This window comes from Adiantum capillus-veneris, chromosome 27, assembly GCF_014529385.1.
Source record: "Adiantum capillus-veneris isolate H3 chromosome 27, ASM1452938v2, whole genome shotgun sequence".
Classification (NCBI taxonomy): domain Eukaryota; kingdom Viridiplantae; phylum Streptophyta; class Polypodiopsida; order Polypodiales; family Pteridaceae; genus Adiantum; species Adiantum capillus-veneris.
This window is the reverse complement of record NC_140957.1, coordinates 140529640-140673818: the sequence shown is the minus strand read 5'-3', so window position 1 is coordinate 140673818 and position 144179 is coordinate 140529640.

The following is a 144179-nucleotide window of genomic DNA, read 5'->3' as shown; positions in this document are numbered from 1 at the left end:
AATGTGGGCTACGTCCACAAGAAAGCAGCCACTCAATGGCTTTAGTACTTCAAACTAGAAGTAGATTACAAACGGATTATATCCTTAATGGAGCTCCCACCTTGCTTCACTCTCACCACCTCACATACAGCTTGTTTCATCAACTTCACAATGCATTTTGTGTGTAGAAGATGCCTCCTTTTATAGGCCAAAAGGGCTACCCTCTCTCATGAGAAGCAGCCGTGTTTAGCCGCCGTTTTGTACACAAGTCCAAGTTGGACTTTCCCACGCACCCATGTGTGGTTGCCCTTGAGAATACTAGTTTGCCTAGAAATTGGCCACCGGCCATTGACTTCTGACCATCGGTCACCTGCCAGCTACTATCGGCCACCGGCCATCTGGCCAACCGATCGGCCAATTTCCAACCACTTTTTGGCAATTGTCCGGCCATAATATCTTGACAAAAAAGGAATATTCCGATGTGAGTGATTTTTCCTATGCATGATGGCTTCTCCTCACAAAGAGGGCTAGCAAATGTGCATTTCTAAAGCTAAAAATTACAAGGGTGAAATCAAGCCCCATACTTAAAAGAGTTTAATGCATTTTTGGCTAGTCGTGGGACAAAACATCAACAGTGTCGTATACACCTCAACAAAAAGGTGTTGCTGAAAGAAAAAATAGGTTGCTTACATATATGGCATGTTGTATGGTCAAGAATCAAGCTTTACCACATTTGTTTTGTCTTGAGTCCGTCATGTGTGCTACTTATGTAATCAACAGGTGTCCTAGAAAAGCTTTGCAGTCTATGGCTCCATAGGAAGCATGGTATGATAGAAAGCCTTCTATTGATCACATGTGCATTTTTGGTTGTTTAGCTTATAGTTTGCTGCCACAAATGGAGTGCAAAAAATTTGGATGATAAGGCTGTTAAATGCATTTTCGTTGGTTATAGTACCGAAAGCAAAGGTTATAGGTTGTACCATCTGCAAACAAAGGGTATCTTGGTTTCATGAGATATTTTGTTTCTGGAAGATTCTATTTAGTCCTTGTTCTCATGTACTAGAGACAGTAATGTAAGCTCACAAGACATTTATGACAGTTTATTGCCTCTTTTCAGTGGTGAAAACTTGACTGTAAATTCCAATGAGGCAAATGTACGCCCTATGTGGGTTTTAGAAATTTCTACGGATTAGCAAGGATGTCCATTATCACCAGCTCTCTTTGTTCTATGCAACAATTAATTAGAACAACTGGTACTTGACTTAATGCAAGAAGAAGGCATTGAAGAGGTCACTATTTGCAATGTGGTAGTCATGCTTTTGTTGTATGCAGATGATGTAGTGCTTCTAGCACACACTTTAGAGGATGCACAAAAGCTTATGGTTGTCCTTGAGAAATTTTGTTTGCATAGTGGGCTGATTGTGAATGAATCCAAAACAAAGGTTATGCTTGTGAAAACCAACCATAAGGAGAAGCCATGCATTGTGTACAATAGTGAGATACTTAAATTTTTTGAGAGCTTTAAGTACCTTGGCCTTGAGGTTCCTACCAATCACAAGTGGCATAAATATGCTCTGTGTTGTTTGGAAGTAGGAAAGAGAGTTTACAATGCATTTGAGAACATGTGCAATGTGGAAAACATCAAGTGTTGGGTTCTCAAGAAGTACCTTTTTGACACATTGGTGACATCGGTTCCTCTTTATGGAGTTGAAGTGTGGGGCAAGAGCAACTCAAAGTCTACTTGGAGAGAGTTTGATCATTTTGGTTAGCATTTTCTTACAAGCTTTCTTCAAGTTAAGACACAAACACATAAGGGTTGTGGAGTACATGATAAAGATGTGTCAAAACACCTCACGTCAACTTCCTACAATTGCATGGGAAGCAAGCAAAAAAGGTTCAAAAGACGCAAAAAGGCAAGATTTTGAGCACAAGATGGATGCAAGACATAAAGAAGTGGTTTGGGAGATGGGATGCATTACACTTGCTACATGATTCCTCAATTGACTCCCAAGTGAATGAAGCTTTTCTATAACGCCAATGTGTTACAACTTGGGAGGAATCTGGTGGGTCACGCTTCATACATTACACTACCCATATTGCCCCGAACTACAAAACCGTGTTCTTCACTGAAAGAGGAAACCATAGTCATCCTTATTTGCTTGAGCCTATCCCCTTGTCAGTGATACATACTATTGTAGCCATTCGGCTTAGCTCCCACTCCCTTCGATGCGAGACAAGGTGTTGGGGATCCGGAGAAGAGTCAAATTGATTGTGCACATTATGCTCACTACAAGTTCAAAAGCCTGAGTACCACACACTACTAGAGTGCTCAACTTTTGGTCACATCCGAACTTGCTTGCCCCACATTTTTAGCCACCATGACCGAGACCTACATGCTTTCCTCTCCCAACCATTTTTAGCCACCATGACATAGACCTACATGCTTTCCTCTCCCAACCACAGTGTGGGCTCTCCATTGCGACTCTCATCCTACATGCTTTCCTCTCCCAACCACAGTGTGGGCTCTCCATTGCGACTCTCATCACCACAATTTTGGAGCATTGAGAATCACTCATCAGCCACAAATATACTACATCACATGTAACTTTGGTCCCATAGGTCATGTTTGACCTTCAAGGACGATAAAAAAATATATCTATCTCTCTCTCTTTGATATGAAAACTCTCTTCTTCTTCTTCTTCTTCTTCTTCTTCTTCTCTCTCTCTCTCTCTCTCTCTCTCTCTCTATCTATCTATCTCTCTCTCTCTCTCTCCCCCCCCCCCCTCCCCGTGGGGGAGGCCCTATGGCAAAGGGCATGGGACCACCCCCTTTGTTGGGCAATCCATGTGGCATGCCCACGTGGATTGTGGATTGCATGCAATCCACACTTCCAACTACTTGGACAACCATGCAAACCATTACAATCTGTATGGTAGTCCATGGGAAAATCCGTGTGGCAATCCACGAGAGAGCCCTGGTTTACGTGGCACCCCATGGCTTGCCATGTGGATTGTTGCAGTTTGTGCAGCTATCCACGTGGTTTGTGGGCATCCGTGGACCGCTCTTTGCCACCGGACTGCCCTTGTCACTTGGAGTCCATGGGGGCATCACACGTGGATTGCGGGCCACCCTCAAGCTACCCTTGTGGACTGCATATAAAATAAAAATACTCCATGCACTTCCTTTTGTCTCTCTTACTCTCTGCCTCTCAAACATTCACTCTCAAGCTCTTACTCTTTCACTTTTACTCTCACTCTCTCAAGGCCTCAAACTAAGGATCCACTCTTTATCTCATTACCCTCTACCTCTCCCCTCCATTCTTCTATATCTATCTTTCCCTCTCTTCATACCTTCCCTTTCATCCCTCTCTTCTTATCTCTCCACCCACTATCCTATCTTCACACGTCTCCCTTCTATAATTTTCTCTTTCACCTGGCACATTCTCACTCTTTTTTTTGCACCCCTATTATAAAAAATATGTCAAATCTTATAAGAAACTAATCTAAGAGGAGTGAACCTCCAAGAACAAATTCCAATCCACGTTACTCAAGAATCGGGTTTTTCTCTTATGATGACATCTATGGTTGGAGCACTATGTTGATGGCTATACACGTACCTCCATCAAAGGGTGAAATCACGTCAACATCAATAGAAGCACAAATAGAGCCTCTTGGTGATCTCTTTGGATCCGTGGTTGTTAGCAACATTTCTTCATGTTGGATTGATGCACATGTTGTGCCATATAATCACCTATTGCCTCGCATTCTTTCTTTTTTTTGTCTTTTGGCCAATGGGCAATTAGAACAAACAATGATTGTGTGGCAGAACTCACGACCTCTATAACTAAAAGAGGTTACTAGCCCATAATGGCTCATTTCATTATGTTCGAAGCTTTTTCTAGGCAAGATCTCATACAATTTGATAGGCACGGTACTTATGGGAGAGAGTCAGTGATGTCGGCTACATTTGATGATAAAATTAGATCCATTCTCGATCTCTCTCGTATAGAGTAAAAAATTTTCATTGTGTGGGATGGGAATCATTGGCTCTACGCATGGAAATATTGGGCATTGAGTGAGTGGTTAGATGAATTGTCAACCCAAAAGTTTGAGCGCACAATTGTGAAGTTTGACCCTGAGGAGATGGCGGAATTCCTTTTAGTGCTCGGCATGATCAACAAGTAAGGTCCTTTACATTACTTTCGGTGCACTTAAATTTTGAATTTTTAGTGAATTGTTACCTTCAAAAATAGGGTTACACGAGTCCATGTGCCTCACATCACTACCCACGACATCTTCATGACGCAAAAATTGGCACTTGCGGACTCACAGTCCTTGTTGAACAAGTTCAATGAAGAGGATAGGGTAAAAATTAAGAGGGAACTTCATGCACGGAAATGAACCGATCAAAATGGCTTAGACTATCGATGTCTTTGCTAGCACAACTACTGTGGAAGGTAATTTATAATACACATCCATTAAATGACTACTTGTTGTTTTGCTTGAAAATTGATTTGTCTCTACGATGGTTTTATAGGAGGAGTTGGATGCAATGTATCACCTCAAAACCTAGAATTTGTTGGCCAAGGATAGTAGAGAGTACCTTTTGAACAAAGCTGATTATAAGACAAGCTATGACTTGGAAGTAAAGGAGACCGAGAACTTCTTCATGCGGAAGGGATTGGAGAAAGAGAGCGTCGCCAATCCCGAGAATTGCGTGAAGTTTTTTAAAAAATACACTTTACTTGTGGGTTGGAAAGAGAAGGGTTGCAAAATGACCACGTCAAAGTGTCCAAGGTTGCACATGCACGCATCAATCTTGTGGAGTAAGTATTATTTTCTTTTGAATGCATTGTTTGTTGTTGTTTTTTTGTCTAAGATGGTATTCAATGAAACATTATAGGAAATGTTGTTTGGTTGACATAATGGCCAAGGGTGATATTTCGATGATGGAGGCATCTATTCCAACTTAAGAGAAGCCATTCTTGTAATGGTTGAGAATGCATATTTACTGGTGGCAGCTTGAAAGGTGATCATAGAAAAATTATACGGGATCATATTTATTAGTGCAATATCATTAGCGCTTGGAATGCAGGGGTGTATTGAGCTTGACGGAGAAAATGGACGCCGAGAACTCCACGACAGTGAAGAAGTTGCACGCAAGCATCAAGCGATTATGACCTATCTCTTGGAGATGCAATGTAGGCATTTTGAGAAGAGCACTTTGACAAGGCTTTTGTGTGGAAGACAATCATATGAGCCACTCATAATGTCACAAAGGAGCAGCCCATTTTGCATGTATTGTGCGACACCTTGTATATAGGTATTCAAACATAGAGTTTTATTGGGATGTATGACTTATACTCTGTGTTTTGATTAATGGAGTCATAATTGTAATTTGTAGATGATGGTTGGGTGCCCTCAAGAAAGCTATGCATAGTCCATACACCAAGAGTCTGAGCAATGCGTGGGTGGAGTCTGAGAGAGAGGAGAGTGGGATCTATCCCAGAGATTGAGAGAGAGGAGAGTGGGATCTATCCCAGAGATTGAATAGACACACTCCATGGTAAGGATATGTGGAAAGACTATTCATGGTTCTTGGACTATATGGATGGCGAGCTCCCTACAAACGAGCCGAAGCATACAACGATAAGTTTTTTTTCTTGTGCAACTAACGTGGTATTTGGTTTTGTATAGTGTCCTCACTATGTTTTTGCACTTGCGTCGTTACACAACAAAGTTAGGGAGAAGGACTAAGCCCGATGCCCATTTATCCTAGCACGGCCAATGAACATCAAAACCCAAAACCTGTAGAGCGCACCCACACATGGTAAGAAGAGGGGACAACTAGTCATTGAAGAATTTGAGGAGTTTTCAAAAGATCGGAAGATTGTAAGGAGCGAATATCAAGGTGGAGTGTCAGATTCTTAGTAGGGTGACTTTGAACGACACTCAAAATCATGGAGGTCGAGTCCATCTCGCAGTTCAATGCATACTATATCCAACGCCACTTGGAAAAGTAAGGGCAGTTACAATTGGAATTTTTTTTGCCGAGAGCATGGGGGTCTTGATCAAGAAAGAGAGCATCTGTAGTGCAAGAGTTTCAACACTTTCGCAATCTTGGAATGTCATTTTATTATGAATTATCATCATGATGATCTCACTTGATTTTCCTTGAGGAGCTATTTTTGACAGGTTACAAAGTGCTTGAAGCTACTAAAAAGATAAGTGCCATGTTAAAAAGCAAGGATGATGCCAAAAATTTGCAGTTTGTGTGTTTCATCTTTAGAAACAAAGATGCTGCATCAAGGTGGTGCCAAAGCAACAAGATGGAGATTAAAATGTCAAGAAAGAAGTGTTGGAAAGCAGGTCCTAAAGGAGTCACAAGAGATTTCATTCAATGATCTTAAGCAACCAAGTATTTTCATGTGGAGCAAGTGAGCATGGCGGTGGTATACCATGGCATTGTTGAAGGATGATATCCTCTTGTCAAAGTCGACGATGCAAAAGCGTAGAGACCAACGAGAGAGAGAGAGAGAGAGAGAGAGAGAGAGAGAGAGAGAGAGAGAGAGAGAGAGAGAGAGAGAGAGAGAGAGAGAGAGAGAGAGAGAGAGAGAGAGAGAGAGAGAGAGAGAGAGAGAGAGAGAGAGAGAGATGAATTATCGTCCACGGAGGTCAGATATGACCCATGGGACCAAAACAAAACATTACATGTGTTCTTTTGGAGTGAAGGTGTTAGATACATATCAGAGAGAGAGAGAGAGAGAGAGAGAGAGAGAGAGAGAGAGAGAGAGAGAGAGAGAGAGAGAGAGAGAGAGAGAGAGAGAGAGAGACGAGAGAGAGAGAGAGAGAGAGAGAGTCTCTTGAACCAATCAACCTTGGCAATGAATAATTGAATGTGTATACAATGGAGGCAAGGGTTTCTTATATAGCAAGCCTAGTAAATTTCCCTACCCAAGACTTTGACAAATAAGTATAATAAATACGTAAAAGACAAACTAAATAATGGGATCACATTGGGCAGTTCACTTGAGATGCCTAAACTTTAACACCCTCTCTGCAGCTCATAGTGGACATCAATAGTGAGACCAAGTTGATGAAGAAGCTATCATGAACACCTCAATAGAAGGCCTTGAACATACACCTCAGTGTTGCTCTCCTCAACTTTGTACCTGAAAGTAATGCCATCTTGAGCATCAGTTGCCTTTGTAGAAACTTTGAGCTGTAGACCTTACTACGTCCAATAATCCCCATTCATGAACTATGAACACATCACATCCAAAATATAAAACTCCAAGATAATGAACTCATTAGGAAGAGAATGGGGTACTCTTTATTTGGTAGTTTAAGGAAGTACTTAAAACTTAATCCAACTTTGACCAAAGGCTGGAATGGTGGGGTAGATAGCCTAGTCATGCATATATAAAAATACTTTTGCTTTTTTTCTTGAAGAAAATATCAGATTTTACTAGGTTTGGTTGGAGCTACTCTCCCCTCAAAAAGTACTTTTTCAATTTTCAAATATTAAAAGTTTCCCTCTCTTATTCCCTCTTTGTCTTATCTCTCTTCTTCTTTCCCTCCCTCCAAAAGTGACCCATGCTCTCTTTCTCTCTCCTCAACTGTTGCTATTGTAAAGTGCAGATTTGCAATACTTGTCCCTACTCTCTCTCTCTCTCACTAAAATGCCATGACATCTCTCTCTCTCTCTCTCTCTCTCTCTCTCTCACACACACACACACACACACACACACACACACACACACACACACACACACACACACACACACACACACACACACACACACACACACACACACACACATGCTAGGGCACCTTTTTGTAGAGTAGTCTACCAAACATCATTTTAACTCTGTAATATCTCCTTCTAGATTTGCAACATGTTCCTCCATAGCCACAGCATCTCCTTCTACATCTGCAACCTCCTTCTCCATAGCTACAACATCTCCATCTAGATTTTCAACCTCTGTCTCCATATCTCCAACATCTCCTTCTAGATTTGCAACCTCTTTCTCCATAGCTCCATAGCTCCAACATCTCCCTTGAGATCTGCAACCCCTTCCTCCATAGCTCCAACGTCTTCTTCTAGATCTGCAACCTCTTTCTCCAGAGCTCCAACATCTCCTTTGAGATCTGCAACCCCTTCCTCCATAGCTCCAACATCTTCTTTTGAATCTGCAACCTCTGTCTCCATAGCTCCAACATCTTTTTGAGATCTGCAACCCCTTCCTCCATAGCTCCAACATCTTCTTCTAGATCTGCAACCTCTTTCTCCATAGCTCCAATATCTCCTTCATTCATCAAGGTTCCCTAGCCCAATTTCACTCTCTTCCCAAGCTTGGATCTCTCTTTCAAGTTCCATAACCTGCACCACCACCTTTCCTTCTCTAGCTCCCTATCCCTTTCGAGATCTCTTTCTATAGTTGTTGCAACGTCTCTCCCTCTCTCTCTCTCTCTCTCTCTCTCTCTCTCTCTCTCTCTCTCTTTGTGTGTGTGTGTGTGAACTAGGCACCAAAGGAGTGTACTTGGTCATATCTACCAAAGGATTACAATGGAGTAGAGATCTATTGTACATGGTGCCAATGCAGTGAAATGCAAGGGGTGTATGTAAGGCTTATAAAAGGTCACACACTTTCAATGTTGGCAAAGGATCCTAGGTAAGTGCTTGTTCCTGCAAAGGATGTGTGATTAGTGTATTTTTCAAATGAATGGCTTATTGAAGATTCTTTTTGAAATTAGAAGTATTCTTTATTAATCGTCTCTTCTTTAGCAGATTTTATATATTATTCAACATTGGAAACTAGTACTAGTGCCTCAAAAATAGTCATTCGTAAGCTGCTAGTCAATGATTTTGGAAGAGGTAAAGTGTTGTGGATTTAAGAGACTCACATTGTATTTAATTTTTGATATTGTAAATCTTTGTGCTCATGTTTGATTTACAGAAGGAGTATTGCAAAAGCAAATAATGTGCAATTTCATGTCTGCAACATTTGAATACTCAAACCCTGGGGAGATATAACCAATCACTTAGTGGTCAATTGCACACCAAGAACCAACCAAGCAGATGAACATTCAACTATGGAACCAACCCTCAACAACCAAGAATCAATTTCAGGTTTTTGCTCAAGTTACAACAAAGAAAGATTCTGCAAATAAAAGGCAAGACAAGGGGCCAAAAAGTTGGAGCAATAGAACAAAAAGAGAGGACCCCTTCATCACGGTGCTAGGAGAGAGATGTGAGAGTCTAGCTCTATTTCCCATTTACTCAACATTTATGTAGAAAAATCATATGCTAAGCCAGTGTGCTCATGTACTTTATTAATACAATGTATTCTCTCCCATATTTAGTGTCATCGAATTGCTTACATTTCTTTTTGTCATTGTTTTGAAGTACTTTATGTTATCATTCAATTAGTGGTTAATTGTGTGTACTTGTCTTGAAATACTAAAGTTTTTCCAATTTTCTAAGCCCCACAAAAATGTATGTTGAAATGCAAGTCAACTGCCAGGAACTCTTATAGTTGACTACATGTTCTTGTACATAAATGGATGTCAATAGTGGCTAGTGAAAGGGTAGTCACAAGGCACCATAAAACAAAGGAAAGGTCATTATTTGTATTTCCATATAAAGAACATCTAAATCTAAATTGTGGACATGAACCACGTAGTTTCTATTAATAGTGCAATCAACCTTTATAGAAATTAGAAAGAGTGTTGTATTATATGAGGACCTATTTAATTAGTAGTTTAAGGAAGTGCTTGAAACTTAATCAATCTTTAGTAGCCAAAGGTTAGAATGGTGGGATCTATTAACACTAGTCTTAAGATGTATGTATAAAAGTTCCTTGGACCAAGTTAGTGGTAGATCTTAAGACATATGTAAAGTTCGTAGCTTCAACCACGTGGCTTATGATTTATTTTGGTAACTTGACCATAACTTTTGTATACAATATGAAATATACATGACAATATAGTTTAAATATGTGGAAAAAAGATAAGACTCATATTTGATTTCAAAGGTCCCAAAAGAAGGATGTTTTTCAAAAATAGAAGTTATGCACTACGTTGTAATTGAGATTTGAGATTAAATGAGTATTGAATTCTATCAAATTGTTATTGAAATATTGTAGAAGCTTTAAAACTCTACAGGAGCCTAAAAATGGATTTAGAGCTAACTTTAAAAATATATGACCTACATTTATGATTTATTGAAAATTCTTATGACTTAACACTTTGTCCCCTTAAAAATGGACATGGAAATATGTTAAATATGGAGCGTGATTTACCCTTGTAATTCTTCTTCTACAAAAGAAAAATTGTAAGACCCTTGTTATAAAGAACAACCATTGTGCAAGAGAAACATTACTCGCCGGAAAACCAAAATCACTAACCGGAAAACCAAAAATCAATACTCAATCTCAAACTTTGACAAATGGGAAGCTAAGAAAAACCCTAGATTAGAATGGCCTCTTCGGGATACATGGGTGCAAAATTGACCATAGTGATTGGCTTGGTGTACCAAATTGAACCAAAATTGGAAAGGGCCATAGCATAGACATATAGAGCACTTCCACAAGCTCATATGGACATTTGAATTAGGGTCCAAGGGGTTTTATAGATAATAATCTCTTTTTTGGCAAAGCATTAGAATTGAGTTCTAACTAATGCACAAAAAGCTTCTAGATGAAGGTTATAGACAATGTACCTTATTTAGATCATCAAGAAACATCAATTGATGGCCATGGAATCAGAAAAGGACATGGTGGTGCGCAAAGCATCAATTTTGACTTATGACCATAAACTCACTCCAGATTGATCCAAAATTAACAAAGCAAAGTTTGTACAACCTATGGGACAAGCTCATAAACTCTAAATTGGAATAAATGGTTGCCATCAAGAGTTGCTATAAGTATGGAGTGTGATTTACACTTATAATTGCTATGCTAGAAATGCACTTTTTTTTTGTCCCCATCACAAGCAGAAACCATCATGCGTGAGAAAATTCACTCTCCGAAAAAGTACAAATTCATACCCAGTCTCGAGAAAAGCTCGCGACCGCGATTGTCGAAATATTCCCTTTTGCTAGAATATCTTAGCTAAATGGTGGCCAAAAATGATTGGAAAGGGAAATTTTTCGTGCAAGGCCATGTTTTTGAGGCAAATTTGGCAAAATCGGATGACAAATGAGTCCAAAAACCATGTCAGGGAGGTGTACGGGTCTTGAGGAGCCGAAAGTGTGGCTTGTGTGACACGGCATGCAAATGGACATTTTGACCTGAGTCAAAATGGCCATTTGCATGCCGTGTCACACAAGCCACACTTTCGGCTCCTCGAGACCCGTACACCCCCCCCGGTGCGGTTTTTGGACGCATTTGTCGTCTGATTTTGCCAAATTTGCCACGAAAACATGGTTTCGCACGGGAAATTCCCCTTTCTGGTCCCAAAAATACATCCAATAGGCCAAATTTGTGCCATGGTGCACTAACTATCCTAGGTTCTCCCCAATACTAACCAAACCTGGGCACATGGTTTTTTGGTACATATCTTGCCACCACTAGCCACCACTTATCTTTTTCTAATTGACCCTATTTTTCTAGATAAGTAGACTTCTTGTAGTAGAGAGGGCATGCAAGACTAGATCATCGGTGAACAGGACAAAGAAAGAAGAAGAATATAGCTAAAACAATAGAGGAATAGATAGCCCTAGAAGAGTAGAAAAAAGTACATGAGCTTGCATGGAAATGGTAACCCCTTAGTCCTCCACCACTAATGACTAAGAAGAATAGGAAATAGAGAGCCAAGAAAGTGGCCTTGCATGAGATACAAAAATATTAAAAGAGCAAGAGGTCCATAATTCCCTAAGCTCCATTCTCAACGAATGAGCACACTGGATAATTTAGAATTTTTTATTCTCTCAAAGTCCCACAATGTTTGAAATGTTATTGAGAAAAAGAGATTGATCACCCTCGATCACCATGCATGCAAAGTGAGTAGATGAAAATGTCCTCCATTACCTCATCTCCATCTAGTACTTAATCTTTGTCGTGTGCAGGGCCAGAGTTCCATAGGATCTCAAGTGCCATTGAGGCCATAAAATGCTCACTTACCTCTTCAACCTCCCTATCTTTCTTTTCAACAAGGATTACACGAGTATCTTGCATGCGTTTTATCTTTTTTTAGCCCTCTTTATGTCCTCAAGCATTAACAAAGCTAGAACCATGTCCCTATTAAGGAATTGGGTGCCTATATACCCCATGCCCAATTCAATGAGGTCATCCTCATCCTCTATCTTGTAGTCCCTCTTAGAAAGCCCTTTGAAAAAACTCAATAAAAAATATCAAAAATTCTTGTCAGAGTTGTACATATGCTTTAGAAAATTAATCAACAACCACATGGTGTGAGTCCCTTAAAACAATTGCATATTTGGAAATGTGTGCCTCTATGTACAAACTTTTTGAATGTATCAATTTGAATGACGGATGTTGCATCCATGTCATTTGTGCCCTCAAACACGGGAACTAGTGTATCAATGTGATCAATAAAGGCCCATCCTTGTCAAATACATGGGAGTGTCTCATGGGTGTTGCCATGGAGGTAGATGGGAGAAACTGGCATAAAAAGCTGGAGAGCTAGAGTTTTATGAGAAGGAGAAATGAAATTTAAAACTTCACAGATGACTTTCAAAGTTGACACATTCACAACTCAAAAACTAATGAACTACCAAAATCACCACCTAAATTGAATGAAAAACTAAAAGAGCTTAACTTAAACTTTACAATCCACAGTTATGCACAGAGATGGGATGTAAGATAGGGCTCTGTGGTTGCACTAGTATAATGATACATCATTGGAATGAGATGCCCTTACAAGTAGAAACCTTCTCTTCTCCAAATGATACAACTATGTTATTTACATAAAAGGAATATAAATGACCATGTGTAGAGAAATAGGGTATCTTGGTATGACCCATAGGTACACTTCATTGTAGCATGCAGATCCACCTCCATCCTTCTTTTGGTTGTTGGTCCCAATGCATTGTTTGGTATCCGCCATTGCAATCTATCCAAGCTTATTAAGTTAATGGGAGACATATTACCGCATCCATTTTGCCTTGATGTGGCATAAGGATGGCTATAGAAGAATTTCTTCTATGAGACAATCTCTCAAGGTAAACACTTTGCAATAACATCTTGCTAAGGTCCACATGCATAGCTTAAAAGTTTCCTGTAAAAGATTCCAAAGACTCCCACTTGACAAAGTTAGATGGAAAAATATATAAAAGAAAAATATACCAAATCATGTACACGTTTGAAACAACCTCAGAGGTAAAAGTATAAATGGGACAATCCAAAACATGTAAGCAAAAGTAGAGCAATGTACAGCTTGCAGAAAACTTAGGTTGAGAGAAGGATGTGTCAAGCTTTAATTGAGAAGCTATATACACAGGTTTTACCTTTGCTAGAAACTTGCCATCTTGAGTTTTCTTCTTGAAATCCATGATTCTCCCCTTCCAATGACCACCTAAAAATCCATATGTCTCCTTGACCCCTTGAGTATACCTCTTGATTTTGGTTGTATTGTGAAGGCCTGCATAAATCATTTGTAGTCAATAGCGATCCCCATTATTATCTTGCACATTGCTGCATTTTAATGACTCAATAACACTCTTGGGTTGACAAGCCCCTCAAGAAGCCATGAAAGAAATGCAGCACACCCTGCAAAAAAATATATATATTCATTCATATACACGATTATTCTTAGTGCATCATAACTAGAAATGCTAAGCATAGCCAGCAATGCTAAGATATATACAATGATAGACAATTAAACCGCTACAAATCTCTACCTAGAAGATGGAAACAAAAACAAATATAGCGGCGCAAAGTTACGAGAGCATTAGAAATAGATACAAAGCTCAGTGTCCTTACCAATATATATGGTGAAAAAAGCCTCATGTGCCTAATCTTCAAAAAAATGTTGAGATATGAGGGTATACCATTTCAGATCTAGATGATGATGAAGGACCAAGGAAGTTGTTTAGGAAGATACTCTAGAAGCATCCAGTGCTTCAGATCTAAAAGTTTACGTAGACGTGTGAAGGTTATGTTGGGTCATCTATGGGGAAGGGAGGTTGGATCATCTATGGAGAAGGGAGGTTTCAAACCTCTACCGCAATAGGTATTTAGAGGGAAAAGTAGACTTGAAGAAGGAAATGCAGGTTTCATAGCTAGAGAGAGGAGAGGATAGAGATAGCAGTCTTGGAGAGAGTAAAGAGGGGAGAGAGGCTTCAAGAAGGAGATGCAGATCTCATAGTTGGAGGAGAGAGAGGATAGAGACAGCAGCCTTACAGAGAGTAAAGAAGAGAGAGAGGCTTGAAGAAGGAGATGTAGATCTCATAGTTGGAGGGGAGAGAGGAGAGAGATAGAAAACTTGGAGAGAGTAAAGAGGAGAGAGAGAATGTCAGCATGTTTTTTGAAAGAACCCCTTTTTGAGAGGGAGGGGAGAGGAGTCAATAGGCTAGAGAGATAAAGAGTAGAGTTTTACCCAAACTTTTTGGAAAAAGGTTCATTTTTTCAATTTTCTCCTTTTATTAATAAAGAAAAGACCCCTTCACCTCTAGGCCTATAAGTTTGACCACTCACTTTTAGGACCTGCTACACCCACCATTTTAGTACACATGGCAATCCCCCATTTGCTCATTCCTTAATCTCATTTTTAATCCCATGGCAAATAAAGAGGCCCTCCTATATCCCAATCCCTTCCTAATGTGTTGGAACACATTCTATCCACAATCTGACCAACAACAATGAATTGGCACACCCATCCATAGTGTTTTAGACATCTGATTGGTTCCCTGCCAAATGCATGTGCCTTGAACTTTGACCTACGGGTCCAAACACCAATAACTTGAACTCCAACACAAGGGTCCAAATTAATTATAGGGAGCAACCATTGTCTCTCTCTGCCACTCACAAGCCTCTCTTTGGTTGAAGCTAGTGGTGACACCGATCTTCATGTGACTAGAAGGCAGGAGTCCGTGCTAGTGTAGTCACCACCACACCAGTAGCCTCTTTGATATCCTTCCCTGAGTCACTATCACTGCTTTCCTCCTGTTGCTTTCTTTAACCTTGTCCTTTGTAGAATCTATGTCTTTGCCTTTGGATTTGCACTCCTTGGCCAAATGACCACGCTTTCTACATTTGTAACAACGGTATTTTGTCCTCTTTCTGGAATCCAAAGCAGCAAGTGCTTCACCATGTGCTTCCACTATCTCAGAAATCTGAATTTTGCCTTGAGTTACCAACACGGCTTTCTCCTCAATGCGAAAAGAGCTGAGATCATCAAATTCTAGCTTTTCCTTCTTGACTTGTAACCGAAGTGTCCTAGCCATTGTTTCATACTCTTGAGGCAACTTCGTGAGAACCAAAGTAGTCAACTGGGTACTCGTCAGTGCACTCTTCATAGCCGATAGTTAATCATGAATAACTTTAGTCTTCATAAGAAATGATTGCATGGAACTTCCTCAAGGAAAGTGGTTGGCAAACAACAGTCCAAGAAGGGTGACTGCTCACATCGTAGAATCCTGATCAAACATACCTACGAGCTTGAACCACATTTTTTCAAGGTCTAAATAGCTGGAGATAGTTCCTTTGTAAGAGATTCCACAATGGCTAACATTGCCTTTGCATTAGCCGCATCCCAATCGACACACAATTTGAGATATTCGTCATCTTGAAGGCGGGTGTACCTGTTGTGGGGATCCCTCGTGGGATGAGGCTTTGAGCCATCAACAACATCCTATAAGCCTTTCTGTAAGAACCAGAGTTGCATAATCAAATTCCAATGAGCATAGTTATTCCCGTTCAATTTGTTGTTGGCGCTCGAGCAAGGGGGGGCCATGGTGAAGTTGCTAGATCTGGAACTCCGAGAACCTTCTCGCACTCCAAAGTGTGGCCGAAAAAACCCCAAGCTGCAAATTCTCCAAGCCGATTCAATTCCACCACAAAGGAAACTCCATCTGCAATGGGCTCCGCACAATCTGGATCCCTCTTAAGCTCCAAACTCTGTTCGCCTTTCCGTCTCCCAAGTCCATCTGAGAAACGTTCTCCATTCAAATTCAAATTCCCACCTTTTTGTTCTCCCAAGCTGCACCAAGTGTGGCTCCTTTGATTCCCCTCTCTTCTGTTGCGAGTCACCAAAGCCTCGACTCCAAGGACCTTCTCAGCAGACAAGTGCCTACCAACACCCGTTGGCCCTCAGCGTTTCAAAACGCTCTGTCAATGTGTAATGGTGGGGGAAAATGTCGTTGCCAAAGAGCACCAAATGGTTGGGCGTTTTAAAACGTTGTAACGAAGGGGGTTTGTCCCAAGCGATGGCTCTGATAGCGTTTTGAAACGCTCGAGCAAGGGAAGGGGGTCGCCAAGCGAGGTGGCTGTTCCAAGCACTACTGGTAGATAGCGATTTAAAATGCCATTGCTAGACGGAAACCACCTAGCCAATGCTGCCCGGTAGCGTTCCAAAATATAGATTTCATTGGTGTCATCTGAGTGTTGCCGACCTAACGTCTCAAAACGAAGGGAAGAGAGCTTTTTTGGCAGCACTGGGGCAACAATTTACAACGCAAGCAAGAAATAGGGTTTTGGTGGTGATGAAAAAAAAATTGCAAAGCGCTAGCGTTTTAGAACACAAGCAACTTGATAAGAGTTGGGTAGTGACAAAGGGATATGGAGAGTGCAACGTCGATGGCAGGTGTGCTTTTCTCTCTTCTTGCGGGCTGCTCCTCCACCAAAGCTCTTCACGCATGGAGCTGCACCAAGCGCTCTGATACCATGTCAAAGTCAACGATGCAGAAGCGTGTGGAGAGAGAGAGAGAGAGAGAGAGAGAGAGAGAGAGAGAGAGAGAGAGAGAGAGAGAGAGAGAGAGAGAGAGAGAGAGAGAGAGAGAGAGAGAGAGAGAGAGAGAGATAGTTCTACTATCGTGCTCGAAGGTCAAATATGACCTATGGGACCAAATGAACATGTCACGTGGTGTGAGTGGAGGTCATAAGTGACTCTCGATGCTCAAAAATGGCTGAAATGAGCTTTGCAATAGAGAGTCCACATCGTGGTTGGGAGAGGAAGGTATGTAGGGAGAGCTCATGGCTGAATATATAGGGAAAAGAGGACCTAATGTGTTCAAAAGCTGAGCACTCAAGTAGTGTGTGGTACTCACTCTCTCGCACTTGACGAGGGCATAAGGTGAAAAGTTGATGAGACTCCTCGCCAGTTCCCCAATGTTCTGTCTCGCAGCGTAGAGAATGGGAGCTAAGACGAATGGAGGCAACGGTGCGGATTGCACTCAATGGGATGGGCTCAAGGATGTAGAGATGTCTTTGATTACCTCGTTCAGAGAAGAAGAGAGATTTGTAGTTTGAGGCGATGTGTATGGTGTAATGGCTGAAGTGAGAACCTCCAGATTTCTCCCAAGCCATGATACATTGGCGTTGTAAGAAGGCCTCATTAACTTGGAAGTTGATCGACGCATCCTTGACCAAGTGACATTCATCTCATCTTCCACACCATTTCTTGATGTCAAGCATCCACCCCAAGCTAAGTATTTTGTTCTTGCATGTCTTTTGGACCTTTTGACTTGCTTCATATGCCATTCTAGGAAGTCGATACAAAGGGCTACGTTGTGTCTTAAGCATGTACTCCACAACCCTTTGCATACCCAAGACCTCAATGGGAAGCGATCCGGACTCAAGAAGTAAGAGCATGTAGGGTCTTTGTGTCTTGACTTGGAGAAAGTTGGTGAGAAAACGCTTTTGGACATTCTCAAACTCTTTCCAAGTAGACTTCCCAATGCTACCACACCCCACACCTCCACTCCATAAAGAAGCATCGGTGTCACCAATGTGTCAAAGAGGTACTTTTTGAGAGCCCAACCCTTGATCTCTCCAGCATTGCACGTGTTCTCAAATGCATAATAAGCCCTCTTTCTGGCTTCCAAGCAACACATTGCACAATCCTTCCATTTGTGATTGGATGGAACCTCAAGGCCAAGGTACTTGAAGCTATCTGCCACTTCAAGTTTCTCATTGTTGTATACAATGCATGGATTTTTGTCATTGAGGGTCTTTACAAGCATAACCTTGGTTTTGGATCCATTCACGATCAGCCCTCCATGTAGGCAAAAGCGTTCCAAGACACTCCTAAGCTTTTGTGCATCTTCGAAGGTATGTGCCAAGAGCACTACATCATCGCCATAAAGCAAAAGCATGATCACCGCATTTCCGATTTTAACCTCTTCTATGCCTTCTTGTTGCATAAAATCAAGAACCATGCATTCCAATTCATCAATGAGTAGCCCAAATGGGTTGGGAAAGTGGGCATCCTTGTTTGACACCAATGGTGCTTGCAAAAAATTCTAAAATTCCATCTCCCATACGTAGTCGACATATCACTTTTTGGTAGATGCGAAAGACTGCATGCATAAATTCTCTCGATACTTGAAGGCTTTGTATACATCTCCAAAGATTTCCTTGTGGTAGCATGTCAAAAGCTTTCTTGAAATCCACAAAGCAACAATACAACTTTTTTCCTTTCAATCGAGACGCTTCCATAAGAACTCGAAGAGTGACAAGGTGATCAATAATGCTATGATGCTTTCAAAAAGCTACTTGGCTAAGCGCACGTTTGCCGTTCTTTTCAGCCCATTCACTTATCTTCATCTCCATGATACATCCAAATAACTTTTCCATCAAAGAACCAACCATTATAGTGCGATAGTTGTTCACATTGTTTACATCTTCTCCTTTGTGTATCCAATTTGCACTCCAATCATGAGGCATGCCATGTTGAAGTGCAAAGTTAAACATATCGCGTATCCAATATCGTGTTTTCTTGCTTGTCCATTTAATCATTTCAGCCTTGACACCTTGAAGGTCCCCTGCCTTGCGAGTAGCAAGTTTCTCAAGCATGCGGCATACATCTTCAATGGTAAATAAGGGAGGCATATATGGAAGGGAGTTACAAGACTCCCATGTTATCAACATTGGGTTGCTCATAGAGGTTGTTGCAATGCGTATACATATCCTCAAGAGTCAAGTCACCAAAGCTCTCAACACACTTGCCTTTTAGATTTTGCCAAAACTTGCCACATCCATGTGCCCTCTCTTGCGCTAAAAGAAGTTGTTTTTTGACTTCCCACCTTCTCCTCTTTTTTTGAATAAGTGCTTTGTATGGGTGTGAACGCTCCAAGTAAACTTCCTTATCTTTGCTTGGATCCAACCTTAGCAAGTTTTTTTGGGCTTGACTACATTCCATGTCAAACCATTTTTTCTTGGTGCTACCCTACTTAGACCTTTTGCAAGACATGTGTTTCACCGAAAAGAATGCCTTTGCACAAAAGCAAATTACTTCTTTGAAAACTTTCCACTTGCATTCTAATGTTGGGATCTCTTTATGGTCTGTCATGATTAACATTTGGTCCATCATATCAGCATATATAAGTGCTTGTTTGAAGTTTAGACATAGGTACGAATGATTCACATCATGATTGGAGGCTACATGCTCGGGTCTTTTACCACACTTGAGGTCAATACATAACATCTTATGATCCGATTCCAGATTCCATTCACTAAGTGTAAAGCTTTCTATGCATCCTAGAGTAGCTTTTGGAAACAACATATAGTCAATCATGCTATCACCATTGTGCTTTCTACATGTAAAGTCATTGGTGCCATAAAGATACACCATTTACAATGAGCATTCCGGTACTATTGCACATACGTAGAAGTGACTTTCCATAGTGATCCAATTCTTTTGCATCATTAGAACTTCGATTAAACATGTATGAGTCATCCATTCTTCTTGAGATACGCAGCATTTTTGACTTGTTGTGTGTCGTGTTGTAACGTATTTGATCATACATGCTACGCCTCCTTGGCCTCTACGTTGCTTTGTATTTTTGGCCCACATCAAAGAATGCACATCGTATTTGCCAAATCCAAGAATTCGTCGCGCATCATGCTCCCATGTTTCGACAAGAAGTATCCCATCGGAGTCATTGGTAAGCTCATCAATGACAATTCTCTCATTCCATGGATACCCGCAATTCCAAAATCTTATTCGCAAGCGTGAGTTGGTCTCATAGATCAAGTGACTTTTCTTCTTGACATGACACTTTAACCTTCTTCCTTCTTTCCTCATATGCTTTATGACGTACATTTTGTTGCATAAGAGTGCCATCCTCATATACATTACAACACATTCCTTTGAGGTAGATTCAACTATTGTTAAGGATGATCTTTCTCTTTACCTCATCAGCCATGGTACGTACAATAGGTCTTTCTCCCGAGCGAGGGACTCCTTGTTTTCCAACTCGATGTGCACCATAAGCCATGATTCCACACATGCCAAAGTATGTAGCAAAAAACTCTTCAATAGCAACCGCAAGAGATTAGGGTTTTTCCATGCTTTCCTCCTTGATTCCACGAATGATGATGTTCTTTGAGCGTTTTTGCCGTTCTTGCAATTCTTGAGTGTCCACATTCTGTACATTCTTTGCTTGGACAATGGCTTGTGTGATAGGAGATGTAGAAACCACATTATCCTTATATATATCAGCCCATGATTTGGATGCATTTCTCATCTCACCTATATCATGTTGTATTGTATCTATCATTTCCTCTTTCAATACATGATCACTTTCAAGTTTGCTCAAGCGCTCTTTCAATACATTCATGTCAACAAGAGAGCGCTTACATTCTTGAACTTCATTCTCAAGATGCATCAAGCATGTTGTTTGCATTTCAAGAGCCTTCTTGAGGTGCTCATTCTCCACAAAAAGAACTCTTAAACTATCATTCTCCATTGCAAGTGCGCGCAGCTCTTCACCTTGCTTGTTGATGGTTTCTTGTAATGAGACCAAGTAATCCATGATCATTGCTTCCGTTGTTGTAGACGATGTGGTTGAATTAGCATCCAAATTCTTTGGAGATTTTACATCATTCTCCATGTGGCGAGTGTGGATTTTCCACGCTTGCAAGTTTTGTCCGACATTGCCTTCAAGTCGGCAACAAAAAACAAATTTTTGACAGTTTTTTCAATTCTGAGATGCTATTACAACAAAGCCTTCCATTGTGCAAAAAAAATCTATCTTTACATCAATGTGTAGAGAGATTTGTGCTCTTCGATTGAGGCTATAGATCACCTAAATCAAAGTTCAAATGAAGAAGTTATGATCAAAAGAGTGAACTGATGTCAAATAAACGAGAGAGAGAGAGAGAGAGAGAGAGAGAGAGAGAGAGAGAGAGAGAGAGAGAGAGAGAGAGAGAAAGAAAGATTCTTTTGAACCAATCAACCTTGGTAATGAATAATTGAATGTGTATACAATGGAGGCAAGGGATTGCTTATATAGAAAGCCTAGTAAATTGCCCTACCCAAGACTTTGACAAATAAGTAAAATAAATACCTAAAAGCCAAACTAAATAATGGAATCACATTGGGCAGTTCACTTGAGATGCCTAAACTTTAACACCTCTCCGTATGTGAACGTTAGCTAAGGGAGTTAATTTTTAAGTGTTTATTTATATAATTTTCTTCTCTCTAAAACCTAAAGAGGCAAGCCCATAGCAAAGAGCCACCACCCTTTGACAAGAGAGGGCCCAGCATGAGGGGGGTGCGTTGCTGGGTGTAGAGGGATTAGAGATAAAGGCGGTCGCCAGAGAACAAACGAGGGTCTCTGCAAAACCGAACAAGGAGTGGTCATGCTGAGGGGGTGCAGGCCCTGCAAGATGGTACCGAGGATGACGAGATCATTGCAGGAGAAAGGGGAGAATTTCCATGAAGTGGGGGAGATAGAGTGAGATCCTACCATGGTGTGTGTGCCCCCATGAGGAGGATAGCACTACTTGTGTGCAATATGTTAGAGAGAAAGGGAGTTGTCTTGGAGCCTTGCAAACAGATTCAGAGAGAGAATTATTTTCTCTATAAAAGCCGTATGAAGGAAGAGAGAGAGAGAGAGAGAGAGAGAGAGAGAGAGAGAGAGAGAGAGAGAGAGAGAGAGAGAGAGAGAGAGAGAGAGAGAGAGAGAGAGAGAGAGAGAGAGAGAGAGAGAGAGAGAAGCTCTCATTCTTGGGCTGATCTGAGAGGGGATGGGAGAGAGAATCTTGCTATGAAAGAGAGAGATTTGTTTCTAAGAAGGTAGATGAGATGTCATTTGTATGTCGTGCATTGGTGAAGGGGTTGTAAAAACAAGAAGGTGCGCTACCCTATAGGGTGTAGGCCAAGAGTAGAAGCACTATCCTATAGGGTGTAAGCCAATAGCTTAGGCTATCGACGTCATTTAAATTTCTTGAATCTCTGAAGATACAAAGTTGCCTCGACAAAATTTCTTCAAGACAAAGATAAGTTTTGTTACATTGTTGTAAAAACAATTTCCATATTCATAAATACACGATAATTTCTATCTCTTTTGAAATATGACAACATATTCTTCTCTCTCTATGTTTTGTTGAAGTGATCACTTTACTTGTGAGTATACATTGATGAGATCTGATACTGAGACTACATGCATATTCCTTGGCAACGGAATTTAGTAGCACTTGTAGCCCTTTTAGGTCCATGGCAATTTGGGGTTTGGGAGTTTGAGCATCATTATTGTTTGCTAGGGTATTCTTGGTCTGGTTTTGCTCCATGGCCTAGGCCTAGAAAATTATCTATCAGCCACCCGGTTTCAGCAAGGCCTTTCAAACCGCTTGCTTCCTTTCCACTAGGTAAGAAACACAATGATAAACCAATGCATGGTGTTTAAATCAAAATGGTCCCCAATAATTGATCACATTTTGGATGTGATGCAACTTTGGCTCACTCAAACACAAAAATGGTGGAAATTGTTTATGTTGGAGTGGTTCCCGTACATCTTGCAATACTTGTTGATATAGACTATCTATGAAAGGTGCTTACAAATCCAAAATTCAATCTCGAGTGAGTTTATGATGCTTTGGTATCTAATTTGTATTTTGAACTCATTCAACACTCAGCCAATCTTCTTACGGAGCCTCTAAGTGATTCGTCGTTTGGTGAGGTCTCTCTCTCACACCAGCAAAATGGATCGTAATCAGTGGCTTGAAGGGGTGCGACTTGTGTGGATAGACCTACAGACACATTGCAAACTTAGCACTGGCATTGGTGGTGTCCCCCGATGAAATGTATTCTCTATCGAGGCCGTCGCGAGTGTGTCCACCCTAGCTGTAGAGTTCTTGTTGTGAATGGTGCAATTGTCATGGCACGTCAAGCAGACCACTTAGCACTCTTCACCGAGGAGGCTCGCATGTGCAATTTTTGCCATCTTCGTACCATCTTCCTTTGGGTTATAGATAATTTCACGGATTCAATAAGTTCTAAATTATTACTATACAATTTTCATGATAAATATTGGTGTGTTTCTATTTTAAATGTAAACTATGTTGTGGGTTATCTTGCTGCTAGCCATTTCCGCATGTAGAAATGAAGGAGTTCCAATTGTTCCCTTGTACGATTGTCAGGACGGAGATATGACAGTCAACAATGATGGTTTTGAGGCTGATAGTGACATGATCCAAGAGCCTTTTTGAGAGGCACCATGGATGCTAGACGGCATTGGAGCACCCTTTTGGTCTGGACTGGAGAAGAGCGAGTTGTTTGCTTGGCTAGTCGAGGAGTGGTTGAAGTCCCTATATATAGTTTTCATTGCATTGTCCACTGATGTACGTGTTATTCTACATGTGGTTGTTGGATACACAAAGGTTGGCGACAAACTTTTGGATTGTCTTGCTCGATGATGCGGCTTGGCAACAGAGCGTGAGCATCTACAAGTCATTGCATCAGCATCGAGCGAGATCGCAGATTGTTTTTGGCTTGAATTCAACCACAGCAGAAGCTTCATAGTGGACTAGGGTCCACTGTTCATTTGAGTGAGGTTTCATGTTCATTACAGCCACAACCACCTCCAACGCCATTACCACGTCCCCAAGAGTTCACGGTGTCATCTGTTCCACCCTCGAGCAGACAACCACCTGTGGCACCAGGTTGGCCATGCCATGGTCAATCGCTCTAGAGGCCACTATTTTCCTAGCTACCCATGGGGCCCCCACCTACACATGCCCCACTAGCACAGTCGCCACGAGAATTGCTGCCACCAAGAACATGAAACCCATGATGTATTGATTATTTCATATGTATTTATTTTTATTTCTCCCTAGAAGCATCAGGACATGTTGAGGACTACTAAAGATAGTTCTCTAGCATTATAGACCTCACAAACATGAATTCTAGAGTGGTATAGTTGCAAAAAGTTGAAAAAAAGCAAAAAACAGGACCCGTTTTTTTCACACAGTTTAGGTTGTGAAATGTTGTGCAAGGACAAGGTTAAAGATGGAATTGATATCCAAAAAAATGTGGAGTTTTTTTCAGCTCATGAGACAACTTTTTAGATAGATAGCACCTCAAAATCCATGTTGAAACTCTTGACATAATTCAAGGAAAATAGTCACTTCACAGGACATAAAAGTGTCCCAGGACATAAAAGTGTCCCATTACCAACCTAGTGTTAATCACCTATTTTTATTTGAGTTTTTGTTCTTTTGCTGCATGTATTCTTTGCAAAAGATCATTAGTCAATGGTAATTGGTATTTCGAATTCCAAAGACGCATCCACTAATCCAATTCTTCACAATTTCTCCATCTAAGGTGGCCAGATTAATTTCCTAGCTTGGCAAAACACTCTCGATTAAGAAAGGACCATGTCCCTTCTTTTTGAATTTACGGATGTGTTGTTTCACTGAGTAAACCAATCTTGAATCTCTCTGTTTGAAGATCTTCATTAACAAGTGTGAATAAAGGAACTATTTTGTTTTCGTTTCTAAGCATATATATGTGCTATGGCCGCTAGTGTTTGTTTATCTAATCGTTCCACGTCCTCAAGTCATTCAGATAACTCACGACCCTTCCATTCTAGCTCATGTGAAACTCTAAAGGTTTGCAATAAGAATTCCATGGGCAATATAGTGTCAAGTCCATAGAACAATTTAAAGGGAGTGGCGAACAAATCTTTTTTGAATGACACTCTATAGGCCCACAAAGATGAATGGAGATTCATTTCCCAATCAGTTTGTCCCAAGCTTACAATCTTGGTAGCTCTCAAGATCTTGTTTGTATGTTGAGATAGGCCATTTGTATGTTTGTATGTTGAGCTTGGCCATTTGCTTGATGATGACAGGGTGCATATTTTTTAATGGATTACCATAAACTCATTCAACAAATTTTCTATCATCTCGTTGCAAAAATGTGTTCCTCTATCACTTACAAGTTCAATAGGAAGGCCATATGCATAAATATGCACTCATAAAGGAATGCTACACTGGTTTGAGTATCGTTCTTCCTAGTGGATTTTCTTTGGCCCATTTGGTCAAGTAATTTGTGGCCACAATAATGTATTCTACTTGGGTCTTGTATGCAGGTAGTTGTATTGGACCAACAAAGTCCAAACCTCACTTAAAAAATGTTCATGCTCCCATCATAGGTTGCAATGGCAGGCTGTCAATTCTAATTGGCATTTTTGCTTGTTGACAAGAGTTGCATCGTCGAACAATCTCCTTCACGTCAGGAAATAGAGTTGGCAATCAGATACCTGCCATCAATATAGTTGTGACTGTGTTTTCATGGGAGGAATGACCTCTTGCAAGACCAACGTGAAGATATTCATTCTTGTTGGCACACAGTCGAAGCTGTTCATCCTTTCCTCATCTATAGAGTTGATCTTTGTTTGCTCATGTCTTCTGGGAATTTCCTATTTGTCAAATATTCTCCCAAATATCTACTCCATCTTGGTGTAACAGAGTTCTGGAATAATGTGTCATGTGGAATGGCGACTTTTTCTTTACATTAGGAGCTATTGTTCACATAGGCATGACGATCTCTCTTCATAGTAGACTAGTAAACTCCTAACTAGGTTAATCTTTGCAAGGTTTGATCTTCCATAAAATGAATTCCTACTATTGTGGTATGATCTTGATTCAAGTTGTTTGTGTGTTCGTCATGGCTAATGCACAAAAGTAGAATCCCATCATTGTTTTTCCGATACAATCTTCCAACGAGAAACTAATATAGGACTGCTTTCTCTATCAGCCATGGTGTAATTGGAATTGGGATCTCTAAATCTACTTGAGTAATGGTCATCAAAGAGACAAGGTCTTCCAACCATCTACGGATTATCTCTACTAAGAACATGTAAGCATCTGGCAAATCATCATCTACCCCTTTTGAAGGTTCCCTTGACATGATCATTCGATCCGTTATTTGGTGCATGATTCCCTTCTTCACTACCACTATAAAATCAAACTCTAGTATGATGATAAACCATTTTACTATCCTTCCCGTGTTGCATGGCTTATTTACCAAATAGATTGAGACTTGGTGGTCCACAAAGAAGACAAACTTATTAGCTCATAAGTAGTGTGGGATTTTCTTAACTGCATATACCATTCCAAGGCCTTCCCTCTCAGTTGTGGTGTAATTGTTTTTTGCTAGGTTTAACTACCTGCTAGCATAAGAGATAGGAAAAATTATTGTCCCCCATCCTAGTTGAGCTAATGTGCACATCTGTCGCACGTATCAATGCAAGGGACTTGCCGATTAACTGTGTGCGAGCCACAAATCGCTGCAAGCACACAACCAGACTAATCTAGCAAGCTCAAGGGAGCAAGGGTGTGTCACTCATCGCTCTACGCTCGCCTTCGTGGAGGATTCCTTGCCGCGAAGAAGAAGGAGCTACCATTGTGCTGTGCTCAACCACCTCGTCGCTGCCATGCCGTCGTCGCAATGCTCGATCACACACACACTCTCTCTCTCTCTCTCTCTCTCTCTCTCTCTCTCTCTCTCTTACACGTAAGAAGAAGAAGATGGAGATGGAGCAAGAGCACTCTTCAGTTGCACAAATGAGAGAATGAATGATTTTTAGGTTTATGTGACTTTTATATGAGCTCGCCCCATTCACACTTGGGCAACTATACTTAGCCAACTAACCCTTGAATGTTCCTGTTAGAGTGCACCTCTCATCGACGATCACTCTTACCCTTTTCCTGTTGGACCAACAAGCCCGGTCCCTGACTTTACCAAATAAATAATACGGTGTCTGTCTTGTAGGTGATAGGGTGTCCCTGAGCCACGAGGGTTAACATGCCCCCATTGTTGATGTAGATTGCATCCTCGAAAGCTATTGAGTTGAAGCTCGTTCGTCGAGGTGGAAGAGCATTTGAGATGAATCTCCCTAGCCTTGTTCAATCACTACAAAATCAAACAACATTGGCACAGTAATTGCATTCTCATATACAATCAAAAAGCCTATGCAGTTGTAGTCAGAAAAATTGATTGGCAACAAAATTTTAAACCATTTGTCAGCAATAAACATTAAATTGTAGTATAATCAAATGCATAAACAATTGTGAAGGTAAAACACTAAACAAGTCTGGGGTCACTAATTGAGCGGTCGAAAGGCACTAGAGATCAACTATTAATACCATGGGCAAGCTTCTCAATTTTCTCTTGCACTAGAGAGCCAAGTATTTCATGTCCAATGAGGCTATACCTAGAAGACCTCGTAGTGAAGTCGTGGAGCGGAGCGTGGATCGACTCACACACACAGAGATACACAGTACACAGTACGCAGAGAGTTGTTAGAAGGGTTATCTCCCAAAACCTTGCACAAAATCACAAGTCAATATGACTCGAATCCGGCTACCTAGCTCATAGCCACACAAGCATACATCACAATACTCACTCTTGTGAGTGTGCCAAGATAACTGTACGCCTGTCAAACCGTGAGCTAATCACCAAGCCCACACTGTGCGGTATCGATGCATACACACACACAAATCTCCCACCTGCAGAGAATACCGCTCGCAAATGCTGAGTGCAACCTGCAATCTCTACCTAGATCGCATAAATGATACGCATAAAACTCCTGGGAAAATTTTGCCAGAGTTTCGACGCACAATGGCTATCAACACAAAATAACCATTGTCTTGCAAGCTCAATACAATGAGCAATCAATGCGCATCAAACTACACTCAATATACATGCATAAGCTCTACAAACCTGTGTCCAATAAATGCTCACAAAGAGTGCCACAGGTAACCATACATGTCATCCACAACCAACCTTTGCACTTGCTCACAAGATCTACTGCTCACCACATAAGCATACATAGAGCATTACCCGCTCAAAGACCATGTATGCAAGCCACAACACTGCAAAACAACCACTCAACTGCAATTGGCAACACCTGTGAGAGTACTAGACTCAACCTGTACCTGGGAGTCAAATATGTGCCTGCTACCTGCAGTGTGCACGGGTAAGCTGTCTGCAGCAAAGAAAACAACAGAGCCCAAAACTGTCCTGAAAAACAGTCTCTGTGTTTTTAATTTCAGACCCACCCGCACTCCAAATCAGAAAACAATTCCTTCTACAAAGTCGTAGAGCTTGAATCCAGCTCCGTTTTGAACCAAATTTTTTTGGAATCGGAGCTTTGTAGCTCAAGTTATGAGCAAAACAGTAGACTGCTGTCAAACTGCCAAAAACTAAACGACTTTCTTCTGTGCTTCTTTGAGCTCATAGAAAGTCTCAAACTCACTTCCCACCTCCATGCGTGAGCTGAATGCATCAATCTCACAATGCTTCCATGTCTATGGAAGCTCCAAGCTCCAATTTGTCGCCGATGTAGCCGTTGCAAAGCTTGCCGAGAAGAGGGAAAATGCTGTACATAGTGGGCTGATCTGTAGAGGAACTGTGGACTGATCTGTGAGCACTAGGAAGCTCCTGAGAGCTCTCTTGCAAGTCTCTGTATGGCTACCCACAAGCCTCCTCTATTCCTTTGCTCAGATCTGTGACCTCTCCGTCATAGCCGACGGGTTCATCGCGAAGCCGTCCATCTACGCTCTCACACCTGTCGCTCTGATACCAATTGAAGGGGATCGGAGAGCACCACAGACGGAGAGTGAGAGAGAGAAGGAGACACACGACACACAGATATGGGTGGGGAGACTCAAAGAGTGAGCAACCCCCTATACACTTATGCTATGTATAAGGTATACAAGTCAGTGGGCGCCCAGACTCTGGGCGACCGGGCAAGGCACATGCGCCTATATCCCAACACGTAGTTAAGCTACGATAAAAGAAATTCTCATGAAAATCATCATTGACTTATTTACTTTTCTTTGACCCCCCAAAGTCTTTTCACATTGATTCAATTTTTGTTACCATATACATGTGGTAGTGATGTGTGTGAACACACTAGGACCGCCGGGGCATTTTTTCCCTCTTTAGGAGGTTTTTTCCCCCGTGCATTGTATATACGCCCATCACTCTAGGGCTATCTATCTTTCCATTGCACACTAAGTAACACACTCTCTATTGTGTGCCTTGAGCTTCCTTCATCTTCTCCAAGCTGTGTGTGTTTCTCTGCAACCCTAATTCCAACAATTGGTATCAGAGCAGGTCACGTCCTCCCGGGCTTAGTCGCCAGCTGCTCCAGCACACGCCTGCTCACTTTCTCCGATTTCAGTGAGCTTTGGCGAGCGTTCGCAGGTCGACAAATATTTTGGGGTAGCTCGAAGAGCTTGGTCTGCTCAGAATTTTGATTTGGGCTCATTTCGGCCTCCGTTTTCACTACGGGCAGTACTGCACAGGCTATTTCGTCATTTTGTGCAGATTTTTTGTCAGTGCCGTTTTCTGCATAACAAGTGCCTTATAGTCTTCTACGGTTTGTGCTATATAGGACAAGTTGTTCCCGCTCCATTTCTCCTATTTTCGGGCAGTTTTCACATCAGGTGCAGCATTTACCATGGCTGACAACAACAACACAGATGTGTTCAAGATGTTTGCTGCTGAGGACAGGTTGGATGGGGACAACTACCCTATGTGGGCTTATATGATGCAACATGTTCTTGTGTCAAAAGGTGTCTGGAACATTGTGCAGGGCATTGATGTACGTCCTGGTTCTGAAGATGTAGGCGATGTTGAGGATGTTGCAGGTCTTGCTGCAAGGATTGCAGCTGTTAGAGTTGTTTTGCCTACGACAGAACAAGCTCGTTAGGATGTTAAGGATGCGCAGGCTCATGCATTGATTGCGTTGTCTGTGAAGCGCACCATTATTCCTCACATCCGTTCAGCAAAATCTGCAAAACAGGCTTGGGTTATTCTAGCAGGTCTTTATGCAAGCCGCAATGAGGCTAAAATTGCTTTGCTGCGTAAAGAGCTAGAGTCGAAGATTATGCATGAGGAAGATGATATGGAAACTTTCCTTGCTAGTGTCAAGGATATCAATGAGCAACTCATTTCTGCAGGTGAAGTCATTTCGGACAGTTCCCTTGTGCAGACTGTTCTTGATGCCTTACCAGATTCCTACCAGACTTTTGCTAGTACTTGGAGACTGATGACCCAAGGAAATCCTGAAGTTGTCAAGTTTGATGCATTATGCACATTGCTGTTGCAAGAGTCACTTTCTAGAAAAAACAGGACTAGGCAGCGTGCAGTTGAACAGGCTTTTATTGCTTCTCAAAGAAAGGGCGGTAACAGTAATGCAGCCACTTCTTATGGTTCTGGCAAAAATTCTGTTCCTAATGCTTCTGGTGGCAGCACTTCGTCTGACAATTCTGGTGATAAGGGCAAAAAGAAGATGCGTTGCCATTATTGTAAAGCCAATGATCACTTGATCAAGTCGTGTCCTAAGTTGAAGGCCAAAGAGGCTAAGAAGACAGAGGGTGGTTCCACTGCAAATGCTGGTTCCACTACAAATGCAGCCATTGTTGAGTCTTCTGTGAAAGGAGATTGTGATGCTGATGTTGATGCAGAATGGGCTTTTAGCGCAGAGTGCACTTACAATCCTGCTGTCCATGATGCATGTTTGTCAGTTGCTGTAGATTCACATGTGTGGTATTTCGACAGTGGTGCTACAAAGCACATTACCTCACATCGTGAATTGTTTACCTCTCTCAAGTCTGTCCCTCATGGGAATTCAGTCACTTGTGCCAACAACGCCTCTTATCCAGTTCAGGGAGTTGGAAAGATAGTGCTCACTGCTGCTAATGGTAGTTCCTTCACACTTGTTGATGCACTTTATGTACCTGGGATCAAGAAGAATCTCTTGTCTGTATCCGCACTTGCTAGACTTGGACTTGTAGTCAAATTTGTGGATGACAGATGTACAGTTCATGATCTCAGTTTTGGTGATGAAATTGTTGCATCTGGGCTTTTGTGCCGTGGGCTGTATAAGCTCACTTTTTATGACAAGTGTGGACAAAATTTTGCAAATGCTGTTGCAGATTCAAGGTCTATTTCAGATGCAAAACTTTGGCATGCACATTTTGGTCATCTGAATTTTGCCAGTTTGCTGCGTTTGCAGAAATCTGATATGGTTGCTTCTTTGCCGCCTCTTGAAGCACCTGTCAAATATGTTTGTGAAGGCTGTATTCTGGGTAAAATGCAGCGTTCTAAGTTTCCAAAGGATGGTTCAGTTAGGGCCACATGCAGGTTGCAGGTTGTGCATAGTGATGTTTGTGGGCCCATGCAAACTCCGTCCTTGGGCAATTACCTGTACTTCGTGACTTTCATTGATGATTACTCCAGGCATGCATGGGTATTTACGCTTAAAGCGAAGTCCGAAGTTTTTATGTGCTTCAAACAATTTTTGGCTATGGCTGAAAATGTCTCAAAATGTACTATGGGCACCCTCCGTTCCGATCGAGGGGGGGAGTATATGTCTCATGAATTTAATGCATTTCTGGCTAGTCGTGGGATAAAACACCAATGTACAGTGCCTTATACACCTCAGCAAAATGGTGTTGCTGAGAGGAAAAACAGGTCACTAACGGAAATGGCACGATGTATGGTCAAAAGTCAAGCTTTGCCGCATTCTTTTTGGCTTGAGGCCATCATGTGTGCCACTTATGTACTTAACAGGTGTCCTACGAAAGCTTTGCAGTCTATTACTCCATATGAAGCATGGCATGATAGAAAGCCTTCTATTGAGCACATGCGTGTTTTTGGCTGTTTGGCATATGCTTTGGTGCCACAAGTGCAGCGCAGAAAATTGGATGATAAGGCTGTCAAATGTATTTTTGTTGGTTATAGTGCTGAAAGCAAAGGTTACAGGTTGTATCATCCGCAAACAAAACGTATTCTGGTTTCACGGGATGTAGTGTTTGTGGAAGATTCTGTTCAACCCTTGCTGTCATGTACTAGAGACAGTAATGTAAGCTCACAGGACATTTATGACACTTTGTTGCCTCTTTTCAGTGGTGGAAATACGAATGTAAGTTCCAATGAGGCAAATGTACAGCCTATGGGGGTTTCTGAAAATGTTTTAGAACAGCCTATTACTGATGCAGATGTACATGATGTACTTGATGAGGAAAGGGCTGAAAATGAGCAGGCTAGAGGTATGCCAAAATGGCTGGTGCACACTTTGCGTGACAGTAAATTGGATGCACCTTTATCTAGTCATACTCGTTCAGGCTCTCGCCATGCATCTTATGCATGAGATTGTTATGCTTTGGCTGTGTCTAGTTTACATGATGTTGAGGAGCCTCTGTCTTTTGATGAAGCACAAAATTCAGAAAATTGGATTGCTGCCATGAAATCAGAATATGATGCGCTTATAGAGAATGACACATGGACTTTATGTGATTTGCCTCCTAGCAAAAAGGCCATTGGTACGAAGTGGGTTTACAAGTTGAAACGCAAGCTGGATGGTGAGATCGATCGCCATAAGGCTCGACTTGTTGCAAAGGGTTATGCACAACAAAAAGGCATAGATTATGAAGAGACTTTTGCTCCCACTTGTCGTATGACTACTGTACGTTTTCTATGTGCATTGGCAACTCATTTTGGTTGGGATGTACATCAATCAGACATTGTTACTGCTTTCTTGAATGGTGACATATTTGAGGAAGTTTATGTAACGCAGCCTCGCGGTTTTGTCATAAAAGGACAAGAGGACAAAGTGTGCAAATGTAAGAAGGCTTTGTATGGGTTGAAGCAATCTCCTCGTGCTTGGTATGAGAAAGCTGACACTCATTTGCTTAAACGAGGCTTTCGTAACAGTCCAACAGAAAGCACATTGTATGTAAAGCGTGAGGATGATGTATTTCTCATTGTGGTTCTTTATGTTGATGATTTGCTGATCACTGGACCAAATGAGAGACATATTGCTGAATTTAAGGCTGATTTGAATGCTACTTTCAAGATGAAAGATTTGGGGCTGTTGCATCATTACTTGGGTATACAGTTTAAGCAGTGTGATGGTGGTATTGCCTTGTGTCAGAAAAGTTACATAGAGACATTGCTATGTAAGTTTGGACTTGAGGATTGCAAACCTATTGCCACTCCCATGGAAACAGGTTTGAAGTTGAGTCTACATGATGCTAGCGATCCTGCTGATGTCACTCTTTACCAAACTGCAGTTGGCTGCCTCATTTATGTATGCAACACGAGGCCAGATATTCAGTTTGCAGTCTCGCAGGTCAGCAGATTTATGCATAGCCCAGGGTCTAAGCATTGGCAGGCTGTCAAGAGGATTTTCCGCTACCTTAGTGGCACTTTACATCTTGGCTTGTTTTATCCCAAGGGGGGATCATTGCCGCCAGACTTACATGCTTTTTCGGACTCAGATTGGGCTGGTTGTTTTGACACGCGAGTGTCCACAAGTGGTTTTTGTTTCATGCTTGGCAGTTCATGTATATCATGGTTGAGCAAGAAGCAACCTACTGTGGCCACTTCAAGTTGTGAGGTTGAGTACAGGGCAGTCTTCACAACTACGGTTGAGTGTGTATGGCTCAGACGCCTTATGGGTGGCTTGGGTGTTGGACAGGACACTGCCAACACTATCTACACTGACAGTCAGAGCGCATTGGCAGTTGCGAGGAACCCAGTTTTTCATGCTCGCACAAAGCACATTGAGGTGCATTACCACTATGTCAGGGAGAGGCTCTCAGCAGGAGAGATCAGCTTGGCTTATGTGCCAACACAGGACAACCTTGCAGATCTTTTCACAAAGGCATTGTCTCGTGAGAAGCTTGAAGCTTTTCGCAAAGCTTTGGGCTTACTCCCCTTTGTGGACTGATCCTGTCCTCAGGGCATGGCACTTCCCTTTACTCATGTGCCAGCTCTCGTTCACCGCATCACTCCAGGGGGGATTTGTTACCATATACATGTGGTAGTGATGTGTGTGAACACACTAGGACCGCCGGGGCATTTTTTCCCTCTTTAGGAGGTTTTTTCCCCCGTGCATTGTATATACGCCCATCACTCTAGGGCTATCTATCTTTCCATTGCACACTAAGTAACACACTCTCTATTGTGTGCCTTGAGCTTCCTTCGTCTTCTCCAAGCTGTGTGTGTTTCTCTGCAACCCTAATTCCAACAATTTTGATGTGTGTGCTTATTTTTTATGCCTTGGGTTTTTTTCTTTTCAAGGAAAAGTGACCACACTGGGAACCTCTAGGGCTCTAGTACCATAGGTGATACATGTGAGTGAAGTACCAAATCAAGCTGAGATTTCTCTTCCCGCTTAAGATTTTACATTGTGGCACTTTTGAATTTCTTTTTTTGTTCGTTTTTCCATTTTAATTTTGTAAGTTTGGGGGGTCATATAACACTGTTATCCTCCCCAGGCTCATAACACTAGTATACTCCATTTATAATATTTAAGCTAAAGGTCAATAGGGACTAAGCCTACTAGAAAGCCCTAGTACATTGCACACAATGCTGCCTAAATCGGATTAAGAACCTAAGTAATCATTGATTATTAGAAAGGCATTCCCCGTGGTATTAAGAGAAGATCTCTAACGCCTAGCTTGGTCAAACTAGTTTAGTCAGATTGCTTGATTTTTAAACCTAGACAAGTGATTATGACAAAAAATTACATTGAATTTAATGTTTGATACTACGCAAACGTGCTGAATATTATTGTTGGACGGATAAGCCGTGACGGACGTCAGCATAGCGAGAACTCACCGAACATATAATGTCAAATGAGGACGATCTCGACCCGCAGGCGCGTGGAAGCAAACATAGGGTGTCAATCTACACTCGATCGACGCCTGACTAATTTCTACAAAGGTCTCTACCCAATGTCTAAGCTACAGCTTTCAAGAGTGCTTAAGAAGAGATTTCCTACAACGCTTACAAGAGCCAAACACCCATCAAACAGTCTCGAAACGCCACAGAACTTGAAGGAGACCCTACTAACACCAATAGGTCACTCTCCCTAAGGTCCATGAACCAAAATCTCAACCCAAAACACCCGGTGCAAAATCGCGTAGGATGTCTGGCTGAAATTTGTAGGTCGTCGTTTCCAAAAACTAAAGTGCCTAATGTGTAGGTCTACTCAATGCGAACGCGTGGATATGCTGAAATGCAGAAACAAACAACGTATGCTCACCGAAACACCAGATGAAGCTCGTAGATGGAGCTCGCAAAACCGGACTGTACGCGCGCAATATAGGTATTGGCGTGTAGCTCTCGTCGGGGGCAACACGCTACACTTCTCCACACTCGATTCCGACCCCACTGGTATGCGCGTAGTGTCAAGAAGAAGCTCTCACTCTCTCTCGTATACAGTACGCTCACTCACAGATAGTAGATCAGATTATTAGAAGTCTCCTTACAAAGCTTTAGGTTTTGGATTATATACTAAGCCTTAGAAAACCTAATGTCCGACCAAAATGACCTTATTTGTCCCTAGGCTTCTATAGAGATTAATTACAACACCGTGAGCTGGCTTTGCTCATCCAACAAGCATTTGTGACCAAAATACAATTGCCGACTTAAAATATGAAGTTCCCGTAAACATTACAAAAGTGGCCGTAATGGCTCAAAATAATAATAACGGGATATTCGATGATGTCCATGAGCTTGTATCTTCACATTACAACACCCATCTTCGTCTTCATCACTTCATCAACATATTTATTTGGAATCTTTAGAGAATCTTTGAGGAATCTTCATGGAATCTTTGTGGAAGCGTTGTTGAAAGATTGACTCAACACTCTCCCCCTCCGAAGTCTTGTCGTCCCGGACAAGACCCTATGTCTGCAGTGGCCTTGACGAGTGCTTCATGTTTTGGTGTTTGTTGAAGCTTTTGTTGTTGCAGTTGCTTCTATTAGATGCTTTGTATGTTGTAGAGTTACCTTTTTCTTGTACATGTAGTGTAGTTGAAGCCATAGCTCTCCCCCTCCGATTGGTTGTTGTAGCATGAATAGGTTGAGTGAGGTTTGTTGTTGCACCAAGTCATTATCTTGGCAGCTCTGTATTGTTTGTTCTTTGGGTGTCATCCTGCATGTGTACCTGTAATCTTGAAGCCTTTTTGAATTTTTTCTGGGCCGTTCCCCTTTGATCTTCTAGTTGATGAGCATGTAGTTGTTTGGGGATGTTGTTGGTATGCTTTTCTGTGTTTTTATAAGAAAAATAAAATAGTAAAAATAAAATGTGCCGTATATTACAAAATGAAGGTCTTGGATATCTAGATAGGACTAAAGGGAAAAATCCAGTGGGAAAAAAATGCCTATAGTCACAATTAAATGTGAGGCTATATGTACTTATGTTTTGATGTAACCGATTTTTGTTGAGTTAAAGTACTTATGGCCGTATGGCTACTATTATTGACTAGATATACATTGGATAAGTGTTAGTAGCTTGAAGTCTGTTACTGCTTCGTCATTGTCATTTTGTTGTGTAAGTGCATGGGTGGAACACAAATCGTGTCAAATGCAAATGTCCAATGATGGGACATTGTATATGCTTGCACAGATAGATGCATGGGAAACAATATGTTGTGCGAGAAGAGTTTGAATGGGTGCTTCTACGAGTGAACATAGCTAGAGAAGTAAAAATATATTTGACTTCAAGAGCTATCGTTATTCTCAAGAAGGGTTTTGGTCGACGAGGTTTTTTCCACTCTCCTCACTGTGTTCATGTGCGTGAGTGTTTTCTGGACTACTCTGCCACTCCACCATTTAAAATAGTAAACTTTGACTCTTATGCTCACCTCTTCCAGAATGAGTGACATGACTTTATGTATGCTCAACTCTTCAGCTTGAGCTTATATCTATTAGCTAGACTCATAGACCACATAGAAAATATTAGACTTGAAGCTTGGGTCTGACACTTTGCTCATTTAGTGGCTAATCTGCCTGACTCTAGACTCTTATGCCATGTATTTTTAATGGCGACTTGGACTTACCTGATCACGTCCTGAAATCCAATTCCATATGCTATTGAGGTTTAGGCCATTCTCTTTGGTTTGGTTTTGTGATGCCATTTTGTCAAATACATTGACAAATATCTGCTCTTCATGCTTTGGTAGCACACTGATGTTGCGTGGTGAGATAGGTTTTGAGGTTGAAGCAATGGTTGGTGAAGTCTTCTTCCAGAATGTGTTCTTTAAAACTATGACTTCTTCTTGTATCCTTGCTTTACCTTTGTTGATAAGAGGTTGTAGACTAGTTGTGGGCCTCTGTTGTTGAGTTCCAGCTATAGGTTTTGGAATCCAAGTTGTCCTTGGTCCTTGTGTGACCTGATTTTCCACTTGCCTTGTTGCTTGTTTGACTTGATGGTCCTTTGGCTTCAGTGTCCAAATATTGTTGTTACCTTTGTAAAAGCCTTGATCCTGTAGTAAATGACGAGGGATCCACCTTGGAGTTGTAGCACTCATGGTTGCGTAGTTGGGTTGTCGTTGTTGGGCTTGTTGTGCTACATGAGTTTTCTTCATGATCTCAGGGGAAGCTTTAATCTTTGGCAACCAAATTTGAGTGTTACCTGTATAGTATCCTTGTGCTTCCAGTAGCTTGACTGGGATCATTCGTTGCACTGCTTTCTGTGTGACCTTAGCTTGACTTTGTGGGGTATTTTCACCGCAGAGCTCTGACTTTGGTACCCACAACTTCTTCAATGTTTGTTGCTTGGAAGGTCTTTGCTTCTTCTTCCTGTACATGTTTTTACTCCTGTATGAACAGTTAGACCTGCGCTTGATTCCCTGTTGATCTTGTTGTGAAGAGATACCACATGCTGGGTATGTCCAAGCTGTTACCTTTGGTTTTTTGACCCATACTTTGATGTTCTCGTCATAGTAGCCTTGAGCAGTGATTGAACTGTTTGATGCTATCCAACCTGTGACTTTTGCTTGTCGTGGTTCTTTTGATGTTGGTACCCAAATTGGATCTTTGTCCTTGATGTACTCCTTGGATACCAACACTTGGTTGACCTGTTTCTTTCTTTTGTGGAGGATTTGTTGCAATGGAAACTTTGGTTGATAGACTTTGCGCTTTGGTTTCCATTGTGTTGTTGAGGGTTTGACTTTTGATGTAGAGGCTTCTTCGTGTACGTGAATTGGCTGGGCTAAAGACTTTGACTGAAGTGAAGGATTTGGGTTGTAGAACACTGTTTCACTTGCTTTAGCTTTTCCTTTGTCGAAATTGGCCGAAGATCTTTGAGTTGTCGTAGGCTTAACCACTGGTGAAGATTCAGGTGCTTCTTCAAACATTTTCGCCCATTGCTTGGACAAAATCAAGTGTGTACTCATTTTTTGACAGTCCACCACTAGGAATTTGTCTTTGATTACCTTTGACCGTAGTGTAAGGGTAGCTTTTGCAATCCCTAAACTTGTGATGGCTATTCCATGTGATATAGGAACCTGTACCTGAATTTCATACAGTTCTGGTTTATCTAGAAGTAACCACAGCCCATAAGACATGACATTAGTCGTGGCAGTGCAATCTATGTCTGCTGTAAAATTTAATTTCAGTTTCTCCTGCACATCCAACGAGAATTTAATCTTCTTGTTGGCTGCCAAGTAACTGATGTCCTCTTTGCTTTTGGTACTTTTCTTGGACTTTTGTGCCTTGGAAGCTTTGTCATCCTCTTGTATGTTGAACTTCTTTATCATTTAACTTGTTGTAGCATGTCCCAAATTCTTACTATCTTCTGATCTATAGCTTCGGGGAAGGTCTATAGCTTGAGAAGCTTGTTGGTCTTCATTGCTAGTTTCTGACTGTGATGCCTTGACTCTTGATTTCAGAAGCTCTCTGTCACTATTTACTGCTTCTAGCACTTGAAGGTAATTCAATGGTGACTTTTCTTCTTGGAAATATTTTGAAGTTTTTGTAGCAGGATGTTGAGGTTGACTCTCTTCTTCTGATGCAATAGTGGCTGTGGCCTTTGGTTTCCATTGTTCCATGGGTTTTTGTAGAGTCTCTTCTCGAAAATATTCATTCATATCCTGTATTGCTTGTCCTTGGTAGTCAATCTTGGACTCAGTCATTTCCTGTTCTTCTGTGCATTCTATGTCTTCAGTTACATCTTCTTTTAGCTTCTCATACTCTTTGATTTGTTCAATCACCAATGAAGAGTCCACAATAGAGAATTTATTTGGTAGATGTTCAGCTTCATCCATTGATTCTATTTGCATGTCTTCCACTTGTGATGTGGCACTAAGATTTTTTGTTACCACTGCCACCTCTTCTTGTGTTGGCTCACTATCGTCACAATCTTGGCTTCTTTTGCTCTCGACCCTTGAACTGCGAGCTTCATCTTCATCATCTTGTGGATGCTTTGACTTGTCCTCACTGAGTTTCTTTAAGCGATCTTGAATCAGCTGATTCAATTGATCTTTTTTGAAAGCCTGATTCTCTATGATAATGTTGTTGACACCCTTGACTTCAAGAAAATCAGTCTTGAGCCTATCTTTTGTGCTATGCGACAAGATCTGCTTCTTTTCAGGAAATCTCGTTGGGGATTCTTGCTTTCGTTCCCTTGTTGTCACTGTCTGAACTTTGCTTTTGGCTTGTTGCTTCTTCTTTTCCATGTAGAGCTTTGTTGGGCAGTCCTTCACTAAATGACCAATGGCACATTGGTTGCAATATGTCTCTATCTCAACATGTGCACCCTTTGGATGAGGCAACTCTCCATAATACTGCTGATAATGGTTTCCTGGGGTATCTAGATACAGATATGATCTCTTCTTTGCATGCATGAACCTGTAGATTACGATTGACTTAGGTGTATCCACTGGCTTCTTCTCTTTATCCTTCATCGTCTTGTCCTTGAGAAGCTGAAAATAGCTTCCATTATTGCTTGCATACAAGATCAAATCACTATCCATGCTTTCTAGCAGATGTAATGATAATTCTTCCATTAGTATATGGTCTTTGTCGTGGGGCTTCTGCATAGCCTTAGGGCTATGTTTCCGAGTTGATTTTGGCGAGGTTTTCACCGAGGGTGAAGATCGAACCGAATCTTTTTTTTTCGTTTCCCTGGATGGTGCTTTTGGACCGGGTCCAAGTATGTGACTTACAGGTTGCCCACAAATGCTAAACTCATCCATAGTTTTCACATCGGCTATTTCATAGTGCCTATCGTATTTGTCGACCACAATGACATCTTGACCTGACCTTCTACATTGAGCATTGTGAATTTCCAGTGGTTTCTCCTCCGGCTCTGCATCTTCCAATGGTTCTTGAAATTCCACTTGGGTTCCTGAAAAGGACACTGCTTCTTGTAAAGCTGGACTTCTTAATCCCACTCTTGAAGATATAGGGTCTCTTTGTTGAGTTTGAACTCCCCCCATCGGAGAGGGTTCCATATCTGATGTCGGAATCTGTTCAATGCCTGATGATATGACTTGTTGTGCTCTGTTAAGTAGCTCTTGAGACCGAGCTAGCTCTTTCTGAAGTTGTGCTATCTTCATAGTAGCTGGTACTTCCGACGTATTCCCTGTTTGTGCGATTTTGTGTGTTTGTGCTTTGTCTTGTGCTGGTGCGGTGCATGAGACTTGTGCAGTGTCTTTCCATGTTGTGCCTTGTGTTGTGCCACCCATTTGTGCAGTGACAGCTGTAGTTGTTAACTCTTCTAGCTGTGTATCAAGAGGTAAAGCCATGAATAGATGAGAAACATTACCACCTTCAGATTTGTAGTCTTCCCCTCTTGATCCAAATATTTCAGCTGCAAAATATTGGTTACTCTCTGCAAGAACTTCATGATTTGTGGCAGCTTTGTAGTAGCGACCCGTTTCCCATCTTGAGCTTTGTACATAAAAATACTTGGAGGATATGTGTAGAGTTCTGTAAGTTGATCCTTGTGCAACATTTCTATCTCATTGTCGATGTATTTTCCGTGCCTCATGTAAATTGATCCCAGACAGTCTTCCATGAAATCTGGATGTGGGTGTAGTACATTCTTCGCTGTTTCAACTTCCACATATTGAGATGTCCGAGTTTCCTCTGTATCTTTCTTTGTCTTGATGTACAAATTCCAATTTATATCCTCATAGCATGGCAATCCTTTGTAATGGCCAATTAAATAGAGCCCACTTTGCTCTCTTGTAATTTCTGTGGATTTACTCACAATTTCTATTGGCAATCCATATCGTACAAAGACGTATTCATATAGAAATTGTGCCGTGGTCCTGGCATCTGCTTTTTGAGTTGCCTTTGCTTCGACCCACTTTGTTAGATAGTCTGTAGCCACAACGATGTATTGTGCATGAGTCTTATATGCAGGAGGTGAAATGGGTCCGACATAATCAATCCCCCATTTTGCAAAAGCTCTTGCCCCCATCATTGGTCTAAGCGGCATATCATCTCTTTTAAGTGGTACTTTGGTCCGCTGACAGTCATCACACCGTTTAACATATTCCTCAGCGTCCATATGTAATGTTGGCCACCATATTCCTGCGGCTAAGCCAAGTTTTGCTGTCTTATCACCTGAGAAATGGCCTCCACCTACTCTCCATGAGCTTGCTCCAGGATTATCACATACTCAGACTCTGATGCGCAAATCCTAAGCTGGTTGTCTTTACCTCTCTTATAGAGTTGATCTCCTATTAAAGCGTAATCTCTAGCTTCTGTCTCTACAGATTTCTGACGAGCTTTTGACGTTCCTTCTGGGAAAGTTCTATTTGTGAGATATTCAACAATATACTGACTCCATTCTGGAGCGATCATTATCTGATATAATGTTGAATACTCTGCTGGCGGTTTTGATGAACATACAATACATACAGTGACATATTCATGTACGCTTTCTTTCATTCCTGGCCAATAGACTCCCAATTGTAACAAATTCCTATATGTGTTCCTTCTTGAACAATGAAATGCACATTCCTGAACATGTGCTTCGCGCAGATATATATTATATTCCTCAGGATTGATGCATAGTCGTAAAACATGATCATTTCCCAATTGATACAACCTTCCTGCAACCAATTGAAGATTCTTGGATTGCTAAATAGCAATATGTTTCTGGTTGTATTCTCTTCTATCAAACTCTTCTCCATAGGTTAATAGGCTAACGACATTTTGAGACCACTTCGGTATCATTTCTATGTTGAACAAGTACGCGTCTGGCATGTTGTCATCCACTCCTATAGGGTCTTCTCCATTCGTCAATCGCGAAAGATGATCAGCTCTAAGATGTGTTTTTCCTTTCTTTACTACTACCGTGAAGTCGAATTCCAGTAAGATAATGAACCATCTCACTATTCTCCCGTTATTGCATGGTTTATTCACTAGGTAGAGCAAGGCTTGGTGATCCGTAAAAAACACAAACTTGTTGGCTAGAAGATAATGCCGAAATTTCTTCACAGCATATATCATTCCTAATCCCTCTCGCTCTGTTGTGGTGTAATTCTTCTCTGCATTGTTGAGCTGTCGACTGGCGTAACAGATAGGAAAATCCATGTTTCCTTCTTCTGGCTGAGCCAGAATGCATCCTATTGCATATGCCGAAGCATCTATATGCACATGGAATATCTTCTCCCAATCTGGTGATTTCAAGACTGGAGTAGTAATGAGTGCCTCTTTCAATTTCTTTAATGATTCCTCACACTCCTTTGTCCATTCAAAGTTCACTATTAGCCTGTAAAGTGGTTGGCCTATTATAGCGTACATGTAAATGAATCGTCTATAATATCCGCAATGTCCCATAAAGCTCTGTACTTGTTTCGCATTGGTTGGTCTAGGCATATCCACTATAACTTTTATCTTCTCTAAATCCGTGGATATTCCGTTTTGTGAGACAATATGTCCCAGAATTCTGCCCTGTCGGAGCATAAACACACATTTATCAGGATTGAGACAAATGCGATATGTCCTACATTTTTCAAATACTTTTCTTAGGTGTTCTAGATGCTCATCTCTCAGAAGAGAATGTACACATAAGTCATCCATGTATATTTCTAGAAACAACCTTAAGTATTCTTTGAAAGCATGCGTCATCAGCCTCTGGAAGGTTGCGGGAGCATTGGTTAGACCAAAAGGCATAACCCGATAAGCATAAATTCCCCACTCCGTTGCAAAAGCTGTTTTATGTTGATCTTCCGGTGCTATGGCTAGCTGGTTATATCCTAAAAAACCATCAAGAAAGGAGTATGCTGTTTTCCCTGATACACGCTCTGGAACATGATCAGTTATCGGCAAGGGATAATTGTCTCTGATTGTTGCAGCATTCACTTTCTTTAAGTTGACACACACTCGGAGTTTTCCGTTCTTCTTGGGTACCACCACAATTGGAGATACCCAATCGGTGTGTTCAATCTCGTATATGAATTCAGCTTCCATTAGCTTATCTATCTCTTCTTTGATTCGCTTAGCAAACGTATCATTATATGTGTATGGTCTCTGTCTGCTAGGCTTTACGTCTTGTTTTAGTGGGATTGTGTGTTGGCATATTGATGGGTCAACTCCCTTTAAGTCCTTATAAGACCATGCAAACACATCCCTGTACTCTCTGAGAAGACTCAAAAGTCTCTCTTCCTCGCCTGGAGACAAATCTGTGGCTATGTACACCGGTCTAGGTGTCTCACCTGGAGCTGCTAAATCAACTTTTTTTGCATCCTCCGGTCCGTCATAAGATTCGTTCTCCCTTCTCTCTCGAATAGGTTGGGTTAATACCACCTTCCTATCCTCTATTGTGAATTTCTTGTAGTGAGAGGGAACATCCATGTTTTCCTTGATTTTGGCGTTTTCGTCCTCTCCACTCTCAATTTCTGTCATCCAAACTTCTTTCAGAGTTTTCTTGAGCTCTCTGTACTTGTTTCTACGTTCTAACTTGGACTTCGTGTGTTCACTGTTGCGCTTGCTCTTTTCTGATTTTTCTGTTTCAGTTTTCGTTTCATTCCTTTGAACTTGATTTCTTGAGCTTCTTTTGTCTTTTCGTAAGCTCTTTTGCTCATTGCCTCTCATTCTTCCAGAAATCTTGTCCTTAACACAATCTTCCGCCTTTACTAGCATTAGGAATTGATTTTTTCCTCTTATTCTAGGCATCAGATTGGTTCTAACCCCCTTTGTTTTTCTCTTTGCTCTATAGCGTTTCTGGCGTTGTTTGGTTTGGTTCGGAAAATCATAAAATCGGACATCCATTATAGTTTCTTCGTTTCCGCTTGAATTGTCCGTTGACTCGTTGTCTGCTTCATTTCCCCACTTTGGATGATCGGGAATATCGTGAAACACCTCTTCTTCATCTTCCTTTTCCAGTGTATCGTTCTTTTCAGTTTCTTTTTCGAGTATAGTTCTCAGCATGAAGTACGGAACCACGTCGTACCCGTCATTGTCACAAAATTTTGTTGTGGGACCATCCGGAATTGCACAAACATCTAGGGTTGCTAAAATGTGTGTCCATTCTAATGGTTCAAGCGTATCCTCTGGAAAGGGTTCTCCTATATAAGTTTCGTCTTCGATAGCCCTTTCTAAAACATATTCTTCTCGCCTCAGACTTCCACATTTCGAGGCTCCACACATCCATAACTCCTTGGGCTTACCTAACCAAGCTGGAAATTCGGATCCCGCCAAAGTAGCTGAATCAAACTCCTCTACCGGTGTTCGGTTCACATCTTTGTAGCTATGGTCTCTCAGGTTCACACGTGTAGTGGTTTCCATATTTCTCAGGTATATGTGATCGTAGCCCCAATCCTGGACCATTTTCAACTGTCTCATGAATGGTCTTCCCAGTATGATATCATAGTTATTCTCCTTGCCAAAATCGACAATAGCAAAAGTATGTTCGTATTCAATGCCGCAAGAAGTTACTAAGACTTTCTATTATAACCCCATAGGTTTCTCCATGTGTCCATCTGCTAATTGGAGTTTCAACCTAGTCTTCCTTATTGCTGGTTTTTCCCATTTTTTCCAGATTTCTTTTGTAGCAATGGCTACCCCAGCTCCGCTGTCTAGTATTGCCATCGTGTTCACTCCTTGGAATTCAATTGGTAAGGTTGTATTCCCCTCTTCACCTTCGCAATACTCTCCGACCTTGTTTAAGGGTACAGGCTTAGCGTTCTTTTGTGGTTTGCTCAGCTCTTGTATACCCTCTTGCAGTCTCCATGTTGGGTCTTTTATCCCAAATTTCTCCAAGCATTTTCCTACAGTGGTCCACATATGTGGTCTTAGCCTCAAAAGCTCAGCTAGAGTGATAGTGCATGTCATTGGTGTTGACAAGATCTCTATCAATCCTTGCGAGTCCATGACTTTTTCTGATGAGATTCTTCGTGAGGGAAGTGCTCTAATCTCGGATTTTGCTTCATACTCTCCTAAGTATGAAGGTAAGGTATTCAGTGAATGAGGTTTGCTCTGCATTGTTCTAACAGAGCCCCCATCTCCCCAGTAAGATTGCAGATCCAAGTCCACTTGAAATCCTACCTCAAATTCCACTATGGGAGGATTCCTGATGTCCTTTTCCCAATTTGTCTGATTAGCTTGGCAACTTAGCTCGTTCGCAAAGTTTGCCTCTCTCACTTGTTTCCAAAATTCATTGTAATCCTCATCTCTTCCGTAAATCCTCTGTATGACTAGATGAAAACTCTCTATCTCCTGATCGGTTGTGTTCAATACTATGGGGTCATCCTTGTGTGTATTTTCAGGCTTTTGTGCACTGGGAGTCTTTTCAGCTACCCGTGAAATGATAGTCTCTTGCTGAATTGGGTTTTCCGTTCCACAATTCATTGTTTCTCTTGGTGGTTCTAATAAGGCTTGTGCAGTCTCGATCATTCTCTGGCACATTTCAAGTCTCTGCTTTTCCAATTCCGCGTTTGGGTATGTCATCCACCTCTGTTCTTGTGTTTGGTTGTTCTTTAACCTAGCTTCGTAAGCTCTCATCAGTGCGTCCAATGGTTCATGTACTTTGTCAACTAGCATTGATCCCCCTGAGCTTAAGCTCGTTGTTTCTTTGATACTCTTTTGTTTCGTTCTTTCCGGGCTCATCTCTCGTTTCCCGGTTTGACTCTCAAGTTTTTCTAATCTATCTTTAGTTTGCTTTAGTTCCTCAGCTAGAATAGCGTCTTCACGTTCTTTTCTCAACTTCATGCCTGCTTTTCTAGCTTTCCATGTGTTTCTCTGACTCCGCGGTCCTTGACTAACCACTTCAGTCGCTAACTTTCCATTCTTAGGTTCTCTAGTGGTTTTCTTAGCTTGAGCTCTAGTAACAACTTGCGTTGGTATCAGAGTTTCATTTTCGAACCCACTGCTGATAGGAATAGTTTCTAGCATATACAATGTCGTCTTTTGCACTTTGTTTGGATTCTTTGAACAATCCTCAATGAAGTGAGTAACCCCACACTCAGTTCAATAAGCGTTAATTCGAATGATTTTCGTATGTGGACAAACATTCATCAGATGGTGACGTCCACACTTGTAACAGGGTCCTAGTGCTGGTCTTGGTCCCTCTTGATTCGTCCTTTGTGGATAGGATGGTCTTTGTCCTGTTAACCCTCCATGAGCTATGAAAATCAATGTTCTTGTGTCCAAATTGTATCTCTCTTCATCAGAAGCACTTGTAACTGTTGGTGTTCCAACATTCCCAATCATGCCCCATGGTTCTGTTTGTTTGGGTTCTTCTGGTGGGTAATACACAGTTGGAGACATGTGTCCACCAGATTCTTCGTAATAGGCTTGAACAGGCACTAAGGCTTGTTCTTCCTGATTCTTTAAGGTTGGTGCATATCTAATGCCCACTGGTCTTGCTCCTGGTAAAGGTGGTTGTTGTCCCAATACCGGTTGCGGTCTTTCTATCCCCATAGGTCCTGGTACATTTCCCGTTGGGTATCGAGGTACTGGATGTACCTGAGGTGGTGCTAATTGAGCAGGAGGTGCATACTGACGCTCCCTTACATACCCTTTGTTGTAATAGCACTCATCTGTTGGATGGTTTGTCCATTTTTGTTCAATAGCACACCATTTCAGTGGTTTTGGCAATGGTTTTTGGTATGGTGCCATCCTTTTTAGAGCATCTTCTATCATTTGCTCTACATTTGGCATGGTTGTTCTTTGAACATTCTTTTTAGTGGTAGTCTCGTTCGCTACGGAGGAAGAGCTACTGGATGCAAAATCTGTATCCGCTGACACCTCTCCATAAACCGTACAGTTATCCACTAAGTACAATGCTTCTCTCATTACTTGCTCGAAACTTGTACAAGCTTTCAAGTGCAAGTCCTTCTTGAGAGTGTCGTTTCTCAATCCTTCAATAAAGAGAACAGATAGTCTGTCATCTTGTGGTCGTTCACGTACTGGACATCTCTCAATGTATTGTTTGAAGCGAAGTGAAGCTTCCTTCACTTTTTCGTGTTCTCTCTGTTTAAAAGCATATATTTGTGAGACCGTATTGTGCTTAATCCCTCGTTTTGAGAATTCCTCAGCAAACTCTCTTAGCAAATGGTCAATGTCATGGAATCCCCCTCTGTTCAGTGGTTGAAACCATGTCAATGCCGTACCTTCTAGAGTAAGACCAAATCCCTCGTATTGTGTATGGAAATCTGTTATCTGCTAAGCTCTTAAGACTTGCTTAAAGAGTGACACATGTGCATACGGATCTCCTGAAACACCATACTTCTTTAGCATACACTTGGCTACTTGAGATGGTCTCATACGTCTATGGTCTGCTACCAATCTCATTGCTCCTGTGTCCCGGCTAAAGCTTTCTCTAGCATCATGGACTTCATGGGTTACCCTTGTCGGTTCCCCTGCCCTGAGTCTACTACTAGGAGGTAAATGTGATGTTTCCGCTTCGAACCTTGGACCTGGAGTGGTATATGTGGGGATTGAAACTGCACTACCTCGATTCGTATCCATTGACTCTCTGGAATGTAATGATCCCATTGGTCCGGGCTTCGAGTACTGAGGTTGACTAAAAGAGTCAGTAGCCTGAATTCTTTGTCCTCCTGTTGTCATTGGGTTTTGCACTCCATTTGTTGGTGCTGGTCTTTGTGAGCTAGAAGTAATCTAATACTGATGTAGTGGTCCCCCAAAGTATGTATATCCTTCTAATTCTTTCTTGCCCATTGTTGAGTATTGCCTCCCATACTTGTCGTAAGCGGCAATTTTCACTTCCGATCCCTCTGTGTAGGTAAAGACATAAAGTGTTTTTTGGTCTATCAACTCTCTAGTGTAGGGTTCTTCACATCTATAATAGAGATCTTGCTCCCCATTATTATATTTGTATAGCCCCACATAGATGTTATCAGTGCTGATCCTTGTAGTTTCATTCTCTCTTCTTAACCTCGCATCAGGGAAGTTCATTATTGGTGCTTTCTCCTCAAGTTCTTCATCTACTTTGGCTTTGGTGCCCATCAATCCCCACTTGTCCACAATGTTAGGGTTTAGGACTACCAAATACATGGTACCCTCGTCATCTAGATATCTATCTCCGCTATAGCTCACAGGCACTAAGTCCTTGAACTCACTAGGTCTATCTTCTATCTTTACACAATAGCGGTCCATTCCATCTTTGTAGATCTTGGCACCTTGCTCATTGTCGTACTGGTATTTTATGAATAATAGCTTCATTGTGGCGGAAGGGTTTGATGGTCCTGCTGCCATATTTTCTCTGTTGTTCAGGTTCAAGTGTTCCAAGTGTTTGGTGAAAATCTCGTAAGATCTCTCCGAAGAAGTATCAGAAACACTTCCTTCAAAGATCGGCTCTAATGGGTGCACCCAACTTTGGTTTACACTTCCCTCGGTTGATATGACACTTGCTTGTTCCCCTTGTTTTGATTGGTTATTCTGGAGATTCCTGCCCGATCTCAAATTCATCAATTCCCCTAAAGGACTTTAGCTTCTCCCTCTCGGCAATTTGCGTTTCCAAGTTTTTGTGGTCAGAATTGATCCAAACTGATTGATACTTGGTCAATTGTTTAATCTTGTCAGTTGGACAACTTCTGTTTCATCAAGTGAGAATTTTGTTGCAGTTATGCTGAAAAACACATTATACGCGTATGATGTCTTTTTTCACAGATTTGGACTATTTTGGTTATGCTCACTCTCAGTAGCCCCCTTATGCTCTGTCCACTCACAAAATTCAGTTTGAACTCTGTTTGAGCAAGTTATGGCTAATTTAGGCTTTTCTTGGCAATTTTCCGCTTTTGACTTGTTTTGGGTCAATTGTGATCCAAATGGGATGAAACTTGAAATATAACCTCTAGACAGCTATTACAATGGATCTGTGTTGGCAAAGTATCAAAATATGTCCAAAATTAGGTAAAAGACATCATACGCGTATGATGTCTTTTTCATCAATTTGGGTCAAGACTTGATATTTATACTTTCTACAGTGTTTGTAACAATCTTGTCAGGTCAGATATAAAAAATAAGCAGTGGATGTGCTAAAAGACATTATACGCGTATGATGTCTTTTGTCCCAGATTTTGACTATTCTTGGTTTTAAGACTTCTCCAATGTTTATAATTGAGTTTCAAGTGTTTTTGTCAGGTTTGAATGTAAAACAAGATCTGAATCCAAAATTTCTTATTCTTTGCGTTTCTTGGACTCCGACTTGTCTTTTTGGGTTTCTTTGAGTGTTAATGCTCTTGTTTTAAGTTGAAATTAGGGTATAACCCCCCTTTTGAACACTCTGGTAAAGTCAAAATTTCTGTTTTGGTCTCTGTTTGGTCATTTAGACATCATACGCGTATGATGTCTAAAGTTGCAGATTTCTAGTTTTTTGGCACAGAATCCTTCCTAACGCTTTCTCAAGTGCTCATCAACTCCCAGATACACAGAAAATTTCTCTGACTTTTGTTTATTGCAAGTTTCACTACTAACTCGACGGTTTAGTGATGTAACATGCAATCAACCATATCAAGCAAATACTCCAATGATTACTAGCTCTAGATCAGGATCAAATGAAGTCCTACCTAAGCTATTCCTAATCATAAAATGGGTTTGGTAATTGTGATTTTAAAGAGATCCACTGCCACTCATGGACTAGCAAATTCTTCTTCTATCAACAACTACTCAACACCAACAAAACAACAAACAAATCTAAGCTAAACTAAAAATACTGTCAACACGGAAGACCCAGGAATACCCCACTTCCTAGTATCTCTCGAGATCTTCGGATTCCACCACTCCTAGATCTTTTCTAACTAAAGTATACAAAGTAGTTTATACAACTCACCTCGTAGGATTAGTCTAAGGTCACCTACTTAGGGCTCTCGTCCCCGGCAGCGACGCCAAATGTTAAGGCGGTTACGCCGCTAGCGGAAGCTAAATAGCGAGAACTCAACCAACAACAGAATTTGTCAGACGAGGACGGAGCTTTTGACCCGCAGGCACATGGAAACAAATAGGTGGGTGTCAAATCACCTACTCGACCTTCTAATGACAATCACTACTAAGGAAATCAAATCTAAGTTCTAAAATACGCAAGTGACTGAAATCCGTACTACGAACGAATGCTATACGAAACAGGATCTAGAATCATTGAATCGATCTCAAACTCAAGGGGAAGTCTATACACTAGGTAAGAACAACACCCTAAAGACTTGAACTGCAAAATCAACCTATAACCACTCCGTGCGGTAAACGCGTATGAAGACAGGCCGAAATATACAGGTGACCAAAACTTGACCCCGATGGTACTAATGTGTAGCTCTACTCGTTGTGGTTCTATAGATATGCTGCACGCTCAATTCCGACACACAAGTTGGAAGAAAACTCACACCGAAGCTCGTAGGAACTTACCACACATAGAAGCCGATAGCGCACACTCTTGGTATCTATGCGTAGCTCTCGCCGTTGCTAACACAATGGCAGTGTCGCTTCTCCAATGGCGGCTCTGTAGCTCGCGGAGCAAGTAGATAAGACTCTCTCTCTCTCTCTCAGACACAGTCACGGCGCTCAAAAACTCACTTTGATTAATAATCTGAATCCCTAGGTTACAAAAACTTTGGCTTATATACCTCAGCCTTGGAGGTGAGAACATCTCTAACTAATTACATCAGCAAGTGAAATTACTTCGGGATTACAAGCTGGAAACTCAATTGAGTCCCGTTACTTAATGAATGGCTCAAATCAAAATTAATGTCGGAAAGACATTTATTACAATCAATGGTTACAAAATGATGAGTGTGAGCAAAAATGTGGGTGTGATCCTCTGCTAGCTCAACATAGATCTAAGTGTTCCTCCTCTATTGGCATCTCCCTAGCTCCATCCATCTGTGCAAATTGTGGTAGCCCAAACTTCAGTTCTCCATTGAGGAAATCTCAAAGAGATGAGACTAGCTCAGGGTCTTTAAATAGTTTGGACATGATGGTGGTTCTAACTTCTAAAGACATGAAATCCATCAATTTGGCAATGTTCAACGACACCTTTTGGGCTTCAGTCCCTTGATGTGGGGAAGATGGGATTTGCATTTATTTGATAGGGTCAGGTAGTCTCTTTGTAAACATTCTTTCCGTCAAGAAGTGAGTACGTCCACTTTCTCATGACTTTAAGTCACTTTCTTCTTGGATGACCCTAGGTATGGCTAAGGGTCTATGGACTTGGTGAGGTTGTTGTTGCATAGGGAACACTGTGTCTGTAATTTGGATCTGCCTAGGTGATGGCTCTAGATCCCTTTGGGTCTCTTCAACCAAACTCCTTAATTTCTTGACTCGCTCAATCTCCTCTGTAGGTTTGGATAAGTTCCTATCTTCTTCTTGGATCCTGGCCATTGTGGCTCATGAAGATCTTCCTTGTTGGTTTTTATCTTAATGGTCATTTTGGTCTCCATGGTTTCACCGAAATCAGAATCCTCTTCAACGTTGTTCATATATACGGGGTCGTCACCAGTCTCTATGTTGGTCTTTGAACTGGGGTATGACTTCCTTGCTTTTTGCAATCTCTTCCTTCGTGTTTTATTCTTCTTCTAAGATTGGGCAATTGATTCCGTGTCTCTTTCTTCAAGAATATAATTTTGTTTTTGGAGCATCGATCATGTGAGTACGTTTACTGGTACCGCGTGTGTACTTTGTGATGGCTCCTCGGTAACCTCAATCAAATTTAATGGCATGATCTTCGGTGCATTTGGATTATTTGGACATTGGGCAATCAAATGATCTATGCCACATCGATTACACATGAGTATCGGCATTGTAGACATGCTCGCTTGATTGGTTTGCATTAGTGTGGCGTTCTTTTGTAGCCTAATAGAACACTCGGCCACACGATGTGGACCTCCACACTCATAGCATTGAAGAGGTGGTCTCTTAGCAGTGTAATTGATGTTTTGGCCTCTTGCAGCAAGAGCAGCTACTTGATAGACATGTTTGACTTGTCCCCAATAGTCCTCCATGTAGTATTGTGGACTTTCTTCAAGTGCATCAATCCCATAGGAAATATTAGGGTCTATATCTTCCTCACAGCCTTCCAAACAAGCAATAGACGACTCACAACCCACTTGATTCACAGAAGTGATTCTGGGATGTGGTGGTTGTGATCCTAGCACTGGAGGTGGTAAGGGTGTTGCTTGAACAACATTTGGGGCCCTAGGGACCATGTGTTGTGACATTTGTTCAAGAGGTGGGGCCGGCATCAATGCAGGCACTCGAGGTGTGTCTGTCCATGCTAAGGTTGGTCTATTGGCCATCGCATGCTTAAATACTATGCAATCCTTAGCTTGATGACCATACCTACTACAGGAATTGCAATTCCCATTGAATTTTACTCTAAAAGTAGGGCATTCACTGGTACTATGCGGTCCATAACATACTGAGCAGCATTGTTGTTCCCTTCTTGGATACATATGATTGTTTTGTGGAGCACGATTTTCTGTAAGACTCTCTTGAATGGCCTTGGTGAGATCTGATAAAGTCATCTCAGATATTTTTGGCTCCTTCACAATGGGCTTTAGGGTCATTGGCTGATGCCACGATGCTTGCTAGCTAATAGATTTAGGCTCAACCGACACTCTTTCTCCTTGTATCATTAAATTATCCTCCAATTGGATCGCATTGGTGGTGATCTCTTCCCAAGTGATGATACCTCTAATGACTAGGCCATTGTAGATATCCTCACGTTGTAATCCCCTAATGAATCTATCAAGCAATTGATTATTATTGAAGCACTCATTTGGATCACAACAAGAATTCAAATGCTTTAAGCGACTAATAATGTCTCTCACCGACACTCCTTCCTCTCGTTGGGCTTTCTAGAGATGAGAGGCTACACCCCAAATCACTCCCTCTTGTATGTATTCTTTCAAGAACAATCTCCTAAGAGTAGGGTAAATCGTTTTTTCTTCCACCCTTAGGGTTCTATACCAATCCCCAACCTTTCCACTTAAGGTTAAGCTTAAAGCATTACTCTTATGCAGGTCATTGTGTTCTCCTAGAGAATCATATATTTGTTCAAACACTTCGATATGCTTTCTCACATCCCCGTCTCCACTAAATTTTTGTGTGAGCTTGGCTATTTGTACTACCTTACTTCTAGGCTCTTTATCAGGAGTGTTACGCATATTCTTAGCAATAAATCGACTGATAGCTTGAGCAAATGTTGCCAAGTCACCTAAGTGAGTAGGCACCGTGGGTGAAGGCGCTCCAGAGACGTGGAGTAGGTATTGGCATTGGGCTTGGTGCGTAGGAAGCCCTTGGGTTCCATGTTTGGTACGGTGTTGTGCCATGTGGCGGCCCAAAGTTCATATGTGTGGCCCTATGCATAGCAGGCATCGGATGTGACATGCTAATGCTAGCCGATATGGTCCCATTGAAATAAGAGCTTAGGTGTTGTGGTTGTGGAGCATAGGTTGTTGAAACAATGCGAGGGGTAGGAACTACATGAGTACGAGGACCCATAGATGTATACGATTGGTACATACTTGTAGGTACCGTTGTAGGCATTGAGCTACCATGTAGCGGTGCTTTACTAACGAATGAGGTCCATGGCGTGTTTCTTGGCATGCCCATCTTTGGGGTAGGCATGGTAGCCATGGTGTCATCAAGGGAAAGATGAGCTAGACTTGAAAAAGTAAAGCTATCACTTGTGGGCTTAGATTGCACTCAGACCCCTGGCAAAACAACGTATGGAGGATCCATCGAACTTATCGACGGAGTCTCCATTTGCGATAAGGTTGGTTTTTTAGCCTTCCTTGTATCCAATAATCTCATGAGACCCGTTGAAGGCATGTGGGTCCCCTTGTTCTGTCTCTCTAGCTCAATAACCCCATGGATGACCTCACAAACTCTTTGTTGTTGATCCTCCACGCCACATGGCACAACACCGTACCAAACATGGAACCCAAGGGATTGTAGGACATCTAACCAACCCACATGACAGATGTGACCTGCCTATTTGTTGAGTAGAGTTTTGGTTTGTAGTTCGTACTCCCAGTTCTCATTTAAGAATGCTCCATCTAGGATTGAGGTGCTAGGGGTGTCCTTTGAGCTAGATGCAATGTGGCTCTCTATGGGTTGGCCCTTAGTGGTTGCTAAGTCAGGAGCACTCTATTTCTCTCCTAGCAAGGATATTGACATAGGGGCTTTCGCTTTTAACTCTCTTCATTGCTCCGCCTTGCGTAAGCTCTCAATTTCCTTTTTCCTAGCTGCAATGATATACCGCTCAACTTCTTGTACTTCGGCAAGGCTTCTACCATCAGGTAATATAACCTCCGAGGGGAATAGCTCTAAAGAGTCAGGGGGTGCATTTGAATGGAGTATTCACGTGCACACTCTCTAAGAGCATAGATTCTATGTTGGTCATGAATGGTAATTTACTTCCCCACCCCCCTCATTTACATCGTTAGCTCCATGTTCGGAGCGAGTGGCTCTACTAAAGGTTTCCTTCAAGTGGCTAAGCACGCGCAGCCCGGACCGTGGGCCCATGGGATGCATGTATTGGCTTGAGCTATTTGGATTAGGCATTGGGTAACCCTCCATGACGCCGTAGTCAAAGGAAGAGTCACTAGACGCTATATGCGGGTCCTGAGTGGTATTACCTTGGGTTCCCTCCGAGGGCTCGAAACCTAAAGTAGGTGGGTATTGAGAACTCGCTTAAGTCAAAATACTCACTTTAGCACACGACCAGAGCGCAGATGCGTGTGCCTTTGGCACCCTACAAGAATCGGCGAATACCATCGAAGGTTAACCGCCTAATTTTTTGGGCGTTTTGCACCCCGTTTTCACTCGTTTTTAATGATCAGTCTTTGGATTAGAGTGTGTCATAGCTCAAAACAAGCATATTGATCAGAGGGTTGGGGTGTGCTTTACAACACAATGTTCGGTTACCTGAAGCTCATTTGGTTCTCAAAACGATCGATTTTTACTTACGCATGAGGCTAAAATAAGTAATTTTAAAGGGTTACTAAGGCCTGAGCCTGAGCCTGAGCGTGGGCTTGGGCTTGGGTCTCGGCTTGGGTTTGGGGAATGTTCCTGACCCCGGTCCTACCTTTAATTTTTTTTTATTTTTTATTTTTGGATAAGGTCGCCGCAGCCGCGCTTTACGCGTGAGCACACACACACCTAACCTACCTACTTACAACTAATAGAGCTATTGTTACACACTAACACACTACTACAGCAACTCATTAGCTAACAGATCTACTTACTGTACTTTACACAGAATTAACATTATGGATCTACTCCCTTAATTCTAACACCTTATCACAGACAAAACACAGTACCTTTCAACACCTTATTAACAAAACAATGCACTGCAGCAAAACAAACTCCTTCTCAACACACACACCTTCCTTCTCTAACTTTTCTACATTTCAAAATGCACCACAAAGCAGCATAGAGTTCTACTCGAGCTTGATGCAGGGCATTTCCCCGGCAACGGTGCCAAAAATGTGCGTGTCTATCGCACGTGTCAATGCAAGGGACTTGCCGATACACTCTGTGTGAGCCACAAATGGCTGCAAGCACACAACCAGACTAATCTAGCAAGCTCAAGAGAGCAAGGGTGTGTCACTCACCGCCCTATGCTCGCCTTTGTGGAGGATTCCTCACTGCAAAGAAGGAGCTACCAGCGTGTCGCACTCAACTGCCTCGCCTCCGCTGTGCCATCGTCGCAATGTTCGATTGCACTCTCTCTCTCTCTCTCTCTCATGCATACATGCACACACAAAAAGATAAAGAAGAAGAAGATGGAGATGAAGCAAGAGCACTCTTCAATTGCACAAATGAGAGAATGAATGATTTTTAGCTTTAGGTGACTTTTATATGAGCTCGTCCCATTCACACTTGGGCTCCCATACTTAGCCAACTAACCCTTGAATGTTTTTATTAGAGTGCACTGTTAGAAGCTGGACACACCCTATGGAAAATGACTGCTCGACAGATTATTATTTTTTGTAATTATTCATTTATTGAGGAAACCCGACATTTCACCTTGTAAATATTGGGACTTACAGAAGTTTCCAGATTGTATCTCAGTTTTGACATTTAGATTGAGTAGATGGTTAAATTGGAACTTTAGGGTTTGAGAATTGTAAGGTATTTATACCACTTTTTGACCTTAATGAAAAACCTTTTGTCATTTAAAAAAAGTTTGGAAGTATGTGAGTGAGGGTACTGTGTACGAGAGAGAGTGAGATCTTCATCTTGACGCTACACGCGCACCGGTGGTCGGAATCGAGTGCGGAGAAGTGCAGCGTGTTGCCCCTGACGAGAGCTACGCGCCAATACCTACATTGCGCGCGTACGGTCCGGTTTTACGAGCTCTATCTACTAGCTTCATCTGGTTATTCGGTGAGCATACGTTGTCCGATTTTGCATTGCAGCATATCCACAGGTTCACATTGAGTAGAGCTACACATTAAGCACTTTAGATTTCGGAAATGAAGACATGCAAATTTCGGCCAGACATCCTACGTGATTTTGGACCACGTGTTTTGGGTTGGGATTTTGGTTCATAGACCTTAGGGAGAGTGACCTATTGGTGTTAGTAGGGTCTTCGTCAAGTTCTGTGGTGTTTCGAAATTGTTTGATGGGTGTTCCGCTCTAGATAGCATTGTAGGAAGTTTCCTCTTATGCACTCTTGAAGGCTGTAACTTAGACATTGGGTAGAGACCTCTGTGGGAATTTTTTAGGAGTCGGTCGAGTGTAGGTTGACACCCTATGCTTGCTTCCATGCGCCTACAGGTCGAGCTTCGTCCTTAGCTGACAAATCTCGCGGCGTATCCGTCCAATATTGGCGCCGTTGCCGGGGACGAAAACCTTAGGTAGGTGACCGAGACTAGTCCTTGAGGATAGGGATTCTTTGGCTTGCCAAGAGTCTCGTTTTACATTTAGATAGGATCAGAGGGTGGAGGACTCTCTAGGTCTTAGAGGGAGTCTAGGGAGCGTGTGTCTTGCCTAGATCCTTCGACTTAGGTAGATTTAGGTAGACTGAGATAGTTTTAGGTAGTAGTTGAGTTGATGAGTAGGAGTTGGAGTGGTAGAAGCGGTGAAAGGAGAGCTTGAGAGTCCGGAGAGACAAGGAAGCAACCAAAACACCATTATCACCATTTCACATGATGAGTAGGAGTAGAGTAAGTAGGACATCATGATTTAGGATCTAGAGCACTTCATGCATGTATACTTGCTTGATAAATTCATCACAAGGTTGTAAAAGACGCAAAAGTGTGGTTGAAAGCTTAAGTGAAGTCCAAAAGTTACTATGGGTGTTTCTGATAGAGCTGCAAAGCATCAGGAGCATTTCTGTCAGGAAAAAATTTAAATTTAAGCCAGGAGACATCCTACGCATAGGATGTCTACAAGCTAATCTTGTGGGAATTTTGGAATTTTGAGTTGACCAGTGTGTTCAGAAGGTAGGTTTACCCTATTTTCACCTGGAAAGTGGAAATTTGACCATATCTTGACAGGATAAGGCCAGAAAGACTAAAATTGCCAGACATGCTACCCAAATTGTGCCAAGGCATTATTTTAAGACCAAAACCATAGGATGAGTGCATGAGCATGATCTGCATGATATATTGAGTGACTGAGAGAGGTTTCATCTCATTTGGGTGAGAAAATTGGGTTCTAAGGAGACTTTAGCACTTTTGACTGAAAAAGGCTAGAGCAGCTACAGTTGGGGACTTTTGAAATCCAAACCAAAATCTAAGCATACCACTGGGTTGCTGACATCAAGGGGAAGCTGTGGGTCAAGTCTGGGGTCAAACATGCCAAAAAGACATACTACGCGTATGATGTCATCTGAGTGATTTTACACTCCAAATCCAGATTTGAGCAATCCAAAGTGATCAGCACAACAAGAGGAGTCTGTACTTTGGCCATTCTGAGCAAAAAGACATGCTACGCGTAGAATGTCTAAAGCAAGAAATTGAAGCCATATACTGACTGTAGGCATAGCAAGGTGTTTGTGCGCTCCTTGCCGCACTGTCAAAGCAAGGGACTTGCCTAACACTGTGTGCGAGCCACAGACGGCTCCAAGCACACAACTAGCTTAACTAGTAAGCTCAAAAGAGGGCAATGGTGTGTCACTCACCGCTCTATGCTCCTGCCGTGGAGGATTCCTCGCCGCGAAGAAGAAGGAGACGCCGCTACGTCGCGCTCAACCGCTTCACCGCCGTCGTGCAGCCGCAATGCTCGATCGCACTCTCTCTCTCTCTCACACATACACACACACAAGGAGGTGAAGAAGAAGAAGATGGAGATGGAGATGGAGCAAGAGCACTCTTCTATTGCACAAATGAGAGAATGAGTGAATTTTAGGTTTAGTTGGCTTTTATATAAGCTCACCCCATTCACACTTGGGCGCCCATGCTTAGCCAACTAATCCCTTGAATGTCCCAGTTAGAGTGCGCCTCTCATCGGGGATCACTCTTACCCTTTTCCTATTGGACCGACAAGCCTGGTACCTGACTCTACCAAATAAATAATACAATGTCCACCGTAGGTTACAACGTCCGTCTCGTAGGTGATAGGGTGTTCGTGAGCCGTGAGGGTTAACATGCCCCCCTTCCTGATGTAGATTCCGTCCTCGAAAGCTATTGAGTTGAAGCTCGTTGGTCGAGGTGGAAGAGCATTTGAGATGAATGTCCTTAGCCCTCATTAGTCACTGCAAAATCAAACAACATTGCACAGTAACTGTATTTTCATAAGCGATTAAAAAGCATATGCAATTTTAGGCAGACAATTGATTGGTAACAGAATTTTAAACAATTTGTCAGCAATAAGCATTAAATTGCAATGTAATCAAATGCATAAACAGATGTAAAGGTAAAAAATTAAACAAGTATGGGGTCGCTAATTTAACGGTCGAAAGGCACTAGAGATCAACTATTAATACCATGGGTAAGCTTCTTAATTTTCTCTGGTTAATTAAGTTGTTTAATCGCGAGAGCCAAGTATTTCATGTTCGAGGGCTGACTAGAGGCTATACCTAGAGGACCTTGTAGTTAAGCTACGATAAAAGGAATTTCTCATGAAATCATCGTCTGACTGATTACCTTTTATTTGACCCCCCAAAGTCTTTTCACAGTGATTCAATTTGATGTGTGTGCTTATTTTGTATGCCTTGGGTTTTTTGCTTTTCAAGGAAAAGCGCCCACACTGGGAACCTCTAGGGCTCTAGTACCATAGGCAATACATGTGAGTGAAGTACCAAATCAAGCTGAGATTTCTCTTCCAGCTTAAGATTTTACATTGTGGCACTTTGATTTTTTGTTTGTTCATTTTCAGCATTTTAATTTTGTAACTTTGGGGAGTCATGTAACACTGATACACCTCCCCAGGCTCATCACACTAGTAAACTCCCTTTATAATACTTAAGCTAAAGGTCAATAGGGTCAAGCCCACTAGAAAGCCCTAGTACATTTCACACAATGCTGCTTAAATCAGCTTAAGAACCTAAGTAACCATTGATTATTAGGAAGGCATTCCCCATGGTATTAAGAGAAGATCTCTAACACCTAACTTGGTCAAACTAGCTTAGTCGGACTGCTTGATTTTTAAACCTAGACAAGTGATTATGACAAAAAATTACATTGAATTAAATGTTTGATACTAAGCAAATGCGGTGAATATTAGGCTACCAATCACAATTAAAGCAGACAATCATAGATGCAAAAAAGATAAGGGGCAATGCTGATGGACAAGAAACACCTGTTTGTGTCGATGGTCGCGCTTGATTTGAAGAGTGAGTCGAGATAAAGATTCCATGAAGGTCCAAATCCTATCAATAGCAACACGCTTCTGTACACACTAGGAAACAAAAGGAATACCTCCAGGAGGCACATTAGTGGGAAAAGGTACCAACACTTATTAAACACAACAAAAAACATAAGGAACCCTAACCTAATTATTTGCACTCCCCCTAGAGAGTCAAGGGAATATGATATTGTAGAGGTTGGGGGGAAACCCTAAGGCTAAACCCCTATCCTCGTCGTCGAGATAAACAAAGTCATCATCCATGAGACCATATGTGCCATCCGTGTAGTCCTGTAAATTTTCTTCTTCATCATAGGTGCCCATGTTTACTAAGAAGGTCACTAGACGCCTATAGTCATCTTGGTCAAAAGGGTAGGCTTGTGCAATGGGAGAAACGCTCTCTACTAAGTATGTATCAGACGTGTTCAAGAGACGTATCAACCATTCTAACTCCTCAAAATTCCTCTCACATGCTAGCGTACCTATCAAATCCCATTCACATGCAAGCACTGGAAAGACCATGTGAAATATTTGTGAAAAGTAACGAGGGTACCTCTCACCCAAGGCAGGAGTGGATGAATCTAGCGTACTAGCCATATCTGCACACGCAAATAGATGATGGTTAGAGTGCAAATATTACAAGGGTCGTGTTCTTGTGCATAATTTGTTTTTATGATTTTGTGTTATGGCTCTTGCTGTTTTACTTTTTTATCTCGTTTTTGTGAGTATAAGGCTTTATATATACATTCCCTAAGATTGGAGATTAAGAGGTCAGGGAGAAAGGTTGAGAGGGAAGCAAGTGAATAATGGATGTCCACAAACACTCCCCCCTTCCTTGGGTAGATCATACCGTTTGAAATGATGTCGTCACCCTTTGAAACCGTTGTTCCAAGCTGTTATAGGTGAAGATTTTTGCCAGTAGTTTTCTATTACCTTAGGTGCCTCGTCGAGTTGCAAGGGTGGTAAGGTACTCTCCCAGGATCGAACTTGAAGTGGTTCATCAGGTGATTCTTGAACACTGGAAGGTGTGGATTCCTTTGTAGCTTCATGGAGGTCCACTATTGTAGGTGGAGGCTGTGTAGAAGCTTTTACCTCTATGGATGTATTACATGAGGAGCTAGAAGCTTCATGGAACTCCCCCCTTCCTAAGCTAGGTGGAATAAATTGGTTTTGCCTTGGAGCCCAAACTAGCTCTGGACTAGGTGTGTAGCATTCTGTGATCTTTCCCTTCCCACGGTCTGCCAATGGCTTTAGCGTTACACTATTTGACTCATATGGGTTTGTTGTCGATAGGGAAGGACACATTTTACGTTTAGGTACCCAGATTTGCTCATTTCCATCATAGTAGCCTTGGGCTTCTAATAGTCGTTTTGGAATCCATCCTAATTTGGTCTTGAGTCTCCTAGGGCGCGCTCTTGGTTTTCCAGGGAAATTTTTTCTTGGAATGGATGGGAGGGTTGAGGTAGTTGGAAGTAAGGCCTTGGGGATCCATTGATATGTACTCTTAGGTCGTGCAGGTTGAGTACTTGCAATATTACTGCTTGCTACAACTACAAGTGTTGAAGTGCTAGGTTCATGGGTAGCCGGCAAAGACGAGTTAACCACCTTGGCTTGTGAATGCTGGCTATCCTTCAACTTTGCTAGAGTTTGCAACGTAGGTGACTTTGCTTGAATGATAGGGGTAAGAGTCGATGGTCGCGTCGTGACACTACGAGTATCCCAATCAATAGTGCATTTGGTTGCCAACATCCACGTGCGTCCCAGGTTTATGTTGCCTTCCATAGCTCCCGCGGGCATGACTAGAAACCTCTGCACTATGCTTCCATTGTCATAGACAACAGGGGTCTGAAGGACTCCAAGAATAGCAGTTTTCTTTTTATTAATGCCCTTGACTTGCATCGTACTCGGGGATAGGGTCGGTTTTCCTAATTGACACCAAACTCCATAGGACAACAAATTGTGTTTAGCTCCCGTATCTAATAAGGCATTGTATAGTACTTTCCCATAGGGGCTACTTAGCTCAATTGGTTATCGTAGGGGTGGCTCAGATTCTAATGAGTCGTCATCTGTGTCCTCGAAAAATGCTTGCGTGATTCCCAGATTAGCCTCTCGTTGGCGTCTAAGACGTTGTTGTCGTTCTCGAGCCTCAACTCTTGCTTGGATTTTTTAAAGCTCTGCTTGTTCCTTGGCAACCTTCTTTTGATGGATGGCTTGCAACTCTTCCTGGCTTAGAGGATCATAATATCTTTTGAATTTACTCCCATTAAGGAATCCAATGGTTTCAACTCCATCTAGAGTCTCCACATGAATGGTACCTTGCGGGGTAATTTCACACACTCGATATGGTCCCTTACCAGCGTATTTCAATTTCTTCTTTTCATTACGTACCCCGTACATAAGAACTTTATCACCAAACTTGATGTCTTTATCCTTTAAATGGCTATCAAACCACTTCTTTCTCCTATCCTTCTCCACTAGAGCATTTCACACAGCTAATTGCCTCTCTTCATCTAGACTTTCCAGGATATATAATCGCTCCACTAAGATGTTACCATCCCAACCTTCTTGAGAAGCTACTCGAAGACTAGGAATGACAAACTCCCATGGCATAAGTGCTTCTTGGCCATACACCATCTTAAACGGTGTTCAATTAATAGCAAATTTATACGCAGTACGATAAGCCCATAAAGCTGATGTAAGCTTTAGGTCCCAATCATTGCGATGAGCCTCAACTGTCTTTGTCAAAATGGAGATGAGAGTTTTGTTGGTACTTTCAGCTTGGCCATTTTCTTGGGGATAATAGGGTGTAGACTTGTGGTGAGATATCATGAAGTTTGATGTGAGTTCTTTTATTACTTCATTTATAAAATGAGTTCCATTGTCACTCACAAGTTCAAAGGGGCATCCAAAACGTGTGATAATGTTCTCAAAGAGGAACTTAGCTGTTTTTTTTGCATCCGCCTTTCGTGTTGCTTTTGCTTCAGCCCATTTGGTTACATAGTTGGTAGCCACAATGATATATCGTGATTGCGTGTTACGTGCAGCCAGACTAATCGGTCCTACAAAGTCTAAGCCCCACTTTTCAAATGGTTGGGTTACCTTGATGGGATGTAGAGGTATCCTATCCCTTCTTTGTGGCTTCTTGAAGCGTTGGCATTCATCACATCCCTTTGCAAAAGTGATGCATCCTTAAACAGAGAGGGCCACCAATAGCCTGACTGTAAGATCTTTCGGGCAGTCAACTTTCCTGAAAAGTGACCACTAGCTACGTCCATGTGTGCCTCTTGTAGAATATATAAATACTCATCCTCGCGGGCACAGCGTCTAAGAACATCATCTTTTCCTCTCTTATAGAGAGTTCCAGTCAGTAAGCAATAGGGTTCGCATTCCTTGATTAATTTTTGAGCTATATCTTTTCGCATCTCTTTGGGTGGAAAACCATCAACTAAGAAGTTAACAATCTTTTCACTCCATTCAGGCATTGTCTCAACAATGAACAAAGGAGTATCAGGCAATTCATCATCAACCCCCGTAGGAGCTTCGCCATTAGGGATACGAGATAAATGATCCGCCATGACATGTTTCCTCCCAGGCCTCACAACAACGGTGAAGTCAAACTCAAGAAGAATTAACAACCATTGTGTAATTCGAGCTGTGGAACACGGCTTGTTTACCAAATATAGCAATGCTTGATGATCAACATAAAAAACAAACTTGGTAGCAAGAAGCTAAACCTTCGCGCTCTGTAGTAGTGTAGTTCATCTCGGCATCATTTAATTGGCGACTTGCAAAGCTAATAGGGTAGTCCAATTTATGTTCTCCTGGTCGAGTTAGAACACACCCAATAGCAAAGTTTGATGCATCAATATGCACATGAAAAGGTACATTCCAATCAGGTGTTCGCAGGATTGGAGCACTTATTAGGGCCTTCTTTAATAACTCATAAGATTGATGATATTCTTCTGTCCAGTGAAACTCGATAAGAAGCTTGTACAATGGACGCGCTATCTCGGCAAAGTTTAAAATAAACCTTCGATAATAACCAACATGGCGCATAAATCTTTGAACTCCTTTATAGTTCGTAGGTTGTGGCAAATCGACAATGGCTTTAATCTTACTCTCATTTGTGGATATCCCGTTCTTGGACACTATATGCCCTAGAATGACTCCATGCTTAACCCAAAATTGGCATTTGAAAGGGTTCAATGAGATGCGATAAAATCAGCACCTTTCAAATATTTTTCGTAGATATAACAAATGCTTCTCCCAAGAAGAATAAACACAAAGGTCTTCTAGGAAAGCTTCACAAAACTCCCTTAGAAATTCTTTAAATGCAGTGTTTATTAATCGTTGGAATGTAGCAGGGGCATTTGTTAAGCCAAAAGCCATAACACGAAATGCAAACACTCCAAACTCTGTGATAAAAGCAGTTTTAGCTTGGTCCTCTAATGCAATTGTGATTTGATTGTAACCAGAGTACCCATCTAAAAAACTATAAGCTTCCTTGCCCGCAACTCTTTGAAGCACATGTTCCGAATATGGCAAGGGATAATGATCTCTCCTAGTAGCTGCATTAACTTTCTTGAGGTCCACGCACACTCTTAGTTTCCCATTCTTTTTTGGCACAATGACTATTGGAGAAACCCATTATGAGTGCTCAATAGGGTATATGAATCCACATTGGATAAGTTTTTCAATCTCCTCTTGTACAATTTTGGCGTACTTAGGATTCATTGGATAGGGTCGTTGCTGGACAGGTTTAGCAATGTTGATCATGGGAATTGTATGTTGCACCACAGAAGGTGGAATGCCCTTCATGTCATGATATGTCCAAGCAAAGATATCCTTGTATTCCTTGAGGAGCTCCTTAAGTACAGCCTCTTCAGTTTCGGTAAGGTCTTGAGCAATAAAGACTGGTTTAGACTCCTCACCTGGTTCTGCTAATTCTATCTCTTTAACTACCGCTGGACCATCATAGACTCCACTGCTTCCATTGGTAGGTATTCGTTGGGCTTTGGCATACACAACCTTTCGCTACCCCGTGGTATAAGATTTAAAATGTTCAGGAGCCGTATGTAAGTCAGCAAGCTCTTGTCCTGACGGAAACCTTTCTTTTAGTTCTGCCTCCTTTTGTTGTTGTGCTAACTCTCGATTTTGACGTCTTCTTATAGTTCGACTCAACTTCGGCTCTGTAACCTCCAATTGAGAGAGGTCAATGGGTCGCCGGCTGCACCACATGACACTCTGGAGATGTTCACCCCAATTGTCTACTAGCTTTCGATGAGCATCACATGCCCCTAGATAGCTAAGCCATTCTGTAATAGATCTTTCCTTGTTTATCCTAGCTCTCACATTTGCTCGATATCGTCGTCTCTTATATGACCTTTGTTTCTTGTTAAGGTTTTGATTTTGGTAAATGTTTGAACTCGACTCGCCTGATAGGTCTTCGCTTGTATCTTCTTCACTCTCATATAAATTACCATAGATGGTCGTACTAGGCCTTGAGTATTTAGTTTCTATACTTGGTTCACTCGATGTTTCCTTAGGTTCTGAATCCATTTCTCCCTGAGATTCCATTTCTGATGTGTATTGGCCTGAAGCCTTTGAGGAATCATCGGTTTCACTCTCAGGTAGGTGTGCCTCTTTCTTATCATCGGATGTTACATGCGCTACACCTAACATGTTTACTGGTGCAATGTGTGGTATCTCTTCCCCATCTGGTGTTACCCAGGTTGTTCCTCTAGCTCCCCATGTATCTATAGTTGCCGCTAGGTGCACCCAATCGACATTGTCTGACTCAGCCATTCCAGGTAGGATATCCATATAAGAAGAGTTCTCCCCAATATCCGTGTCTTCGTTACACGTGTAACAATACTGTAATGGAGCTGAGTGAATTGTTGTGTCTGATCGATTATCAATGATGAATTTATTTCCTAGAGAATGCGTTCGACCACTTAAAAGATCAACTCGAACGACAGAGTCTTGGAACTGTAAGTAGACGTGGTTTTTGGACCAGTCATGCACCATTTTTGCTTCCCTCATGAATGGACGCCCTAAGATCATCTCAAATGACATAAAATGCTTGGAAAAATCCATAACAATGAAAGTCTGTCTTACCTTGTGTCCCAAGACCTTGATCCTGAGATCCTTTAGCATTCCAATAGGCGTAACAATAGATCCATTAGCCATTTTTACCACTACGCTTGTGGCTTCAAGGTGAGGTCTCCCCATAGACTCCCAACAACTCTTTGTCACCATGCTGACTCCCGCACCACCGTCAAGGACCCCCTTTACAGTTAATCCTTTAGTAGTGATTGGTAGAGTAGCATTAGATTCATCACCTTCAAAGTATTGCCCCAACTTGTTAACGGGTATTTCAATTACAGATTCATGTCCCGCTAGGTCAGATGGTGGTGCTAAATGTTCCTCATCATTCATTACCGAGTCAGGTTTGTTCATATGTGCAAACTGTGGTAATCTGGCCTAGCTGAGACTAGCTCGGGGTCTTTATATAGTTTGGACATGATGGTGGTTCTAACTTCTGAAGACATGAAATCCATCAATTTGGCAACATTTAATGGCATCTTGTGGGACGTAGGACCCTGAAAAGAGAATCGTGAAGATGGAATCTCCACTTCCTCAAGGGGGTCGGGCATTCCCTCACCAAACATTCTCTCTAGTAGGAAAGGTGTGTGTCCACTTTCAGATGTCCTACCCTCACTCTCTTCCCGAATGATACTGGGTATAGCTAACGGCCTGTAGTTCTCGTGAGGTTGAACTTGTGTGGGAAACACTGTGTCCGACATCTGGATATGTTTGGGTTCAGGTTCTAATGTTCGTTGAGTTTCTTCCACCAAACCCCTCAGTTGTTGGACTCGTTCAATTTCCACTGTTGGGTTTGGATAGGTTCCAATCTTTCTCTTGCAATCCTCATTTTTTGTCTCTCGTGGCTTATCTTGGGGGTTCGCAACTGGGTGGTTTAACTTTGAATACTCTTTTGGTGTTCGTCGTAAATTCCCTCTCGTGATCCTCCTCACTGGCTTTTTCCTTTGTAGTAACAGTTTTGGTCTTCGTGGTCTCTATCGAATCTGAGTCATCCTCAGGGTCATTCATATACACGGGATCCTCTCCTGTCCCTATGTTAGTCTTTGAACTAGGTTTTGAGCTAGAAGCATTAAGGGATTTCTTTCTCCGTGTTTCCTTCTTTCTCGCTCGGCCAATGGATGCAGCATCTCTCTCTTCGAGGATGTAATTTTGCTTTTGGAGCATCGACCGTGTGAGTGCATTCACTGGTGCTATGTTTATAGTTGGTGGTGTCCCATCAACAATCTCTATTAAGTTCAATGGTGTGATTTTCGGCACGTTTGGATTGTTAGGACACTGTGCGATCAAATGATATATGCCACAACAATTACAAGTGAGTATTGGCATTGCCAATGCACTCCCTTGACTTGTTTGCATTAGTGCAGCATTATCTTGCATTCTAATGGGGCACTCAACTACTCGATGTGGTCCACCACATTCGTAGCACTGAAGAGGTGGTCTCCTGGAAAAACTATTAATGTTTTGGCCTCTTGCTGCTAGCGCAGTAGCTTGATATACCGGTTTGATTTGTCCCCAATGGTCTTCCATATAGTACATGGGACACTCCTCAAGCATGTCGACTCCATAGGTGATACTAGAGTCTATGTCCTCTTTGCAATCTACATAAGTACTAGATGACTCGCAACCTATTTGGTTCATAGGGGTAACTCTTGGATGAGGGGGTTGTGGTCCTAGCACTGGAGGTGGTAACGGTGTGGTTTGGACCACATTTTGGGTTCTAGGGACCATGTGCTGTAATGGCAATTGTTGCTCCATGGGTGGGGTAGGCATCAATGCAGGAACTCGAGGTGAGTCTGCCCAAGCTATAGGCGGTCTATTTTCCATGATGCGTTTAAGCATTAGGCAATCCTTCGCATGATGGCCATACCTACCACACGCGTTACAAGTCCTGTTAAACTTTACTCTGAAAGTAGGGCATTCACTCGTAGTATTGTAGACATGTAGTAGTGTTAGTGTGTATACGCGCTTCACCAGGGGCACTTTTCTCCCATTGGGTTTTTCCCCCTGGACATCTGGTGTGAAAGGACACCTTATCTCTTAGGGTTTCATATAAGATTTGTAGCTCTGAGTTTGTATACACTATTATTCTAATACAGAGAGACAGACTACAGAGATCTCGTACGCAAGCTCTGTGTCTTCTCCTTCTCCATCTTCTTCCTACTCTGAGTTTCTGTCTTCCTTCTGTTTCCCGTTTCATCATCTTCAACGATTGGTATCAGAGCAAGGTGATTTCCAGAGGCTCTACTTGCGTTTTCGCGTCGGCGCGCGCCATCGCAGTTTTCAGGCAGTTTTCGGAAAATTTGCTCTTGGGAGCATCCTCGACGTTCCGGGAGTATCCTGAACAGGTGACCTGCGGTTTTACCCCCCTTTCGAAGCCGTTCGAGCCCTTAGAATTTTGTTCTGAGCAGCGTAGCATAAGTTACTTTTCGGAGGCGTTTAGATCAAGAGGGTGTGCTTTTTGACAGATTTTCTTCAGGTAAACAGTTCTTTTGGGAAGCAGCTTGTCTTAGCTTTGTGCTGAGATTTTGTGTAGAGTTTTGCTTGCATTGGAGAGGAGATTTGTGAATCTCTTGGAGGTTCTTTTGCTCTCTTGTGTGCATCCACAGTATGGCTCAATCTATGGAGAAAGAAATTTTTGGTGCGTTTACATCCGAAGACAAATTGGATGGTACCAACTATTCTCTTTGGTCTTTTATGGCCAAAAATGTTTTGGTTGGTAAAGGATTGTGGGATTATGTATCTGGAGATGAAGTTCGTCCAGGTAGCATTGCACCTGCCACGCTTGGTCGTGGTGCAGCTGTTGGTGCAGGACCCTCACAAGTCACTCCAGAGCAAAAGAGATGGGATACTAAAGATGCACAAGCTATGGCTGTGATTGCCTTAACCATAAAGAGGACAATCACACCACATATCAGATCTTGCAGAACTTCTGAGGATGCTTGGAACACTCTGCAAGCTATGTTTGGAGGAAGAAACGCTGCCAGAATAGAGTTTTTGAAGAAACAACTTGACAAAATACAGATGGACGAAGGTGACGATATCGTCGAGCATCTTACAAAAATCAGGGATCTTAAAGAGCAATTGCTTAGCATTGATGAAGTGATTCCAAAGAAGGACTTGGTTTCCAAAACACTCAATTCACTACCACCATCTTATTTGAATTTTCAGACTTCTTTGACTCTGTCTTTGCGAGCTAATCCTGAGCCTCTTCATTTTGAAGAGTTAGTGGCTTTGCTATTGCAGAAGGATCAATCACGTAAGAACAAGTCTTTATAGGTGGATGGTATGGATCATGCTCTTGTTGTACAAAACAAAAACAAGGGTAAAGAGAGTGCTCATCACTCCAAGTCTGGTGCAGGAAAGTCTTCAGAGAAGTCTAAAGGTGATTCCGACAAGTCCAAGAAGAAAGGTAAATGTCACTACTGCAAGAAACCTGGTCACTACATTAGTGAGTGTAAAAAGCGAATTGCTAAAGAAAAGAAGAAAGAGTCAAGTTTGGTTGTTTCAGCTTCTGGTGATTCTTCTACAGCTAAAGAAGAGTCTGCAAACTTTGTGCAGGATTCTTATGCTTTTGTAGTATGTTCAGATTTTTCTGCTTACAGTGTTGACAAGACACAAATGATTTGGTACTTTGATAGTGGTGCATCCAGGCATATTACTTCAAGGAAGGATTTGTTTTGTTCATTGGATGCAGCTCCAACAAGAAAGAAGGTGACATGTGCAAATAATGCTTCTTATCCAATCAAAGGCGTTGGTAAGATTTTGATTACCATTTCAGATGGTTCAGATTTATGCTTGCCAGATGTCTTATATGTTCCAGGGATCAAGAAGAATTTGTTGTCTATATCCTCTCTTGCAAAAAATGGTCTTCGGGTCATTTTTGAGGATGACAGATGTGTTGTACGAGATCGAGAGAATGGTTATTCTCTTATCACTACAGGTACGTTGGAAAATGGACTATTTGTGCTAGATCGTTATGAAAAGCAGATTCAGGTATGTATTGCAGAAACAAAGACGCAGGCCATGCAGGATGCTGAGTTGTGGCATGCTAGATTTGGGCATGTTAGTTATGGCAGTTTGATGACTTTACAACGTCATAATATGGTGCATGATTTGTCTTTATTGGAGATGCCACCAAGACATGTATGTGAAGGTTGCGTTCTTGGAAAGATGCATAGATTTGCATTTTCGCAGGATGGTTCAGTTAGAGCGACACGAAAGTTGCAGCTTGTACACAGTGATGTATGTGGTCCTATGAGGACGCCATCTATAGGAAACAGCCAGCTATGAGGACGCCAGCTATGGATGGAGGCAGTTGCTTGTGCAGCACATGTTTTGAGCATGTGTCCTATTCGTGCCTTGAAGACCATTACTCCATATGAAGCTTGGTATGATAGAAAACCTTCAGTCAGTTATCTTCGTGTTTTTGGTTGTCTTGCTTATGCTCACATCCCTCAGTAGCTACGTGGGAAGCTTGATGATAAGGCAATCAAATGTATATTTGTGGGGTACAGTAGTGGAAGTAAAGGTTATAGACTTTACAATCCTGCTACAAACAAGATTTTTGAAAGTCGTGATGTAATTTTTGCAGAAACTACTGCTCAACCTATGGTTGCTTTTGATGTACCTCATATGCAGACACATGATGTATTTGAAGGTTTGCTTCCTTCTTTTGTGGAGAATCAAGAATCACAATAGGTTGATAATCTTGATCAATCTTTTGATCAGCATGTGACACCTCATGATGTAGAGGAAATTGTGCGTGAAGAGCGAGAAGTTCTCAGGGAAGAAAGAACCTTGCCTAAATGGGTTCAGAAAACTTTGCAGGATAGCAAGTTGGATGCACCGTTGCCACGAAAAACACGTGTTGGTACTACTTTTGGCAGAGAGCAAGTAGATTTGGCTTGCTTTAGCACTCTTTGTGATGCAGATGAGCCTGATTCATTTGAACAAGCTTTAGAGTGTGTTCAGTGGAAAGATGCTATGCAGCAAGAAATTGATTCTATTCATAAGAATCATATATGGGATCTAGTGGACTTGCCTACAGGTAAAAAGCCTATTGGTACAAAGTGGGTTTTTAAGGTAAAAAGGAAACAAGATGGTACTGTTGACAGGTACAAAGCAAGGCTTGTGGCAAAAGGCTATGCGCAACAGAAAGGCATAGATTATGATGAAACCTTTGCTCCTACTTCTCGTGCGTCCACCGTTAGATCACTAGTTGCAATTGCTGCTCATCATGGTTGGAAAGTGCATCAGTTGGATATCAAAACTGCTTTTTTGAATGGTGATTTGCAGGAAGAAGTTTATGTAAGTCAACCAAGTGGTTTTATTGTAAAAGGTCAAGAGCAAAAGGTATGTAGATTGCGTAAAGCTTTATATGGTCTCAAACAGGCTCCAAGAGCATGGTATGAGAAGATACATACTTATTTGATTGGCCAGGGATTTCAGAATAGTCCAACAGAAAGTACTTTGTATGTCAAAAAGAGAGATGGAGTTCTCATTATGCTAACACTTTATGTGGATGATATGCTTCTTACAGGCAATAGTGTAGATGAAATTGAAGCGTTTAAAGATGCTTTGCGAAAAACCTTTGAGATGTCTGATCTGGGTTGCTACATTATTACTTGGGTATTCAGTTTGTGCAATCAGAGGATGGCATATACATGCTGCAGGCAAAATATTTGCATAAAATTTTGGACAAGTTTGGTATGCAAAATTGTAAACCAATCTCTACACCCATAGAAACTGGATCAAAGTTGAGCATGCACGATGCTGGAGAACCTTTTGATGTACATACTTATGCAGCAGCGGTTGGTTGCTTGATATATTTGGCAGGCAACACTCGTCCAAAAATTCAATTTGGGGTTTCACAAGCAAGCAGATTTATGCACAATCCAGGTATGCATCATTGGCAGGCTGTGAAGCGCATACTTCGTTACCTTTCAGGTACCCCTAATCTTGCCATGTTCTTTGGGGGGATATGTATGGAAAGCACAGTTCTATGCAGCTTCTTGGTTACAGCGATTCAGATTGGGCTGGTGATTTTGACACACGACATTCCACAAGTGGCTGTTAAGTATGGAGCCTGATTTACCCTTGTAATTTTCTGTGGTAAAAGCGCACATTTGTAAGGCCCCCATTATGAGGAGAAGCCATCGTGCGTGAAGGAAAATCACTCACCGGAAACCAAAATTTTCACGGAGAAGAATCAGAGGAAACTTTAATTTTCACCGGAATATTATGGCCGGACGGCGGCTGGAAAGTGGTCGGAAAACAACCGGTCGGTTGGCCGGTGGCCGGTAGTCAATGGCCGATGGCCGGTGGTCGGAAGTCAATGGCCGGTGGCCGGTGGTCGGAAGTCAATGGCCGGTGGCCGGTGGCCGAATTCAATGGCTAGTGGCCGAATTCAAAAGCGGACTTGTCTTCTCAAGGGCGGCCACACATGGGCGGATTGGAGGGTTCGATTTGGACTTATTCGGACAAGGGCGGCTACACATGGTTGTCTGTCATAAGAGAGGGCAGCTCTTTTGGCCTATAAAAGGAGGCCATTTCTACACACATTTCATAGTGTGAAGTTGATGCAACAAGGTGAGTGTGAGGTGGTGAGAGTGAAGCAAGGCGGGAGCTCCATTAAGGGTATAATCCCTTTGTAAACTACTTCTTGTTTTGAAGTACTAAAGCCATTGAGTGGCTGCTTTCCCGTGGACGTAGCCCACATTGGGTGAACCACGTATATCGTGTGTACTCTCTCTCTCTCTCTCTACTCTATAATCTCGTGTATATAAATCTATCTCTCTCCATTAAGTAATCTACTCAATTATCTATTTAGCTACGTCTTATTTCCTAACAACTGGTATCAGAGCAAGGTTTGCTCGTAGCTAAATTATCACAAGGAAAGGATTCCTCGAATTGAGTGGGAGTTATGGCGGAGGAAGGGAAGCTCAAGATTGAGAAGTTCAACGGAAAAAACTACCAACATTGGAAGATGCAGATTGAAGACTATCTCTACCAGAAGGACCTCTATTTGCCACTAGGCGGTCTTTCGAAGAAGCCCGCAACAATGGCAGATGAAGCATGGATTGTCCTTGATCGAAAGGCACTGGGAACAATCCGGTTAAGCTTGGCGTCAACGGTGGCCTTCAATGTTTCGGATATGAAGACCACGGAGGACTTGATGAAGTCACTTGACAACTTCTACGAGAAACCATCGGCATCCAATAAGGTATTTCTTATGAAGCGCTTGTTCAATCTAAAGATGGCAGAGAATGGTTGAGTTGCAGAACACCTAAATGACTTTAACACAAACATAAGTCAACTTCGATCAGTGAAAATCAATTTCGATGACGAAGTGCGAGCTCTCCTTATACTATCATCTCTACCGGATAGTTGGGGCAGCCTTGTGATGGCTGTAAGTAATTCTATCTCTGGCACAAATACTCTTAAGTTTGATGATGTTGTGGGTGTTCTCCTAAGCGAGGAAATGCGAAGGAGAAGCACAGGAGAATCATCAAGTGCTGCACTATCAGTGGAAACAAGAGGAAGGCTTAAGGAGAGGTTCAAAAACCAAAAGGGTCGTGATCGCTCAAGGCGGAGCAAGTCACGCACAAAGTCAGTTCTTGAATGTTGGAACTGCGGCAAGAAGGGCCACGTCAAGAAGGATTGCTGGTCCAAGAAGAAGAAGGAGACAGAGTCTCAAGACAACAAGCCAACATCGGAGGCCAATGTGGCAGGTAAAGTAGAGCAAGATGCTCTAATTCTCTCATTAGACAATGTGTCTAATTCCTGGATAGTAGATTCCGGGGCTTCATTCCATGCGACACCACACAAGCAACATTTCCAAGACTACACCAAAGGTAATTTTGGGTATGTATACTTGGGAGATGATGAAGCTTGTGAGATTGTCGGCAAAGGTACAGTTTCTGTCAAAACTGCTAACGAAAATGAATGGAAGCTTAAAGATGTTAGGCATGTTCCTTCTCTTCGCAAAAATTTGATCTCTACAGGACAATTGGACGATGAAGGTCACAACATTGCATTCGGAAACAAACGGTGGAAGATCTCAAAGGGATCTTTGGTGGTTGCCAAGGGTGAAAAAGTCGGTACACTTTACTTGTGTACTGTTAGCACGCAACCTTCAGCTTGTGCAGCAACTACAGAAGTTGACAGTGCGGTGTGGCACTACCGACTTGGGCATATGAGTGCCAAAGGAATGCAAATCCTTCAAACAAAGAAGCTTCTACCAGGTTTGAAAGAAGTGGACTTAGAGTTCTGTGAAGATTGTGTTTATGGTAAACAAAAGAGGGTAAAATTTCAAAAATCAGAAAATGAAAGAAAAAATAAAAAACTTGAGTTGGTTCATTCTGATGTTTGGGGTCCTGCAAGTACACCATCACTTGGTGGCTCATTGTACTATGTAACATTCATAGACGATGCGACTAGAAAAACATGGGTTTATGTCATGAAGAATAAATCCGATGTATTTTCCATATTTCAAAGGTGGAAAGCCTTTGTGGAGAATGAAACAGGTACCAAGGTTAAATGCCTCAGATCCGACAATGGAGGCGAATATTGTAGCCAAGCTTTTGAAAGCTTTTGTGCTAGCAATGGCATTCAGAGGCAAAGGACAACCCCAAGGACACCTCAACAAAATGGGATTTCGGAAAGGATGAACAAGACAATCATGGAACGAGCACGAAGCATGCGGCTACATGCAGGCCTACCACTTGAGCTTTGAGCGGAAGCTGTAAGTACGTCTGTGTACTTAATCAATCGGTCACCCTCAACAGCATTGGATGGGGGAGTTTCAGAAGAGGCATGGACATGTAAACCGGTGAATTATGCATTTCTCAAAGTGTTTGGGTGTGAGGCTTTCATGCACATAGATAGAAGCCTAAGATCAAAGTTAGATGCAAAGTCCAAAAAGTGTTTCTTCATTGGCTATGGAGAAGGAGACTTTGGGTATCGCCTATGGAATCCTGAAGATGGTAAAATCTTAAGGAGTAGGGATGTAATTTTTAACGAACAAAATATGTACAAAGATTACTTGGAAAGAAAACAAACAAAAGAAACAGGTGATGAGTACATGGAGCTTGAGGACGGTGAAGACTCAAGGACTGCAAACGGTGACAATGTGCAACAACGTCAACCAAATGAGGAGCCTCAACCTATTCCCCGAAGATCTACAAGAGCAAGTAGACCTCCAGAAAGGTTTGTTCCTTCCTTCAACCATCTCTTGATCTCAGATTCTGGAGAGTCGGAATCATATGAAGAAGCTATGCAACATGAATCCAAAGAAGAATAGACGAAGAGCTTGCAAGTGGAGATGGACTCACTACATCGCAACCAAACATGGGAGTTGGTTGAGTTGCCTAAAGGTAAGTGGGCACTTCAAAACAAATGGGTGTACAAGCTAAAGGAAGAAGAAGGTGGGAAGAAAAGGTACAAGTCTAGGCTTGTGGTAAAAGGTTTTTCTCAAAAGAAAGGTATTGACTTCAATGAAATATTTTCTCTTGTTGTAAAAATGAACTCAATTAGACTTGTCTTAAGCCTTGTGGCTGCTCATGATCTAAATCTCGAGCAAATGGATGTAAATACGGCATTCCCTCACGGTGACTTAGAGGAGGAAATCTACATGCTTCAACCAAAGGGGTATGAAGTAAAAGGTAAGGAGAAAATGGTTTGCAGATTATAGAAGAGCTTGTATGGTTTAAAGCAAGCATCAAGACAATGGTACTTGAAGTTTGATTGATGGATGTTGGATCATGGATTCACAAGATGCAACTCGGATCACTGCGTCTACACGGAGAATTTGGGAGATGGGAAATTCATCATTCTAATGTTGTATGTTGATGACATGTTGATTGCAAGTGCTAACATGCAGGACATCAAAGACCTAAAAGAGGAGCTGTCCAAATCTTTTTCAATGAAAGATTTAGGTGCTGCAAAGAGGATACTTGGTATGAAAATATCAAGGGACAGGACGAAGAAGACAATAAAGCTATCTCAAGAAGATTACATCAAGAAGGTACTAGAAAGGTTTGCAATGCAAAATGCAAAACCAGTTTCTACACCTTTGGCTGGTCATTTTAAACTAACGAAGGATATGTGTCCAAAGACACAAGAGGAGATAGCCTATATGTCTAAAGTTCCATATGCTGCAGCGGTAGGTTCTCTAATGTATGCTATGGTCTGGACAAGGCCAGACATTGCACATGCAGTGGGAGTTGTGAGTAGGTTCATGGACAACCCAGGTAAAGAGCATTGGCAAGCTGTGAAGTGGATACTTAGGTATCTAAAAGGGACAACAACAAATACTTTGTATTTTGGAGGAACTGATATTTTTCTAGAAGGGTATGCTGATGCAGATATGGCAGGTGACAAAGATACTCGAAGAAGCACTACTGGCTATGTGTTCACGGTTGGAGGCACAGCAGTAAGCTGGGCTTCAAAGCTGCAGAAAGTGGTTTCACTTTTTACCACGGAAGCAGAGTATGTAGCAATGACGGAGGCAAGCAAAGAAATTCTGTGGCTTCACAGATTCTTAGAAGATCTTGGATTCAAACAAGACAATTGTGTCTTGTACAGTGATGGCCAAAGAGCTATCCATCTTGCAAAGAACTCAGCCTTTCATTCAAGGATAAAGAACATTGAGGTGAGATATCACTTCATACGCACTCTTTTGGAAGAGGGACAACTAAAGCTAGGAAAGGTGCATACAAGTGAAAATCCTGCAGACATGTTTACAAAGGTGGTCAACAAGGAGAAGTTGAGCTTTTGCTCATCTTCAATCGGTATTCAAGGATAAGAAGCCAGAATGGAAAGCAGTCACAGGTTTGGTTTGGAGATCAATCTCCAAGTGGGAGATTGTTAAGTATGGAGCTTGATTTACCCTTGTAATTTTCTGTGGTAAAAGTGCACATTTGTAAGGCCCCCATTATGAGGAGAAGCCATCGTGCGTGAAGGAAAATCACTCACCGGAAACCAAAATTTTCACGGACAAGAATCAGGGGCAACTTTAAAGGCCGGAATATTCTTTTTCGCGGGAATATTATGGCCAGACGGTGGCCGGAAAGTGGTCGGAAAACAATCGGTCTGTTGGCCGGTGGCCGGTAGTCAATGGCCGATGGCCGGTGGTCGGAAGTCAATGGCCGGTGGCCGGTGGTCGGAAGTCAATGGCCGGTGGCCGATGGCCGAATTCAATGACTGGTGGCCGAATTCAAAAGCGGACTTGTCTTCTCAAGGGCGGCCACACATGGGCAGATTGGAGGGTCTGATTTGGACTTATACGCACAAGGGCGGCTACACATGGCTTTCTCTCATAAGAGAGGGCAGCCCTTTTGGCCTATAAAAGGAGGCCATTTCTAGACACATTTCATAGTGTGAAGTTGATGCAACAAGGTGAGTGTGAGGTGGTGAGAGTGAAGCAAGGCGGGAGCTCCATTAAGGGTATAATCCCTTTGTAAACTACTTCTTGTTTTGAAGTACTAAAGCCATTGAGTGGCTGCTTTCCCGTGGACGTAGCCCACATTGGGTGAACCACGTATATCGTGTGTACTCTCTCTCTTTCTCTCTCTCTCTACTCTATAATCTCGTGTATATAAATCTGTCTCTCTCCATTAAGTAATCTACTCAATTATCTATTTAGCTACGTCTTATTTCCTAACAGTGGCAATTGTTTTTTCTTGGGAAATGCATGTATATCTTGGCTAAGCAAGAAGCAACCCACAGTGGCTACATCAACTTGTGAAGCTGAGTACAGGGTAGCTTTCACGGCAACAGTTGATTGTGTATGGATACGCAGGTTATTGGCAGATCTATGTGAGTGTCAACAGGCACCCACTACCATTTTCACTGACAGTCAGAGTGCTATGGCATTTGCAAGGAATCCAATATTTCATTCAAGAACAAAGCACATAGAGGTTCACTACCACTATGTCAGGGAAAGGCTACATGCAGGGGAGATCACACTTACTTACTGTCCTACACAGGATAACATTGCAGATCTATTTACGAAGGCATTATCATGAGAAAAGTTTGAAGTTTTCCGAAAAGATTTGGGCTTACTCTCATACACATGATGATCTGCTACCTTGTACGGATTCACACTATCACTACAGGGGGGATTTGTAGACCTGTAGTAGTGTTAGTGTGTATACGCGCTAGTGTATACGCGCTTCACCAGGGGCACTTTTCTCCCACTGGGTTTTTCCCCCTGGACATCTGGTGTGAAAGGACACCTTATCTCTTAGGGTTTCATATAAGCTTTGTAGTTCTGAGTTTGTATACACTATTATTCTAATACAGAGAGACAGACTACAGAGATCTCGTACGCAAGCTCTGTGTCTTCTCCTTCTCCATCTTCTTCCTACTCTGAGTTGCTGTCTTCCTTCTGTTTCCTGTTTCATCATCTTCAACAAGTATGTGGGCCCAAGCAAATTGAGCACCATTGTTGCTCCCTTCTTGGATACATATGAGTGTTTTGTAGAGCACGATTACCCCTAAGGATTTCTTGGATGGACTTGGTGAGATCTGCCAAAGTCATCTCAGATATCGTTTGCTCTTTCACGATTGGCTTTATCTTCATTGGCTCATGCCCTGATGCTTGCGAGCTACTAGACTTCGGCTTGGCAGACACTCTTTCTCCTGCAATCATTAAATTATTCTCCAATTGGATTGCATTCATGGTGACTGCTTCCCAAGTAGTGATACCTCTAATGACTAGGCCATTATAGATACTTTCATGTCGTAGTCCCCTAATGAATCTATCGAGCAATTGGTTGTTGTTGAATCGCTCGTTTGGATTGCATCGAGAATTCAAATTCTTTAGGTGACTAATGAAGTCTCTCACAGATTCACCTTCTTCTCGTTGGGCTTTCTGGAGCTGAGAGGCTACACCCCAAAGTACTCCCTCTCATATGTATTCTTTTAAGAACATTCTCCTAAGAGTAGAGTAGATCGTTTTCTCTTCTACTCTTAAGGTTCTATACCAATCTCCAGCCTTTCCGCTTAGGGTCAAACTCAAAGCCTTACACTTATGTAGCTCATTGTGCTCTTCCAAGGAATCGCACACATGTTCAAAGACTTCCATATGCTTTCTAGCATCTCCGTCTCCACTGAATTTCTGTGTGAGCTTAGCTACTTGAAATGCCTTGCTCCTAGGCTCTCTATCAGGTGCACTACGCATGTTTTCTGCAATAGAGCGACCGATAGTTTGAGAAAATGCTGCCAAATCTCCTATTTGAGCAGGTATAATGGGTGTATGTGCTCCTGGAACCACATGTGAGATGGGAGTTGGCCTTGGCCTTGGCATACGCGCGGCTCTTGGGTCCCATATTTCGTATGGTGGTGTACCAGACGGTGGTCCAAAGTTTACAGGCGTGGCCCTAGGCATAGGGGGTGCCTGATATGGCATGTTATTATTAAATGGCATGGCCCCACTTGTATAAGAGCTTGGATAATTCCATTGTGGATTGTATGCTCTTGGAATAATCGGAGGTGTAGGAGCTACATGAGGCTGAGGTACGACAGGTGCACATGATTGATACATACATGTAGGTATAGTTGGGGGCACTGTGCTACTAGGCATCGGCGCAGTATTAACAAATGAACTCCATGGTGTACTTCTTGTCATGCTCACCACTGGGATATGCATGGCAGCCGTAGTGTCATTAAGAGAAAGATGAGCTAGATCTAGGAAGGTAAAGCTGCCACTTGTGGGCTCAGATTGTACTGAGGCTCCTGGCGAAACAACATATGGAGGATCAATGGGGCTCACTGAGGGAGTCTCCATTTGTGATAGGGTTGGTTGGTTGGCCTTTCCCGTATCCAAGAATATCATTAGGCCTGTTGAAGGCATGTTGATCCCTGTGTTCTGTCTTTCTAACTCGACAATCCTATGGAGGACATCACAGACTTTCTGTTGTTGCTCATCTATGCTAGTAGCACCCGATGTGGATTGTAGAACATCTAACCAACCCACATGATAGGTGTGTCCTGTGTACCAATCAGTTAAAGCTTCTGCTTGTAGGTCATACTCCCAATTTTCGTTTAGGAATATCCCATCTAAGCCTGGCGTGCTGGAGGTTTCCCTCGAAGTGGAAGCATTATTGCTCCCCATCGCTTGCCCCTCCGTGACTGCTACCTTGGGAGCACTCGGTTGCTTGGCGGGCATGATTGTTGTCATAGGAGCCTTTGCTTTCAGGGCTCGACTTTGTTCTAGCCTTCGTAGGTTCTCAATTTCCCTCTCCCTTGTTGCTTGCATATAGCGTTCGATCTCTTGTACTTCGGCAAGACTCCTACCATCGGGTAGTAAAACCTCAGAGGGAGATAGTCCTAAAGGATCAGGAGGTGCAGTGGATGGAACATTCACATGCACACTCTCAAGAATCATAGGGTCTATTTTAGGCATGAATGATGAATTTACTTCCCCACTCCCTTCATTTATTTCATTAACCGCATGTTCGGAGCGAGTAGCTCTACTAAGGGTCTCTTTTAAGCGGCTAAACACGCTGGACCCGGGCCGTGGGCCCATGGCATGCATGTCTTGACTTGAACTATAAGGGTTTGGTGTAGGATATCCCTCCATGACTTCGTAGTCAGAGGAAGAATCACTAGATGCGATATGAGGATCTTGGGTCGCGCTACCTTGAGTCCCGGCCGAAGGTCCAGAACCTAGGGTGGAGGAATAATGGGTGCCCACGTAAATGGAGGCACTACCAATATGCTCGTGCTCTAACACTCGTCCAGAGCATAGGTTCATATGACTTGGATCCCCTAGAAGTGTCAGTGAGTGCCCATGAAGGCTGCTCACCTAGTAATTTTGGGTGTTTTGCAACCCAAGTCTTTTCTTATTTATTTATTTTTTGATTTTTTGATCCTTTTTTTCTGACCCAGCTATAGAATAGAACATATGATAGCTCAAAACGAGCGTCTCGGTCAGAGGGACGTGCCGTGCTTTACAACCCTCCGTTTGGTCACTTTATGCCCTCGGAATCCCTAAAACCATCAATTTCTAGTAGGGAACTAGGCCCAAATTAGAAAGTCTAAGGGTGCAAGTGGGAAGAGAAGGGAGGAGAGTGGAGGACTTGCCAACATGCTCTCATTCCCTCTTGAGGGGGTAGGGTATATATATAAGAGTGAGTCTAGTATATATCATAAGACTGAGGACTGAGGCCTGGGCCTGGGCTTGGGCTTGGTCCCGATCCCGATCCCGATCAAAATTTTAGTGTAGCCCCCCAGTCACTCACGCTTAAATATTTTCATGTTTTTTATTTATTATTTTGTTTTTTTTTTAGGCAACGACCGCGCGCGGTTTAGGTGACTCTTTCTTGGCCACACACACTGTCAACACCTACCTAACCTCTCTGTCAACAGCTCACTACCTTATCTACTTACTAGCAGTGCTGCTAACTACTAACTAATCTACTAACTAATCTGTTAACCACTCTGCTAACTGCTTACTGACAGTGGGCTAACTGTCCACCCACTTCCTCTCTCACTACCTTACTGTGCAAACACTGTGTGCAGGCAAACCTTGGCAGAAAACTGTGTACAGACTGTGTGCAAACAGAAATTGCTAACTGTCTACCTACTTATTCATTCATTGCGAACAAGCTAACGACTACTAATTGTGCAAAGACAGTGTGCAAACAGAAAACACAACATTATGCAAAAATCACAGAACTTGCAGACAATACAGAAATTAACAGCTTGCAGAAAAATAACTCATTCCTCTTCCTCTTCCTCTTCTTTCCTACTACAAACAACTCATAGGAGAAGCACAAAGTGCCTCTTGGGCTTAGTGCAGGGCAATTCCCCGGCAGCGGTGCCAAAAATGTGCGCTCCTTGCCGCACTGTCGAAGCAAGGGACTTGCCTAACACTGTGTACGAGCCACAGACGGCTCCAAGCACACAACTAGCTTAACTAGTAAGCTCAAAAGAGGGCAATGGTGTGTCACTCACCGCTCTATGCTCCTGCCGTGGAGGATTCCTCTCCGTGAAGAAGAAGGAGACGCCGCTACGTCGCGCTCAATCGCTTCACTGCCGTCGTGCCGCCGTAATGCTCGATCGCACTCTCTCTCTCTCTCTCTCTCTCTCTCTCTCTCTCTCTCTCTCTCTCTCTCTCTCTCTCACACACACACACACACACACACACACACACACACACACACATACACACACACAAGGAGGTGAAGAAGAAGAAGATGGAGATGGAGATGGAGCAAGAGCACTCTTCTATTGCACAAATGAGAGAATGAGTGAATTTTAGGTTTAGTTGGCTTTTATATGAGCTCACCCCATTCACACTTGGGCGCCCATGCTTAGCCAACTAATCCCTTGAATGTCCCAGTTAGAGTGTGCCTCTCATTGGCGATCACTCTTACCCTTTTCCTATTGGACCGACAAGCCCGGTACCTGACTCTACCAAATAAATAATACAATGTCCATCGTAGGTTACAACGTCCGTCTCGTAGGTGATAGGGTGTCCGTGAGCCGTGAGGGTTAACAATGTTGTATAGCCTGAGGCAAGCCTCCGAGTCAATTTTGGTCCAAATTGGAGTTGATTAGACTGATCAAGACCATCAGCAGGCTGTCAGAACAGATTTCTGATCCATTGACCAACTTATAGGTGTTCAAATGAGAAAGTAAAAACAGATGTGGACTCAACACATCAAAGGGAATCCATAGTGCAAAAATCTAGGCAAAACAAAGAAGGAGACATCCTACGCGTAGGATGTCTACTAGGGCTTAGTGAAGAGAAAATTTGACTGAGCTTAGACAGTGAGGTCCCATTTGGCTTAAGGGTTCCAGAACTTCTTTCAGAATTGAATTTGGACCTTGTTTGATCTTTTGACGGAGCAAAGACGACTTTTCACGTAAATTGACCAACATTCGAGGGAAGTACAATTCCAGATTAGCAGACCAAATCCAGAACATCAGTAGTGTATAAAATACAGTAGTGGTTGAGGTTAACTCTCTAGTTATACCAATCATTACTAAAATCACCTCTAGCAGTTAGATGCTTTGATTTGATTGCCGAAATTAAACGCTTTGTAGCAAGAAGTTGTGCGAAGACTGATTCTTTTCCAGGTAAGTGGTTGGATTTGTAATAAGTTGCATTGATAAGTTTGATGAATTTAAGATCAGGAAGATGCATTTTTAGAGACCAAAAGGTGGCAGGTGACCAAGGTAGCCTAGTGTCCACCGAGGAAAGTGTAACTCAGGCAAGGCTAGATCCACTAGCACCGATTATTGAGGAGGGTAGTGATACTGACACTTCATCAGACAAATCCTTCTTCATGATGGGTAGTCAACATCTAGGAGGTTTCACCTATGACGGACAAATGACAGGAGGAAGCACCTCCCTTAATTCTTTGAATGGTTCCAAGTTCATGTTAAGGCGGTTACGCCGCTAGCGAAAACTAAATAGCGAGAACTCAACCAACAACAGAATTTGTCAGACGAGGACGGAGCTTGACCCGCAGGCGCATGGAAACAACTAGGTGGGTGTCAAATCACCTACTCGACCTTCTAATGACAATCACTACTAAGGAAATCAAATCTAAGTTCTAAAATACGTAAGTGACTGAAATCCTTACTACAAACGAATGCTATACGAAACAGGATCTAGAATCATTGAATCGATCTCAAACTCAAGGGGAAGTCTATACACTAGGTAAGAACAACACCCTAAAGACTTGAACTGAAAAATCAACCTATAACCACTCTGTGCGGCAAACGCGTATGAAGACAGGCTGAAAAATACAGGTGATCGAAACTTGACCCCGATGGTACTAATGTGTAGCTCTACTCGTTGTGGTTCTATAGATATGCTACACACTCCATTCCGACACACGAGTTGGAAGAAAACTCACACCAAAGCTCGTAGGAACTTACCACACATAGAAGCCGATAGCGCGCACTCTTGGTATCTGTGCATAGCTCTCGCCGTTGCTAACACAATGGCGGTGTCGCTTCTCCAATGGCGGCTCCGTAGCTCGCGTAGCAAGTAGATAAGACTCTCTCTCTCTCTCACTCTCTCTCAGACACAATCACGGCGCTCAAAAACTCACTTTGATTAATAATCTGAATCCCCATAGGTTACAAAAACTTTGGCTTATATACCTCAGCCTTAGAGGTGAGAACATCTCTAACTAATTACATCAGCAAGTGAAATTACTTCGGAATTACAAGCTGGAAACTCAATTGAGTCCCGTTACTTAATGAATGGCTCAAATCAAAATTAATGTCGGAAAGACATTTATTACAATCAATGGTTACAAAATGATGAGTGTGAGCAAAAATGTGGGTGTGATCCTCGGCTGGCTCAACACTCCCCCCCTCCGCATTCATGTCGTCCCTGACATGACTTTTATGCTTGGTCAATAAAGTCCTGTTGTCTTGAGCATCTGCAAATGTGATTCGTATCGTAGGTTGCCGATGGTCAAGGTTGGGCCGAATATTTTGCTTTCGTGGGTGAAAAAGCCGGTGTAGAAAGCTTCTTCGAATGTTTGCATGTGGAAGCTAGGCAAAAACATAATCCTTTGGTATAGGAGGTGCAACACTTTTGGAGAAGGCTGCAATGAAAGATCATATTTCATATCAGTCACTGTGTCGGCCGTCGATAGTAGACTCGAGGTCGTGGCTTTATCTGGCGCGAACACTTCAATGCAAGCTAAGAGAGTCCTGCAGATTTTCTTGAGCATCTGACACGAAAGGTCAGGAGAGCCAGTAAAGAGCTTGATGGTGCCCGTTAGGGTTTTCACCATGTAGGCTTTACCTATTCTCTCTCCTGCCTTTGGTCCTGGCATCCTGGGATAATTAAGCCAATTTGGCTTCTTTTCTGCAATCTTGCCATGCTCTTTCCAGTTTCTGACTCTTGGCACCGGGCAGAAGGTTGCATTCTCCCGAATCTCCTTTGGTGCCTCCACCAAGTAGATGAGGTAGGCTGGGTATTTGTTCAGCCAACCTTTCCTCCATCTAGGTTGTGAATCTACTATCCTCTTTGATTGTTCCTCCTTTGTGATGTCGCCTTCGTAAAGAGCGACATACTGCTCCTCCTCTATTCTCTTTTTCATCTTTAGCACTTCAAATTTCATCAAAGGGAAAGGCAGGCTGGGTTGCATCCACTCTTCATGGAGCACTTTTGTGTCTAATCCCTGAAGTCTAATGGAGATGAGGAGTCTCCTCTCCCATTCCATTTCCGCCTTGGCACTCTCCTCTGCTGACTTTTCTATTTGGTCATGGAGCCTTTGTTCTTCTTCTTCAGAGATTCCCGAAGTCGAGGCCACCTCTTGAGCTGGGGCTGGATCTTCAATTGTGGTTGCCTCTCCAATTTCTGGTAGCTCTATGGCTGCTCCACCTGATTCTTCATGTGGTGTCTCTGTCTCTCTTCTTTGTTGCTCTTGTAGATCTTGGAGCTGTTTGCGGAGGGCCTCATTCTCTGTCCGTAGTGTTTGATTTCTAATGTGAGCCTCTCCTCTGCGGCCAATGATCCCTCCGCAATGTGCAACCTTTGCACTTGCTCTAATCTCAGCTCTCTTTGTAAGCTTCGGACCTGGTCTTCCAAAGCTGGTATGATAACTCCCTCTTGTTCGGTTCCTGCTCTGCTAGCTCTAGGGGTAGTCCTGAGTTTAGTGATTGTTCTTTCTTGGAGCTCAGCTCTTTCCCTTAGCTCAATGAGCTCATCCTTGGCTGCCTCCAACTCATCTTCTATCCGCTCCTTTGCTTCCTGTGCACTTGTTACCTCTCTTGAAGCCTCGGCTAGCTGGAGTATCAAGCCGTCTCTCTCGTTTTCTGCGTCATAGAGTGATGCTTTATGACTTTCAGATTCAGTCATAGCATTCTCTAATTTCCTCTGCAACTCTGCTTCCCTTTGTTTGGCTGTCTCAATCTCTACTTCCTTTGCCCTGGATCTTTCTTTGATCTTGCCTAGCAGTTCATGCACCATGTGCATGTCTTTTTCATCTTCATCTGTCAACTCTAAAGCTCTTTCTGCCACCACCTCCACTAGCTTCGGCTCTTCTAGTACGTTCTGTTCGTCCAGTTTCTCTTCACTTTCGTTTGTACCGTTTGTTTTTTCCTCCGTCCCTCTTCGATCATCTTGTTTTTGTAGGGTGATCCCATAAACTGCCTCAAGGGCCTCTGCTTCAGTGTATCCTATCGCTACCAGATCCTCATAATCATTTCTCTTTTGCTGAACTGGATCTATCTCCTTTTCTTTGGTCTCGGCCTTCGGCTTTTCCAAATCATCTGTGTCCATCTCTATTGTGGTCTCTTCCACGATATTTTTCGTCTTCTTCGGGCTTGGTACATCAGTCATAGAGGGGTATCTGTCCTCAGCTTCCTTGGCTTTCCCCTTGTCGGCTTGCCCGTCTTTCTCTTGAGATTTAGTAGACTCATCTACTTTCCCTTTCCCCTTGTCGTCCTTTTTCAGCTCAGCTTTTAAAAGTTGTACCTCCTCTTCAGTGTATGGCTCGACAGGTTGCTGCTCCAGTATAGCCTCTGACTCCTCATAAGCTTTAATATATTAATCGTATTGATCAACATGTGGCCTGGCTGAGCTAGTTCCGACTTTGGTGGGGTCTGGCACCCACTTTTCTTCAAAGTCACCCTTTAGAGCTCTTTCTGCTCTAAACTGCTCCACTAGTCTTTCCATTCTTGCCACTTTCTGACTTTTGGTTTGCTTGGGAGCAACCTTCTTCTTTACTTTCTTCATAAGCAGCTCATCCACCTCCTCTTCAGGTTCTGAAACTATTTCTAGTTTCCGGCGTGCTCTTGTGGACGCCCTCTTGGATACTTCGGACTGTTCTTCCTCCTCGTCGGCTTCTCTAAGCCACTCATTCTGGGAGGGAACCTTTGGCCACTGATCTCTAGCTCCAATAGCTTCATAAGCTATTCTTGTCAGAATTTCCGCTCCTCCTATGTACTTTGGCTTCTCGTTGTGCATGGCAATTACTTGCTCGTGGATGTGTTGAGTGTAATTCACCTCTTTTGGCATATTGCTCTTTAATGCCCATGTGATGGTGGTCGCAATGGCATGGGGCGGTGTCGTATACTTTTGCGGTCTTTTACTGCAAACATGGAGAAACTGGTTGTACAGTCGGCAAAGGGTTGCCGCTCTTTGGTCCGCCATATCTCCATAGGTTGCATTCTGTTTCTTGGATCCATAGACCTCTATGGCCTCCCGTCTTTCCCTGACAGAGCTCCCTTTGTTGTGCAGCTTCAATGCGTCTGCAATGAGTTGTGGAGTGATCTGTACTTCTACTTTCTCTCCATCCATGGCTGTCAATGTGGCTTTCCCATCCTTCTGAATGGATATTGCCAACTCGTACACTCTTCTTGTATCCACACCTGATGGTCTCGAGGTGAAGAAACTATGCAAGTCTGCCCTTTCCAGGTACCTGCTGATGTCTTCTGACCTGCTATAGTCTACCAATTCCTGTGGGATCATCGGTACATCCACCGCTTGCCCTTGAGGATCTCTGAAAGTCCCCTGGTAGATCTTTATTCCCTCTTTCTCCAATACTGCTTCCTTCAACCCAAGTTTTGGTTGGCTTGAGGGTTTCTGCTGGAATGTCAAAGGGTTCCGCTTCTGCAAGAGCATCTTTGATTGTCGGTCTTTTTCTCTTCGTTGCCGATAACTTGGCGGAATCCATGGATCCTGTAACTCCAATTTCAGAAGTTAGCGTCTTTTTAGTACTGAAAGCCGAAATGAAGCTTTTAACTATCCAAATGACTTGAAAATTGAAACATGAGCTATTCAGGGCCTAAGGATGCAAGGTAGGTGAAAAAATATGCCAACTGGGTTCAAAATCATGCTGGAGACATCATACGCGTATGATGTCTTTTGTGTCAAAATGACTTCATATTGGTTGTGCTTGTAGCTGATAGTGTATACATGATTATCATATGCTTGGATTTGAGTTTGGATACCATTTGGTCAAGTTTTGGTCAATTTAGTCCAGTTCCGGCTCTTGGAAAAATTTTGAAAGGGAAATGGATTTTATGATCCAAATTGGATAAAACTTGGTGGTTCACTTTCAAATGGCATGTATATCACTTCTGTTTGGTGGTTGAAGCCCTGAGGTGCCAAAATCACATAGTGAGACATCATACGCGTATGATGTCTTTTAGTGTATTTTTGGACCAAATTTCTCTATAAGCTTGGATATGGCTTTAGATAGGCTTATTCAGTGGATTTATGAATTTTGGATAGATTTTGGGCTAAAAATGGCTCTGGAGACATCATACGCGTATGATGTCTTTTTCATCAATTTTTCATGGGATTGGTTCTGTGGACTCCCCATGTACTAGTGAAGGACTGTCCCTACTCAAATCTTGGTTTGGACTTGAGTATGTTGAATTTGGGCTAAAATAGGCTTTGGATGAAGGATTTTTCCTCAATTGGGCTAATGGGGTGATCCACTTGACCAAATGGTTCCAAACTTCATATGTAGCATGTATTAGATATATATAATGGATGTATGATGACAAATGAGCAGTTTTGGCTCTGTAAGTGCAAATAGACATCATACGCGTATGATGTCTTTTGTGTCAAAATGGTGCTTTTTGGTTCCAGATAGCTTGTAGATGTGGTAATCAACAATCCTACAAAGTTTCATTGAGTTTGGAGTTATTTTGACAAAACTAGGACCAAAAATCAATTTTATGGCCTACTTTGCGTCTTTTTGGTTTTCCTTGGGTTTTCTAACTCCAATTCTCATGATACTTGGTTCATAGGATGTGATTAACATGTGGAATGAGGCTATGCACTCAAATGTTGAAATGGATGTGAAATTCATGCTGTGAGACATCATACGCGTATGATGTCTTTTCTTGAAATGTTGGTCTTTTTGTGCAAAGAATGCTTTGTGCTAGTGCCCTAAGCCCTGCTAGCTAGTTTTCAACTTAAAAAGTCATTAGTTCAGCTAAAAAGCCCCCTTATAGGCATTTCAGTCTCCGAAGTCGTCTTTTTGCCTTGGAGTTGAATTTCTTCAACTTTTCTTCTCGAGAGTTGCATTTCCAGCTCATTGGATATGTTGTGAAGCCATCTATTTGGTTGAACTTGACTTTGGCTTCCCGTTCTCCATCTTTCTCCTTTTGGTTGCCCGAAAGCGTCTTTTTCACCATCGGTAAGTGAATCAGCTTTCTTTTGGGTTTTGCTTTCAAACATAAGTCATCCATGTATATTTGAAGCTGCTTGTGAAGTTTCATTTCATTCGGTCGTCAATTTCAGCCGTTATGCCAAAATGACGCTTTGTGTAACCGCAGCCGAATCGGTTGTTCCGACCTACTTTTGGTGGTCCAAACCTGGAGATACTCCATGGTTGCATTGTCCTTGATGTGGTTGAACTTCCTGTGAAGTTTCGTGTCGTTTCGACAACTTTTTCCTGTTTGCCTCTTGCAGGCTCTGTTGACCTAGGGTTTTTCCAGTCGTTCTTTCTCGAGCTTTGAGTGTTAGAAACCCATCTTCTATACTAGGGTAACCCACCTATAAGTTCTTGCAAGGTTTGATTAGGCGGTTGTGCCACTACCTAGCATTCTACCGCATTCCTCGTCTGCTCTTGTTTCTTGGTTTTGGTCAGTTTTCGCGACAAAAGTTAATGATAAGCATCAAAAGCTTATGGCAACGAGTCTACCTCTCATGTCTGGTGTCCTCTAAGCTCTCGTAGCAATCATAGAAGGCTGTAGAAGGTTGGATGCTCCTGTGTGCTCTTTGCTCTCTCCAAGAAGGTAATAGTGGAAATGAGCTTGAAAGTGAAGTGAAAAATACTTAACTTCGGACTTCCCGGATCACTTGTTACCAAATTTGACATGTGCTCCTATCTCGTCGTGAAATGCACTTTAGGATTTGAAATTTCTCAATTTGGACTCCGTTTGACCTGTTTCTGAGAAATCTGTCCACTTTGCCAAAATTCTGTCATTTCGGGCTTCCCGCAACTTTTCCCGAATTGTACTCAATTTTTACCATGGGTTGCCCTTGTCATTAGGATCATCACCATCTATTCTTTTCTTTTTTCTGATCTCGTTTCACCTGCTTTTTTATTTTTCTTTTACTTTTATTAAGAAAATCATAAAAAATAAAGAAAAATAGCAAATTGAAGCCAAAAATTTCCAAACATACACAATAAATAGCTGGTAACCCTGTGTATATGAATATACACTTATTTGTGATTTCTGGACTTGGATTACCACTTTTTTCCACTTTTTAGCTCCAAACACACTCTTATTTAGTGATATTTACACGTCTAGAGACCCAAATTCATCATTTGATCTCTTCTTGTTGCAAAACAAGGTATATAAGGGCATAAATATTATCAATATCCGCAATCAAACATAAAAATTGCAAAATCATGTAAGACACTGCCCTTGTAATATAATTTTTGTTTTTCTTTGTTTTTGGCGCTTGTAGCTGCTTTGTAACTCCTGTATACCTGTATACCTCCCCCCCTCTTAGTCTGAGTCCTCCCGGACGACTATGAAGTGTCTGTGGGCAAAGCATTGTAGTTGTTTTGGTCATAAGTTCCCAATGAAATTGTAGAGCGATGATACAACAGTCTTTCCAATAAAGCTGCTCTTTGTTTGATTGAAGGATTGGTGGTCGGGTTTTGGGTTGGTTTTGGCACTTCGGTAGTACAATCAGTAGATGGATTCTTCTTTACTTTGTTGTTCTTTTTAACAATCCAAATCTGCTTCCGCTTCACTTGTGCTTGCCACAAACTCTTTGCGACCCAAACCTGCTTTGTTCTTTGTGTTGATTTCCTCGACTTGAAATACCTAGGAGTTTCCGTTGATTGTACTGAAGGGAGTTCCTGTTTACAAATCTTTGGGATCCAAATTTGCTTGCTATAGCTTTGTGCCGTCATGAACTTCTTTGGAATCTAGATCTGTTTCACTGTCCTTGATTGTCTGGAATCACTCTGTTGTCTGGTATTGAAGACTCTGTTTTCCACCTTTGTGTTCTCTGGCACAACCTTTTTTGGTCTCCATACCAACTTTGACTCCGTTTTTCTCCAAGGTTGAGCTATTATATTATTGCTTGTCTTCCTTATCCACTGTTGAGAATTCCTCGTCGAAGAGTAATCCGGTTGTATAGAAACTTTTGGTTGCCATTGCTTCTTCTTTTTCTCTGGTTGTTGTTTACCTTTGTCTTTGGATTCGTCCTTTGGAGTTGGCTCTTCTCCTTTGGTGAACTTAACTGATTGACTTCCACCTTCGTATTTGATAAGCACTGATTTAGAACTCCAGTCAATCATTGCATTGTATTGCTTCTGCCATGGTTGTCCTAGCAATAATGGATGTTGTGTAGCTTGGTCTTCAACCACGTAAAACATATGAGGATACACATACTGGTTAATCTGTATATGTAAAACTGTGCATCCGACAGTTTTGATTGAATTCTCAGAGTAACTCTTTAACTCTTGCTTGGAAGTTTGTAGTTTAGTGTCATTTGTCAATTGTCTATACAAACTGAGTGAAAGTAGGTTAGTTTGAGCTCCTGGAATCCAATAGTGCTCTGGCTTTGATTTGGTTGGTTCCTACTTTGCATTCAATGATGGGTTCTTCTTTGTCATTATCCATTTCTGTTATACTGACTGCGTTTATTCGTATTGCTCCTTCATTGCGTTGTTTCTGACGTAGTAGTCTTCTTTTCTCCATTCTTTCCTTCGCCTCGGCTTGCGCTTCCTCCAAAATCATTTTCTTTTTCTGGACACGCAGCTTTTCTTGATGTATTTTGAGAAGCATGTCTTGGGTTAGCGGCAAAAGATACTTTTTCACTCTGCATCCACTAATCCAATTGGGCATTTCTTCTCCGTCTAATGTAGCAAGCTTGACGGCTCCACTTGGTGATAGATCTTTAATCACCAGAGGTCCCATCCCTCGCTTTTTAAGCTTCTTAGCATGCTGTTTCAGAGTGTAAACTAGGACATAGTCCCCAACCTTAAACTCTTTAGTCCGCACATGCTTATCAAAAAATTCCTTTTGTCGCCTTTTTTGAGCGTACATAGAAGCTACTGCTTTTAGGCGAAGCTCGTCTAGCTTTTCCAGGTCATCTATTCTATCAGAAAGCTCGTGCCCTGTCCACTCTAGATCCTTAGCCACCCTTAAGGTTGAAATCAAGAATTCTATTGGTAAGATAGCATTTAGCCCAAAAACCATGTTATATGGGGTCGTTCCTATTGATGTTTTATATGCTACCCTATATGCCCATAATGTTGAATGCAACTTCTGGTCCCAGTCAGTTCTCGACTCAGATACAATCTTCGTGAGGACCGTGCATATGGTTTTGTTTGTTGCTTCAGCTTGTCCGTTTGCTTGTGGATGATACGGGGCTGATTTCCTATGGATTACCATGAATTCATCTAGAAGGATCTCTATCACTTCATTTATAAAATGTGTGCCTCGATCACTCACAATTTCTATTGGAAATCCATATCGTACAAAGACGTATTCATATAGAAATTGTGCCGTGGTCCTGGCATCCGCTTTTTGAGTTGCCTTTGCTTCGACCCACTTTGTTAGATAGTCTGTAGCCACAACGATGTATTGTGCATGAGTCTTATAGGCAGGAGTTGAAATGGGTCCGACATAATCAATCCCCCATTTTGCAAAAGCTCTTGCCCCCATCATTGTTCTAAGCGGCATATCATCTCTTTTAAGTGGTATTTTGGTCCACTGACAGTCATCACACCGTTTAACGTATTCCTCAGCGTCCATATGTAATGTTGGCCACCATATTCCTGTGGCTAAGACAAGTTTTGCTGTCTTATCACCTGAGAAATGGCCTCCACCTACTCCTCCATGAGCTTGCTCCAGGATTATCACATACTCAGACTCTGATGCGCAAATCCTAAGTTGGTTGTCTTTACCTCTCTTATAGAGTTGATCTCCTATTAAAGCGTAATCTCTAGCTTCTGTCTCTACAGATTTCTGACGAGCTTTTGACGTTCCTTCTGGGAAAGTTCTATTTGTGAGATATTCAACAATATACTGACTCCATTCTGGAGCGATCATTATCTGATATAATGTCGAATACTCTGCTGGCGGTTTTGATGAACATACAATACATACAGTGACATATTCGTGTACGCTTTCTTTCATTCCTGGCCAATAGACTCCCAATTGTAACAAATTCCTATATGTGTTCCTTCTTGAACAATGAAATGCACATTCATGAACATGTGCTTCGCGCAGATATATATTATATTCCTCAGGATTGATGCATAGTCGTAAAACATGATGATTTCCCAATTGATACAACCTTCCTACAACCAATTGAAGATTCTTGGATTGCTGAATAGCAATATGTTTCTGGTTGTATTCTCTTTTATCAAACTCTCCTCCATAGGTTAATAGGTTAACGACATTTTGAGACCACTTCGGTATCATTTCTATGTTGAACAAGTACGCGTCTGGCATGTCGTCATCTACTCCTATAGGGTCTTCTCCATTCGTCAATCGCGAAAGATGATCAGCTCTAAGATGTGTTTTTCCTTTCTTTACTACTACCGTGAATTCGAATTCCAGTAAGATAATGAACCATCTCACTATTCTTCCGGTATTGCATGGTTTATTCACTAGGTAGAGCAAGGCTTGGTGATCCGTAAAAAACACAAACTTGTTGGCTAGAAGATAATGCCGAAATTTCTTCACAGCATATATCATTCCTAATCCTTCTCGCTCTGTTGTGGTGTAATTCTTCTCTGCATTGTTGAGCTGTCGACTGGCGTAACAGATAGGAAAATCCATGTTTCCTTCTTCTGGCTGAGCCAGAATGCATCCTATTGCATATGCCGAAGCATCTATATGCACATGGAATATCTTCTCCCAATCTGGTGATTTCAAGACTGGAGCAGTAATGAGTGCCTCTTTCAATTTCTTGAACGATTCCTCACACTCCTCTGTCCATTCAAAGTTCACTATTAGCCTGTAAAGTGGTTGGCCTATTATAGCGTACATGTAAATGAATCGTCTATAATATCCGCAATGTCCCATAAAGCTCTGTACTTGTTTTGCATTGGTTGGTCTAAGCATATCCACTATAACTTTTATCTTCTCTAAATCCGTGGATATTCCGTTTTGTGAGACAATATGTCCCAGAATTCTGCCCTGTCGGACCATAAACACACATTTATGAAGATTGAGACAAATGCGATATGTCCTACATTTCTCAAATACTTTTCTTAGGTGTTCGAGATGCTCATCTCTCAGAAGAGAATGTACACATAAGTCATCCATGTATATTTCTAGAAACAACCTTAAGTATTCTTTGAAAGCATGCATCATCAGCCTCTGGAAGGTTGCGGGAGCATTGGTTAGACCAAAAGGCATAACCCGATAAGCATAAATTCCCCACTCCATTGCAAAAGCTGTTTTATGTTGATCATCCAGTGCTATGGCTAGCTGGTTATATCCTGAAAAACCATCAAGAAAGGAGTATGTTGTTTTCCCTGATACACGCTCTAGAACATGATCAGTTATCGGCAAGGGATAATTGTCCCTGATTGTTGCAGCATTCACTTTCTTTAAGTTGACACACACTCGGAGCTTTCCGTTCTTCTTGGGTACTACCACAATCGGAGATACCCAATCGGTGTGTTCAATCTCGTATATGAATTCAGCTTCCATTAGCTTATCTATCTCTTCTTTGATTCGCTTAGCAAATGTATCATTATATGTGTATGGTCTCTGTTTGCTAGGCTTTGCGTCTTGTTTCAGTGGGATTGTGTGTTGGCATATCGATGGGTCAACTCCCTTTAAGTCCTTATAAGACCATGCAAACACATCCCTATACTCTCTGAGAAGACTCAAAAGTCTCTCTTCCTCGCCTGGAGACAAATCTGTGGCTATGTACACCGGTCTAGGTGTCTCACCTGGAGCTGCTAAATCAACTTTTTTTGCATCCTCCGGTCCGTCATAAGATTCGTTCTCCTTTCTCTCTCGAATAGGTTGGGTTAATACCACCTTCCTATCCTCTATTGTGAATTTCCTATAGTGAGAGGGAACATCCATGTTTTCCTTGATTTTGGCGTTTTCGTCCTCTCCACTCTCAAATTCTGTCGTCCAAACTTCTTTCAGAGTTTTCTTGAGCTCTCTGTACTTGTTTCTACGTTCTAACTTGGACTCCGTGTGTTCTCTGTTGCGCTTGTTCTTTTCTGATTTTTCTGTTTCTGTTTTCGTTCCATTCCTTTGAACTTGATTTCTTGAGCCTCTTTTGTCTTTTCGTAAGCTCTTTTGATCATTGCCTCTCATTCTTCCAGAAATCTTGTCCTTAACACAATCTTCCGTCTTTACTAGCATTAGGAATTGATTTTTTCCTCTTATTCTAGGCATCGGATTGGTTCTAACCCCCTTTGTTTTTCTCTTTGCTCTATAGCGTTTCTGGCGTTGTTTAGTTTGGTTCAGAAAATCATAAAATCGGACATCCGTTATAGTTTCTTCGTTTCCGCTTGAATTGTCCGTTGACTCGTTGTCTGCTTCATTTTCCCACTCTCGATGATCGGGAATGTCGTGAAACACCTCTTCTTCATTTCCTTTTCCAGTGTATCGTTCTTTTCAGTTTCTTTTTCGAGTACGTTCTCAACATGAAGTACGGAACCACGTCGTACCCGTCCTTGTCGCAAAATTTCGTTGTGGGACCATCCGGAATTGCACAAACATCTAGGGTTGCTAGAATGTGTGTCCATTCTAATGGTTCAAGTGTGTCCTCTGGAAAGGGTTCTCCTATATAAGTTTCGTCTTCGATAGCCCTTTCTAAAACATATTCTTCTCGCCTCAGACTTCCACATTTCGAGGCTCCACACATCCATAACTCCTTGGGCTTACCTAACCAAGCTGGAAATTCGGATCCCGCCAAAGTAGCTGAATCAAACTCCTCTACCGGTGTTCGGTTCACATCTTTGTAGCTATGGTCTCTCAGGTTCACACGTGTAGTGGTTTCCATATTTCTCAGGTATATGTGATCGTAGCCCCAATCTTGGACCATTTTCAATTGTCTCATGAATGGTCTTCCCAATATGATATCATAGTTATTCTCCTTGCCAAAATCGACAATAGCAAAAGTATGTTCGTATTCAATGCCGCAAGAAGTCACTACGACTTTCTCTAATAACCCCATAGGTTTCTCCATGTGTCCATCTGCTAATTGAAGTTTCAACCTAGTCTTCCTTATTGCTGGTTTCCCCCATTTTTTCCAGATTTGTTTTGTAGCAATGGCTACCCCAGCTCCGCTGTCTAGTATTGCCATTGTGTTTACTCCTTGGAATTCAACTGGTAAGGTTGTATTCCCCTCTTCACCTTCGCAATACTCTCCGACCTTGTTTAAGGGTACAGGCTTAGCGTTCTTTTGTGGTTTACTCAGCTCTTGTATACCCTCTTGCAGTCTCGATGTTGGGTCTTTTATCCCAAATTTCTCCAGGCATTTTCCTACAGTGGTCCACATATGTGGTCTTAGCCTCAAAAGCTCAGCTAGAGTGATAGTGCATGTCACTGGTGTTGACAAGATCTCTATCAATCCTTGCGAGTCCATGACTTTTTCTGATGAGATTCTTCGTGAGGGAAGTGCTCTAGTCTCGGATTTTGCTTCATACTCTCCTAAGTATGAAGGTAAGGTATTCAGTGAGTGAGGTTTGCTCTCCATTGTTCTAACAGAGCCCCCATCTCCCCAGTAAGATTGCAGATCCAAGTCCACTTGAGATCCTGCCTCAAATTCCACTATGGGAGGATTCCTGATGTCCTTTTCCCAATTTGTCTGATTAGCTTGGCAACTTAGCTCGTTTGCAAAGTTTGCCTCTCTCACTTGTTTCCAAAATTCATTGTAATCCTCATCTCTTCCGTAAGACCTCTGTATGACTGGATGAAAACTCTCTATCTCCTGATCGGTTGTGTTCAATACTATGCGGTCATCCTTGTGTGTATTTTCAGGCTTTTGTGCACTGGGAGTCTTTTCAGCTACCCGTGAAACGATAGTCTCTTGCTGAATTGGGTTTTCCGTTCCACAATTCATTGTTTCTTTTGGTGGTTCTAATAAGGCTTGTGCAGTCTCGATCATTCTCTGGCACATTTCAAGTCTCTGCTTTTCCAATTCCGCGTTTGGGTATGTCATCCACCTCTGTTCTTGTGTTTGGTTGTTCTTTAACCTAGCTTCGTAAGCTCTCATCAGTGCGTCCAATGGTTCGTGTACTTTGTCGACTAGCACTGATCCCCCTGAGCTTAAGCTCGTTGTTTCTTTGATACTCTTTTGTTTCGTTCTTTCCGGGCTCATCTCTCGTTTTCCGTTTTGACTCTCAAGTTTTTCTAATCTATCTTTAGTTCGCTTTAGTTCCTCAGCTAGAATAGCGTCTTCACGTTCTTTTCTCAACTTCATGCGTGCTTTTCTAGCTTTCCATGTGTTTCTTTGACTCCGCGGTCCTTGACTAACCACTTCGGTCGCTAACTTTCCATTCTCAGGTTCTCTAGTGGTTTTCTTAGCTTGAGCTCTAGTAACAACTTGCGTTGGTATCAGAGTTTCATTTTCAGACCCACTGCTGGTAGGAATAGTTTCTAGCATATTCAATGTCGTCTTTTGCACTTTGTTTGGATTCTTTGAACAATCCTCAATGAAGTGAGTAACCCCACACTCAGTGCAATAAGTGTTAATTCTAATGATTTCCGTATGTGGACAAACATTCATCAGATGGTCACCTCCACACTTGTAACAGGGTCCTAGTGCTGGTCTTGGTCCCATTTGATTCGTCCTTTGTGGATAGGATGGTCTTTGTCCTATTAACCCTCCATGAGCTATGAACATCAATGTTCTTGCGTCCAAATTGTATCTCTCTTCATCAGAAGCACTTGTAACCGTTGGTATTCCAACATTCCCAATCATGCCCCATGGTTCTGGTTGTTTGGGTTCTTCTGGTGGGTAATACACAGTTGGAGACATGTGTGCACCAGATTCTTCATAATAGGCTTGAACAGGCACTAAGGCTTGTTCTTCCTGATTCTCTAAGGTTGGTGCATATCTAGTGCCTACTGGTCTTGCTCCTGGTAAAGGTGGTTGTTGTCCCAATACCCGTTGCAGCCTTTCTATCCCCATAGGTCCTGGTACATTTCCCGTTGGGTATCAAGGTATTGGATGTACTTGAGGTGGTGCTAATTGAGCAGGAGGTGCATACTGACGCTCCCTTACATACCCTTTGTTGTAATAGCACTCCTCTGTTGGATGGTTTGTCCATTTTTGTTCAATAGCACACCATTTCAGTGTTTTTGGCAATGGTTTTTGGTATGGTGCCATCCTTTTTAGAGCATCTTCTATCATTTGCTCTACATTTGGCATGGTTGTTGTTTGAACATTCTTTTTAGTGGTAGTCTCGCTCGCTACGGAGGAGGAGCTACTGGATGCAAAATCTGTATCCGCTGACACCTCTCCATAAACCGTACAGTTATCCACTAAGTACAATTCCTCTCTAGTTACTTGCTCGAAACTTGTACAAGCTTTCAAGTGCAAGTCCTTCTTGAGAGTGTCGTTTCTCAGTCCCTCAATAAAGAGAACAGATAGTCTGTCATCTTGTGGTCGTTCACGTACTGGACATCTCTCAATGTATTGTTTGAAGCGAAGTGAAGCTTCCTTCACTTTTTCGTGTTCTCTCTGTTTAAAAGCATATATTTGTGAGACCGTATTGTGCTTAATCCCTCGTTTTGAGAATTCCTCAGCAAACTCTCTTAGCAAATGGTCAATGTCATGGAATCCCCCTATGTTCAGTGGTTGAAACCATGTCAATGACGTACCTTCTAGAGTAAGACCAAATCCCTCGTATTGTGTATGGAAATCTGTTATCTGCTCAGCTCTTAAGACTTGCTTAAAGAGTGACACATGTGCATACGGATCTCCTGAACCACCATACTTCTTTGGCATACACTTGGCTACTTGAGATGGTCTCATACGTCTATGGTCTGCTACCAATCTCATTGCTCCTGTGTCCCGCTAAAGCTTTCTCTAGCATCATGGACTTCATGGGTTACCCTTGTCGGTTCCCCTGCCCTGAATCTACTACTAGGAGGTAAATGTGATGGTTCCGCTTCGAACCTTGGACCTGGAGTGGTATATGTGGGGATTGGAACTGCACTACCTCGATTCGTATCCATTGACTCTCTGGAATGTAATGATCCCATTGGTCCGGGCTTCGAGTACTGAGGTTGACTGAAAGAGTCAGCAGCCTGAGTTCTTTGTCCTCCTGTCGTCATTGGGTTTTGCCCTCCATTTGTTGGTGCTGGTCTTTGTGAGCTAGAAGTAACATAATACTGATGTAGTGGTCCCCCAAAGTATGTATATCCTTCTAATTCTTTCTTGCCCATTGTTGAGTATTGCCTCCCATACTTGTCGTAAGCAGCAATTTTCACTTCCGATCCCTCTGTGTAGGTAAAGACATAAAGTCTTTTTTGGTCTGTCAACTCTCCGGTGTAGGGTTCTTCACATCTATAATAGAGATCTTGCTCCCCATTATTATATTTGTATAGCCCCACATAGATGTTATCAGTGTTGATCCTTGTAGTTTCATTCTCTCTTCTTAACCTCGCATCAGGGAAGTTCATTATTGGTGCTTTCTCCTCGAGTTCTTCATCTACTTTGGCTTTGGTGCCCATCAATCCCCACTTGTCCACAATGTTAGGGTTTAGGACTACCAAGTACATGGTACCCTCGTCATCTAGATATCTATCTCCGCTATAGCTCACAGGCACTAAGTCCTTGAACTCACTAGGTCTCTCTTCTATCTTTACACAATAGCGGTCCATTCCATCTTTGTAGATCTTGGCACCTTGCTCATTGTCGTACTGGTATTTTATGAACAATAGCTTCATTGTGGCGGAAGGGTTTGATGATCCTGCTGCCATATTTTCTCTGTTGTTCAGGTTCAAGTGTTCCAAGTGTTCGGTGAAAATCTCGTAAGATCTCTCCGAAGAAGTATCAGAAACACTTCCTTCAAAGATCGGCTCTAATGGTTGCACCCAACTTTGGTTTACACTTCCCTCGGTTGATATGACACTTGCTTGTTCCCCTTGTTTTGGTTGGTTATTCTGGAGATTCTTGCCCAATCTCAAATTCATCAATTCCCTAAAGGACTTTAACTTCTCCGGCAATTTGTTTTCCAAGTTTTTGTGGTCAGAATTGATCCAAACTGATTGATACTTGGTCAATTGTTTAATCTTGTCAGTTGGACAACTTCTGTTTCATCAAGTGAGAATTTTGTTGCAGTTATGCTGAAAAAGACATTATACGCATATGATGTCTTTTTTCACAGATTTAGACTATTTTGGTTATGCTCACTCTCAGTAGCCCCCTTATGCTCTTTCCACTCACAAAATTCAGTTTGAACTCTGTTTGAGCAAGTTATGGCTAATTTAGGCTTTTCTTGGCAAGTTTCCGCTTTTGACTTGTTTTGGGTCAATTATGATCCAAATGGGATGAAACTTGAAATATAACCTTTAGACAGCTATTACAATGGATCTGTGTTCGCAAAGTATCAAAATATGTCCAAAATTAGGTAAAAGACATCATACGCGTATGATGTCTTTTTCCTCAATTTGGGTCAAGACTTGATATTTATGCTTTCTACAGTGTTTGTAACAATCTTGTCAGGTCAGATATCAAAATTAAGCAGTGAATGTACTAAAAGACATTATACGCGTATGATGTCTTTTGTCCCAGATTTTGACTATTTTTGGTTTTAAGCCTTCTCCAATGTTTATAATTGAGTTTCAAGTGTTTTTGTCAGGTTTGAATGTAAAAACAAGATCTGAATCCAAAATTTCCTATTCTTTGCGTTTCTTGGACTCCGACTTGTCTTTTTGGGTTTCTTTGAGTGTTAATGCTCTTGTTTTAAGTTGAAATTAGGGTATAACTCCCCTTTTGAACACTCTGGTAAAGTCAAAATTTCTGTTTTGGTCTCTGTTTGGTCATTTAGACATCATACGCGTATGATGTCTAAAGTTGCAGATTTCCAGTTTTTTTGCACAGAATCCTTCCTAAAGCTTTCTCAAATGCTCAGCAACTCCCAGATACACAGAAAATTTCTCTGGCTTTTGTTTATTGCAAGTTTCACTACTAACTCAACGGTTTAGTGATCTAACATGCAATCAACCATATCAAGCAAATACTCCAATGATTACTAGCTCCAGATCAGGATCAAATGAAGTCCTACCTAAGTTATTCCTAATCATAAAATGGGTTTGGTAATTGTGATTTTAAAGAGATCCACTGCCACTCACGGACTAGCAAATTCTTCTTCTATCAACAACTACTCAACACCAACAAAACAACAAACAAATCTAAGCTAATCTAAAAATACTGTCAACACGGAAGACCCAGGAATACCCCACTTCCTAGTATCTCTCGAGATCTTCGGAGTCCACCACTCCTAGATCTTTTCTAACTAAAGTATACAAAGTAGTTTATACGACTCACCTCGTAGGATTAGTCTAAGGTCACCTAATTAGGGCTCTCGTCCCCGGCAGCGGCGCCAAATGTTAAGGCGGTTACGCCGCTAGAGGAAGCTAAATAGCGAGAACTCAACCAACAACAGAATTTGTCAGACGAGGACGGAGCTTGACCCGCAGGCGCATGGAAACAACTAGGTGGGTGTCAAATCACCTACTCGACCTTCTAATGACAATCACTACTAAGGAAATCAAATCTAAGTTCTAAAATACGCAAGTGACTGAAATCCTTACTACGAACGAATGCTATACGAAACAGGATCTAGAATCATTGAATCGATCTCAAACTCAAGGGGAAGTCTATACACTAGGTAAGAACAACACCCTAAAGACTTGAACTGCAAAATCAACCTATGACCACTCCGTGCGGCAAATGCGTATGAAGACAGGCTGAAAAATACAGGTGATCGAAACTTGACCCCGATGGTACCAATGTGTAGCTCTACTCGTTGTGGTTCTATAGATATGTTGCACACTCCATTCTGACACACGAGTTGGAAGAAAACTCACACCGAAGCTCGTAGGAACTTACCACACATAGAAGCCGATAGCGCGCACTCTTGGTATCTGTGCGTGGCTCTCGCCGTTGCTAACACAATGGCGGTGTCGCTTCTCCAATGGCAGCTCCGTAGCTCGCGTAGCAAGTAGATAAGACTCTCTCTCTCTCACACTCTCTCTCAGACACAGTCACGGCGCTCAAAAACTCACTTTGATTAATAATCTGAATCCCCATAGGTTACAAAAACTTTGGCTTATATACCTCAGCCTTGGAGGTGAGAACATCTCTAACTAATTACATCAGCAAGTGAAATTACTTCGGAATTACAAGCTGGAAACTCAATTGAGTCCCGTTACTTAATGAATGGCTCAAATCAAAATTAATGTCGGAAAGACATTTATTACAATCAATGGTTACAAAATGATGAGTGTGAGCAAAAATGTGGGTGTGATCCTCTGCTGGCTCAACAGTTCACTGTGATCTTCTTAGAAGGAACAAACTCAAGGGGAGCCCTAGTTTATTCTGACTATCGAGGATGCAAGTGTATTTGTATTGAAGAAAGACTGGCTCATAGATTGGAGATAATTCGAGTCTATGATGATGGAGATAGATTCCGAGACGAAAAGGGGAACCACTATCTGATAGTTAGTAACCCTGAGGATTACAACAGATATGGAGATAACATGGCGAAGGGAAAAATGGTTTCAGAAACTCAAGAACCGCCTCCAAACATTGATTGACCTGGAACAATTTTTATGTATGATAAGAAAACAACCAAGGTTTCAACTTATAATGAGAATGTGGGAATCTACAAGCATGAGAGCAAGGGAATAGTCTCTTACTTTTGCTGCAAAGAACCCTATCCAAACGAGTTAAGGAAAGACAAGGTTCTTTACTTATTCTCTTATGAAATTGCTAGGGGGAAGGATATAGTTTTTGTTGATAGGTACGGGCGAGAATACCAACATATTCTCCCAGAGGAGGTAGAAAAGGCAACAGTTCCAGGAGCATCAACATATGCCCCCGATGAAGTGCCAAGAGCCACCTACACCCCTAGCAAGTCGACAAATCCATTTTTAGAGGAGTATGATGCGACCTCACATTCCACCCGCCGACCGCAGACATTCAACAACCAAAACCAACCAGCAACTCAGCCATCATTGCAAGCATGGCTTCGACAGAGTGCAACATTGGAACAAGACCGAAACTGAGATGGTTATCAAGCCGCACGAGGGCTAAGGGATTTATAAGAACCACCACTCAAGGAGAGAATAAGCCAAAAACTCAAGGGTCAACAGAGCCTGGAAGACCACCCATAGAACGAGTTCGGAGAGATGAACCATCTCTGGAAAGAACTGTTAGAAATTACAGCTTAGGAGCACCATTGGGAGAGGAACCAGCCTACTACAGAAGACCAGAGGAGGTATATCGACTAGGACGTGGAGATCCAATGATGAGATTTGTAGACCATCGTAAAATTAGGCCTTCTCAAGTGCAAAAATGGGTAAACAAGAAATACACGGGAAACATAGATCCGAGAGATCATGTAGCTGTCTTTGTGCGTGTAATTAGAGCGGAAGAGGTGTTAGATTTCCCTACCCAATTTGCAAGGTTTGGACTAACCCTAGAGGATGACGCTGCTACTTGATTCGACTTTGTGGAGCGTAGAGACTTTGAGTCTATGGAGGAGGTGTTTGACGAGTTTATCGAGGAATTCTCACAAATGGGAATAGCTCATAATACAGTCTCACAAATCCATAAATTCAAATAGAAAGACGGGGAATCTGTGCGAAAGGCAGCCCTACGACTAAAAAGATATGTTAAGTTCTACCCTGTGGAAGAATTGCCAACTCAGTCCAGACTTATGCTTATATTTATCCAAGGACTAAGGAATGCAGATCTCCAGAAGGACTTACGTATGAAGAGGAGCACGACTTTGAATGAGTTAACTAAAGAGGATCTTTACCTTGTGGACAATTGTGCGGTCTACAAAGAGGGTGAGTTCAAGGATCTTGACGACGATTCATCCTCACAACAAAGTGGAAGCAAGTATTCTAAGACAACACCGAAAGGTGAAGTAGCTGTAAACCAGGAGTAGCTTGTAAAGGAAGTGCTAAAAAAGATTAACTTGTATGCCAAATCCCAGGATAAACAGCCCAAGTGGTGTGCTATTAAACAAAAATGGACAAACCATGGGACGGAGGAATGTTACTATAACAAGGGATATGTGAGAGAGAGACCTTACACTCCCCAAGCTCAGGTAGCTTCTCCTCAAGTTCCACCGATGCCTAGGTATCAAGCAGGCAACCTACCAGAACCTGTAGGTGTAGAAAGACCACAACCAGTATTGGGGAAACAACCACCCCTACCAGGATTATGACCAGTCGGCATAAGATACACACCAACCATAACCGAATTAAAAAAAAAGTATTTGGTGCCTATGCATGATATTATGAAGATCCCAATGGATATGTGGAAAATCCCACCGGAAGAACCCTCAACACAGAACCATGGAGCATGATAGGAAATACAGGACCACCAACCACTGCACACGCAGCAGGACAAGGAAGATATAGCTTGGATGAACGAATATTGTTGTTCATAGCCAACGGAGGCATGGGCGGACAGAGACATGCATACCAACAAAGAGGAGCTCAAGGAGCACCTCACCAACCCAAGGGACCCTGCTACAAGTGTGGTGGAGACCATTGGCTAAGAGACTATCCTCATGATGAAATCATTAGAGTCAACGCATATTGCACCGAGTGTGGAGTTACTCATTTGATTCCTGATTGCCCTAAGAACCCGAGCAAAGGAGAAAAAACTACCTTGAACATACTGGAAGCAGTTCCTTCCAGTGGAGGGTCAGAAAACGAAACAATAATACCTATTCAGGCATGACACGAGCCCAAGCTCAAAGAATGACGAACGAACCCATAATTGAAGAGCCAAAAACCGATGCCCCAAGTTCAGAAACAAAAAATCAGAGAAGCACTTGGAAAGCTAGAAAGACACATATGAAAGCCAGGAAAGAACGAGAGCAAACGGCTCTATCCAAGGAGTAAAACACACAAAGGATAGATTAGAGCGGTTAGAGGATCTAGCTAGCCTAAGCTCACACACTACGGCAACCATAGCACCCAAGGAAATAGCAGAACCCAAAAGTGCAGGATCAGGAGGATTAGTATTGGCAGACAAGGTAAATGAGCAGCTAGATGCACTTCTAAAAGCTTACGAAGCCAGACTAAAAAAGAACCAAACCCAAGAGCAAAGATGGATGACTTATCCATATGCCGAAATAGAAAAACAGAGGTTGGAAATGTGTCGAAAGATGATTGAAACAGCTCAATCTTTGATAGAAAACCCGCTTGGTAAACCTACAAATTGGCATGAAGTACCAGCTCCAACCCCTATCAAATCAACCTTAGAGGAACAAGTAGAAATGAAGGAAAGACTCACGAATGCTCATGAACCTAGGGGAGAGCCGATCATAGTGACAAATACTACAGATGAGGCAAGTGACGGGTTCCAGCCTAAAACACTGGCAGAAATGGGTAAGGATTGTAACGGTCTAGATGATCTGTGGAAGCAAATCCGTGATGGCAACGAAGCTAAAAGGGTAAGTTACCACATGAACAGCACGAGAAAAGAGAAAAACGAGATCTTACCTTCTATTGAAGAATTTGAGGCAAGATCACAAATGAACTTTGATATACATTCACAAGGGGGAGACCAGGGATCAATTAGTTCGGGGCACAGCCAACCAGACTCGTTGAAAACTCTACCCTCTTACCTAGGAGAGTATGAAGCCAAGTCGGAGGTGAGATCAATCCCATCTCAAAGACTTTCTTCTAACAAAGTGATAGATTCACAAGGGTTGATTGAGTTATTGTCCACCCTGGTGGCATGCACAATCAATTAGCCGAACTCCTAAGGTTATGACCAAACATGTGGACCACAGTAGGCAAATGCCTAGAAAAATTTGGAGTGAAAGACCCCACCTCTAAGCTTCAGGAAGGGATCAGTGGACAGGCCTCAACCAAACACTAGGCCAGTACCATTAAACAAGATTGGAGAGTATTGTGAGGGAGAAGATGGAAACACCACACTACCAGTAGAATTCCAAGGAGTAGTTTCCAAAGCTATTCTTGACAGTGGAGCAGGAGTTGCTATAGCCACCAAGGAAATCTAGAAAAAATGGGGAAAACCAGCTTTGAGAGCTACCATAATGAAATTGAAATTGGCATATGGGTTCATGGAGAAGCCTCTAGGACTCTTAGAAAAAGTGATTGTCACCTCGAGTATTAGCATACATTTGCAATAGTCGATTTCGACAAAAAGAAAAATTATGAGATACTCTTGGGAAGACCATTCATGAGACAATTAAAGATGGTCCAGGATTGGGGTTACGACCACATATACCTCGGACATGGTGAGACAACAACCAAAATACACTTGAAAGACCATAGTTACAAAAGATGTGAACCAGACACCAGTGGAAGAGTTTGATTCAGCTATAGTCGCGCAGGATCGGAACTCCCAGCATGGTTAGGGCAACAAAAAGAGCTATGGATGTGCAAAGCTTCACACTGTGGGAGCTTAAAAAGAGAGCGATGCGTCTTAGAAATAGCGATTGAGGACAAGGAGTATATTTCGGAACCTTTTCTTGAAGATGCCTTAGAACCTCTGGAATGGGAACACATACTAGAAACATTGGATGTCTGTACCATTACAGATAGTCCAACAACAAAATTTTGCAATAAAGAAGGCTATGATGTGCTACCCTATTACATGGTAAGCCTTATACCAGGGGAAGATGAGTTTGTAGAACCACCAGAACAAGAAGAGTTTTACAACTCCTCTGAGCACCTGGAGGTAAATAACGATGCAGATAATGAGTGTTCAGACAACTCAAGTAAGCGTGGGGAGAAAACAGAGAATATCAAGTTTTATGATTTTGCTAATCAACACCCTAGACGTCAAGAACGCTATAGGAGAAAACGAGCAAGAAACGCTATCTAATGCTTGTCAAAGCAGAGGATTGTGTAAAAGATCAAATATCAAGAAGATTCTCAAAATTTCAAAGGGAAAGAACGCGAGAGGAAATAAAACAAGTACAAAAAGCTAAAACCGAAACAAAATCATAAAAATCTCAAAAATAAAAAAAAGAAACAACGAAAGACCAAGAGTGGACCAAACTGGAGCGTAAACAGAAATACCAAGAACTGAAATGGTCTTTACGAGAGGAATGGACTACTGAGGAAGATAGTGATGGTAAGGGGAAGTTAGAAAAAGGAAACATGAATGTACCATCACACTATCGGAAATTTACCATCCAGGACAGAAAAATCATAATGACACCACCACTCAGAGAAAGAACAAACCAGGAATCTTATGATGGGCCGAAAAATGCGAAAAGGATAGACCTCGCTGAACCAGGTGAAAAGCCTCAGCCGTTTTATATAGCAACCGATTTAGAGCCTGAAGAAGAAGAATGGTTAACACAACTTCTCAAGAAGTATAAATATGTGTTTGCATGGTCCAAAGGAGTTGATCCATCAATATGCCAACATACAATTCCTTTGAAATCAGATACAAAACCTAGCAAACAGCGTCCTTATACATATAATGACACATTTGCTAAACGAATGAAAGAAGAGATTGACAAGCTAATGGATGCTGAATTCATCTATGAAATCGAGCATACAGATTGGGTGTCACCCATTGTGGTAGTCCCCAAGAAGAACGGAAAACTGCGAGTGTGTGTAAATCTCAAAAAGGTAAATGCATCCACCATAAGGGATAATTATCCCTTGCCAATCACGGAACATGTACTAGAGAGGGTGGCCGGGAAACTAGCTTATTCTTTTCTAGATGGGTTTTCAGGATACAACCAACTAGCAATTGCAATGGAGGATCAACACAAAACAACGTTTTACTATTTTAAGGGTTGTTGTTTGATTGCAAAATTTTCTAGACTAACCCAGGGACATATTCCCTTATACGGCATGAATCTACAGGTATATGGGGCCAAACGCCAAATCAAGCCCCTAGGTGTGTGTGTATATAAGTAGAAATGCTATTTTGAAGCTTTTAACTTGCCTTATGAGTCCCGTACTTGAAAACTCTGAAATTTTATGCAAGCAAATTTAGTGATGTCAAATCAGAGGGTGAGATAAATCAAAAACCTTTCTCGATTCCTACGTACCCTACACCTAATCAGATAAGCCAAAAGATAGTGGATAGTGTCCACCAACACTTGTTTTTTCTTTGATTTTAGCTTGAAAAGTGCGTGGAGGCTATGTAGACAGTTGAAGTAGACACACGTCAAGCGTGTGGTTTCTAAAAGTTTGTTTTGGTACTCCTAGAAAATCCATAGAAATTTTTTGGACAAAATTACAGAGCGTTGAGGTTTTCCCTAGTTTAGGTCATCTCGTCCCCCGGCAACAGCACCAAAATGTGGGGCTCTCCAAATACCAAGCCTCACTATCTTATTGTAATGAGAGTGAGAACCATGAACATAAATGTCATATTGTGGGACGGAGTCGACTGACGGAGTCGACTGGACTAGTGCATGGAGGCTACGAGAGGTTGTCAATTTCTTGAAAAATATGCTCAATCCTTGTCTCCTGCAAATTTACACTCTATTGCATGTCAGGTAGCAAAAGCTATCTACAATACCGCAGACAAATCTCATGAGTTCACCAAGCAAACAAAATCTAAACGAGTGGAAACTTATAGGATGGGTTAAAAACATTTAAAGAAACATGCTTGAATCCTTAAATCCCCCTTTTGACCACTTTCCAAAATTGCACTTATTATCTACAGGCAGATTTGTCCTAACCGTTTTTGACCCCCAATACATCCTAGAGCTTAGCAATAATGCCACTACACCCCTCCAATGCATAAAATGCAGTTTTGTTATGTAAATCAAGAGTTATGAGTATATTAACGAGTAGGTAAGTAACAAAAAGAACACAATTTTACCACAAGAAAGGCACAATGTTGCGAAGAGCTTTCACCTATGAACGCAGTGAAGCCCATGTCACTTCAAATGGACCCTTCACGAGGGAGTTATAAAGAAGAAGGAGAGTATAAAGTTCTCTTAAGTTAGTTGTACGCTTATTATTCAAAAAGTCTCTTTTAGATTTTACAAAAAATGGCTTTTATACCTTAGCCAAAGGTTCATGGTTCAAAAATGAGAAAACATTCTAACTCACAGCACCTTAGGATTTCCTTGATACAATCTAGAAGCGTGTATCCCCACTCTGTCTGGCTCATAATCACATAATAGCTATAAAATAATTAAAATAGATTAGGGCTATGGATGTCCAAAATGATCAAAAACGTGAACAAATACATCATAGGCTAAGTGTATAGGCTCGCGATGTTAGCTATGTGCTAACACATGTCTATTTCAAAATCCAATTTTGTACAGTTGAATGTAAATGTGACCAAAATGTCTGATATGTTTGTGCAATTCATGCAACAGTCGGGTCCCAGTTAATGAGCAAAATAGCGTCTTTTTGGCCCCTGTTCCTGGAGTGAACACCCCGGGTTTGTAGGAGCAAGGCTCCAATCTAGAGGGGTTGCACCTTCTCTCTCAAAAAGAGGTGGATGACTTGCAAAAGAATACCAAGCGATCAATTTTTAGAGGAGAAAAAAAGGAGCACAACAAGAATACTGTGAATATATTCGTGAGCAAATGGGATGGTATCACTATCTTAGACACACTTGAGATGCAGTTAAAGCACTACAAACAAGTCTAACACTAGAGGGTAGGCCTATAGATGGTGGATGTCGCTCAAGGAGAAGGGAATCATATCGCAAACAAGGGTAGCCTTCAAGGACATGTTCAAAAAAGAATTTCTACCCACAAATGAAGCGGATCAAAATTGGTTTGCATGTGAAAAGTGATTTATGCATCAATATAAGACACTATTAGAGTATATCTCACACTATCGTGATGTGATTCTCAAGCTGGAGGGTCTAGAAACCCTCCAACAAGTGAATGGGTTCATTCGTAGATTAGCACCAAATCTTAAGAAGCACGTTAAAATAGAAGTCCCCAAGATGCTTGAGGAAGTTATAGTGTAGGTGCATATACATGATGATCTCGATGAAAAAGCATTGCACACCACACACATGTCTGACTTCACATGCAAATGCATGCACGTCTCATGGGCATAATAAGAGAAAATCTGTCCAAGAATCCCAAGGGGCTTAGGGGACATTTATCTAGTAAAGAGTTTGAGAAAGCAGAGAAGGAAAATCTATGTTTTAATTGTTTAGGGAATGAACACATAAAAAAGGATTGTCCCAAAGGGAAATCTATTGCCCAAGGTAAAGAGAAAGCACTACACATGGTGTAGTTGCTATGAGAGATACCCCTCCCCAAGGGTCTATGCCAAAAATAAACAATTCACACTTTTATAAAATTTCTATATATACATCAGAGTTGCGAAACCATTTGCATAGGGAAGGAGTTCTCAGTGCCCGACCTATCATGGAGATTAGGCCATGAGCCTAGGCCATGAGCCGAACTACATCCAACGACTAGTGCTACCTCTGAATGGGTGATATGAATGAAAGCGTACTCAAGATGAAGGGTGAATATAAGTTTACATCGCATTGCGGTAAAAATATATATATATATATATATATATATATATATATATAGATATATATAGATAGATAGATAGATAGATAGATAGAGAGAGAGAGAGAGAGAGAAATGAAATGAAATGTTATATTAACGTCTTCAAAAGGCCAGAGTGACCTATGAGACCAAACGATACAAAAGTGGTGAATCTGTTACAATGTCTGAAAAGTGTGAAAGTGTGAAAATAAATGCGAAAAACTAAATACAAAGTATTAGATAAACTTCTTAGGAGCATTCTGGGTGTCTGGCTAGAATGCTTCTAATCCTTTGTTGTAGTCTCCTTCGGTGAAGTGTGCTTCTGCATCTAGATCGTGGTCGTCTCGATTTCCTAAGCTCAATCGCCCTGTCAATGAGGGTGCCTTTGGTATGAATGTGGGTACTCCTTTGTGCTCATTGCTGGCCTCTTGCTTCTCCTTCCATTCCTGCTTCTCTCGATCCGATGAAATCTGTGATCTGCCTCTGAGGCTATAGTGCTCTTTGTCTTCTCATTAGATTATCCATGTGCCAATGTAGTTCCACTAGGTACAGGCCTAAGCACCTTTGATCTTGGTATTGCATGACTCTATCTAGAGGTCCAAAGCCTTCTTTAAATAGGCAATGGAAATGCCCACGTATCTCATAGTATACGGTGCAATGACATATGTAGTGTAATTCTGTCTCCGGCTCCATTCTGCATAACTTGCAAATTATGCTCTCAGGTGGGATTCCCCTAAATCTGCCAAATTCAATTTCCAGCTAGTGTGAGGATGTACGAATCTGACCAATAGCACATCTCAAACCATGAGACAGGTGGGTATCCATGTAGCTCGGGCGAATCACAAAAGCATCTTAAGATAGCTGTAGGAAGTTTTCTTTGTAGTCGGTCATCTTCGTGCCCAATTCTTGTGTAGGGTCTACCCATGTCCTCTTAGTGTCCAACTGTATAAGATCCTGGCGGATGATTTTATTAATCTCCGTTCGTGTGATTGCCAGTGATGGAGCCTCAAGAGAGCATTGGAAGGGGGGTAATCTTTCCATACTGAACCCATGTCTCTGAAACCACGAGGACAGTTGCGCATACCAGCATGATGTATCTCCTTTCATTGCTAATTGTTAAGAGGATTCGAGGGCCAAATCTAGTATATCTGCAATTATTTGTATCCCATAACCATGTATAAAGGACACTGATCTGGTAAGAGCTTCAATTTCTATCGCAGGGGCAGCTAGTTTCGCTCGAGTAATCGCGTGTGGTACGGAGGCCTTGGCTCTAATCATTCGGGAAATCATAGATACCAAAGGTCTCTCCATTGACTTCCAATTATCATGATCCACAGATGGTCCCCAAATGTGGACCCCATAAAGCATAGCCGAAGCCACCACAGTATCAAAGAGCCAAAGTTTTGTTCATGTTTCCTGAAACTGCACTTGTGAACACATCCTCTCCAACCCTCCCAAGGCCGCAGAGGCTCTGGACAATCTAGCATTCGCTGCTTTCTTAAGAGTAAACTTCGGTCCTGTAAATACCACACCAAGGTATGTGTATGCATATGTGTACTCTACTGTATCCTGGCCATATGCAAATGTAGGTGCCGATCTCCTAACCCACTGCGGTGTGGTGTTAAACACCATAACTTTGGTTTTACCCAAATTTACCGACAGTCCACTGTCCTCCGCGAATTTATGTAACGCATCTAACTGCCTCTGCATTCCATTTGGTGATTCTGCTATCAATACAATATCATATGCATACAACAACAAAGGGATACATGACCCTGTAAGTTGAGCACCTATGTGACCCTCTCTATCAATGTAATCTGATACCTCATCTATATACATACCAAATAAAGTAGGGGACAATGGGCATCCTTTCTTTACTCCAACGGTGGAATGAACAATGTCGGAATCCCCTTCTGGAGTACGTACATAACCAGTTACTGACCCATATAAGGCCATGATCCCCCAAACATCTCTTTGGGGACCCCTAACTCTTGCATTCTGCGCATCAATCTGAGAGAGAGAGAGAGAGAGAGAGAGAGAGAGAGAGAGAGAGAGAGAGAGAGAGAGAGAGAGAGAGAGAGAGAGAGAGAGAGAGAGAGAGAGAGAGAGAGAGAGAATGGCGGAGGGTGAAATAGAGTGCATACACAAGAAAGAAAAAAAAAAGAATCTTTAAATGCTCCATCTATATAAAATAAGAAACCATGAATTAATGAAATAATAAAACATGAGTATACCATAACATTAAAATAATAATGAATAGCATAACACTGGACGCAGTGTAGGGATCGATCGGTCCGCCCATCCACTTTGCAGGGAACGACCTAGAACACCTCCAATATACCTGCCATACATAGGTTGAGGGCGCTTTGCCTCACTCCATGAACCTGAGCTCTAAAAGGATCCCAAATACTAGCAGGTGGTAAGGTATCAACACCAATCATACCACTTTAGGCGCCATGCCTCTTTGATGCCCAGCATTGAGTGTTTAAGCAAAGCCAATGCAAGATCTCCGATGTGTTAGCCATGTAGGTCATTCAACCCCCGACGCACTAACCGTGTAGATGAGCCTAACCAGGAAGAATACCTAGGCAACACCCTTGATCCAACAAAGCCCCATGTCATCGGCCCTTTTGTTTTGGTAGCATTTTGGAAGCACAACTATATCTCTGCAAAAGATCCAAGAGCCACACCAGCTTCCACAATCAAAATCACAACCATAATCTGTGAGAGATCTCAGTCCTTTGACCATAAACCATATTCCATACTGAGCCGACTCCCAGGCCGACTCCCACACTCGGAGTTTGACATATCCATTGCAATCAAAGTGAGCTCACACACATGGCCCTTAAGAAATGAAATTTTTTATGCATAAAAGAAATCTAATCAACGTTCAAACATGAATTCAAAATTCAATTTTGACAATCTCTAACCATGCATAAATGATGCACTATGACCACACCTCACCCCCTTAACATGCAGAACCAGTTTTGACCTTGAAAGTGTGAACAACAATATGTGCATGCACATGAGGTGTCCACATCCATTCATGTGGTTCTATACATCACATAACATCATCCCATCAACTTAACAACCATGTTGCAAAATAGTCCCGTCACTTTGATCTCCATATACCATAACTTCACATATATGCAAAAATCAACTTTTTATCATTTTTGGATGCATGCATAGCACACAAATGGAAGTATTTGACCTCAAACCAATGCATCAAGTTGAACCCCATAATATAGACTAACATATTATCACATCAGTTTGCCCATATGAGACTCATGCAACAAACAATATTACAAAAAGAAAGCCATCTTATTCATATTTGCCTGTATGGTTCAGTATGACTCCCCCATACAATTTTATGGACATCAAACACTTCAAATCAACTCACCAAAAAAACCATAAAACATATGTGAACCACTCGTCCAACTCACAACATCGTATGATACTCTCCCTTGGTAGTAGCACCCCTACATGCATAGGCAACCCCTTACATGGAACGGTTAATAACTCGCACTCACAAAATTTTCTTAGAAACCTAAATACATTTATCAACAAGTTTAATCAAGCTTTTGATTTTTCTAAGTGGATTCATTCATCTGATGAGCCTATATAGTGGTTCTCTAGGGAGCATGGGGGGAATTGGGGAGGGACCATATATTTCTTTGTTTGTACAAGTGTTTCTAACTTTTGAAATAGGCCACTCCCGAGAAGAGGTGGGGGGTGATGGTGGGATGGGGTTATGGTTCCAACACCTCTCTCTCTCTCTCTCTCTCTCTCTCTCTCTCTCTCTCTCTCTCTCTCTCTCTCTCTCTCTCTCTCTCTCATAGTTGGAGATAGCCATAGCCAGCTGTAAGGTCCCCATCCTAAAAGATCGGGGCGACTTGGAAGATAGCCTTCTTTATCCTCTAAATCCGTTGATGACACCCTACTCCGATAATGCGAAGCAAGGATACGAGCAACAAAAGAGAAGAAGACTTCCACCTATTGTGTTCGTAGTTGCAAGACCCTACGCCACAAGCCAGGTCGATGAGGTTAAAGATTCTATGGACTTTAGATCTTACATTATAAGAGAAGAAAATCCCTTTCACATATTAAGGATCCAAAAACAACGCCTTTTTCCCCGCGTTTAAGAGGCACGGCCGCCATCCTTAAATCCAAATATGACATGGGATAAATATCTAACTAACTGAGACAAAGTGAAAAATACTCGACTAATCGAGTCCACCCATCCTTGACTGGAAACCTGAGCCAGTCCCCACTTTCCACCCCACACGCACACTTTTTTCCACACTGTTTTACATATACAAACAGTGTTCCTTAATTAATTCCAAACAAAGGTTCTTTTGTATAGCCCTTCAAACAATACCAAACAATTCAAACAATGCTAATGAAGGCAACCCTATTATTCAACAAAAACAACTTTTCCAATTTCTCATGATTTTGCCGCTACCCGCGGACTTTCTCTGTCTAACCAACAGAGCCTTTGCAAAGGATTTATTCGCTAACCGCGAATTGCGCAACCTTCTCATCTCGCTAACCGCGAGGCATCCCGCTACCCGCGAGGCATCTTGCTAACCGCCAAGCATCCCGCTACCCGCGAGGCATCCCGCTAACCACGAGGAACAAAAGAGAGCCGATAACCTCAGCTTAATCTCCGCTACCCGTGGAATCATCTCGCTACCCACGATAACAAAATATATTCTTTCAACAATTTTTCTCATTAAATGATTCATCAAACATGATCAACCAATTCTTCATATCAATCAATCAGGACCCACTTATCAAACAATAACAGTTTATTAAGCAATAACAATTCAACATACAATAATAATTTATCAAACATTCCTTTCACTAATCTATGAAAACATATGCTTGTTTCATGTGATAGAATCACATTTCTCGGACAATTTAAGGGGTTAAATATGCTTAGCTTCCCAAGTCAAACATGAATAGAAATGCAGAATTATAAATTTGTCTTACCGGATTTGGAGCGCGTGTGGCTAACTCGTGTGCTGGAGGTTGGACGGCTTCGACTTCTTCTTCGGTTGATACTTCCGCATGAGATCTATTCAGAGTAGACACCTTCCTTGGTGGTGTAATGGCATGGAAATCCTTAGAACTTCGTGTTAAACACTTCGGAGCCATAGCTTCAGAATGGAGAAAAGAAAAGCGCGTTGTTGGAGAGAGAGAGAGAGAGAGAGAGTGTGTCCACAAATCGGGTGATGGCACGTTGACGATTGGAGATGGAGATGGCTTGAAGGTGAAAGGTTAAGGGAGAGAGGCTTCCTCCGGCGCGTCGTTGCAAGAGAGCTTCCGCTTCTGTAGATGTGTGTTCAAAGTGAGAAGAGAAGGGTCCTTTATATAGGCCCTAGGGGGTGCTAAGAATACTAAGAGGTTTCAAGAATAGGAGAAGGAAAAGCTCGCGCGTCGTCGCGGCTCTATTAAGTATATATATATATATTTTTATTTTTTTTTGGTATGCGAAGCCTATGTGCCATTCTAAAAAGCTCTATACTTACAAGTTTCCATTCTATTTTGAAAGAGAGAAAGAAAGAAGTATCTTAATTTTGACTCACCTCTCTTTCTTTCCTAAAAATACTATCTCTAAGCTTTTTCTTCACACATAGATTAGGTTCCCACATAAACCTATTGTTCCACATAAAGAAAGATAATAAATAAATGGATTTTGAACCCGATTTTCAATCCGATTGCTCTGATAAACTCATGATGAGTCACGAAATTGATAATCTCAATTCCTTTGCAAAATAACTGAAATGACTTATATGGATAAATGTTGGGTACATTACACCAGCAACAAGCAGCAAGGTCCAGTAAGCTCCATAACCATTGGCATCTCCCTCTCTCTCTCTCTCTCTCTCTCTCTCTCTCTCTCTCTCTCTCTCTCTCTCTCTCTCTCTCTCTCTCTCTCTCTCTCCCCTTCATAGCTGGAGATAGCCATAGCCAGCAAGCAACAAGGTCCAGTAAGCTCCATAACCATTGGCATCTCTCTCTCTCTCTCTCTCTCTCTCTCTCTCTCTCTCTCTCTCTCTCTCTCTCTCTCTCTCTCTCTCTCTCTCTCTCTCTCTCTCTCTCTCTCTCTCTCTCTCTCCCTCTTGCTCCTTGCTAATGGAAAGTACTGTAGGAGATTACTACTCGGGTGATCCACAACTGCTCTCCTTTGACGAGCTAGAAGGTGGTTCAAGCACAAATGAACAGATACAAAGCCATCCCATTAGCACTTCCACTCAGACATATCTCACTAATCAGGCTTTTTTTCGTAACTATTGGGCTACAAAGAAATGCAAACAAAGTAGCAAAGAAAGATATCCTTCTTTTGCTCTTGGATTACCAAAGGCAAGGACAAGGAAGAACATTTGCATAGCGGTGGCACGATGTTGGCACAAGAAAACACTAGGACTATCAAGCAACGAACAAAAGGAAATATTCCAGCAACTCTCGGACCACCAAAAATTTTTTGAGCAAAAATCAAATTTTAGCAATGTCAAAGACACCATTCTATTGGATGTGCGCAACATTGTGACTCAAATTAAGGTCCCACACTGAGCAAGTGAGATTTTGGTGAAGAGAACCACATTGACAATGATCTTGAGCAATAGTACAGGTGTGATCTATGTTAACCAATATAAAATTGCTAGTATTCTGGGTATTCATCGAAGAAATATAGCTGTTGCAAGTTCAAGACTGGAGAATAAAGATGAGGATGAAGTGTTGCCATTTAGTGCTTGTGCAAGACAATTGCCTCGAGGAATCTTTATAATTAATGAAAAAAGAAATTTGGTGTAAGCCTTTTGGACATCAAAGATCAGAGTTTCACCTAACAATAAGGACATATGCAAAAAGAGAATTGGAAGGGAACATGTCTTCAAACATCATGTGCATCTACTCGATAACTCTCAGGTACCAACAACTCTTAGCAATTGTAATTTGTTTGGTAATCCTTAAGGATGGCTTGGTCAAGACAGTACCAAAATTTGGTAGTCTACTATACGGCAGTGGGTGTGTACAATACCTTACAAAGGTTATAAGGAGTATCAATGCATTCCTATGTAGTTCCAAAGTTGTCAACATAGAACCAAAGTCCCTGTGCAATACCAAATTTGGGTTCTATTGTATACTAATTCCAAAGCCTATCCATAGAGTACCAAAGCCTCTTGTATAGTACCTTTTCCATCCCTAGAGGCACTAAAGCCAATCTACAGAGACCACAGCCTCACTCTATTTTACCAAAGCCTTTGTATAGTACCTTTTCCTTCCCTAGAGGCACCAAAGCCAATCTATAGAGTACCAAAGCCTCACTCTATTTTACCAAAGCCTAATTTTGTAGTACCAAAGTCTTTGTGGAGTACCAAACCTACTCCCTGTATAGTACCAAAGCATTCTTGTTTATCACCAAATCATTTGCAAAGTACCTATATGGCTACTCTTCTACATGGACTTCTATTATGAGTCAAAAGCAGATAGACAATGTTAAATCTAAATTTTTTTATATAGCATTAGTCCTCCATAGTACTGAAGATCAGGCGAAGGTCTTTGTATAGTATCCAAGCCTCTGTAAACTACCCAATTTGGTACTCTCTTGCACACCAATGGTTGTACATAGTACCAAAAGACTAAAGACAGTACCAAAAACTATGCAATTTGGTACTCTCCTGTATTCCAATGGTTGTACATAGTACCAAAAGACTAAAGGCAATACCAAATATGGAAATAGTATGTTATAGTATCAACGGTTGCATATATAGTATGCAAGCAGCATTGAACTACCCAATTTTGTACTCTCCTACATGCCAATGGTTGTATATAGTACCAAAAGCCTAAATACAATACCAAATATGAAATAAGTCTATTATAGTACCAAAGGTTGCATGAATAATACCCAAAAATCTTTGAACTACCCAATTTGGTACTCTCTTGCATGCCAATGGTTGTACATACTACCAAAACAATAAAGACAATACCAAATATGGAAATAGTATGTTATAGTACCAAAGGTTGCATAAATTGTACCCAAGCATCTTTGAACTTTCCAATTTGGTACTCTCCTACATTGCAAAAGTTCAAAATAGCAACAAATGCTTGAAGACAGTACCAAATTCTAACCTCTCATTAAATGCCAATTGTTGTTAATAGTACCAAATGTCTCAACTTTGACTGGTTTTAGTGGTGTCCAGCTCTTAAATGCTATATAGTTTCATGGAGCAATGGTTACATAGTACCAAAGGCTCTTAGAAGAACCCACTTCGTTGTGTATTTTTGTGTATTACTTCTATATTGTACCAAAGAAGGTAGAAATAAATCATTTTGGTTACCCAACATGACATTTTGGTACTATGGATTTTTAAAGTTTGGTAGGCTACCAAAGATGGTTCTACATTACCTTATTTGGTACTCTCTATAGCCAGCTTTGGCACTATTGCACGAGTGGCATTTTACCATTTGTATCAAGTTGGATTTTTTTTACCATTTTTGTTTTGGTGCCATAGATTGAGTTATACCAAAGATTCAAGAAGGCTCACCCTATACTGGGAGTGTCTCTTAGATTCTTTGAGGCATCAAAGCCATACTTTTTTTGGAAGTTGAAACATCAATATACTTGCTACCATGTATCCCATGTGCAGATGCTCTATTTCAAAGAGGCTTTTACTTAGATGCGGCACAACAAGTTTGGGCATCACGGGAAAGGTCACCTTTGCACTTGCTCCATATGTTACAGAAGTGATGATACAAGAGAGTTTTTTGCAAACCAAGTATTTTGTCATCACATCACTGGTATGTGGGAATCCATCATGTGGCCCAAAGCCTTCAAATAGTGAATACCATGCCAAGAAATTCTTGATGGGGGACTACTCCCAATGTGGTGTACAAAAGTTGACATTTTGTCCCAATGAGATAGCAAAGGATAGCAAGGAGGTGTTTTTGTGAAGGTTTTCATGGATGTTGGAATGGGACAGGTTGATGCAGGTGGGAGTGAGATGAAGAGAAATGACTTGATTGTGCAATGAATGAAAAGTGCGGCTTTTCTTAGCTTATTTTCAGCCCACCTCACTAGCTTCATTAAGCACAACTTTGTCTTCCGCTGGCAAGCCCAACAATTCAAGGATTGTTTGCTCAAGTTTCCTAGCAATGTCATTGTATCAGTTACCGACTTTGCAAAGAATTATTCTTAAAAATTCAGAATGAGATTTAGTCAATGCATTGCTTCTCTACTCAAGTCATAATACTTGTGCACATCACTATGTAAGAAATGCAAATGGTGGTGTTCAAAAGACGCTACACTTTTACATATTAGATGACAAGTGGCTGAAATGGCATGGACATTGTTTGCAGCACCATTGGGTGTGATCGAGTGGTGCTGCTTCACAATTCAAAACCCGTAGACCTTACTTTTTTGTGTCCAGGTACTATCAGATGACATGCTAGCACATAATGTATAACCAACACAAGAAAACAACTCTAAATTCATACTTAAGTAACGACAAAGTAGTAAACAACATAACGTTGAAGTCTATGAGCTATTGCCATAGACAACAATATTAGAAGGTACACAACCATAAGTTTTTTAGTACATAGTCAAATAAAGCATATTCAAATCAGTCGGAGAGGAGAAAAGAAAATGACCGAGTTTCTTTGTAATAGAGCACTTCCTTATTATCAAGAAATGCAACTTTGAAGGATGAGAACATCCAGGTTTTTAAAAAATAGGGAAAAAGTAAAACATGCCATCGATGTCACATGATATCAATGCAAATTTAAGTTAGAAAAATATTTTTAGAGCGTTATGATCAACAAGTGACCCTACCTAACACCAACCAGTAGACTGCTTTCTTTTTCTCTCTAAAAAAGCCCAAAATGGCAGTACGCATTGATCTGCATTCTTTTTCACTTAGCACAAGGTAGTATAGTCTCTATACGATGATACAAGAACCAAAATATCTGTAAAGGGCATGAAACAGAATTGGAGGTAAAGGTTGTGCCTTCTCAATGGAAGCCTTTTTCAAAGATGATGGACACCAAGAGCCTATTTTCTAAAATCATTCTTTTGATCTTTTTGATTTAGCCTAACCATTTGTTAGAGGATAATACATTGAAGACTTCTCGTGAATTATCCACTGATATTCATTCTATTTCTTGATCACCTTGTTGATAAAATAACCTCCCTGATTAGAAACCAGTTCCACTAGGCATCCAAACCTAGTCATTATGTTTTTGTACAAAAAAAAATTCCACACTCTCAACTTTGCTATCCTTTGTTGCTTGTGCTACTTTAGAGGTTGAACCTTATCAAGGAATAAATTAATCACTACAAGTACTTAGGATACTATAAGTCTATCTTTCCCATAATATCAACATAGCATAGCCATAGAATAACGTCAAAGTAGATTTTTAATCAATAAAAATTATCCTATTACCAGTGGATCAAGTAACAACCTAAAAGCAAGATCCTTCCAAAATATCAAATGATGATTAGAGACCACAATAATCATTACCATACTAATTAGCACATGCAACAATGCTCATAATTTTGTCAAACCACAAGGCACAATTTTTTCAAAACTCCATGACCTACAGGATGATTGATTTCCACAAAAATTAGTGAGACCAACACCACCACCCTACACGCGTAGGCAATCCCGTACATGGAACAGTTAATAACTCACACTCACAAAGTGATCTTAGAGACCTAAATACATTTATCAACAAGTTTAATCAAGCTTTTGATTTTCATAGTGGGTTCATGCATCTGGTGAGTCTATATAATGGTTCTCCAAGGAGCATGGGGGGAATTGGGGAGGGGCCATATATTTCATTGTTTGTAAAGAAGTTTCTAACTTTTGAAATAGGCCACTCTCGAGAAGAGGTGGGGGTTGATGGTGGGACTAGGGGGGTTATGGTTCCAACACCTCTCTCTCTCTCTCTCTCTCTCTCTCTCTCTCTCTCTCTCTCTCTCTCTCTCTCTCTCTCTCTCTCTCTCTCTCTCTCTCTCTCTCTCTCTCTCTCTCTCAAAACAAGATCAACTAGTCTAAGACTGAGGGATAGAAAAAATCACTCACCTTTCATAGAGCCTAGGAGGAGGAGAGTATTGGTAGTCAAAGTCGTATGAAATAGAAACCAATAAGTCTATACCCTAAGCCTTGATAGAAGTAGTAGGAAGAGTTTACCACAGCCAATATGGACTTGAAAATAGGAAGAAAGAATCTGCCAATATAATCACTGCACGAGATCAAATGCACCACTGATCAAGGCAAAGCATACTATAGCATGGAATTCTTATTAGAGCATGTATGTGGGTGTGAAAAGTGTGTGTGCGTGGCTTTGAATCATAAACCAAATTTGGAAAAGATACTTAGTATGAAGATAGATATAGTATGAAGAGAGCTCATCAACCTACTCAAAGGAGCCCCATTAGTGCACTATCAGGAAAAAAAAAGGAACAAGCAATAGGGTGGGTGCACTATCAAACTAGTAGAAGAGCGGGCTAGGTTCAAAGTGAGTAGGTCAAGCAAAAGAAAAATGTGGTTCATTTATGGTATTCAAAACGGTTCTAAGGAGATACATCCTCCAAAGCTATGAGAGTTAGTAGTTTAGGAAAGTCACAAAGTAGGAGGCCTGACCAAGAGTAAAAAATAAACAATAAATGATAGTATAGCATAAATCATGCTTAAGATACTCATCAAAGTAGTTAATATTTAAAGGTCTAGGTTTTGGGGGAGCTCATCACACAGGCTCTGTGGCCTGCGGGGTGCAAGGGGCAGGGAGGCCAGAGCTTGACCTACAGCAGGCAGATACAGTGCGGACGGGTTGGTGGAGCGGACGAGCTTGGTGGCTTGCCCTTGCGTGACTGGGTTCCCCTCACATGGAGGGCCCTACAGCCCCGACCATGATCACTTGCTTCATCTTTACACCCTACCTCATTTTTGGGCTTGGTGGAGGGCACCCCTCCTTGCCTTGTGCAGAAATGGCATCCTGTGTTGCAAAAGTGTTATGTGCCCTGATCTAAGGCTGTGAAAGAAGGACCTCTTGTGCTTGAATTACAAGTATAGAACTTGATAGATACCAAACCTTTAAAACACATATCCACGAACAACCCTAGGCTTGGAGTCTATTGTTGGGAGCCCAACAATGTCATAGATCTAATCTGGACTACCCATGCTAAGCCGTGACATGACAATTGACACCCTTGAAGATAGTGTATATTTTCAAGATCAAGGAGAAGGACTTAGCAGAACTACCGGTCCATCTCTTTAGGGATTGTTATGACAACAATTTTGTTATGATGACTCGTAAGGAGATTGAGCAGACTAAATACCAGGGACATCAATCCGAGAAGTGATTACAGAAGGTACAGAAAATCTGGGTGCCCAAAAGATTGTTATGCACCACCAACAACCCATCCATCTTTTCAACAAGAACCACTAGTACTAAAGATGAAATGGATATGGCAACCAAAGGAGAAATATACAGATCATAGTAGAAGACCAACTGTCCAAAGCAGAGAAGTCATACTATGGGTACCAAAGACCCCACCGCAATTGAAACCAACCTTTGTGAGGTTCAAGTGGAGACCTAAAGTCAAACCACCAACCACAATTGGACCCACCGGTTCTAGTCATAACACACTAGATGGTGCATATCGCACCATGAAAGAACATGCTCAAGTGCTACAGAGTTTACTCTTCAAGAGAGTTCAACCACAACGGAGACCCTTGAGTACAATACCCACCTCTTGCACAACATAGCGTGTTTAACTACATTGACATCAATAGCATTTATAGAGCCAATCAAAGCCATGCATAGACATGACTTTGTAACCTACTCTCACTACACAACCACAATACTAGGTTATTTTGGCAGACTGAAGCAAGGAGGGGGGTGGGGACGATCTAAAAAGAGACACAGCACATCGATCTGGAAAAGATACGGGCAATGTTTTGAAGTAATTGTGTGTTAACATAAAATCCTTCTTGAATAAATTAACAGATTGCCCTTGTAACACAATAATTGGGGAGTGCATTAAGTTAATCCCTCAATATGTGTATATAGTGTACATAACTACCAAAATTCCATAAATGGCGTAGTTGTTTTACTTATATTGTATGTTTTCTGGCCAAAATCATTATGAAACTTGAGCAGTCCACAAAAAAGGGCCAAATTATAAATTTAGTAATGTTTTAGTATTTTTTGTGTATAGGATGGAATTTTTTGAGCAACTAGGTTAATTTTCCTTTACTTTTACTAATAAAGCTAATAAAATCCAGAAAAATAAAAAATAATTAAGGATTACCTTTATTGTTATAGATTTCTTCAAACACAGTATGGCATCGGAGATGATCTTAGGACGTCCTTTCATGAGGGAAGTAAAAATGGTGCATGACTGGTCTAAAAACCATGTCTACTTGCAGTTCCAAGATTCTGTCATTCGAGTGGATCTTGTGACAAATCGAGCACATCCTCTAGGAAACAGGTTTATAATTGATCATAGATCTGACACCGCAGTTCACTCGACCCCATTGCAGTATTGTTACACATGTAAAGCAGACAATGATGTTGGGGAAGATTCTCCTTATATGGATGTACTACCTGGGATGACTGAGTCAGACAATGTGGATTGGGTCCACCTAGCAGTAACCATAGACACTTGGGGAAACAGGGGGACGACCTGGGTAACACCTGAGGGGGATGAAATGCCTGTACCCTTAAATATGCTACAAGCAATGCATATAGCTTCTGACAAGACTCGTCCTAATATAACAAAGAAAACATACAAGTGGGTCCCTAAAGCTTCTTTAGCGACCATGGCGAATGCTAAAAGACAGCAGGCTGGTAAGAGACGTCCCATTCGCCCCAAGAAATGTAAAGAAATGTTGCGTTGGATTCCTAAAAAACTATTGGAAGCCCAAGGCTACTATGAAGGAAATGATCAAATCTGGGTGCCAAAACGTAAATTATGCTCTTACTTGTCACCAGGCCCATGTGAGCTCAATCCTGTCGCTCCAAAACAAATTGAAGATTGTGGAAAGGAAAAAATCACAGAAGGCGACACACCTGCTCCAGAGCTAGTTTGGGTACCAAAGAAAGAACGATTTGTTCCACCTAGCTCAGGAACAGGGAAAGCAAATGAAGCTTCTTGCTCTTCATGTAGTTCCTATACGAAAATAGAAGCTTCGACACAACCTCCACCTACCATTGTACATATCCATACAAGCAATAAAGAGTTTACACCTCCCGTTGTAAGTTCACCACCTACAACGATGTTGCAAATAAAATTATGGGAGAGTACCTTACCACCCTTGCAACTAGATGAAACGCATAGAGTGGTCGAAAACTATTGGTTAAAGCCTTCACCTATAACAGCTTGGAACAACCGGTTTCAAAGGGTGACGACATCATTTCAAACGGTATGATCTACCCAAGGAAGGGGGGAGTGTTTGTTGACATCCATCATTCACTTGCTTCCCTCTCAACCTTTCTCCCTGACCTCTTAATCTCCAATCTTAGGGAATGTATATATAAAGCCTTATACTCACAAAAACAAGATAAAAAAGTAAAAGAGCAAGAGCCATAACACAAAATCATAAAAACACATTATGCACAAGAACACTACCCTTGTAATATTTGCACTCTAACCATCATCTATTTGTGTGTACAGATATGGCTAGTACACTAGAGTTATCCACTCCTGCCTTGGGTGAGAGGTACCCTCGTTACTTTTCACAAATGTTTCACATGGTCTTTCCGGTGCTTGCATGTGAATGGGATTTGGTAAGTACGCTAGCATGTGAGAGGAACTTTGAGGAGTTAGAGTGGCTGATACGTCTCTTGACCACGACTGGTCCATACTTAGTAGAGAGCATTTCTCCCATTGCACAAGCCTATCCTTTTGACCAAGATGACTATAGGCGTCTAGTGACCTTCTTAGTAAACATGGGTACCTATGATGAAAAAGAAGATTTACATGACTACACGGATGGCACATATGGTCTCATGGATGATGACTTTGTTTATCTCGACAATGAGGATAGGGGTTTAGCCTTAGGTTTTCCCCCTAATCTCTACAATATCCTATTCCCTTGACTCTCTAGGGGGAGTGCAAATAATTAGGTTAGGATTCCTTATGTTTTTTTTGTTGTGTTCAATAAGTGTTGGTACCTTTTCCCACTGATGTGCCTCCTAGAGGTATTCTTTGTGTTTCTTAGTGTGTACATGAACGTGTTGTTGTTGTTAGGATTTGGACCTTCATGGGATCTTTCTCTCATTCACACTTCAAATCAAGCGCAACCATCGACACAAACAGGTGTTTCTTGTCCATTAGCATTGCCCCTTATCTTTTTGCATCCATGTTTGTCTGCTTTGATTGTGATTGGTAGCATAATATTCAACGCATTTTCTTAGTACCAAACATTAATCACTTGTCTAGATTTAAAAATCAAGCAGTTCGACTAAGCTAGTTTGACCAAGTTAGGTGTTAGAGATCCTCTCTTAATACCATGGGGAATGCCTTCCTAATAATCAATGGTTACTTAGGTTCTTAATCCGATTTAGGTAGCATTGTGTGAAATGTACTAGGGCTTTCTAGTGGGCTTTACCCTATTGACCTTTAGCTTAAGTATTATAAAGGGAGTTTACTAGTGTGATGAGCCTGGGGAGGTGTATCAGTGTTATATGACCCCCCAAAGTTACAAAATTAAAATGGTGAAAATGAACAAACAAAAAATCAAAGTGCCACAATGTAAAATCTTAAGCTGGAAGAGAAATCTCAGCTTGATTCGGTACTTCACTCACATGTATCGCCTATGGTACTAGAGCCCTAGAGGTTCCCATTGTGGGCGCTTTTCCTTGAAAAGCAAAAAACCCAATGCATACAAAATAAGCACACACATCAAAATTGAATCACTGTGAAAAGACTTTGGGGGGTCAAAGAAAAGGTACTCAGTCAGGCTATGATTTTATGAGAAATTCCTTTTATCGCAGCTTAACTACAAGGTCTTCTAGGTATAGCCTCTAGTCAGCCCTCGAACATGAAATACTTGGCTCTCGCGATTAAACAACTTAATTGACCAGAGAAAATTAAGAAGCTTACCCATGGTATTAATAGTCGATCTCTAGTGCCTTTCGATCGTTAAATTAGCGACCCCAGACTTGTTTAATTTTTTACCTTTACATCTGTTTATGCATTTGATTATATTGCAATTTAATGTTTATTATTGACAAATTGTTTAAAATTTTGTTATTAATCAATTTGTCTACCTAAAACTGCATATGCTTTTTAATCGCTTATGAGAATGCAATTATTGTGCCAATGTTGTTTGATTTTGCAGTGTGACTGAAGAAGGCTAAGGACATTCATCTCAAATGCTCTTCCACCTCGACGAACGAGCTTCAACTCAATAGCTTGCGAGGACGGAATCTACATCAGCAAGGGGGGCATGTTAACCCTCACGGCTCACGGACACCCTATCACCTACGACGGACGTTGTAACCTACGACGGACATTGTATTATTTATTTGGTAGAGTCAAGTACCGGACTTGTCGGTCCAATAGGAAAAGGGTAAGAGTGATCACCGATGAGAGGCGCACTCTAGTTGGAACATCAAAGGGATTAGTTGGCTAAGCATGGGTACCCAAGTGTGAATGGGGCGAGCTCATATAAAAGTCAACTAAACCTAAAATTCACTCATTCTCTCATTTGTGCAATAGAAGAGTGCTCTTGCTCCATCTCCATCTTCTTCTTCTTCATCTCCTTGTGTGTGTGTGTGTGTGTATGCGTGAGAGAGAGAGGGAGAGAGAGAGAGAGTGTGTGTGTGTGTGTGAGATCGAGCATTGCGACGGCGGCACGACGGCGGCGAGGCGGTTGAGCGCGGCGTAGCGGCGTCTCCTTCTTCTTCGCGGCGAGGAATCCTCCACAAAGCAAGCGTAGAGCGGTGAGTGACACACCATCGCCTTCTTTGAGCTTACTAGTTTAGGCTTATTGTGTGCTTGGAGCCATTTGTGGCTCGCACACGGTGTATCGGCAAGTTCCTTGCATTGACACGTGTGACATACGCGCACACTCCCAGATACACAGTTCCAAATCATTTCATGGCATCCACATTCACACGGGCCTCAAAGAGAGAAGGTGTGACCGAAGTAGACCACGCTCGATATATTCACACAACTCTCACTCATGTGAAAAAGCCAAAGAACACCACCTTCTTGGGAGCTCCAGAAGTGTTGACACGGATTGCTTTTCATGTTATCGGCCGTGCAGAGCATTTACAGCCTGTGCCCTAGAGCAAAATCTATGGCTATTCAACAAGAATGAAGAAGAAGAAGTGCAAACAAGAGCTCCACCAGTGAGGACCAGACTAGTCGATGTCACTAGCCGGGAAACAACTACTGTAACAAGAGCCGCGGAAAGAGACAAGGAAGCAGAAGAAACTGTGGAGAAAGACGCTCCTCTCAAAATAAAGAAAAAAGAAAAAGGGAAAGCAAAGGTAGAAGACACAAAAGCCAAAAATAGCCACGCCCTATAGTAGCAGTAGAAGTACCATTCCAAAAAGCAGCAAGAGTAGAAATTGAGAAGGCGGCTTTTGATCTGGAAAGAGGACTCAAAGGGGATGTTGAGGAAAAATGGAAACCATCTCCAAGACGAATCAAAATTCAAAGCAAACACCCAATGTTCAATGAAAAGGATGATCCGCGGACTGGCTTAGAACATCTCTATCATAAATAAGAACGGCAACAAGAGCAGGCCAAGGCACAAGAAGAAGGCAATACACCACCTAGAGAGGATTCACCCAAAGAACCACTCAACTCTACTGCAAAAGTTACACATTTCTCTCCTCCAAGTGCACCACCACAATCAAAGGACACAACACAACCACAACCAAAGGAGGCCACTCCCATTGCTAGCAATATGGAACCACATACAGAACCACCCAAAGAAACTGTCAATGAGCAAGAGGGTGAACCAGGTAGCCCAATAGAGACACCAAGTACTCAATCCAGCCAGCCAGATGAGCCAATCACCGAGGCTCTTGATACACAAACAAATCAACCTGAAGCGAGCAATATAAGAAGAATGGATAACCTAGAGGACAAAGAAAGAATATTCCCAGTGTGCACATGATGTGGTGGACAAAATGAAAGATGAGATCTATGCTCACAACCAACAACTCCATAGTGTATATAGGCGACTGTGACTCTCAGATGAATGGCTAGGCATGGCCAATGTTTGTGTTGAATTATACAAAGAAGCCATGGAATTCAAAGAAAAGGAATTGGTTGAACTAATTGCAAAGTCAGGAGCGGATTTGAAAGCTCTCTAGACAAGGAATCAGCAGCAAGAGCAACAAGTCACAACGGCCACCTTATCTCTATAAGAGTCTGCTTCAACAATCAGTAGGCTATAAACTTAGCTCAACATTGCAAACAATTAGTTAGCACAATCAGAATCCAAGTACCAAGAGAAAAATACATTGCTAAACCATCTCAAGGACACTACTATAGTAGCCACACAATAGGACACAAATCATGCATACAAAGTAGTGGAACAAAAAGTTAAATACCTTGAGATGGATCTGAAGTTAGAGCAAATGCAGAGAAGAGAGCTCTCTATCGGGTTTACGTAGTGGGAGGAGAGATATTAATAGGAAATAGACCAACTAAAAAGTAGAATTGAGAAAAGCTCAAGCAATAGCCATGGCACACACTACCACACCAAAGGAAGGACATGTAGATTCTGTAATGCAAGATGAAGATACCCTACAATTTATGGACTTTAAAGTAGCTTCCACCGAAGAGGCCAGTCTTCCTGATCTAGATATTTCTCATGGTGAAGCTAGACCCTCCTCTCAACCAAAAATCTTAACTGTTGATGAAGAAGTGGCATTAAAAAAGCAGGTGGAAAAGGAGACAGATACCATCTGGAAGGAATCCATGCAGTGGGAAGAGCGAATACTACATTCCATTAATGTCAACCTCCTCACACCACCAGATACCAATGAGGCATGGCATCAGCAATCTCTACCCTTCCCTCTCATCAAATTTGAAGTGCTCCAAATCAAAGAGAGATTATTCAAAGATTTTGAAGCCGACTCAACAATGGCACAACCCAAAATGGGAGATCTGGCTAAACCGACACCCGAGGTATCTTATCTTGTTTACAAATGTGCCAACTCATATCAAACAAGATCATGTGCATTGCCCAGTCCCAAGACTTTCTCCTCTAGAAAAAGTGGCCTACTTGACTCAACACCCAAGGTTTCCACCCCCTTCAAACAACCAACCCATAGAAGTATACATGGTGGAAACACTGTCCTCTACCATTCAGCTATTTTGCAAAATTTTGGATTTAGCATGCATCATGCTGGTAAAGATTGCAAAAATTCTTCTGGCTTGTTTGCATTCTTTTCAGCATGCATAACATATAGATGCAGCATGGATTTCCTTTCTCAAAGGTGCCAAGGGATTATGCTATGATTTATTGCACCAGCCCTCCAAGGAAGTGCTTCATGGCTTCTATGCTAGGGTGATGTTTCTACCATCCTCTACATGCAAACATTTGAAGAAGCATTCTACATGGGCTTCTTCACTTATCGGTCCAAGATCTTTGGCCCTATCATCACTAATCTATGGGCAAGGTTTGTTTGTTACTCCTAAGTTGATCAAAGAAATAAAGTAACCATGAAGTTTATGTCCACAGAAGATAAAGAACTCCGCCTCATATACCAAGAAGGTATCGAGCAACACGCACAAAGGACAGCGGCGGCAAGGAAGCCCGACCACTACTTAGCACCCTAAGTAGCTGTGTCATGGCGGACGACAGAGGCAAGGAGGGGGGAATGTTAGCTGCTCAACTAACAAGAGCTAGAGAAAGAGCATCAAAAGCCAATTGAATGTATTAGAATCCCTTTGTATTACTGAAAAATCCCGCAAAGTCTAAAGCCGTTGTAATATTACTGATTGCCAAGGAGTCTAAAGGGGTTAAGGGCCTCCAAGTTTGTAATCATATGCAGCCAATTTTTGTAACTTTGGACCTAAGATTTTGGATAATGGAAGTAAGTGTTTGCTGCAGAAGCTCAACGTGAGTCTACTATTTCTTTGATTCTTTGAGTCTCTCTTATACGGTGTTGCATTGCTATTTTGCACATACCAACACGTTTGCAGGTGAAATCTCTTCCATTTAATGTAAGTTTCTCGCGATGAAAATGTGATTTTAGTCGTACTGTCTACAAGTTGATTTTTCTCCTTATGCACCTTACACGCACCAAAATTGGTTATTGACCTTAAGAATAGGTAGCGCATGTCTAGAGGAAGCTATAGTGTGCTTCAAAGTCTGAAATAGACTAACATAAAATAAATTGTTTATCTTAGGTGCAATTTTTTTCGAGTGTCAGAAATGACATTTGAGTAGACGAGAGTGTTAAGGATATTCTGCTCATGCTAGGCATAAAGTTTCATTTCATTTGGAGACTTGTAGCTATACCAAATCATCAAAACAAGCTTGCGGTAAGGAAAGTAGCTTTTGCTGTCTGACACACATTTGAGACTGAGACAGGTAGGAACGGCTTAGACTTGGGTTTTTCGAGAGATTAGCTATCTCTTGTAGCCTACATGCACTAGTCACGTCAGCTACATCCCACGGATTGACATTTTATGTTTGTGGTTCTCGCTTTGCTAGCATTGATATGGTGAGGCTTGACAACCGGCACACATACTAGTAGACTTTCAAAAATGGGTCAAAAATTGCAAAGAGTCAGGGGATCCGTATGACCATTTGGTGAGCTTCCGACAAGTTTTGAGAGATGAGCACATAACAGAATTCCATACACAGCTTGAGGGGTTTGGAATGACCTTAGAGGACAGAGCTTTAACTTGGTTCCATACCATACCTCCTAGATTGATAACTGATTGACCAACTTTGGCAATGACGTTTGTTTCCACTTGTTTGAAAATGGGAATAAAGCATAGTACGGTGGCACAAATCTATAGTTTCAAACAAAAATAAGTAGAAAATGTCAGAGATAGTGTGAGCCAGATGAGACTTGTCATTCAGTACCCATGAACAAAGTAGGGGACTATTGTGAAGGGAATGAGGGAAACACTACCCTTCCAGTACAATACAATGATGTAAAAACTATGGCTATTTTAGATAGTGGAGTAAGCATTGCAATAGCAACTAAAGCTATCTGGGAAGCCTGGGGAAAGCTAGCAATCAAGAGAAAAAGGATGAAATTGAAATTCGAAGATGGACACATAGGAAACCGATGGGATTACTAGAGAATGTTCTAGTCAACTCTTGTGGGATCGACTATCAACACACTTTTGCCATTGTAGATTTTGAAAAGAAAATCAATTAAGAAATCATCTTGGGACAATTGTTCATGAGATGGATACAATTAATCCAAGATTGGGGCAATGATTATCTCTACCTGAAACAAGTAGGAGCAATTACTCGAGTGAACTTGAAAGACAAGGATGTCCTGAGAACACCTATACAAGAATTGAACTCTGAAACCTCAACGTAGACTAAACTATCATCGTGGATATATAAAGACACTCCAATTTGGATGTATGGGGTTTTTGAATGGGGTAGTTTGCAAAGGGAAGACTGCATTTTGGACAAAGAAGTGAAAGATGTGGATTACATACCTGAACCATTCCTTGAACGTTTGTTTGAACCTTTTGAGTGGACCCAAATTCTAGCCACAATGGATGTGTGCATTAATGAATCTACACCTACACACTTTTGTGACAAAGAGGGCTATGATATAGTCCCAATCCATATGGTATTTATTGAAATGATCAAGGAGAAACAAGTATTCTTTGATCACTACTATGATGCCATGGACAAGTTGGAAGAAGAAACAATTATCACGGAGGAATCAGACTTGGAAAAGGAGCACGTAAGAGCCAAACTTCTACTCAGTGGAGGGGAAAGAAAGTTCTTTGAGTTTCCAAACCAGCATTGAAGATGCCAACAAAGATATCGTAGGAAACGAGAGGAATAACTAAAGAAAGAAAATTGCAAAACCTGCACTAGAAAACAAAATTCATTTTTTTATGAAAGTAGATGAAGTGCTCTGCATAAAAGACGAGATAATTGGAATATATCCAGACACGAAACCTTATGTTAGCAGCAAGCTACCCATGTAACATTTTTTGGGAGCTTCATTGTAAGTGGAGCTTCGTTGCAACCACAGGTAAGAGCTCTAGGCATTGACGTAAGCATATCACGGTAAATCGTATCATTTGACGTCGTCAACCCGCGACCTAAATTTCATCATAAGTAGAAATTTAAGCTAGGAAATCATAAAGTAGGTATAGGCTGGGTATCAGGCATCATTGCTAAACTTTTTAAGTGAGATTTTCCACTCATTGAAAGTGAGATTTGAGACCATAAGCATATGTGCCTAGGTCTTAGATACTTTTCCAAGAAGTTCTATAGCATTCGGATGTCGTTTGATGCTGTGACAATCATGGTTTACTTGCCGATTAGCGAGACTAGCTTTTGATGACTTAGGTCATTTGAGTGTGGCTTGAGTTAGATGCGAGTTGTCTATTGTTTTCCAGAGATTGACACCTCTTGTAGCCTACATATACTAGTCGAGTCAACTTCGTCCCATGGATTGACAATTATGTTTGTGGTTCTCGCTATGTCTGCAATAAGATAAGAGTGAGGTTTGGAATCCCACCCACATTTGGCACCGTTACCAGGGAAACAAGTAGACCTAAACTAGGAAAAACAAGAGAGTCAAGTATAGTTGTCCTTTAACTTCCTCTACGATCACTTAGAGTTAAACTTTCTATTTAAACCCGCATAGCTTAAGAGTGTCATCTTTTGTTGTGTAGAGGTAGCTTGGGAGTAAATTGTACTTGATAAGTACCTTGTAGGATTGTAGGATTGTAGGATTAGGTTGGGATTTTGAGAATGATTGATGGACAAGACAAGCCTTAAGATCAATGCTCAAAAAACCATAAAACAAGAAAACAAGTATTTGTGAACACCTTTCATAACCCAATTGTAGCAGAACCTAGGAGCAGGGTAAGTAGAATCCAAGGTGGGATCTCAAATCATTGCTCACTCCAAAAGAATCATCTGTGAGTTGTTTATAAGAAGTTATAAAATTTCAGGTCTACGGCTTGAAACAACATCAAAAGACTGTCAACCACTGAAACTGGCTGGAGATTATGCTCATAAAATTTGTATGAACCAGTGGGTAGCATAAGGATGCATTTGAGCTAAGTTTTCAAGAGTTGGCAAAAACTCAGATTATTTACATTTTCTTGAGAATTAAGGCCAAATTAAGTTTTGACTTGACTTAGAGGCTTAAAACATGTCACAAAAAGACTGACTATTGAAAAATTTACAAAAATTGTTCAATTTATGCCAAAAGTAAATAATCGCGATTATTTACATTTGGCTCAAATTGATCAAGATTGATAGTGGAGACTCTATGCATGATTACAAACATCTTTTGTGAAGGCTCATAAAGTTTGGATCACAAAACAAACCAAAAACTTGGAAAAAGCTGAAGTCTGTATTGTTTGTTATGTTTGACTTGGATAATTTGCTTCAATTTGTGTGAAAGTTGGCTCAGAGGCTTATCTTGAAGTGTTACATCAGTGTGTAGAATCAAATGTCCAGAAAGTTGTCCAATTTGACCATATATAAATAATTGTGATTATTGTGATTATTTACATTTGTCCCAAATCAAAGTGTTTTTGGTCAAATAGTAGTATCACATGCTTGGGCATGATGTATTGAGCATTCAAATCAAGTTTGGTAATATTTGAATCAAATTGGCACTAAAAACTGGTAAAAAACACACTTGTAAACTGCAAAGAAAAAACTATGTGTGACTTGAGAAAATTGTATCCAAATACCTTGAAAACTTCTTGGAGAGCTTAAATTGAGTTGGTTTACCTGATTGTATCATCAGTTTGGCAAAAAAGTGCTAGATGAAGCCAAAAGTAAATAATCACGATTATTTACAATTGCTTTAAAATTGAATTTTTTTGCACAATTGAGTATACCATAGGGTTAAGCATATCAAGGAGGTCACTCACATCAAGTTTGGAGAAATTTGGGTCACAAAAGTGAGACTTGAGTCAGATTCTTGAAAACTGAGTCTGCAAATTCTAAACAGTTTTGGTAACTTGGACAAATCTTGTTCGAACGCAGTAAAACTTCTCCAAAGACTACAACAAGGTGTGTATATGGAAAAACAATTCTAAAAAAATCACTCGTCAGGTTTGGGTTTCATTGGATCAAAATTAATACATGATAACTCATTTTTCAGTTTGCATATTAGTCCTTTAGCTCTTTACAAGGGTAGAATTTGGAAATCTCATTTGTTGACTCACTTAGCTTAGATTGAAGTGATATACACAGACCAATCGCAATAGTTATCAAAATTGTATAGTCTTTAAGAAAAAACAGCTAACTTGGTTAAGACTATCACAGGAACCAGGTTGCAAGCAAAGAATTGGGAGCTTGAGAGGAGTTGAATTCAAGTCAAGAGGAAAAATGGATAATGATCCAATATGCAAGCAAGTACTCTATCCAGGGCTTAACAAGTCTATATGAATCTTAGATCTGGTCGTACATTAGCAAATCAAGGCATAATTGGAGAGATCGCTAGTAGGGTATCCACCAAAGAAAGTGTGAATCAAGGTGATCAATTGGGCACTATCTTTGAAGAAGTCCCAAACACTTATTCTGACTCAACATATGTAAAGTCTTCCTATTTGACTCAGTCAAGGACCGGCACAATAGTGTGATATAAGCACATACTCACCTTTTATAAGACTAATATCCATGGAGCTCAAGTTTACTTGGATCCTAATAAGAGTATGTCATTCACATTGATGACCATGACATAGAGTTTGAAGAGGAAATAAGGGCAAACAAACAAGAAAAATGTATATGGATAAAAATGGGACTCAATATGTAAAACTTAAAGATCTTATGTGATGGACAAATGGGGGTTAGAAGTGAATACAATAATTCCGGATATGGTACTAGCAAAAGAAGGTCCACCGACTTTAGAATTCGAGGGATACGGTCAAGTTGTTCAAAAACCTTTGAAACCGTTTAGCACTGATAATCCTAGGATTGGAGTCTATTGTCGGGAGCATAGGAACGTCAAGGATATTTTATGGACCTCTCATGCCAAGCCAAGTCAGTTAACACCCATGAAGATCATCTATATCTTCAAGATCAAGGACAAGGGGAGATTTATTATCTTACCTATTTAGGGATTGTTATAACAATAACTTTGTTATGATGAGTCTTGAGGAGGTAGAACAGACTAGATACCAAGGATACTCTATAAGAGATTGGATATTGGGACAAGGACCTGATCCTATTTCAAAGAGGAACTCCATGAGAAATCTTTTGGGAGCAATGCTAAAAAATCAGAACCTACCTTATCATAGAAAAAACCAAGAGATATTAGAGCCAGTGCAGGGCTACATGAGTCACTACTTTGAACAGATTGGTTTGAAGGACTCAAGACAAGACCGACTGCTAGAAGAGTTAGAGTTGAGCCAAACAGACGTGTCAGACCAACTGATTTTCAAAAATGGGTCAAAAAATACACTGGATCTGGGGATCCATATGACCACTTAGCTAGCTTTAAGCAAGTGCTAAGAGCAGAATGCAGATTTGATTTTCACACTCAATCTGGGGACTTGGAATGACTTTAGAAGGAAAAGCTTTGACATGGTTCCATAACATTCCACCAAGGAAAATCATGGATTTAAATACATTAGCTCAGGGAATTGTAGCTGCATGTTCCAAAACTGGGATCATGCGTAACATGGTAGCTAAAATCTATAGCTTCAAATAGAAATAAGGTGAGTTTGTTAGGGATTGTGAAACTAGGATAAAGCAATACATTGCAAGATGCCCAGAAAAGCAGAAGAAAGATTAGTGTCATTGTTTCTAGAAGGATTTCTCGATAAAGAACATCATGCTATATTGTATAGCAAGAATCATACGACCCTAGAAGATTGTGTATCAAATGCAATGACTTGGGAGTCAATTGTGATATTTTCAATGAAGAAGATGTTCCTAAGGATACTTAGAATGAGAAAACAGCATCCACAAAACCAACACAAGTGGGAATAGCTGTTGCAGCACCACTTGCATCCATAGAAGACATGCTCAAAAGGATGAACGAAATGATGAATAATATGCAGAAAGATCCTATGAGAGGACCTGGGCAAGGAATACCTCAACAGGGATAACCAATTAGGCCGCAAAAATGGTATGCTATAGAGGGTAAATGGACAAACCATGAGACCAATGAGTGCTATTACTGACCAAAGTACGATGGAAATGTTCAATATGTGCCTATGAGACCACAAGGACAACCTATGTACAGATATCAGCCTAATATGGCCCCAGCACAGAGACCACCGATGGGGATGAAAAGACCACAACCAGTGTTGGGTCAACAACCTCCATTTCCTAGACATAATGCAGTGCCTGTAATGTTCAATATGTGCCTATGAGACCACAAGGATAACCTATGTACAGATATCAGCCTAATATGGCCCCAGCACAGAGACCACCGATGGGTATGAAAAGACCACAACCAGTGTTGGGTCAACAACCTCTATTTCCTAGACATAATGCAGTGCCTGTAAAGTACATGCACTCAGAAGGAGTCATTGATGAACAAGCACTAGTGCCTGTTACACCTTTTGTTGAGCCTAGTCCATCTACAAGGATGGTAGAAGGAGAATGGTATAATTCACATCCACCTTTAATGGAAGATATAACTTATGCTACACCAGAGCTTACACCGATGTACTTTATAACTAATCAAGGTGTTAGACCTCCAATGGTAAGACCCATGTTTAATCCAAAGACTAGAAACTGCCATAATTGTGGTGTAGATGATCATTGGAAAAATCAGAACTTGACAAGAACATTAAGCCAACTAAAGAGCTTTGTACACAATGTTGCAAGAAGGGTGGACACTTCCTTGAAGACTGTCCAAAGAATCTGATAAACAAAGGAAACGTAGTGGTGAATGTATTACAAGTGATACCTAGTAGCTCTCAAAAGGTGAACCTATTGTTTGAGTCAAGGTGATCACTAGAGCCCAAGCTAAGAAAAAGAAACATAACTCCTCTGATGAATCAAATAATACTAAAATTCCTCGCAAAAGACCAAGAATAGAAGACGTCAAAGATATGAGATGAGAAAATGTTAAGGCGGTTACGCCGCTAGCGGAAGCTAAATAGCGAGAACTCAACCAACAACAGAATTTGTTAGACGAGGACGGAGCTTGACCCGCAGGCGCATGGAAACAACTAGGTGGGTGTCAAATCACCTACTCGACCTTCTAATGACAATCACTACTAAAGAAATCAAATCTAAGTTCTAAAATACGCAAGTGACTGAAATCCTTACTACGAACGAATGCTATACGAAACAGGATCTAGAATCATTGAATCGATCTCAAACTCAAGGGGAAGTCTATACACTAGGTAAGAACAACACCTTAAAGACTTAAACTGCAAAATCAACCTATAATCACTCTGTGCGGTAAACGCGTATGAAGACAGGCCGAAAAATACAGGTGATCGAAACTTGACCCCGATGGTACTAATGTGTAGCTCTACTCGTTGTGGTTCTATAGATATGCTGCACGCTCCATTCCGACACACGAGTTGGAAGAAAACTCACACCAAAGCTCGTAGGAACTCACCACACATAGAAGCCGATAGCGCGCACTCTTGGTATCTGTGCGTAGCTCTCGCCGTTGCTAACACAATGGCGGTGTCGCTTCTCCAATGGCAGCTCCGTAGCTCGCGTAGCAAGTGGATAAGACTCTCTCTCTCTCTCTCACTCACTCTCAGACACAGTCACGGCGCTCAAAAACTCACTTTGATTAATAATCTGAGTCCTTTAGGTTACAAAACTTTGGCTTATATACCTCAGCCTTGGAGGTGAGAACATCTCTAACTAATTACATCAGCAAGTGAAATTACTTCGGGATTACAAGCTGGAAACTCAATGGAGTCCTGTTACTTAATGAATGGCTCAATTCAAAATCAATGTCGGAAAGACATTTATTACAATCAATGGTTACAAAAATGATGAGTGTGAGCAAAAATGTGGGTGTGACCCTCTGCTGGCTCAACACTCCCCCCCCTCCGCGTTCATGTCGTCCCTGACATGACTTTTATGCTTGGTCAATAAAGTCCTGTCGTCTTGAGCATCTGCAAATGTGATTCGTATCGTAGGTTGCCGATGGTCAAGGTTGGGCCGAATATTTTGCTTTCGTGGGTGAAAAAGCCGGTGTAGAAAGCTTCTTCGAATGTTTGCATGTGGAAGCTAGGCAAAAACATAATCCTTTGGTATAGGAGGTGTAACACTTTTGGAGAAGCCTGCAATGAAAGATCGTACATCATATCAGTCACCGTGTCGGCCGCTGATAGTAGACTCGAGGTCGTGGCTTTATCTGGCGCGAACACTTCAATGCAAGCTAAGAGAGTCCTGCAGATTTTCTTGAGCATCTAACACGAAAGGTCAGGAGATCCAGTAAAGAGCTTGATGGTGCCCGTTAGGGTTTTCACCATGTAGGCTTTACCTATTCTCTCTCCTGCCTTTGGTCCTGGCATCCTGGGATAATTAAGCCAATTTGGCTTCTTTTCTGCAATCCTGCCATGCTCTTTCCAGTTTTTGACTCTTGGCACCGGGCAGAAGGTTGCATCCTCGCGAATCTCCTTTAGTGCCTCCACCAAGTAGATGAGGTAGGTTGGGTATTTGTTCAGCCAACCTTTCCTCCATCTAGGTTGTGAATCTACTATCTTCTTTGATTGTTCCTCCTTTGTGATGTCGCCTTCGTAAAGAGCGACATACTGCTCCTCCTCTATTCTCTTTTTCGTCTTTAGCACTTCAAATTTCATCAAAGGGAAAGGCAGGCTGGGTTGCATCCATTGTTCATGGAGCACTATTGTGTCAAGTCCCTGAAGTCTAATGGAGATTAGGAGTCTCCTCTCCCATTCCATTTCCGCCTTGGCACTCTCCTCTGCTGACTTTTCTATTTGGTCATGGAGCCTTTGTTCTTCTTCTTCAGAGATTCTTGAAGTCGAGGCCACCTCTTCAGCTGGGGCTGGATCTTCAATTGTGGTTGCCTCTCCAATTTCTGGTAGCTCTATGGCTGCTCCACCTGATTCTTCGTGTGGTGTCTCTGTCTCTCTTCTTTGTTGCTCTTGTAGATCTTGGAGCTGTTTGCGGAGGGTCTCATTCTCTGTTCTTAGTGTTTGATTTTCTAAAGTGAGCCTTTCCTCAGCTGCCAATGATCCCTCCGCAATGTGCAACCTTTGCACTTGCTCTAATCTTAGCTCTCTTTGTAAGCTTCGGACCTGGTCTTCCATAGCTGGTACAAGAGCTCCCTCTTGTTCGGTTCCTGCTCTGCTAGCTCTAGGGGTAGTCTTGAGTCTAGTGATTGTTCTTTCTTGGAGCTCGACTCTTTCCCTTAGCTCAATGAGCTCATCTTTAGCCGCCTCCAAGTCATCTTCCATCCGCTCCCTTGCTTCCTGTGCACTTGTTACTTCTCTTGAAGCCTCGGCTAGCTGGAGTATCAAGCCGTCTCTCTCGTTTTCCGCATCGTAGAGTGATGCTTTATGACTTTCAGATTAAGTCATAGCATCCTCTAATTTCCTCTGCAACTCGGCTTCCCTTTGTTTGGCTGTCTCAATCTCCACTTCCTTTGCCTTGGATCTTGTTGAGCAGTTCATGCACCATGTGCATGTCTTTTTCATCTTCATCTGTCAACTCTAAAGCTTTTTCTGCCACCACCTCCACTGGCTTCGGCTCTTCTAGTACGTTCTGCTCGTCCAGTTTCTCTTCACTGTCTTTTGTACTCTTTATTTTTTCCTCTGTCCCTCTCCGATCATCTTGTTTTTGTAGGTGGATCCCATAGACTGCCTCAAGGGCCTCTTCTTCAGTGTACCCTATCGCTACCAGATCCTCATAATCGTTTTTCTTTTGCTGAATTGGATCTATCTCCTTTTCCTTGGTCCCGGCCTCCGGCTTTTCCATACCAGCAGTGTCCATCTCTACTGTGGTCTCTTCCACAATGATTTCCGTCTTCTTCGGGCTTGGTACATCAGTAAAGGAGGGCTGATTGTCCTCAGTCATCTTGGCTTTCCCTTTGTTTGCTTGCCCGTCTTTCTCTTGAGGTTCAGTAGACTCATCTACTTTCTTCTTCCCCTTGTCGTCCTTTTTCAGCTCAGCTTTTAAAAGCTGTACTTCCTCTTCAGTGTATGGCTCGACAGGTTGTTGCTCTAGTATAGCCTCTGACTCCTCATAAGCTCTAATATATAGATCATATTGATCAACATGTGGCCTGGCTGAGCTAGTTCCGACTTTAGTGGGGTCTGGCACCCACTTTTCTTCAAAGTCCCCCTTTAGAGCTCTTTCCGCTCTAAACTGCTCCACCAGTCTTTCCATTCTTGCCGCTTTCTGACTTTTGGTTTGCTTGGGAGCAACCTTCTTCTTTGCTTTCTTCATAAGCGGCTCATTCACATTCTCTTCAAGTTCTGAAACTATTTCTAGTTTTCTGCGTGCTCTTGTGGACGCCCTCTTGGATACTTCAGGCTGTTCTTCCTCCTCATCGGCTTCTCTAAGCCACTCATTCTGGGAGGGAACCTTTGGCCATTGATCTCTGGCTCCAATAGCTTCATAAGCTATTCTTGTCAGAACTTCAGCTCCTCCTATATACTTTGGCTTCTCGTTGTGCATGGCAATTACTTGCTCGTGGATGTGTTGAGCGTAATTCACCTCTTTTGGCATATTTCTCTTCAATGCCCATGTGATGGTAGTTGCAATGGCATGGGGCGGTGTCGTATACTTTTGCGGTCTTTTACTGCAAATATGGAGAAATTGGTTGTACAGTCGGCAAAGGGTTGCCGCTCTTTGGTCTGCCATATCTCCATAAGTTGCATTCTGTTTCTTGGACCCATAAACCTCTATAGCCTCCCTTCTTTCCCTGACAGAGCTCCCTTTGTTGTGCAGCTTCAATGCATCTGCAATGAGCTGTGGAGTGATCTGTACCTCTACTTTCTCTCCATCTATTGCTGTCAATGTGGCTTTCCCATCCTTCTGAATGGAGGTTGCCAACTCATACACTCTTCTTGTATCTACACCTGATGGTCTCAAAGTGAAGAATCTGTGCAAGTCTGCCCTTTCCAGGTACCTGCTGATGTTCTCTGACCTGCTATAATCCACCAATTCTTGTGGGATCATCGGTATATCCACCGCTTGCCCTTGAGGATCTCTGAAAGTCCCCTGGTAGATCTTTATTCCCTCTTTCTCCAGTACTGCTTCCTCCACCCAAGTTTTGGTTGGCTTGAGGGTTTCTGCTGGAATGTCAAAGGGTTCCGCCTCTGCAAGAGCATCTTTGATTGTCGGTCTTTTTCTCTTTGTTGTTGATGACTTGGCGGAATCCATGGATCCTGTAACTCCAAGTTCAGAAGTTAGCGTCTTTTTAGTACTGAAAGCCGAAATGAAGCTTTTAACTATTCAAATGACTTGAAAATTGAAACATGAGCTATTCAGGGCCTAAGGATGCAGGGTAGGTGAAAAAAGTATGCAAACTGGGCTCAAAATCATGCTCGAGACATCATACTCGTATGATGTCTTTTGTGTCAAAATGACTTCATATTGGTTGTGCTTGTAGCTGATAGTGTATACATGATTATCATATGCTTGGATTTGAGTTTGGATACCATTTGGTCAAGTTTTGGCCAATTTAGTCCAGTTCCGGCTCTTGGCAAAATTTTGAAAGGGAATTGGATTTTATTATCCAAATTGGATAAAACTTGGTGGTTCACTTTCAAATGGCATGTAGATCACTTCTGTTTGGTGTTTGAAGCCCTGAGGTGCCAAAATCACATAGTGAGACATCATACGCGTATGATGTCTTTTAGTGTACTTTTGGACCAAATTTCTCTATAAGCTTGGATATGGGTTTAGATAGGCTTATTCAGTGGATTTATGAATTTTGGATAGATTTTGGGCTAAAAATGGCTCTGGAGACATCATACGCGTATGATGTCTTTTTCATCAATTTTTCATGGGATTGGTTCTGTGGACTCCCCATGTACTAGTGAAGGACTGTCCCTACTCAAATCTTGGTTTGGACTTGAGTATGTTGAATTTGGGCTAAAATAGGCTTTGGATGAAGGATTTTTCCTCAATTGGGCTACTGGGGTGATCCACTTGACCAAATGGTTCCAAACTTCATATGTAGCATGTATTAGATATATATAATGGATGTATGATGACAAATGAGCAGTTTTGGCTCTGTAAGTGCAAATAGACATCATACGCGTATGATGTCTTTTGTGTCAAAATGGTGCTTTTTGGTTCCAGATAGCTTATAGATGTGTTAATCAACAATCCTACAAAGTTTCAATGAGTTTGGAGTTATTTTGACAAAATTAGGACCAAAAATCAATTTTATGGCCTACTTTGCGTCTTTTTGGTTTCCTTAGGTTTTCTAACTCCAATTCTCATGATACTTGGTTCATAGGATGCGATTAACATGTGGAATGAGGCTATGCACTCAAATGTTGAAATGGATGTGAAAATCATGCTGTGAGACATCATACGCGTATGATGTCTTTTCTTGAAATGTTGGTCTTTTTGTGCAAAGAATGCTTTGTGCTAGTGCCCTAAGCCCTGATAACTAGTTTTCAACTTAAAAAGTCATCAGTTTAGCTAAAAAGCCCCCTTATAGGCATTTCAGTCTCCGAAGTCGTCTTTTTGCCTTGGAGTTGAATTTCTTCAACTTTTCTTCTCGAGAGTTGCATTTCCAGCTCATTGGATATGTTGTGAAGCCACCTATTTGGTTGAACTTGACTTTGGCTCCCCGTTCTCCATCTTTCTCCATTTGGTTGCCCGAAAGCGTCTTTTTCACCATCGGTAAGTGAATCAGCTTTCTTTTGGGTTTTGCTTGCAAACTTAAGTCATCCATGTATATTTGAAGCTGCTTGTGAAGTTTCATGTCATTTGGTC